General features: G+C 44.9%; 1 protein-coding gene across 1 annotated transcript; it reads right to left on the bottom strand.

The window, feature by feature from the left end:
* Nucleotides 1-9,203: 9,203 nt before the first annotated feature.
* On the bottom strand, nt 9,204-73,403 carry Map3k1 (mitogen-activated protein kinase kinase kinase 1). Its single transcript, XM_059276759.1, has 20 exons — nt 72,889-73,403; nt 36,363-36,513; nt 33,039-33,239; nt 29,496-29,696; nt 28,841-28,957; nt 28,317-28,465; nt 25,897-26,018; nt 25,253-25,334; nt 24,837-25,020; nt 22,624-22,902; nt 20,332-20,453; nt 19,366-19,457; nt 18,917-19,106; nt 17,210-18,476; nt 16,716-16,868; nt 15,322-15,484; nt 13,663-13,794; nt 12,352-12,494; nt 11,633-11,764; nt 9,204-9,749 (listed from the first exon to the last, which is right to left on the bottom strand). The coding sequence occupies exons 1-20, from the start codon at nt 73,401-73,403 to the stop codon at nt 9,600-9,602; spliced, it is 4,545 nt and encodes a 1,514-aa protein (XP_059132742.1). The 3' UTR covers nt 9,204-9,599.
* Between the last annotated feature and the right edge of the window lie 29,390 nt (nt 73,404-102,793).

Genomic DNA, 102,793 nt, shown 5'->3' with positions numbered 1-102,793 from the left:
CATAGTGGTGCCAGAGGAAAGCCACTCACCTCACGAGTCTGCAAGAAAGCAGCTGGAGAGATAGGAAGAGGCCAGAGATGAGATCCGCATCTCAAAGACATGACCCCAGGGACTTTCTCTATCCTTCCAGGCCCCACCTCCTAGGAGCCCCTTCAGTGTGAACTCATTAATGGAGTTAGTGCCTTAAGGCTGAGTCAGCTCTCAGCTGTGCCAGCTAGGAACCAAGCTTTCATTCACGAACTTAGAGGGGACACTCCATGTCCAGACTGCACACTTCTTATCTCCACATTTGTGGCTTTTGAAATCATTGATTTCTCTCTCACCCCTCCCTTCCTCTCCCCCCAGAGTTTTGCTGTATAGCCCAGACTGGTCTTGAGTCCAGGAGGGCCTCACACCTGACTCCTGGGACTATAGGTGTGAACCACCGCATTGCCTTTAACAATTTCTCTTCTCCTGATCTCATGCCTTAGTGTAGTGGGACCTCTCATTTTCCACCATCTAATGTTCTGCTTCTTGGCTGATTGGAGCTTCAGTCTTCGTCTTCATTAAGATCTGGTCTCCATCACTTCTCACTAGACAGTCTCTTTGTCCACTGTGGTGGTTTGAATAAGAATGGCCCCTACAGGCTCATATATTTGAGTGCATCAGGAACTGGCACTACCCGAGAGGGATTGGGAATGTGGCAGTAGGTGTGGCCTTGTTGGGGGAAGTGTATCACTGGGGATGGGCTTTTTTTTGGGGGGGGGAATTCAAAAGCCCAAGTCAGGCCCAGTGTCTCTGTCTCTCTCTGCTGCCTGATGATCAGGATGTGGAACTCTCAGCTCCTTCTCCAGCACCATGTCTGCCCTCATGCTGCCATGCTTCCCGCCATGATGATACTGAACTAAACCTCTGAAACTATAGGCCAGCTCCAATGAAATGTTTTCTTTTATAAGAAGAGTTGCTGTGGTCTCTTCACAGCATTGGAACACTACGGCAATTCTCAGAGGAAGGGAGAATTCTTTATCCTGGGGTCCCTTACTATGACCACTCTTAAACAAAATGTCAAAACTGACAAAAAGCATCAGGTAACAACCTATGAGAGCATTTGGATTTTGAAAGCCCCACAACACTGTACTCTATTCTTCCCTCTCCCCACCCTGGCTTCCTTTCTTGGTAGGAATTGTTTGAGTCACTTCTGTGACTACCCTACTTCTGTGCACAGACTATTCCAGAAAATGCAAACACCTTGAGTTAGCATGCAAGGTATAGCTGTTACACAGTGTGAAAGAAACAGATGGGGATTGGGCTCTGGAGAGAGCACAGGGAAGGTGCAAAGCAGAATCTATGATTCAAGTTCCAGGGGATCCAATGCGTTCTTCTGACCTCCTCAGGCACCACGCTTGTATATGGCACAGAAAAATGCATGGAGGCAAAACACCCATAGACATAAAATAGTAAAATAAAAATAATAAAATTATTTTAAGTAGGAGAAAGAACAAAAGCATCTTTATACAGTCAAGTCACTTAAACATGCAGCTGAAGAGTTCGTCTATTCCAGTGAGTGGTTCTCAACCTGTGGGTCATGACCCCTTTGGAGTTGCATATCAGATATCCTGCATATCAGATATTTACATTACCATTCATAACAGTAGCAAAATTACAGTTATGAAGTAGCAACAGAATAATGTTATGGTTGAGGTCATCACAACATGAGGAACTGTACTAAAGGGAGGTTGAGTACCACTGACATCGCCTTCTGGCTTTCCTGCTTGTTTTGCCCACAGTTAACTCTTCAAGATTCCAAGTATAGATATGATCACACCACTCTGTCCCACCCAAGTTCCAGCTCTTCTCATAGTGTCTATATAAATGCTGAGGGATCTTATTGGGCAAATGGGCTTTAAGGGAAACTGACATTTGGTTATCTAAGAATTAAACTCTAGTGAGCATTTTGGCATTTCTCCTATTTACGAGAAAAGGAGCTTTAGGACACGAAGGATTTGCCCCTACAAAGTCTGTTTGGTTTTTATCTCTAAAGATCTGGCAAAGCAATGACCTATAGACCACCTGATTTTCCAAAGATCTGTTTTCCCAAGGCTGAGATCCTTCCTCTCTTTGAATTACATATTTGTAACCCTGGAACTAAGTCAGAGGGCAAAAAGCAACCAAGCACAGGCCAATACACTCCAGTGATGAATTTTGTTTAGTCTATAATTCCATCTATCATCTATCTGTCTATCTATCTATCTATCTATCTATCTATCTATCTATCTATCTATCATCTATCTATCTATCTATCTATCTATCAATCATCTATCTATGTGTCATCTATCATCTATCTTAATCTATCTTTTTTTTTTTTTTTTTTTAAATATTTATTTATTTATTGTGTATATAGTGTTCTGCCTGCATGTATCCTGCAGGGCAGAAGAGGGCACCAGATCTCATTACAGGTGGTTGTGAGCCACCATGTGGTTGCTGGGAATTGAACTCAGGACCTCTGGAAGAGCAGTCAGTGCTCTTAACCTCTGAGCCATCTCTCCAGCCCCTATCTTAATCTATCTTAATCTATTAGATAATCTATCATCTATCCTATATATCTATCTATGTATCTATCATCTATCTTTATCTATCCTAATGTATCTATCTATCTGTCTGTCTGTCTGTCTAATTTGTGGTGAGGCAGGCTGGTCTTGAATTCTTGTTTGTTGTTTGTTTTTGAGACAGGATCTCTCTTCGTAGTCCTGGCTGTCCTGAAACTCACTACACAGACCGAGTTGGCACGGAACTCACAGAAATCTGTCTGCCTCTGCCTTCCCAGTGCTGGGATGAAAGGTATGTGCCACCACTGCCAGCTGACCTTGAATTCTTGATCCTCTCATCTTAGCTTCCTGAGTGCTGGGATTATAGGTAGGCATGGACCAAAATAGTTGACTGTCTACAACGCTTAGACATCAGGAAATTACAGTGCAACCTAGATATCCAGGTTCTTTTGAAAACTTAAGGGCTTTGACAACACTGGGCTGCCATTCTAACATGACAACCATTGCACCCCCTAGCCATGAAGCTGGCATGAATCTCAGGTTTGTGGTGAGCCTTTACCAAGCTTTTCTAGTCCCACAGGTCTTTGACTTTGTAACTGTTTGTCACTTGTTCAGACAAATATACAACCATACCCACTGTGTGCTGGGTACAGTTCAAGGCCATTTCCATAAGTTCCATATTATTGACAACATGGTGGCTTCCATTTTATAGCAGAAAGCCTTGTATGTGAGGGCACAAATCTCTGTGCCTTCTGCTTCATTTGTCTTTATACCTAACTGCTTCAAAAATAAAGTTTATCCAACACAGTATTCTTCTGCAACCCCGTTTCTGGATGTGTTGTGTGATGTGTGTGCATGTGTGTGTGTGTGCGTAGATACTTACAAGTATGCACATAATCAGGATGTCAATGAAGCATGTGCACTCACATGTTTGTTGAAGCACAATCTGCAATATCAAGATGTGCAATCAACCTAAATGTTGACCAACTGATGAAGCCATCTAAAAATGTGGTACATATATACAGTGCAGCGTGTTTCAACTATAAAAAGAATGAAATCCTGTCACTGGGGACAACACAGATGGGACTTGAGATCTTTATGTTAAGTGAAATTTACCCGGCACAGCCAGACACGTACCACACGATGTCTCATAGAATTTATACAGCTGATCCCATGGAAGTTGGGAGTAGAAAGGTGGTTACCAGAGCTGAGAATAGTGGGGTGGGGGAAGGATGGGCGAGGCTGACCAATGGGCATTAAGTTATAGTTAGAAACCTCAAAGAGGCTGGGCTTTTGGTACAGGTCTGTGATCCCAGCTACTCAGAAGGTTCTATCAGGTAGATTGAAAGTTCAAGGCCAACCGGGGCAACTTAGTCATACTCTGTATCAAAGCTAGGGATATAGCTCAGTGGTCGAGCATTAGCATACAGGAGGACCCAGGTTTGTCATTAGTACCACCAAAATAAAGGAATAAGACTACCTGCTGTGCACTGTAGGGTGACTATGGATAATGGTGACACTGTATACTTTCTTTTCTTTTTCTTTTTTTTTAAAATTTATTTATTTATTATGTGTACAGCATGTATACATAATATACCAGAAGAAGGCACCAGATCTCATTACAGATGGTTGTGAGCCACCATGTGGTTGCTGGGAATTGAACTCAGGACCTTTCAAAGAGCAGTCAGTGCTCTTAACCTCTGAGCCACCTCTCCAGCCCTACCTTTTTTTTTTTTCTTTTTAAGATAGTAAGCTTTTGAATAGTTTTGGCATGAAGAAGTGTTTGAGATGTTGTTTACTTTGTGAAAAAATATATACATATATAAAAATAAAAAGTAAATTTTAAGACTATATGCATAGAAACGTCACATGGTAACTAATTAATGCTGATGCATCTTGTCAGTTAAAGACACACATACACAGACTACTTTAGAACAATGAAAAGTTGGTGTAGTGGCATATGACTTTAATACTAGAAGCAAAGGCAGACAGATGTCTGTGGGTTCCAGGCCAGTCAGGGCTGCACAGTAAGTCCCTGTCTTAAACAAAACCAGGACAAAAAAAAGTTCAGTAAAAAACAAAGCTGCCCCCCCCCCCCCCGGGAGCAGTGATGACACCCTAGGAGTTGGGAGTCCACAAAAGGAAGGCTCTTTCTGTGAAACCCAGGTGTGGGGATCAAGAGACTGCTTCCACAGGGGCAGAGGTGGGGAGGAGCTAAACTAAGCTAAGACATTGAGAATGATTATAGCCACAGTTCTTGGAGAAAAGAATCACAAATTTAGAAAGTAGAAAAGCTTCACTGAACCTGTTGGTGTTTGATCAAAACCACGGCACAAACTCATGGTTTGTGTGTGTAGATATACACATGTAGGTTTATGTACTGTATACATTTTGCATGTATGAAAAACTAATTATTCTAATTCTCTGAGAAGGGCTGGACACACAGTAGCCACTAGCCTATCTTTTTTTTTTTTTTTAAAGATTTATTTATTTATTATATATACAGTGTTCTTCCCCCATGTATGCCTGCATGCCAGAAGAGGGCACCAGATCTCATTCTAGATGGTTGTGAGTCACCATGTGGTTGCTAGGAATTGAACTCAGGACCTCTGGAAGAATAGCCAGTGCTTTTAACCTCTGAGCCATCTCTCCAGCCCACTGCTAGCCTATCTTAACATGCATACCATGAATCTTACTTTTTCTTTTACGTGGATGCTTAATCAAATTTAACATAATCTCTGGACAGTAGATTGAGGTTTAACATTTTCTTATGTTCTCCATTTATCTCATCTATTCTTTACTCTCTCTCTCTCTCTTTGGTGTTTAGAGACTGAAACTCAATCTGTAGACCAGGCTGGCCTCGAACTCACACAGAGATCTGCCTGCCTCTGCCTCCTGAATCTTTTTAATTCCTCCTTTTCTTCCTTCTTTGGGGTTGAATACTGGGTTTGTTTTTTGAGACAGGGTTTCTCTCTGTAGCTCTGGCTGTCCTGGAACTCACATTTTAAGGCAGGCTGGCCTGTTCTCGAAGAGATCTGCCTGCCTCTGCCTCTGGAGTGCTGGGATTAATGTTTTATGCCACCATACCACCACATTTATTTTTTAATATATAACCTGATGATGGTACATATTAATGGAGTACCATGTGATGTTTGATACTGACGCATGCAGACACTTAATTTTTTTTGTTTGTTTTTGTTTTTTTCTTCAAGATGGGGTTTCTCTATATAGTTTTGGTGCCTGTCCTGGATCTCACTCTGTAGACCAGGCTGGCCTTGAACTCACAGAGATCCGCCTACCTCTGCCTCCCGCGTGCTGGGATTAAAGGTGTGCACCACCACCGCCCGGTGCAGACACCTCATTTTTAAATGCTGTTGCCCATCAAAGGAATCAGTGATCTTAGAGAAAAATGACTGCTCCAAGGACTACACAAGACAAATATACAAGATGGAGCCAAATGTTATTACGTATTTGTAGAATAATGGTGGCTTGCTACGAAGCCTTGACTGCCTTGACTGGATCTGAAATCAACTAAGACGCATGCTCCTGGAAGGATTGAGGGGAAGCACCTTCTAGTGGCGACCCGGATTTAAGGAGGTCCCAGGAAACGCTGCCTTTTGCTCGCATGCCTTCACCTTTTGCTGGTCCCCGGTCGCTGCCACTATCAAACCCCAGCTTCTTCAGCTTTCTCACACAGGTGGAAGACCAGCGGCTCTCCAGAAATCCTCCAGGCCTTCAGTGCCGGACGGGACTGCTGAGGTGGTCAGCCTCCCGGACGCAGCAGTTTCCCAGTGACTCAGACTCTGTGATGTACAGACAGCTCTGCTGGAGCACCTGGAGTCTGACGGTAAGCCAATCTAATAGATGCCCTTTGTAAGCCAATCTAATAGATGCCCTTTGTAAGATGTTCATTCTACTGGTTTTTACACAGAACCCCGACTAGTACACTAGCCAAGGACAGAGATGCTAGCCCTCAGAAACAGACATTCTGTCACTGATTTGTGACAACTTGAGCAAATACGTGATAATATACAATAAGTAAATGGAAGAAATTGCTCCCTAATAGCAAAATACAGTTGACAAATGTTGAGGAATAAGGAAATGAAAAGAAAAATAATTACTCGGCAACTTTTAGGGTAAAATCTCAAGCAAGAAGGCTAAGAGCACATAGCTAAACTGGATGACATGCTATTTATGTGGTCTCAGAGTATCCCTTTACAGAAGGCTTAATATGAAAGTGCCTGTTGGTTATGAAGGGGAAACCGTGGCTTCATGGTGCAGCTCAGGTTATTGCAGCAGCAAAGGGACAGATGGACGGTGTGTCCCTCCTGCCATCGGGTGTCAGAACAGCAGCACTGCCCACAGTATTCCAGCCACCTGCACATTCCCTAATGTGCAGTCTAAGGAGGACGCACCACGCTCAGCCTGAGGGGCTCCCGTAAGCCAGTAGCCAATACAATCACAAACCACGAAGGCCAAGGAAGGAGTAAGGCGTGGTTCTAGGCTGAGACTCAAGAAAGTGGGACAACCGAAGCAACACAGGATCCTGTTCTGCAGCTTCCAGCTATGAAGGGTGTGACCAGGCAGCCGGGTGTGAGTAGGATGAAAGAAATTATTTACAGTGCTTTCATAACCTTTCTATTAGTATGAAATTATTTACAAAATCCAAAGTACCAGTTAACTTTTGTTCAAAAACTTTTATTTACTATAAAGACAAAACACCAAAATAGGTACAAATACTATAAAATTGGTTCAAAGGGGTAAAAATTTTAATTAAAATATCTCGATATATTTAAAATAACAAAGGATACATTTAAGCCAAATTCTCTTAACCCAGAGGTTTTTTGTAGCATTTGCTTACACAGTAAGGTGCTAATAGGAGTTAGCCCTTAAGCCCTGGAAGTCTTAGGAATCATAGTCACACAGCACATAGAATGTCATTGTGAGAGTGAACTTTGGTAGAAGAAAAATCTATAGGACACCTGAGGTAGTAGAAACTGGAATAAACAGCAGTAGACGTTATTTACAACTTGAGTACCAAATAACATTAAAAACACAAAAATAATTACACAGTACAATTTTCAGTCCAGCTTTGATCCAAAGAAAATAAGAATATTACATCACATTTGCATCGAAAACAAAACACCACAATTACCAGCAAGCTGAGGGAACTGAACACAAACTCAAACACAGTGGATCTTGACATCTGGAGACGGTCTGAGTCTGAAATGTGGCGGGCATGCTGATCTACACAGTAATACTGATTAGCTGAGGTTCCTCAGTTTATACAGTTTACACCTCTGTCAGACAGTGTGAATCTGACCAATGATCTTCCAGTACATACAATGGCAAGAGTGCGTCCTTTAAAGCTTGCACACGAGACTCGGAAACAATCTTATTAGAACTGTGAAAATTCTAAGTAGTCAAAAAGTAAAAATAAAAAGAAAATAAAAAAAGAAGTCAAGTACAACACATTTAGCATTACCAAACTTCACATTTCTGTATTTTTTTTAACTCTTCAAATATTGCCAATCTTCCCAAACAAAGGAATGTAAAATTTCACAGAAAAACTGTCTTTGAAAATTATCTGCAATATATCCCTGTAAACTTATCTTGGAACTTATTTTACTTCCAATTTGTGTTGTACATGTCAAATGTACTACATATATATAGCTTATTTAGTTTATCCTGAGTCTTTGAGAATAACCAATTCTATTTCACACTGGCTTCTGAAGAGTTAAAACTTAACATTTCAAAGTTACATTTAAAAGCTAATCAGTACTTGATTTAAAAGACACACATGCAAAGATCTACCATTTTCCTTCAGGATTCCATGCATCTGAATTCATCTTGAGGTTAAGACAAATAGTTGTGCAAATTCCAGGAATTAGTGTGTAAATGAAATTCAACTTTACTTTTCCGTCTGAACATTTTTAAAATGCAAAGCAAATTGATTGTTTGTTTGAAAACGTTGCTGATTGGTAAGTGAGTCCAAGAGTTTTTCAGCCGGGTCTAGTATAAAAACATCGTGCATGGTACAGGGAAAACAGCAGTTCTGTTACGATCAGTGGGAATGAATGATGGATTGTTACCAAGAGGAAGATTTAAATGGCAGGAGTTCCCTATAGGCTAGGAAATAATATGAAACAATCCACCTCACTTTTGGATAACCTTGCCCTGCCCATGAGCTGCATCTCAACAGCTGACTCTGTTTGAAGTGAGTACAGACTTACCCTGCATGGCGAGGGCGGAGACTGACTCCGTGTAGCCAGTACTTCGTTATACACCAATGAGAAGAAAACAGAACTCTTGCAATAGGCACAGATTTAATAAACTAGCTCACACCTACTTCTATTTTTTTTTTTTTCTGGTTTGAAGAGATCACCTTTCCCTGAATATTAAACACAAATGAAGGCGAAATGAAAATACAGAACCATATTTTCCAAAAAAACGAAATGAACGGGCCAACAGTAAAATGCACAATGAACCACAATCGACCAGAAGTTAAAAAAAAAAAAAAAAAGTCAACTGTGGGTCATAAAGAAGTTATTAACTTTTAAAAACACATGTATTTTCTGCTACTCAGCATACTCTGACCTAAAAGAGGCAGACACTGATTTGTTTTATAGCCAGTGACAAAAACCCCAAACGGAATTGTAGGCCCCCCCCCCCCCCCCCCCCCGCTGTGATCACTAGATGAAATGGAAGAAGGTGACACATTAAAACAGATCCTGAGCCCTCAGCTGCTAATATTGCTGAAAAAGTGCTCCAAAAATAAATTTATGTTCTGTTATTTAATCATGCAAACTCCATCGCTTTCCTGTTCACCTAGAGCCAGTCCTTTGAAAGGCACGGTTTACAGTTTCGACACAAGTTGTGGCCTTTTGCATATTGAGCTTAGGTACAGATCATGATTTGTCAATCACATACTTAGGTAAGGGTTCCCCACTGGCCTCATTCTAGCTGTTCAGTGGCATGAGGGCCAGGAGATTATCAACGTGGTCGCCCACAAGTTCTTTATATTCTCTCCTTGCTGTACATCCTGTCTCCCTTAGGGCTGGTCTAAACGGTTAACTACCAAGTCGTACGAAAGACAGGATGCTTCAGGAGCTCTCTGGATGGAGGTCTGTCCTGAGGCTGAAGTTCTAAACAGCGCAGAGCCACATCCCGCAGGCCTGGGGACAGATGGGATGGGATGGATGGCGCAGTGGTCGCACTAGCAATCTGCAGGAGACAAAACCAGAGACTGAACTTGGCACAGTGACTTTGCACAGAACATGGACATCAATTTCACAGCCTCTATCAGTGTGCACCCACGTGGTGTATGCCGTGAGTTCTCCCTCTGTGTTGGACAAATCTTAATTCTTAGTGTCAACTAGTACAAACAACCTTCCCCCCACCCCCTCTTTTGACAAGGTCTCAGCACAGGCTGCTCCACCTCCAGAGTACTTCAACACAGTTGTGTACCACCATTCCCAGATAAGAGCCGATTATTCTATCATCAGGTAAAGGATGAATCCAACTAATTTAAACCTACATACTCACAATCACAATAAAACTCCCTTTCCCTCAACTTCATGAATGATAACTGAAAAATGCAAATTGACAGAAGGAAAAACCAACCCTAAAGTCTGTGATCTAGAACACTGAGTGGATGTAGACACACCTGTGATCCCCTGTCTGTCTACAGACACTGAGTGGATGTAGACACACCTGTGATCCCCTGTCTGTCTACAGACACTGAGTGGATGTAGACACACCTGTGATCCCCTGTCTACAGACACTCAGTGGATGCAGACACACCTGTGATCCCCTGTCTGTCTACAGACACACCTGTGATCCCCTGTCTGTCTACAGTCACTGAGTGGATGCAGACACACCTGTGATCCCCTGTCTGTCTACAGACACTGAGTGGATGCAGACACACCTGTGATCCCCTGTCTGTCTACAGACACTGAGTGGATGCAGACACACCTGTGATCCCCTGTCTGTCTACAGACACTCAGTGGATACAGACACACCTGTGATCCCCTGTCTGTCTACAGACACTCAGTGGATGCAGACACACCTGTGATCCCCTGTCTGTCTATAGACACTGAGTGGATGTAGACACACCTGTGACCCCTGTCTACAGACACTCAGTGGATGCAGACACACCTGTGATCCCCTGTCTATCTAGAGACACTCAGTGGATGCACATATTTCTTAACACATAAGACAAAACAAAACAAAAATGACATCCCTTCCCATCTGCCCAGGAGTAACCACTCACTGCTCTTGTTTTTCCTTCACAGGGAAAAACCCCAAACATTTCTGTCAAACACTTCCGTTAATTCGGGTTTAAGTGCTCTATGCACAGTGCATTGTCCTGAGTTTGACAACATGGAGTAAACTCCTTATAAGGAGTAGAGCCGGGTGTGGGGAGGCACACCTTTAATGCCAGCACTCAGGAGACAGAGGCAGGCGGACCTCTACATTGAAGGCAGCCAGGACTACACAGAGGCCATATCTTACCACCCTCCTCCACCCCAAACAAAACAAAATTGGGGGAGCTGGCTCACTGGGAGAAAACGCTTGCTAAGCAAGCCTGATGGCCTGCGTTTGGATCCCCAGAACCCATGTAAAAACCAGGTATGAGGATGCTTATCTGTAAGTCTAGTACTCCTACAGTGGGATTAGAGGCAGAGAATCTCCTGGAAGTTCAGAGGCCAGAAATCCTGGAATATGCAGTGCTGTGGCCAACAAAGGAACCCTGCCTCAAACAAGATGGAGAACGAGGACCAACTCCTCAGGTTGTCCTCTTATCTCTGCACATGTCACGGCATGCACGTACAAACACCTGCATACATAATCCATATAAAAAAGTACTAAGTATCTTTTTAAAATTGGAGGTTGGGGGCCAGTACCATGTGTCACTCCAGTTCCAGGGGCTGTGACTCCCTCTTCTGGCCCCTGCAGGCACCAGACATGCATGTGTTGCACAGACATATGTGCAGGAAAATACCCACACACTTAACATAAAATACACAAACGAGCGACCATTGGTAGGGACAGCTCAGGAGAATTTGACTTTTCTCAATTTTAGTACAAAAAATTGTCAGAATTACCTTAAATATCAAAGCGAGATGATTGGAGTGTTTTTCGGCATTCCAAGGCGGTTTTGCACAAGCCATTTCTATAATAGCACAGCCAACGCTCCAGACGTCACAGCTCCTGCCGTACTGCTGACCTCTCAGTACCTAAAACAGGCAGTTCATTTGGACATGGGACTTACTTCAAAGAGAGATCTATGTTTTATATAGGAGTTCAGAGTAAACAGTGGTACACACAGCAGTTACAGGAACTACTTGAAAGCTCCTTTATCACAGGCTTCTAAAGCAGCCCCTCCCCCTCCACAATGGGGCAGGGAACAAGTCATCACTACACTGAGCACGGAGGGCTGTGAGCTCAGGAGAGCCACATTCACAAGTGCGTACTGTGTTACGACATCGACAGAAAGGAAAGGTAACGTCTGCTTATTTCCACTACATGCATTTTTGTTTTACTATAAAGCAAGTATTACAAACTAACCCCACCATTTGTGTTAAATTTGCTTTCTGTTAAGTTTGTGTTAATTGCGCTGAAGTAGCCTTTAAGGAAATCTATGAAAATTTATTGTTAGTAATCTTAAGACAAAAAAGGGAAGGCTGAGAGGAAGGGTCTAAACTGCAAGGTACTACTAAAAACCAACTTCTAGGTCGTGGATTTGCAATGAGGAAGTGCGTTCTGGCTCTTACTGTGAAAGAACCTGGCACAGTGATTCATTACACTCAAAGCCACTTCTCACCTCTGGTGCCATAAACGCAATTGTCCCCAGTAACTGTCCCTGAAACTCTCCTGCACCGGTTCCTTTCGAGGCCAACCTGGCGGCAGCTCCAAAATCTGCAATTCTCAGCCTCTGCCCTGTGCTGTCAATGAGCAGATTGGCACCTGTCAACAGAGACAGCAAATGACCTGGCATGTTAGAATCACGTAAGGACATGTCGAGAGCCTCATGAAGTTCCCCTAATGAACTAAACCATGTGGGTACAGTCACAGCCTCAGAGAAAGCTGCTCCTGTCTTCCATTTCTGCTGAAGGCACACTAGGGTCTCTAGGGTAGATGTAATGCAAAGCCTCAGAAGGAAATTTCTGAAGGTCAGAGTCCTAAGGCCCATGGAGATAAAGGAATACACTTAAAGACCCTTTCAAGTGGGGATTCAAAACCTTTAAAATGATGACTTCAGCAAAATCTATCCAGAATTCAAATTTTGGTACAATTTACATTTTAAAACAGTCTTGTTGACACATACTAACATAGGCCAATTCAAATTATATGCTTATTTCATAATCACAGTTTAATTAAAGTTAGTATCCCAACAGCACTTCAATATATTGTCAAATACTGAAGAGATTCATAACAGAAAACCCAAGTTGCCTTTAATAGATATAATCTAAACTGCAAGATCTGACAGGACTGTCTGTCCCTCTCCCCCATCCCCTCCAGGATTTCTCTGTGTGACTGCACTGGCTATCCAGGAACTTGCTCTGTAGACCAGGCTGGCCTCGAACTCACAGAGATCTGCCTGTCTCTGCCTCCCAAGTTCTGGGATTAAAGGCATGCACCACCACTGCCTGGCTATGATTTTCTTAAGTTTATGATACGCCAATTATCTCAGAAAAACCAAGAGCAGGGATCTCCTGGGAAAACATCATAATGCCACGACAGGGGATCAGAGACCTCGGTTCTACACTTCCTGTCAAGTCACACCCTTTCTTGTATTGAACACACTGTCCTACACAACTGGAAAGGTGGACTGAAGACTTTGTTTTGTTTTTTGAGACAGAGTTTCTCTGTGTAACAGCTTTGGCTGTCCTAGAACATGCTCTGTAGACCAGGCTGGTCTTGAACTCACAGAGATCTGCCTGCCTCTGCCTCTTGAGTGCTGGTATTAAAGGAGTATGCCACCACTGCCTGGCGGACTGAAGACACTTAAGGGTCCTTTTAGTTCTAATATTCATAGGGTTATTTAATACCAAACTTGTGTTAGAAATCATCAAAGGTCAAGGTTAAAAGTTACACTTGCTTTCTTGTCACTAGAAAGTATTAGGGTTCTTACCTTTGACATCTCTGTGAATGATCTGGTTTTCATGGAGATATGAAAGGCCGCGGAGTAACTGCTCAGTATAGTTAATGACCACTGACTCCTTAAAAGCTCCATATTTACTCAAGAGATGAGCCACAGACCCTCCTGAAAGACCAACACAGCTGTTGTGAACCTGGCCAGAACTACACTTGTTTATCACACTCTAGTTTCTTAAACTTACACTATATGAGCTCATAGGAAATGTTGAACTCATAGCATATCAGAAGTAAAGTTGATTTCCTATATACCTCAAACTGTAAATTAGGAAACATTTTTTACAGAACCCTCATGAAACCAGCTTACTACAGGGCCAAGATTTCAGAAAGCACTAAAAGTTATACATTTTAGATTGAACTAATTGTGCAATGTAGAGTCTAGGCCTTTCTTTTCTCAATCAGAGTGTACACACTATTCCAGAATCAAGGAAACAACACTGATGTGTTATTTAGCAGAAGATAAAGAGCAGGGGAGGAGCAAGAAGGTACTCAGGCACCAAATACATGTACCCAAGTCAGAGTCTCATGAACCTCACTTACAAGTACTTGTGAGAGCCAACCTATCTGTTCTGTATGTCCCCATGAAAACATGTAAGGGACTGGAGAACTCCTGGGTGTCACTGGGGAGACAGTTCAGTAGGTAGAGTGCCTGTCATGCGTGTATGGAGACCTGAGTTCAATCCCCAGAACCCACATTAAGAAGCCGAGCACGGTGGTGTGTGTCTGTAGCCTCGCTATGGGCCACCCAGCTTAGCCCAAATGAGCGTCAGGTTCAGAGAGACCCTGTCTCAAAAACCAAAGCGGAGAGAGACAGAGGTAACATCCATATGCACACATGTGCACACATCCACGCTAGTAAGCACACACAAACATGAACTAAAAATGCACTCAAATCACACAAGAACTTAAACAATTGGCTAAATAACCTAGTCGTCACATCCCTGAGTCGCTGTTATACATATTAGAGAAGTAAATTCAGTCTATGTTCAAGAGGACGAGGTGTAACTTTATGTCTCAGTGCTGTTTCATCTGCAGGAAGGTTTTCAAATGATATATTAATTTATGTAGTTTGGCCAGTTAGTTGCTTAGTTAGTTCTTTTTGAGACAGATTCTCCCCTATTAGAGAACGGGCTGGGCTTGAACAGACCATCCTGCTGCCTCAGTCTCTTGAGTGCTCTGACTGCAGGCACATGCCCTGCTCAACTTTTAGGTTGTTAGAAACATTTCTTACATATATACAATTAGTGAAGACGATCCAGAAGAATACAGAATTTATACAATCCAGGTTTGGGAAAAAAAAAAAAAAAAAGAGTCTTATATCCCAAGCCACGAAATCACTCTTGAGAACGGTTGCTGGGTTGGGGACTGTCACTCAGTGGTAACGTGCTTGCCTAGCATGTACAAGGCTCTGGGCTCAATTCCAAGTACAACAAAAGAAAACATCAAGATGGAAAAACTTTACTGTTTACTATATTTAAAATATAGACTATTTGTTTGTGTATACTTGTATATCAGGAATGATTTGTTTTTAGAGACCCAAAGGTATTTATTTTTAAATGAAGTATTCAGTAAATCGCCCTTAACTAGAAGAAAGTTAAGTCTGTGCACTTATGCATGCTTTACACCGTGCACGTACCCGCCATCCACTCAATGAAGAGGTTGTAATTGCTCTTCTCACACGTGGCACCCAACATCCTGATGATGTTCGGATGGTTCAGATGGCTCATCATTCTTATCTCCTCCCTTAATGCTTCCACCACTTCTTCCTGCTCAGAAGACGTGTTTCTGATGTACGTCACCTGTTTTAATAAACACGTTGACAAGATTTTGAGTTTTGATGTTCTCTGTGTTCCAAACAACCCGACCTAAACTAGACAAACCCAAATTATCTGAAACACTGACAGCAAATGGCATTTAGCCATCTACCCTCATGGATGCAGTATTCTTTACATAAAACCTCATGGATGCAGTATTCTTTACATCTACCCTCATGGATGCAGTATTCTTTACATCTACCCTCATGGATGCAGTATTCTTTACATCTACCCTCATGGATGCAGTATTCTTTACATCTACCCTCATGGATGCAGCATTCTTTACATAAAACCTCATGGATGCAGCATTCTTTACATAAAACCTCATGGATGCAGTATTCTTTACATCTACCCTCATGGATGCAGCATTCTTTACATAAAACCTCATGGATGCAGCATTCTTTACATCTACCCTCATGGATGCAGTATTCTTTACATCTACCCTCATGGATGCAGCATTCTTTACATCTACCCTCATGGATGCAGCATTCTTTACATAAAACCTCATGGATGCAGTATTCTTTACATAAAACCAACAGATCAACAGGGAACACAAGTCAGGTAACTTTAGACAGTAAGAATATAGCTTAATAAACTAGAAAATCAGAAAAATGATAAAAGGGGAGGGTGCTGGAGCCAAGACTGGAACTGTATAAAAACAGTAAAAACGAGAACAGCCGATTACAGAGGAACAAACAGTGTGACTTTGAATGAAGTCATTATTTTTGCATGTGTGTGTGCTCACTCTATGTATTATGCATACATGCTCATTGCATGCATTTGTAAGTGTGCTCATGACAGAAGGACAGAACACAGACTGAGAGATCTCCAACTGGCACAGGTGGAGAGGCGCAGAAATGACAAAGCATTTCTCCGGCCATCTTGATACTGGATCTCACAATGACCAGCTTCAACTTTTCATAGCAGAATTCATGTTGGTGCTGCTTTTGGTAACACCTACTTTGAGTCTGAAGCTTTGCAAAACCATCAAGTGTGGTGGCACAATCCTGTAATCGAGACATTAGGGAAGTGGAGGCAAGAAGGTCCCAAGCTTGAGGCCAGCCTGGGCTACACAGTGAGACCCTGTCTCCAAAACCAAACCAAACACAACTCTGACACTGAAGCGCAAAGACACCAGCACCCCATCCTTTGTCTCTCTAGCTGCACACGCTTCATTTCAGTTTGAACAGTTTCACTCTGGACTCCCGATACCAACCTGTTTAACAGCCATTAAGGTTCCAGTCCCCACATCTTGTGCTTGGTAACAAGAAGAAAATGCTCCGAGGCCTATCTGCTGACCTTTCAGCCATTCAGTGTCTTCTCTGTAAGGCTGCTTTGCTTTGGTATGTCCCGGTAGAGTCTCTGGTGTCTGCATATTAAATAAAAGCAATCGTTCTGTTAAAAGAGCAGGATCTTGTACAATTAGTCTGAGAAAATGCTACTGTAATTCCCAAACCACCTATGAATTTGACCTCTGAAAGGACAATGTTAACAAGAGTATCACATGTGTAAGTGAGAATCATTTCAGAACCATTTCAGAATCAGCCAGAAGTATCTCTGAAATAGGCGAGTACTGCTATAGTAATGACTCAAAATTATTACTACATGCTTAGTTATACATGGAAAACCCTCACAGTTATCAAAAGCAGCATTTCTCCTAGATCTTCGCACGCCCCAAGGAGACTGTAAACGTTTGAAGACTGTACTCACGTCCTGCTGGATGATGATAATGTCTTCTCCATTTTCCACCTGTAGCTGAGGAACTACGGGGAGGGCATCTTGAGATGCTGACATTGCCATGGCAATTGCTAAAGCTTCCTCTTCCTCAGCTTCCATCTTTTCTTTGCACTTCTGATTGTGACTGACGTCATCTTTGTATGTATCATCATTTTCAGCCTTTTCAGGAGAGAGGACCGCAACTTCCGACTTAAAAGTGACCGTTGTGTCACTTGAAGGCATCGATGCTTCCAGAAGGTCCTCGATACTGGAGTTGAGCTCCGTGTTGACATCCAATCTGCACTTGTCCTCCACTGGGGTGAAGACTGTCTCGTCGCTGGGTATAACGGCGTTACCACTACTGCTGCTGCGGCCGAAGCTGTCGTCACATTTGGAAGCAGCGTTCAGATCGAGTGTCATGCTTTTTTTGGAGGCATCCCCCAGTCTGCTTGTACTACCTGGGATGGGTCGAGATGGCTTTGGCCTGTGTATGTTGCTGGAGGGTGGGGGTCTTGACTGAGTAAAGACTGGGGAGAGTTTATCTGAGTCCCTGGTCTCAGAGCAGTTCCTCTGGAATTGTAGAGAAAACTTGCGCTGTGTTTGAGGAGATGCGGAAGGTATTTTGCAGGGAACAAATGCCTGAGGTCTATGCTTAGAAACATCTGTTACAGAGCCAGCTGGGACAGATGGGGCAGAGGAACAAGGGGTTGACACCGCTGGAAACATCTGGGAAGGAGACAAGGGAGAGGAGTTCAAACACTGACTGTGGGGTCTGCCTTTTGTGTGAACCGTTGGCTTTGGCTGTTCTGTTGCTGTTGAACTAGGAAGTCCTACGGAAATGCCAGCCAGTCTGTCAGAAACGTCCTCTGAACTGGCACTCAGTCTCGTAGCACATAACCCTTTTCCAGTTTTCTCTAAGTGGACTGTGTGCTCGAGGGAACTGTTCTCAGGAGAGCTGGTCGGGCCCAAGGGCTGCAAGAAGCTGTCCTGTTGCCCATCCAAAGTGTCTTCCACACCCATCTGGATGACCTCAGCGATTTCTACCTCATCTGCAATCGCCAACAAACGCCGGCGCATCCTGGTGAAGTGCGTGGAACCGGAAGCGGTCAGCATTGTCACCAGCTTGGAAAACACAGCGGGCACCGACGTCACCATTCTTGCAGAACTCAGATAGATCCTTCGAGAGAGCTTGCCAACCATTGAGTGGGAATTATCGATGGACTGCAAAGTGAAGGTCAGGAGGGACAGCAGCTTCTTATACCTGGAAGGAAAACAAAGCAAAACACCTTCAACTGGCAGACAAGTTCAAACCATCGAAAAAATATGGCCATTTTAAAAATGGCAATTTATACCTGCCCTTGTACACAAAAACAATCTTTGCACGAAGAATTTGTAAATGTTTAACTAAAAGTAGCCTGCTCTTCAGGTTTCTTTTTTTTTTTTTTTTTTTTTTTTTTCCGAGACAGGGTTTCTCTGTGTAGCTTTGCGCCTTTCCTGGGACTCACTTGGTAGCCCAGGCTGGCCTCGAACTCACAGAGATCCGCCTGGCTCTGCCTCCCGAGTGCTGGGATTAAAGGCGTGCGCCACCACCGCCCGGCCTCTTCAGGTTTCTAAAATCAAGTACTAAGGTGCTAGTTCGCAACTTGGGGACATGTGAGCAAGCAGGAAAAGGGGGGTACTGATTTTCACAAGAGAAATTACCTGATTTCAACAGGCTCAGCTTGGGAGACGTCAGTACTGACGATATGAGGATAAAATTCAGCAGGAAATTCCAACAGCAGTCTGTCTATGAGACACAGGCGGCCCAGGAGTTCCTGCCAGCTGCTTGATTCAGCCTGGTTTCCAAGAATACAACTTAAGACATAATCAACACCACCAATACCAATGGATCCTACGGAAGTAAAAACAAACGGCGGAGAAACAGGGTCACAAAATTCTAAAACAAAACACGATCAGATGGTGGGAAGGCCCATAAAAACGCTCTAGGTTGCTAGTCTTAAGGACTTCTCTTAAATTAACTCCTATTTTTAAAACAGCTGAATGAATCAATTTATAAAATTACTCCAGGATTTTATAACAGTCCCTTGAGAAATCTTAGGTCAAGGGAAACAATAAACGTGCTCCATTAATTTTAAATTAGAAGTTATTACCAGCTTTAAGTATTTCTCTACCAACTGCCAACTCTCCTGCTTGGCCCTTGCACAGCTCCAGCAGCGTTGATATGGACAGCTGACTCGTGCGGCTGCCGAGAAAGAAGAGCAACAACTCAATGGTGAGCAGCAAGGACCATGCAATCTCTCTACCGCACTCCCGATGTTTGCAATCGTTCTACCAACAACCTCGGATCAACAGCCCAACTGCAGAGCTCCAGAAAGAGGGCTGCTCGCTACTTGCCATCTAAACCCATCCTCATGCCGAAAAGAAGATGTGCCCTGCACACTGACACACTCCCTACAAAACTAACTCCTGACATGGAGAGAGGAATACCAGAGTGAGGAGGACACTCTGCACTGAGCAGCAGCAGCCGCAGAACGAGGGAGGTGGAGGGGCTCTGGCCAACCAGGAGATGGGAACTGCCAAGGTACCTCTCACGGCTTATTAACTGAAAGCGAGCTTTTCTGTCCACTGGTCTAAACGAGGCACGGCCTGCGCTCACATCTACCGTCACCACCGTTCACTGTCAGTTTTGAAGACTATTATGGGAAGACATGGAACTTAAAAACAGTTAAGAACTCTCATAATTACAGTAAAGTTCCATCACATAATGGATCAGGACTCTCTTCTAATCCACCTGCGGCAGAGGCAGGTATGTTACATGTTCTCTACAGTCCGTTTACTCCTTACGGTTCTGTATGCCAGTCAGTGTTCTTGTCGACTGGACTCCAGCTTAGAACCCTACAATCACAATCCATCAGATGTGCAGCAGCTCCATGCACTTTGCTAGCCTGGCTTTTACTTGCCACTGGGGTTTCCTTCCCTAGTCCTTACGAGCTCTAAGCCGTGCTTTAATTTCAGATCTCACATTAGGACGTGCTAACAGTCGAAGATTCACTAGCACAGACGTATCAACCTGAGGTGTGAGGTATGGCCCGGGTATCTCAAAGTGAGGCCTTTACCTATTGGCGTCGGCACACTTGACTAGGATGGTGTCCACAACTGGCCGGAGAAGTCTCTGAAGTCTGATTCTTTCTGCCAAACTGTGGCACGGTGTATACACCAGCATGGCTCGCAGTGTTTTCTGGGGAGAAAAAAAACCCTGAAGGTCAGTTTAACTACCTTCAAAATGCATCCAAGAAAATGTCCTAAGCTGAGACGATCTGAGCAAACAAGTAAGTAATTACAGAAATGGATAAGCACAGCAGTGCTCCCTAAGTAGTGGTGAGTGACGTAAGCAAGAGGTGGAGTCAAGGCTCTAACATCTGCTCCATGTCCAGACATCCTTGGCTACTCCCAGCACACTAGCATGGTTAGTAATCTAGTTGTGAAGGTTTTCGAGGTCACTGAACTCTGATCCCAATTTATATTCACAGCCACTCATGCTTCTCAAAAGGACCATTTCTTTACTAGACCCAACTATTAGGGTGTGAGTTAGAAAAAAAAAAAAAAAGATTGCAAGAGATAGCTTGGAGACTGAAGTTTAAACATATCAGGTAAGAAATCGTGCCAGTGAGATGGCTCAGTGGCCAATGGCACTTGTCACCAAACATGACAGACTTGGGTTCGAGCCCCAGAACCCACATGGAAGGAGCTAACTGGTTTCTGCAAGTGGTCCTCTTTTCCACACACAGCAATGGGACACACATGCCCTCCCTCTCCACTAAATGTTTTCTTTCCTTTTTCTTTTTCAACAATTACCCTCCGGCAGGGATTTCTGGGGAGGGTGTGTGCATTTGAGCTCCAGGGGTCGTTTGGCAGTCAGGCCTGCAGACATTCTTCACCATGACAGACAATGGAGAAGGTCTGCTACTAGCTAGTATCTAGTGGTCAGACGCCTCAGTTGGAAACATCCTCCAGTGACAGCACCTCTGGTGTCCCCTCCCCCAGGTAATTATCTGGCCCCCACACCAGTGCTGAGACTGAGAGACAGTGCTTCAAGGAGATGGGAATCTCAGAGTGGAAAAGGTCAAATGACCTTCTCATCGTGCTAGCCTACTCCTGAGAGACAAGTTCTAACAGTCAAACAACCTATGTCTACGGCATGCATGATGGTTAGTTCCACTGGTCAACTTGACAGAATCTAGAATCGCCTAGGAGATGGGCCTCTGGGCCCATGCTGGGGACTGTCAGGATTTTTGCTAACTGATGTGCTTAGCATCTTCACTGGGAAGGAGCTGGCTACATGAGTAAACGTGAGCCATGTACAAGTGTGCATACACCTTCTTTCCCAGCTTCCTGCCAGGATGCAATGTGGCCAGCTCCCAGGAGTTTCTGCCACGATGACTTCTCTGCCACAGGTACTGGAACCTGGAACTGTGAGCCAGAACAAACCCTTTCTTCCTGAAGCTTCTTTTGTCAGGGTGTGTGTGTGTGTGTGTTTAAACACAGTTACAGGAAAGAAACCAAGGTAACATGGGACCATTGTCAGGGTGTGTGTGTGTGTGTGTGTGTGTGTGTGTGTGTGTGTGTGTGTTTAAACACAGTTACAGGAAAGAAACCAAGGTAATATGGGACCATTTTCTGAATTTTTTCACAATGTTTACTGAAGCCAAGAAACAAACAAAACTCAAAGGACATTTTCTAGTCCTATTTTTACCTGGTTGTTTCTGTTTCATGAGACAGGGTCTCCTGTTGACCAGGCTAGCCCTGGGCTCCCTGGATAGCTCAAGGTCAACTTAACTCCTGATCCTCTACCTTCCTCCTTTCCAGTGCTGGGTTTCTAGGCATGGCATCACCATACCAGACCATCAAGAAGTTTTAATTTGGTCATATGTGATGTATTCATTGAAGAAAACATATGAAGGGCTGGAGAGATGGCTCAGAGGTTAAGAGCACTGGCTGCTCTTCCAGAGGTCCTGAGTTCAATTCCCAGCAACTCCATGGTGGCTCTCAACTATCTATAATGAGAACTGGTGCCCTCTTCTGGTATGTAGGCATACATGCCGGCAGAACACTATATGCATAATAAATAAATCTTAAAAAAACAAACCAACCATGAATAGCAAGATATTACTACTACATGGGAGAAAAGTAAACGGTGCATAAGAAATCATGAACAGATTAAAATCAGTAAAATTATATAGAGAGATAAAATGGAATATTGCAATTTCTTAGGACTATAGGATAAAAAAAACTTGGCTTTTCTAAAGTTAAATTAGGTAAAGTAGATTTATTGTTTCTTAAAATTAATACCTACAAAACCCCAAGGAAAGCCAACTCATAAAGATATGGTTACGGAATGATGTACTTACTAAAGCAGCAACGTACACTTTGTAGACAGGGTCGGCACAGACTATGGACAGCACACTGCAGCAGGCCTCCACCACGTCCCCTGAGATGCTGGTCTGGGCAGACCCACTGGCGGCTCCGCCACTCAGGCTGCCCCCACTGCCGCTTCCAGAGTTTCCAGTGCTCTCCCCATTTGCCAACAGCAGGGCCCCACTAACATCGTGGGAGAGACGCCGGAGGGCCATCTCTCTTACATTCCAGTTTCTAGAGAATAAGCAGCCAACGAGTTCCATTCCAAACACCTATAGTGAACAAACACAATGTGGTGAGAAATTAATGGACCTATGGCGTGTTAAGGACAGTTTCTGATGATTAAAGAAAAACTGGCCACTTCTCAATTCTTTACTGTATTTGATAGTTTTACAATTGAGAACTTTAATAGTATACACACAGTCTTCTGTGAGGGCATGGATACTCATGTACATGTGTGTACACTGTGGAGGCCAGGGGTTAACCTCAGCTGGTGTTCCTAGGAGCTGTACACTTTGGCTTTATTTATTTATTTTTGAGATGGAGTCTTCCATCACAAATTAGGCTAGGGTCCAGCTGTCTCACCTTTCCAGAGCTGGGATTGCAAGTACAACACACTCAGCTTTCTGCAGAGGGCTGGACATCAAACTCAGGGTTCCATGCAAACACCTGACTGACTGAGCTGTCTATCTGCCCAGGTCCTTGACTGTCAACTTCATGGAATTTAGAAATGTCTGAGAATGTCTACTGAGCATTCTTCTCTCCCTCTCCCTCTCCCTCCTGGATTTTTTCAAGATAGGGTTCCTCTGTGTATCCCTGGCTGTCCTAGAACTTGCTTTGTAGACCAGGTTGGCCTCGAACTCAGAGACCCGCCTGCCTGCCTCTGCCTCCTGAGTGCTGGGATGAAAGGCGTGTGCTGTGGGATGTTCTGTATGGCAAATGTGTTGCTGATTAGTCAATAAATAAAACACTGATTGGCCATTGGCTAGGCAGGAAGTGTAGGCGGGACAAGGAGGAGAATAAAGCTGGGAAGTGGAAGGCTGAGTCAGAGGAGACACTGCCAGCTGCCATGATGAAAAACAGCATGTGAAGATGCCGGTAAGCCACAAGCCATGTGGCAAGGTATAGATTTATAAAAATGGATTAATTTAAGCTGTAAGAACAGTTAGCAAGAAGCCTGCCATGGCCATACAGTTTGTAACCAATATAAGTCTCTGTGTTTACTTGGTCGGGTCTGAGCGGCTGTGGGACTGACAGGTTAGAGAGATTTGCCCTAACTGTGGGCCAGGAAGGAAAACTCCATCTACAGGCGTGCGTGACACCTAAGGAATAAGCCCAGCCCAGCTGATGACAACTTCCAGCATGGCATCTGACAGCTCAGCATGAACTCCGAGAGCTCTCTGGGACCCTGACACAGACAGGGCCTTTGCGGAATACCGTTCACAATCCGATGGAAGAGCTAACTAAGTGTGCCTGTGAATCCTGTGGATTTGATCAGCCTGCTAAGGAGCGGGGGTTGACATGAAGGGCAGGTTACAAAGCAGAAAAGCAGCACATTCTACGATGGAGACAGTGAATGAGTTAACCTCTCACAAATTTCACAGCCAAATGCTGAGCACAGGCTTCACTACTATCTCATTATCTCCCTACTGGAGCACTGGCTATCGATCCTACCTTTAAAAATAACATAGCAAGCCCCCAGCAACCAAGAAAATAATTTATAAGTTGGCCAACCAAAACCTGTGTTTACTGAAGACAAGAAACTGTTCTGAGGAGGTAAAGGCAACCGAAACACCACACCCAAGACCATTCTGAACCTTTACCTGTCCTCTGGGCAAGTGCCTGATATACACCAGTACACAGAAAGGGGAAACTGGGGTTAAAGGGCAGCAAACAGAATCACTTGCTGTGATTCAGGACTGGGGATTAAACATGGGCAAAGCCAGCACTGAAGAGGTGCACTTCCCTTCCTTGCACAGCCTTTTACATTTGTTAGTTCAGGGAGAGACACATCCAGGTAGGTGAAAACCACAAAGAAACTTTCAAGTGTGAGCTGTGCAACAGATATACAGAAAGGAACTAACACGAAGAGCCGGATTAAAATCTCCAGCATGCGAGGAGTCACACAGCGAAGCGTGTTCCTAAATCAGAAACAACCGAGGGAAGGGGACAGACACCAGAGATGAATGAAGTGATAACTACTTACCTGAATCCAGGGCTCAGCCAAATCTTTGTAAGCGGGAGGGATCTGCTGGGTTCCGTAGTGAGTAAGGTTAAAATTGCTCTCTTGGGTCCTTCTCTGTGACCCAGGCACAGGCTGCTGTGGGGAGACTGGCTGGGGGACAGCTCGCAGGGAGGCAGGGGGATCCACCGGGCTGGACAACTCGTGGCTAAAATGAAAGATCACAAAATTTGCTGCAAAATATTAACAGATATAAGTCACACTCTGTACTTAGTTTGAGACAAAGCTTCACTGTAGCTCAGGCTAGCCTTGAACTCATGATCCTCCTGCCTCAGCCTCCCAAAAGCTGGGATCACAGGTGTGTGCCACCACGAGAGGCTAGAAGATGTCATTTTAATTTTTTGTTAGATATACACAAATCAGTAATTCAAAATTATTACCTGTAGAAATCATGGGATCTCCACTTAGATCTACAAAGGGGACATATTAAAGGTTCTCTATTTCTTCTACATTCTTCTGCCCCTAAAAAATAGAAAGAAAAACTATTACAAAAATGTAACTGTTACCCTTAAGTATTTCTAAATTCTAAGTATTCCTAACAGCTAGTGTAAGACTGCTCTGGAAGGAGCCTCATACAGTTTGATAGGGTATCAATCTTAAAGCTGGCCAATGCGGCAGAGTAAACTATCCGACGCTTGTACCCAAACAAACGCTACCTTGTCACTCACGACAACACTGTTTGCTTAGCATCCTTCAAAGCATTCTGCCCCACTTGATTCTGTGGCTAGTCTTTCAGATTCACCCTCTGGAAAGGCCGGCCAGGTCTTCCACCTCCGTCCCGCCTCACGGCTTTTGGGCTGGGAGTTTTTAAGTCTGAACACCTTCTGTTTCCACCCGCATTCCCCTATACACACTGCACTCCCACATCTCCACAGATCCTAAATCCTAATGTGTTGGAAACTGCACATGCAGGGAGCTTAGGCAGGCTGTTCTTCTGCTCTCCCGACTCTCTCCACAAGCCATGCTGCAGTAATAAATGAATACAGCCGGGCTGAGCAAGCACGGGGACAGAGGAGCCACCTACAGATGGACATGCAGTGGTGGTGCAGCTTGTTCCTGCAGCCATCTTCACACACGGTCAGGCTCTCCTCATCCAGCATGCCCAACAAGCAGATGGGACACATTTGCTCCTCTTCATCCTTTATGCTGCAAGGGAGGGAAGCAGAACACTGAGCACTGATGTCTGCGACTCCTCCGGACTACGCACATATCAACCAGAGACGCTTGCTTGACAGCATCACCGATAACCACAGGGCAGTGACTTCTCCTAGTGATACTCAGTAATCTAGAAGCAGATCCACAGAACCGGACTCAGACTGTGCTGGGAGTTAAGCTGTTCTTACTGTGAATGCAATTTAATACGGGAACTACAACCCATATATATGTATATACGGAAAAAGTACCAGGTAATGGACTTCACGACGGCATCGCCACACAGATATGCCATTATATGTTGTTCCAGTTCATCCCTCTCCTGCCTTCCTCCTCTGCACCCAGAGCATTTTTTATCAAGCGTTTTTCAGAATGTGAGTGGGTTGACTGGGCATGTCTGCTAGTCTGTCTCTTTATGCATTTTATCTGTACACTGAGGTTCTGGGATCATCTTTGCACTTTCAGTTTTTGGAAGGGTTTTGTGTAATTTTAATTTGCTTTAATTTTTTTTTATTTTGAATTTTTACTGCAAGTGTATGAGTGTTCTACTTGTATGTACGTATATATGCCACCTACATGCCTCGTGCCTGTGGAGGCCAGAAGATGCTGGATCCCCTGGAAATGGAGTTATGGATGGTCGTAAGCTGCCATGTGGATGCTGGGAACTGAACCTGGGTCCTCTGGAAAAGCAACCGGGCCACCTCTCCAGTCCCTATCTCTATTTTCCATTCTTTGGAAATACCATTTGAAATTTTTATAAAATTAGATCCCTAGATGAATATCCTTTAGGTTTTTTTTTTTAATTGATTTTAGTTTTTCCATAAAAACGTGACTACATGAACAAAAAGTTAAACATGATATATTACAATCTGAGAAACTTTTGTGCCTACACTGCTGATATACCAATACACCTGGAAACCTCAAATTCCAGTCCATAGTAAGAAAGTATCTTTGATCATCTTAGAAACTTCTGATTTGAGCTTTAAACATTTATTCTCTTTCTTCAATATAAAGCAGAAAGAAGTAAGTTTGGTTTTAGAAGTTCAATAAAGAAAAATCAATCTTTCTTTCCTTCCTTCCTTCCTTTTCTTTCTTTCACTTATTTAGAAGAGACAAAGAATAACAGAAAGAAGGCTGAGTTAGGAGTCACCAAATTCTGGTTATGCTATTACCTCTCCTGGTTTCATCCATTGTAAGTAAGCCAGAAGACCTTTAGTTTCACAAAAATAACTTCAAACGTTCTAGGATTCTAAAGTCAATCCACTGAATCCAAACTTAAAAAAAGGTCAAATATTTGTGTTTTTCACAGACAGAAAAAACAAACAAACAAAAAACCCAAAGCCCTGTTCGCCTGGTGGCCACTGCATCCTGTGCTCCGTGTTCTGAGGCGGTCCCGACACTAGACTGGTGGGATGAAGATGACACTGGACAGCCAGGGCTGCTCAAACCAGGGTGCCCAGGACCACGGACGCCCTGTCTCCTTTCTGCAGGACCCGAACCATCTCGTTTTCACACCCACGGAGTAGAAAGACACTGATGGCACAGAGAGGACAATGGTCTCCGTGTAGTACTAGAGACTTGGAAACACCCACGGTAATTATTTTAGGCTGCATTGCGTGTCCTTCAGAGTTTAGCGTTGCCATCTTTGCAGCAACCGGGCAATGCAGAGTTTGTGAAGCATTGTGGACTCTAAGTAGTAACTGAGTGATAGCTCCTGTGCCTCCTCCTACGGCTGAGCAGCCTACTGAGTGAGAACATGCTTATCTTCTCCCAGGTAAAGATTCTCTGAAAACATCTATGCATGAAGTACTGATGTTACACAACACAAAAATCCTATACTTCAAAGTCATTTGGAAAGCCACTTTGCCTTGTATATAATTTATTTAGAGAAGAATCACAGATGTTTCCTTCTGCTTCACACTGCCTTAGCCTCGTTGTCTGTAGAACAGTGATAAAATCTACCTGGCAAGGTTTTTGTAAGAAGAGGATGGACCAGCGCTATCAGGTGCTTGGCTAAGGTAATGTCTGCCATGGCAGCCGCTCATTACTTTACACCTGCCACCTGCTTTCTCACAAGAAGGGACATCACGTTAATGTGTCATTTCCAATGTACAGTATGGAGAGCAAAATGTCTTCAAGTGACCTTTAATAACCCTTACCTTTGCTTGAACATGAGAAACCAAGACTCAATGGTTACATCGTCGTATAGCAATTCAGTCAATAAAATAAAAAATTACTCCTAAATTAAGATGCACCACTCGATCGATGCTTAGTTTCGTGCCAAGTACTAACCTGTTTTCTGAACTAGATGGAGACGTGCTAGATGATGACAATGTATGAGAATTTGACATGCGTGAAACAAACTTCTGGATGGTGTTACGAGATGGAGCTTTGATTCTTGAGCTACGCCTACTGTGATATTTCTGGAACAAACTCTCAACCTAACATTGGAAAAAGATAGTGTCAATGATATTGATGCCATAATTATGCATATGAAGGGGTGGATTACTCATCTTAATTTGCACAAAGCTGATTTAAGGGCTTCAACCATAAGAATGCAGTTTACTAAGGACAATGCTTTTTACAGCAGGCCAGTGTTTACTTAAATCTTTTACAGTTTAGAAACAAACAAACAAAAAACCCAAACCACTTATCACCTCAATAAAGAATTTTCAAGGCATCAGATAATTCTTAAGTAGCTTCAGATGTCCAACACGGCCACTGTCTATTTAGATTCAGTGATCTTGGAAAAATTTCATGACGTACCATACAAGTTTATTGCCAATTTAATACTATAGCTATATATTAAAAATTACCTCAAAATTCTTTAAAGTTTTTCTCCATAACATGGGGTCAGAGGGTTCCAGCTGGAACACTCGGAGCATGACAAACAGCAGGTGAATACAGAATGTTCCACGCCCACAGCTGCAGTTCTGGGGAACAGAAAGAAAGCCCATGGGTTAATCCACCTGGGAGGGTCCATCAGAACATCTATGCCTATCCTGCTTGGGCATTTCTAAGTCTATTTTATTAACGTTTCTATTAATATTTTTCATTGTCCTTACATATAAAGATACAGATATTTCCATACAATCTATTTTCAATGAATTTATTCAACAGATTAAATTTATCTTGTTCAAGGTACTGTTACAGTAAAAACATCACACATAGCCTGGATGCATTTTAAACTCACTTTTTCTGAGTTTGAGGCCTGCCTGGTCAACAAAATGAGTTCCAGGACAGCCGGGGCTACACAGAGCAACCCTGTCTTGCAAAAACAAAACAAAACCAAAAAACACCCAAGGAAAGACTAAAAGAAGTCTATGTCTGCGAATGAGGTAATACTTGTTTAATGAACATGAAGCTGTGCATGCTGTTTCCAACCACAGACAAAGAAACAACGTGATTTAACAGTACAGACTTAAAATGGGACCATATACTAATGTGATGTAAAACAGCACCAAATACTACCTGTGGCCCAATGAACACCCGGTACTTGTTGTCCGGACTGTCTCCTCCAATCAGGAAGGAGTTGGGTCCTATCTGCTGCAGGAGGTACAGCCTGGCCCTCATCACTTTGTTCACACGGCGGTTCGTCTCCTCTGGACTATATGGGGAGAAGCCATCTGGTGACGGGGCTCTTCGGGGTGGTGTGATTCTGCCGCTCTGAAACTTTACAACATTGTTTTTTATTAGGTTTATTTCTCACTTCCTGATAGGAAATTAATATTCAAAAAAAGGTCATTGCAGAAAGTCATGTGGCAGATTATATTCCGGGGGAGGGGGGGACTTCATGTATGAAGTATACTAAAAAGCAAAATGCTGTTATCTGACACATTCATTTTAGAAGAACTTCTAAACTCTCAGTCATTCCTAGAAGTGATGATAGATCTTTGCCTGAGAGACATCCATATGGTCATTTTACAAACTACTCCATAGACTTGGGTCTTCTAAAGTAGTATGCAAACCAAAATTAAGGGTATTAAAAGTGACCACCGTAAGCAGGAAAATGCTGTTTCTAGCAGTGAGTGCAAACATGCAACCTCCTGGCTTCTACTGAAGGCTCTGGCGAGTGCTCTCTAGGATGGGATTCAAAAACATGGCCACGGACTCCTCCCGGCTACACTCTGCAGACTCTTCCTCCTTTAAAACGCCCTACCGGAGGCCGACCAAATCCTGCTGTGGTCAGTCACAAACAGCACGCTCGCCACGCTACTCATTTGCCCCAGAACTTGGTCTTGTCATCAATATCCAGCAGGAATTACGATTGGTGGAGACACCCGGACTGAATCAGTGGTAGCCAGACCATGAAGCATCCCAGAACCCTTTGGTGGTGTGTAAAGTGTGCCGCTGCTGTGGCAAACAGTTTAACAGTCTCTGAAAATGTTAAACTTTCCACCCAGGCATCCCACCCCTAGGTATGAACTCAAGAGAAATGAGGCTATACCTACACTTGAACTTGTATGTGAATGTTCACACCAGTATTACTCATAACAGCCCAAAGGAAGATGCAGCCCATTTGATGAACGGATAAACAAAACGTGGTGCAGAGGCACACAGAAGGATAGTCAACGATTGAAAACGGAGCACCGATGCATGCTGCGACAGGACCCAAGTCAAAGGTGCCTGCCATGAAAGACTATCCATAAAAGGCAAACACATAGGCAAAATAGGCCAGCGATTGCCTAGGGCTAATGAAGAGACTGCTGTGAACAGAAACTGGAGATAAACAGCAGTTTATTGGAGCAAAGAACAAGCCCATGAATTGGGCAGCACTCAAACCTGGAGTTTCAGAGAGCTGATTTAGCAATGTCCAGCCAGCTTTTATAGGCTGAACACAAAGCAAGGTGAAGCAATGGCTGGACCGGCTACCATGAGCCTTTTGCCATATCGGGGTGTGTGTGACGGGCACACCCTGGTTATGTAACGAATAGGCTGTCTGTCTGTGATTGACTAAAGCTGTCTGATTTCCAAGTGTCTAGGTCGGCCTTACTGTGCTTTAAAAGTGGGGTGGTCTTGGGGAGGCAGGATGGGAAGAGGCGATTCTGTTTATATATATATATATATATATTCACGGTCCTCCTTTGCTTTGGGGCCTCATGAAACCAAGATGCAAACGGGGGCCTACGAAGAGCTTGCAGGCCAGTAGCTTCTGCTCCAACCCAGCAGCCATGCAGCCATGCAGCCCTGCTGGGAGGTAGATGCCAACAGCCCCATCGGTTTGAGCTTTGCAGATGAGGCAGTGCATGGGCTGGGAAGCAAGCCTGGCTTGAGCAGAGGCCATCGGGAGCGGGGACAAGCTCCTGCCCCAACATCCAAATGTCTGACTAGTAAGTCACAGTGTTGGGAACGCAGTGTGCTTTGGCGGGGTTCACAGCTTCACAACTGCACTCTCTGCCGTTCATCCGTTCGCTTACTCTTCAAACTCAGGAAGGGTTTCAATGTGCGGTGATTTCCACCACTAGCAGTCCTGACTGTCCTTCGGCACATCTCTCTGATGTCTGATTTAACATGAAAAGCCGCACCTGCTCTGCTGTGATATGTGGTGATTTAAGTACACATATAAAAGGAATCTGGCGACCAGGGGAAGGAGTATTTTAGAGCCTTTCCACAAAACGATGCCTCTTTTCTATGACCGCATGGTCCCAAATATAAGCCCAAAGCTCAAACAACAGATTGTTTCTCTATTCTGTGTGTGCAAGTGTTTACCTACAAGTATGTATGTGCACTGTGTATGTTCAATGCCCACAAAACCGGAAGAGGGCATCAGATTCCCCCACACTGGCATTACATGCAGCTGTGAGCCACCTGCGGGTGCTGGGCATGGAGCCTGGGTCCCCTGGAGGAGCACCCAGTGCTCCTAGCTGCTGAGCCACCTCTCCAGCCTCATGGAAGCAGCTGGGATGTGAACTTCAAAGAACGGTCTTGGCTTTTTCCGAATGGCACAGTAAATCCCCATGGTACGCTTTACCCTCTGAATGGAGCTTGTGAGTGATTTTATTTCAGCACAGACTATCTATTTGGAAAATACTGGTTTACTAAGTCATACAGATATACTTTTTTTTTTTTTCCGGAGCTGAGGACCGAACCCAGGGCCTTGCGCTTGCCTAAGTGCTCTACCACTGAGCTAAATCCCCAACCCCAGATATACTTAATTATATAATGTAAAAAAAAACATTTTATATCGTCAGTCGGAGAAAAGTCTAAATACTAAGAAGCAGGAAGGCATGGTAGAAATCGTTTTCTAAAATTTTAATTTTTGCTTTGGAACCTCCAACCTCATCGGCGGTCAAAACACTCTCTTTCCCTTGATGAGACGGTTCGTTTGGTGCACTGTGGGGAAAAGGTCTGCTGAGTGCGTGTCTGAACGGCCACATGCTGTTGGCCATTCTCTCAATTAATAATTTTGCTCCATGAAAACAGGATGACTGGTTCAGCTTGCGACGCCAACAACGGCATACAGGCTTTCCCTTCGATGGTGACGGAACTTCAGTGTGTGGCAGAGGTGCGTTACCCAAGAGTCCCATTCAATCACACACCACAGAGTACTAAGAAGGATGAGAGTCAAAAAGTTTCTCTGACAAAGGCATTCTTAAAACAAAGTACCCTTTTCTTTTGTGGACAATATATAGCAAAAAAGAGCAAAAATCCTCTAAGACAGAGCAAACGCAGGGGGCGGGAGGCACGAAAAGGTGGTAACACAACCGATTTCCACACAGTGGATACACACTACTGAAGGGAAACCTCAATTCTGATGTCGCAGTCCAGTGTTCACGGGGGTGAGAGCACCAGCGACTTTATCAGTGATAGTGTACGGAACGAGACACAGCACACCCGTCTTCGTACAGAACTAGACTTGGCTTGACAGACCCCAGAAAGCATCTCCCGAGTCCCCCACAGGCCTTCAGATCACACTTCCACAGCTGTGCCTCTGCTGCACAGCTGGGCAACCCTTCTGTGCTGTGAGTCAACAGATGGCAGACCTGAGCCAGCCGGGTACGAATCTTAACTTACAGGCACGGGGGAGACTCGCTTCCGCCTCACTCCTGGGGATTCGGGCTTCGCTGAGCGCCCTGCCGGGGAGCTGCCAGGAGACGGGCTGCGGCGGCCTTTGGGGGCGGGTGAGGCCGAGCTCACTTGGCCTTCTCCTGGAGGCTCAACTGCCAAGTTACTCCCTCCAGATCCGTCTCCTTTAATAGGGATTGGCTTCACCACCTGAATCGAACAAAAGTAGTTCAATGTTTTGATCACTTAAACATACACAAAGAAGTACACTTGAACATCACAGAGTGGGAAACAAATTTGAGTTACTATACAATATTAACACAACTATACCAGATAAAAGGTCACTAATGTTGGGAGATGATGTTTACTTACTCAAATGTCATTATTTTGTGTTTATACTAATTAAAGTTACTGCACAAAATTTTAGGAAAACTACTAGGTGCTATTTATTGTAATTCTAGCTCACTTAATACTCAGAATCAGGAATTGAATAAAGAAAAATTAGCACTTCAAGAACTGCTCATTTGTTTTGAAAAAAATGTAGGCCATAAAAACAGTAATAATGGGTACTAATTCAAGTAGTCAAGTACAATCCGATGATATTAAACTATCATTAAAAATGTTATTTTACAATAATTTTAAGGTACAGCTAAGAAGCCAGGGAAGGGCCCCAAGCACTCTTGGTGGTAGAGTGATTGATTGCTCAGCACACTTGGGGCCCTTGGTTCAAATCTCAGTAGGAAGGGGGAGGCCTGGAGCACTCTCGGTGGTACAGTGATGCTCAGCACACTTGGGGCCCTCGGTTCAAATCTCAGTAGGAAGGGGGAAAAAGATTAAGGGGCTAGAAAAAGCCAGGGATGCTTCAAGCTTAAAGACCAATTTCTTAAATTGGAAACATGCAGTTTACACACCCTGCTGCTGCTATTGCCGTGTTTAAATATAGGCCTCTCAGACCGAATCCTCAGTCCAGCTGAAGCCTCTTCCTATGTACAGTACAATTTCACTTGAGGGAAACTCCCCCATCTTTTAAGTTCTGGTTAAATCCTACTGTTCATAAAACCTCTGTTAATGCAGCCTACATTCTTTATTTTTTTATTGTTTTTAATGGTGGGGGATATGTGCACATGAGTGCAGGTGCCTAAGGGTGACAGAGGCAGTGATCTCCCTAGAGCTGGAGTTACAGGTGGTTATGGTTTTGAGGGAACCAAACTCAGTTCCCTCAAAAGAACAGTGTGTGCTCGTAACAGCTGAGCCACCTCTCCAACCTCTAAAAAGCTGCATCTATTTATTTATTTATTTGTTTGTACGTGTGTACGTGTGGGGCCGGGGGGTGTGTCCATGTGGGGCCGGGGGGTGTGTCCATGTGGGGTCGGGGGTCGCAAGTGCATGCACACTCCATAGTATGCACGTAGAGGTCAGAGAATAACGTGTGTGAGTTGGTTCTCTCCTTCCACTGGGTGGGTCCTGAGGACCAAACGCTGACAGGCTGACCTGGAGTAAGCCTGTATCCACTAGGCCATCTTACTGGCCCCTAGTCTACATTTTTCTTCTTTCTTAATTCTTGACTGTTCTTCTGCTCACTCTACACATCTGGCACCTACTCATTAAGTGCTTTGCATTATTTTACACATTACTTGACTTATTGTGTATGAGCCTTAATTTCCCATCTGGAGATATTTATTTTTTATTTACTGTTTTGAGAAGGCTTGAAGCAATTTAATAAAAAATAAAAATAAACAAAATTAGACCTCCCAAGTAGACAGTAAACTTCTTAAGGATAATTTGAAATCTATGAGCAATAAAATTCAGGATGGGCAATTATGTTCAAGGATTACATGTTGTATTTCTTGTTCTACATATCTCTCTTCCCTCCTGTCCTACATACACAGGCAAGGTATTTAAATATTTGCTGGAAAGTAGAAAGTGAGAAAAAAATTTGTTTAACGATCTAACATTAGTGTGGTTGGCCTTGATATACGGCACCACAGAGGAACTCCAGCTCCAGGAGCTTGGAGAGGAGCATGCTCTAACTTCAGATGGCTCTCATTGCTCAGGAGAGCTCCACAGCCACTGAGGAGAAACAAGCCCTTCGTAACTGCCACCTCTACAAGCTGTTCCAGTAAAATGTTCTAAGCTCAGTCCATGATTTCTCTCTCCATCGTCCGCAATCAGTAAAATGGTGAAGGACCCCACGAGAAGCCTCAAGTGAAGGGAAGATGCAGAAGCTTAGCTGGGCACAATGGCAGCAAAGAAGGATGGCAGGAGGGGACAGTCAGACCTTTCCTGTGGCATCTGCATGACAGACAGCATCTCAACAGAGGGGTAGAAGCCTTGGGGCTACTGAGGAACTGTGAACTGCAAGGCCCCCCACAGCACTCGCTGGACAGGGGGGACCACACTGGTCACACAGTTATCAAGCACCTGAAGGTCGTGGCTAGTGTGACTGACAAGTAAATTGAAACTTTGGGGGTCAGAGAGAAGGTTCAGCGGTTACTGTTACTGGCTGTTGTCGTTCCAGAAGACCTGGGTTTTGAATCCCAGCATCCACATGGCTCACAGTCATCTGACATTCAGTCCCAGGGGATCCGAGGCCTTCTTCCGGCCTCTGTGGGTACCAGGTAGGCACATGCTACACAGACGACATGCAGGCAAGACACTAACATACATAAAATCAAATTTAGAAGTTTACATTTTTACTTTCGTGTTTAGTTAACCTTAAATAGGCCCATGGGACGAAGATGAAGGCTAGAAGATTATGTGGTGAGGTTTTATCAGGTCCTGGCCAGAGCGGAATGAATCTTATCATTGTTATTTCTACTTCAAAAGAAAAATATAAACAAAATGCGATCAACAGACTGGCAGCGGGCACTTCCTCCTGTGTATGAATGCAGAGGACATTTCACAACACCATCCCCAACTGTTTTAGTGGGAAAACCATGGCACAGGATACAGTATTCTCATCTTTCTTAACCTCGTTATTCTTTTGACAAATTCCATAAATTTCCAGCTCTTGGGTCTATTTAATCTAATTGTTTCCAGGTTTCCTGAAAGGTTTCTGGAAATAAGATTCTTAGGCCTTATCAGAGATGAAACATCACAAATGAATTAGAATTTTGATTCGGAAAGCATGTTATATAAAACTACCAAGGGTACAGACGCTGACATTGGAGGGCAGTGTTCTTGAAGCACTCCAGCACACACATTCCTACAGCAGCTGAAGTTGCTTAGTGAGCCGGGTTTGAATTCTGACCTAGTTCAGTAAATAGGAAGCGACTGCAGGGTTTCTCACTTCCTCTGCGCTCCCTTCCCAGAACAGATGCCCAAGGCACTCACCACAGGGCCTCTCCTGCTTCTCCTTTCCAGCCACTCGTGCTTCCAGGCAGGCATACAGGTGGCCTTCAGTTTCTCCCTGATCATTCGCTCTTCCGGGCGGTCGTCCATCTTGTGCAATCCTTTGAGGGTTTCTTTAGTCTCCATCTCTCGACTAAAATCAAGGGAGAAATGGGACAAAGAGAGAAGTCAGATTAACAAAACACAAACACAAAACAAAACAAAAAAACAATTTCCAAGGACAAGTGAACAGTGTGGTCGTTTTATAGTCTGGTTACAGGTACCTGAAAAGACAGGTGATAAAACCCACAAAAGACTGAGGTAAGGTATGAAAACAGTGTACACGATCCTGACTGTGTTTAAGGTGGATACTGCTGAATGTTGTCTGCTACCATCAATTTTAATAGTATCCCTAAAAAACCGAGGTTCTACTTAGAGGTTGTAGGCTTACTAATAATATCAATGCCAAATGAATCCAAAACATTAACCACTGCGTTCACAAAGACTGCCCACTACACCAATATTATAATATACAAGGAAGAAGTTCCTTATTTGTATCTTATTATCCTTATTCCAGAATTTCTAACTATTAGTGTCAATGCACACAGGATTGGGGAGGTATGCTTATTTTCTTAACGAACTAAGTAAAGGCTGAACAAACTACACAGACTCTAAACAGAACTATATCCTGAAATAATGTCCCATTGCCTGAATGCTCAAGTCAGTGATGGAGCTCTTGGTACACTTGGAAACGACCTGCCACAAACATTTTGACCTTCGTTTCATAATGACAAGTCCCCAGAATTAAGATCATCTTTGAGCTAGGGACTTTGGGGAACTAATTTGACAGTCTATTAGGTGAAGTGGCATTTTCTGGAAGACTACTAATTTCAAAACGTACCCATCTCGATGTATGTACAAGCACATACCCACACCACACAGACTTCAAAGCCTTGTTCTTAGGGAAGATTAAGTACCTGCATTCTGGGAGAAGTACCAAGTTTTATAATTCTAGACTAACTTCAATAACTGTTTTTGGAAAGCCAGTAAAGCTAGAGAATAATACTTTTCTACCCTGAGAGGAAAAGGAAGCTCTCGTGGAAACACCAGGAATGATGACCCTGAACTCACTAAAATGTCAACTTTGAACTTGTCTAGGAATTTTCCAGTTAATCATAACTCAGAGGCAGCAGCTTCAGCGAAACAAACAAAACACAAGATAAACAGGAGCAGAGCAGCAATGCTCATCTGACTCCCATGAAATGCCAACACCGTGGAGGGCTGGGAACCACACAGCCAGCACAATGTCAGGAATGGCCCTAGATGTAGTCAGGACGACATCTGATCTGGATCTTACAAATGGGCAGCCAGGCCACACAGCCAACATTCCTGCCACCACAAACTGTTCCGAAGAAAGGAGGCATGCAGGACGCACACTGTTGTACATGATGGTTCAGGTACTCAGCAGTACTTGGTAGTTGCCATGCTGATTAAGTATTGTGCTACTGTTGATGATGACGATGTCACTCGCAGAGTAAGAGAGGAAGCAAGAAAGGCAGACAGAAGGGAAAGGGGGAAGATGGGAGAGGAGGCAGGGAACCTATTTCCCCTGAACTGAACAGCTCCCTGCCGGAAGGTGGCTCCCTAAGACTTGAAGGACCTGGAAGGGAACAATCTGAGGAGCCCCAGGAAGCCCCTCAGTTTAGAAGAGTCACAGGCCCTGTCCCAGGTTACAGTAACAACTGCTGGGGACAGGGGGCACTCCAGTCTGGCTGAGCCCCTAGCAAATCCACACTGTCTGTCAGTGTCTCTGAAGCTCACACTCTCTGAAGCAGTCACTCCCGCCTCCCCGGCTCACCCTCCACCTGGTCCCTGCGGGTTGGTGCCTTTCCTCCCAGCCTCCAGGACACCTGGCTCAGGGTTCTCCTGCACAGGCTATCTTGACTCCCCTGACTACTCACTGGATTCATGTCTACTCACTCTAGTTTTCCTCAACTATTCAGAGGCCTGGTCAGCTCATCCTTCCACAGCCCTCCTTCCAAGGGATCCCCTCTCTCACCAGCTGCCAACTCTGCTGGAGTAGCTGGCACACGCTTTATTCGTCTACTCTCTGCGCATCGAAGCCCAGGAGTGCAGCGTGAGTGTGACACACAGAGGACATGAACGATCATTTAACACCTTCAGTGGGCCTAAGGGATGCCCTTTTAACACTGAACGACTTTTTCATATTACTTAATATTTTTATCACTTTGTACTTAGGATTAAATCTAGAACTTTGATGTTATTAAGAAAATTTTTCATCACTCCTAAATTAATCTATAAATATAAACATGTTTTAGTTCTCTCAAAATAATTTTATATAATTCTAAAATGTGCATTTTTATACTTTATCATTTGAAGTTTGAATGGCTCCACACAATCAAAAGTTGTAATTTTATAAGTATGTTTTCCTCCTTCATAGAATATAAAATGGTATAATTTATAAACACTGGGGTCTCAGAACCAACAAAACATACAGTTCATCCCATTTTTCATGCCAGGAAGAAACCATACCTAATTGGTTTCTTTTGTCTCTGAAATGGGAACGAGCCCGCTGGAAGACAAGCCTGTTCACATGCTTACATGGCTTCCTCACAACCCTAATATACCCTCCATCCGTGGACAGACAGGGCTCCTAGCCCTGTCAGGGATGTGTGCTTATGTACACAGCAATGATCTGCCAGCTGAAATCCTACAGTTACAGAATGCAAACTCCCTTTTTTAACCAAAGCTACTATAATCAGAAAGCCTTGAAGCTTAGGAACTGCTAACAAACTTAAGCATGGCAGGCATGTGTATGTGCGTGTGTACGTGTGCTGGAGGTGAACCATGGCTATTACTACCTAGAAACAGGCTTGTTTTAGCTAAAATAGCTCATATATTTCTCACCTTTAAAGTTAACTGATTATAGTAAAGCCAGAACACGTCTGGGAAAACTACTGTGAAGACTTAAATACAAGAATAAGGTCTTAGATAAACCTAAAGAATAAACACTAAGAGATGGGGGGGGGGGCTCGTTTCCTGTTTATCTGGGGTACATGCGGCTTCCTTCCTTGTTTTCCTAAGCATTCCTCCGAAGATATTTATGCTTGACCTACAACTTTAAAGGCCTTTCTAGGTCTGACGTTAGGTTTAGAAACCGACAGAATACAGCTGCTACATACTAAGTGCTTCAAGAACCTTCCCTTCCTGTAAGAGGTCATTTTTTTTTTTTTTTTTTTTTTTTGAGACAGGGTTTCTCTTTGTATACTATTTATTATTGTTATATTAATGTCTGGGTCTAATCATCTTACTAACCTCATCGGGTCCATAAACTAGGCTCCCTCTCCTGGAGTGCCTTACATGCCAGGCATGACCCGTTCTTACAGCATTAAGACACTTCCTTCCGAAGTACACTAACAGTTCAGTCTTTGCAGATAGTATGCAAATACACACACACACACACACACACACACACACACATATGTGTGTGTGTGTGTCTATGTGTGTGTACATACCCACTGTAATACAATATAAAATCGAGGACCTGTCTAAACTTTGGTCTGCCTCACGGCACTGGGAGACCTTCCAGGACAGGCTGCATTTTTACCATTTTCCTGTGGGTAGCACAGTGTGTTGGGCCCTGATACACGGCACCTTTAGAAACGTGACGGGGGGTCCCCAGTTGTCACCTCTCCTGTTGTGTACCGAACCCATCCTGCAGTTCATAGTTGGCTGGTCCAAATGTGCCTTGCTTCAAAGACACTCTACACTACATGGGACTGCACACCTTGGACCACTCTCAGAGTTTGAAAGCAGGATACACAGAAGTGTCACTGCATAAAGAACGGCACCAAAATAAACCAAGCGGAGGATGCTGCAGATGCGGAGACTATGGGAATATGGGAGGAGACAGAACTCGGGGAGCACACAGCTACCGAGGGAGAAGTAATAAAAGTAGGCACAAGGGCTGTACTGGGTCCCCTGGCAGCTATTAGACAATTAATGCCACCCTAATACCACCCCAAGTGACACGCTCTAACTCTCCAGGGGCCACAGGCATGTCTCCGAGAGGGAAGCATTCTCGCAGATTCTTTAACAAGCTAAGCCAAGATTCTAATGTTATTTATTAAGAGGGGTTTTCATCATTCTTAAATTAATCTATAAATATAAACCAAAGTATTTCTAGTCTGGAATGAAAACACTCTAACACACTCTATTCCCTGCAAAAATCCCAAAGAGCCAGACTTCAGCTCTGCATAACAAAGACACACAAAACTCTCCAGGAAGCGCAGAATCCTACCATTTAAAAAAAGTTGAGTGGTTAATTTTAGCTTGGAAATATTACACTAACTACTAACACGGAGAAATCCCTGACAGGCTTTGTAACAGCAGAAAGGACTAAATGTGTGCTAGAGTTGGCTCAGCTGCTGAGGGCACTAGTCTGATGTTGTGAGCCAAGTCTTGGGGCACAAGTCTGTAATCCTAGCACCTGGGGGGCTGAAGCAGGAAGACTCCAAACTCCAGGCTAGCCTGGGCTACACCAATTATACTGCCTCTCTATTTATTTATTTATTTATTTATTTATTTATTTATTTATTTATTTATTTATTTATTTATTTTTTGTGGCAACCATTTTACTATCAGAATTAAAGAAGTACATTAATTCTGTTCATTATTAGAGCACATAACGGAAGTAACTAGTATTATAATATCCAAACGAAAGCTTTCTGGCTATGGCTAGCAGAGGTAATTAGCATGGATAAGCACTTCTTTAACAGTGTAGACCTTGGGTAACTGTACAAAGGAGACTCTTGATTCTCTTGGTGTCCAGAAGAGAACTTTTGGAAAAAGACACACACAGCTCACAGCCACTGGTAGGCCCTCACGCCAGCAGAAACTCACACATCAAATGCACATATTGCCACCAAGGAAAGAGGAGAGAGGGCAAAGGAAGGGGCCAGGGAAGAAAAGAGTGAGTGTGTGATGAGTGTCCCAGGCTAAGAACTCTGCAGCATGGGGCCCAGCAGGGACTGCTCCGGTTAAGTGAGGCTCCGGTTAAGTGAGCTGGGGCTCACACCGTCCCACTGCACAGGTGAGAAAAGCCAAGGGAGGCAAAGTTCTATGCGCACAGAGAACAAGTCCTTATGTTAACTTAAAAAACAAAACCAACACATGCTTACGAGTGACATCAGTCTCTTCTCTGCGACAGGTGACAAAAAGAAATGAGTATTGACAAGTGTCTGGAATCCACTAAACTAGACGTGAACATGTGCAGACAGGAAAACAGTAACAAAACAAAATTCTGAGCTTCAGGACTGGGCCAGTTGCGTTCTCTCAGGATGGACGGTCACTGGCCACAGCCGGCTTTCTGAGAGCCACGGGGAAGGGCGGCTCTTCCACCTTTGCCCAGTGCACCATTTACCAAGTCTGCACAGGCAGTAAGGCTACATAAGATGCTCACGCCATCAGAGCAGGTTCACGGGAGACTTTATTCTCGGCTATTCAGGAACACTGCACCTGGAGAGCGAAAAACCAACTCCTATTTACCTTATGGAGAAACAAGCTAACTTCCTCCAAATTGGGTGAACATTCTCTTTGGCACAACCAAAAACTGTGACTACCCTCTCCTTTCCTTTCTTGCAGGCACAGTGTCACTCTGCAGCTTGGCCTCCAGGAGTGCTTGGATTAGAGGTGTTGAGTCATCCCACCCGACTGAGTGAAGTTTTGTTTTCTTAAGCGTGTGGAGGCAGGTATCTTCTGGGGGTCAGAGGCCTCCCTGGGTGTTGGTCCTTACAAGGACCTCTTCACTGCTGTGGACAGAATGTTGGCTGAAGGGTAAGCTTCCAGGATTCCCGCCTCTACTCTGCTTCTCTATGTGCCAGCCTAGCTTTAATGGGTCTCAGGGACTCAAACTCAGGTCCTGCTGCTTGTATAGCAAGAGCCTCACCCACCGAACCACTGCTCAGCCATGACTCTGCTTCTTAATGTGTATACGACCACGGGTTAACAAGTTTCTATACTGGTAATCATTGGGGACGGGGTTATTTCTATTAATATGCAAAAACTTCCTCAGTCTTTTGTGGATAAAAAGAATTCACCTTCAAAAAGCTCATGTTCTGATTAACTACATAGTAATGTGTGACTATAAAAACATATATTGCCTGTGATTACACATTTTTATTCCATTTATTCATTTTGCACGTATGTGTGTTGTATGTATGTATGGGACTTTACACACAGACACACGTCACACTTGTGGAGATCTGAGGACAACTTATAGAAGTCGGCCTGTTTCCTCCAGGATCAAACCCAGGCCAACAGGCTTGGGTGAAAGGGGACTTAGCAGCTGAGCTGAGCCATTCCGGCTGTTCCTGTTTTTTTGTTTGGAGGTAGTTTTGCTATGCCGACCATGCTGGTCTTAAACTTGTCATCCTCCTGTCTCAAGTGTCCTGAGTACTGGAATTGCAGATGTGTATCACCACAGCTGGCTCCATCATGTAATTTTGAGTGATTTACATTTACAGTGTATTCCAATTAATCATATACATGCTATACATTCACTTACTTGGATTCATGGACTAGTTTCTATTAAAGTATCATCCAACGTGATTTTAAAATTAAAAGCAACCTTAATCATGGTTGCAAAGGTTATGTGTAACATTAACCAAACAACGCATGGACACACTGCAAGCGCAAGGCTCATTGACCCAGGAAACAGTGCTTGGGAGCAGGTTTTTTCCTGTCCTCTGTGAGTAAACCTAATAGCAACAGAGACCGTGACTATCACCTTTAATCAACACAGACCTGTCGAAATATTGTGTGTGACGGTCCCAGCTCTCACAACCTGGAGCTCCTGCCACAGATTAGTGCTTGTGGGGACATGTAAACAATTTCAAAGAGAACCAGGATTCCAAAATGTCTCTCTACTTCTAAATCAGTGCTCTGGATGAGACTGTTTGAATAGCCACCATGCACATTTAATAACAGAGACTTATAAAATGTCAGAGCTACTAGTCAGCATAAACCACTTTTCAAATTTATGGCGTGTGCCAGCGTGTACGTGTGCATGTTGGTGTCAGCATGTGTGTGCCCTTGGTGCACGTGTGGAAGCTGGCTGTCAACTTTTCAGGAGTCAGTTCTTCCAGCTGTTTTGAGGCAGGTCTCTTGTTTCTGGGCTAGCTGGCCTACAGCTTCTAGCTGGTGCTCCGGTCCCCACAGGACTGCTGGGACTGAACTCAGGAGGCCGGCTTTTCCGTGCTGATCCATTTCCCTCTCATCAGTTTTTAAAGTGGACAGATCCAGATGGTTCCCCTTCCCCTCCATCCTTGTCAGGCACCTGTGACAGTCTAGGAAGTTAACTCCAGGCCAAGTCTTGCTAAAACCTTTTTCCATGTATTTACTGTGTGTGCATACACTCACACGTGCACAGAGATCGGAGAACAACCTTGGGAGCTGGTTCTCTCCTTGCACACGTGGGTCCAGGGCCTGAACTCGGAATGTTAGGCTTCCTAGCAAACCCTTTACCCACTGAATCATCCTGCTGTCCCAAGTCTCTCTAGAAGACAAGTCAATGAACCAAAGAAACCGTATTTCAATCACGCAGCTATACTATACCACGTGCCCTTCTACCTTTGAAATGTATGAGCGTGCCATACAAACTCTAAGGGACTGTTAGGTAAATTATTACCAGTAATTCAATTCAGACACTTTGTAAACTTTAAGATCAGTTATACAGAATACTACAAGGGCACATAATTTAGAAATGAAAAACTTATTACATGGAAAGTTTTTTTTTCTTGTACAAGACTACACTATTGTTCAACTCTGCTCAATAGTTTTTTTTTTAATGACTAAAAGGTATCATTCTTGATCACAAATACTCACATGAGTATTCAAATATAACTTTGAAAAAAACTGCCTTCAAAAGGAAACCTTGCGAAGCCAGCACACAGACACTGAACCCCCAGAGCCACTGACACACTTAAAGGCAACACGGCTCAACTTTCAGGTGGACACAGGTACAGATAACCATCACCACACTCACAAGCTCGATCCCTGTGCCTTAAGCCAAATAAAGGCAGAAAACCAGGGAGTGCAAGCATTTTGCAAATAATCTCTTTGCTTAGTAGGCCAAGAAAGAAACAACATAATACTGCAAAAGCTGGGCTACAGTGTTTCTTCGGCACCCCCAAGTAGCCCAGATACGTAGCTGAAGATTCTAGCCAAACCAACCAAATTCAAGTTATTCAAAAGCAGTGTAAGTCTGTCTAATCCACAAAACTGGTGACGTCACTGAAATGTCGTACCTACATGTGGAAAAAGAATTTTTTTGAATGTTACTAGATGAATATGACAATCAATAAATTTATAAGAATGAAAACATACCACGTGTCTTCTGTCAAGTTATGGGGACAATTATATACACCGACAAGTTGAGCAAGCATCAAAATGCAACAGAAATTAAGGCTTGCTGGAGGAGAAGACAACTCAGACAAATCAGATACCAGCAACAGGGGTGGGTCGGGGGAGACAGGAATACACCTTCATCGCTGAAACCGAAACGAAGCGTCAAGAAATGCAAAGAGGTAAGACAAAGCAGGTTACTAATGAAGTGAGCTGGTCAGGGAGCGCCTAGCCGAGACACCAGGCAATGTGAGCTAAGGTTTTGACAAAAGCAGCTGTGGAGAACAAGGGGACGAGGGCAGATGTGCTGTCAGGGTAAGGGTTCGTGCATACGGACATGAAAGGAAACAAGCCAGACTGAAGTGAAACCAGCCGGCCGTCTGCCTTCAAGTTCAGTGCAGCCCACTGCCCGTCAGGAGCTAGGAACTAAAATTTCAGTTTGTAATATTTATGTAGACAATGGGAAATGGTAGAACTGGGCAGAGATAGGAGTAGTTCTTTTCATGAACTGTCACTTAGGAAATGAGACAGGAAGCAAGTACCTCACGATGACGGACGGACGGACGGACAGATAGATGGACAGAGGGGCTATAAAGCCATCGGTCGCTCTTGGGACACTTACTACTTAAAAATAAGTTAAATCCTTCTCACACATCAAAGAAGTCATCTTTGTAACGGTACTTCTGAATGCTTCTCTTCAGGAAGGAATTCGGAAAGGGTGTCATAGATTTAATGCAAATAATTGTCTGAGTGACCATGTTTTCCAAGGGAGTTTACGATCAACAGTCCCATTTCCCACGTGTTCCTTTCCAATAAACACTCGTAAAAGCTTGTACTCTTTTGATAGTCACTGCTAAAAATTCCAGTGTTTATACTTTTCCTGGCTGTGACCTTGATACTTGATGATGGACCTTTAGAATGGGATGCTGTGAGCACCCTTTTCCTTAGGAAGCACGGAAAAGGATGCTCTTACAGTGTTTGCCTAGCTGTCCATTTCCTCTCAAGAACTCCACCCCTTTGTGCTCACATCCAGGCCTGGGAAAGTGTACCAGACGGCGGCGGCGGTGCATAAGCCTAATGAGATCTCACACTTCACCAGAGAAGCAGACTGGGTCTCCACCACTTGTGTGGCGCGGTTCTCAACGAGGCAGCCTGCTCCCTCCCGCCAGTGCTCCATCCAGGAGCACTGCCCAGAGCATGTGACAGGCAACTGGCAGAGAGGGCGGTTGCTCTTTCGCTGCTTTGCTTTACATCCAGAAGATCCCAAGTGTGTGGTGTGACAGTGTGGATTTTTCTCTGGGACCTTCTCCAAATGTGTGAGCATCTTTCTAAGAGATTCACTAACCAAGGCTAGTCCTGAGGGCTACACTCTGTAATTACAGATTCCTATCTCATATTTTAGGGAAAGTGGTTAGATACATAAATGTTCTGAAATTAACAGAAGAGTTCCCACTGAGGTAGAATGCAATGCCCTCTTACAGCCTTTGCTAAAAGGACTTCTTTGCGACCCCGAGGGAGAGCCAGGGCTACAGTCCTTCCTTCTGGCGGGTGGGAAGGCGGGTTAGCTAGGATGTTCAGAATTCGAAGAATGGTTTCCCAACGAAGCTTTTCCTCTCTGTGCTCCTAATGCCAGCTAACCACTCTACTCAAGGAGTGGCACCCTACCCATGTAAGCACTGGGTCAGGCAGAAGAATAAAATAATGCCAAACGGTACACTGGACAGAGTCTGCCATCCCAGAAATGCTGCAGCAGGATCAATCCATTGTTAACTTATCTATGGAAGATCTAGAACGATCTCCTGAGGTGGTGGTGCCTGAACAATTATCAACAGTAGGATTGGCAGACAGAACCAGCGAAGGATGAACGGTACTGAACAGTACAAAGTATACAGAAGCCACCCTTTGAAGAGATGATACTTTATAATTGCAAATATCACGTGTGTGCAGACGAGGAAATACTAACAGAAAGAGACAGCTGAACCTGTTCACTGCAGGGTATCTCAGAGTCTCTAATGTGAAAACCTAGGTGCATGGCAGGCAAGAAGGCCCACAGCATGGAAACTCTTTCTAGCAGAACATGTCTGATAGGGAGGTGCTGCTCCATGGAACACACTGCAAGAAAACTGCTCTGGGTTTTGCTTAGAGACCCCTGTTCCAAGAGCCAGTATTCCTAGGATGCAAAACCCAGAGAAGAACCCAATATCAACTGTCTTATGGGTTAACGTAGGGCTTAAGCGAACACAAAACTCACCCTGACTTCAAGGCAAGATCTAAACTAGGGTGGGAAGAGATTACTCAGCATGTGCCAGCAGTCTCCAGATCTGAATATCCCCCCCAGCCCCTGCTGAGGGAGGGAAGTGGTCCTCAGACACTGGAGCTTGACTCAATCTAATCCCTGGCAGAGCCCAAGTTCATCAGCTACACCAGTCTAATGCGTTTATTCTCGGCCAAGGAGGGCATTCTGGAGTAAGTCCAAAGATGTTAAGAACCCCGATTTTCTCTAAAAACCTCTCTACTGCTACAAGAGCGCCCCGACATATGGACTTTTAAAGGGGGCCTCAAGAGTGTTCTCTGTTCACTGTCACAGAGCCCGGGGTTCTGTCACACACAGCACGGGGCACCTTCAGTGCACACAGCTGAGCCACTGGCAGTGACTGACCTATGAATCATGTTGGAGGATGCTCAGCATCAGGACCCGGGAGAGGATGCCAGGCCAGCACAGCTGGAGGTGGTGATGCTGACAGCCAGGGAAGGAGTGAGCTCCAGAAAAGGCATGTAGACCACAGCCACTCACCACCTCACACTGAGGACACGAGGAGGCCTTATGGGGGTGCAGGATGTGTGTGTGTGGGGGTGACTGTTAGAGGCACCAATGGGACACTAGCCACCAAATCCAGAAAAACTGAGGGAGCTTCCATCAAAGAGACATCACTTAACAAGCTGGACTCAGTGAGAAAATTTATACACACATTATTCATATATGCAACAAACCCCAGGAGGCTTCATCGTCAACAGAGATATCTCCTGCAAAGCATGTTCCTAGGATGGCGTGGACAAGGTCAGACATCAGCTCAGTGACAGGGGAGTGAGCTCTGGAGCAAGCTGCCTAGGGTCAATGCAAGGGTCAGATCTTCCCAGGTATGTAACTGAGGTCCAAGTTATTCAACCAGTTCTGTACCTCAATTCCTCACTGTAAAGTGGGGTTAACGATACCTACCATATAAGGCGGGTTCCAGAGCATGGATCTGTGTGTGCAGTACTTAGGAAGTTAACTTCCGTATCTCCGTTAAGCTCTTATGTAAAACGGAGATAATGGAGATACTGTAACCATGACTACTGCTACTATTGTTAACACTATCCTTGCGGAGATCTCCCCAGTCCCAGGGGCTGCTCCAGATTCAGTGGCTCCAGGCCTGAGCACAGCTATGGGTGAGACTCATCGTCACTGAGGAGGACAGACTCCGGCAGAAAGATTAAGTAGCCTAGGGAACTTGGGGGCTTTAGAACCAGGTCTTCCTGGCCTCATAGCTTGTCCTCTTCTTCCTAAACTGCGCTGCTTCTTAATTCTTTACACAATATTTACTAATTAAAAAACACGAAGGCAGCAACACAAAGCCGTTACCCGCCCTGCCGCCGCCTACTCCTGTCAGGTTCAGAAGGTAACAGTTGACATGAAGAACATGAAGACTGCTGTGGAGGCTGATCTGGGGTCTGGGGTAAGGGATCAGGGCAGTTTAGTGTGGGCACTAAGATCACATGACAGGTGCCATTTCCCTACAGCACAAGGAGACAGAGCATCAGAAACAAAGCTTCCTAAAGCCACAGACACCCTTGGTGACCAGCGTTTTTAAATGTGAGACTCCTGCATGATCACGTGACATCTAGACAGAAGCGCTGTGGATCATATGCTCTCTGTGATAACGCGGCCTAGGAAGACACTGAATACTGTATTGTTATAAAGCAGTTCCAACTTAATTACTAAGCGTGAACATCATTTAAAAGCTCTCTTGGAAACATTAAAAAGGGTTACAGGAACATTTAAGTAAGTAGCAAGTGCAAAGCATGGATGTCCAGGCTGTTTTACATTAAAACATTACTGTTCTGGTCTTTAAAAAAATGACTACATCATTAATACTCTCCCTTAAAAGACATATTCTCCATGGGTTTTTTGTTTGTTTGTTTGTTTGTTTGTTTTTGTTTTTGGTTTTTCAAGACAGGGTTTCTCTGTGCTGTTTTGGTGCCTGTCCTGGATCTCACTCTGTAGACCAGGCTGGCCTCGAACTCACAGAGATCCATCTGGCTCTGCCTCCCGAGTGCTGGGATTAAAGGCGTGTGCCACCACCGCCCGGCTCATATTCTCCATGTTTAAGTGCAGGGAATGAGAAAATACTAGGGGCCGGAGAGGAACGAAGCGTGGCTGCCACAGCTAAGTCCTGGCTATGCTGATGTCCTACACTGAACTCGAACTCTCTGGGACAAGCTGCTCTGGAGCCATCTGGCCATCGCTGAGAACTGGGAAGAATAGTACCAAAGACACTTACTCTGTGTCAAGCCAAAGAAATGATGGCTTATTTTTTACTTTTAGACAGGGTCACATTTATGCCAGGTTGGCTTCTAACTCACTATGACCAAAGATGACCCTGAGCTCCCCATCTGCCTATCCTCACCTTCCAAGGAATGTGCCACACACCTGGCTTTGCTGGGATTACAGGCACGCCTCACATGTCTGGTTTATGGTAGCCTTTTGAAGGCTAATCTGAAAGCATAATTTATTGTCATAACCAAGTATTTTATATTACTAAAACTATCTTCTCAGGACTATTTGCTGTTCAGCCAGTTAATACTCATTATTTAGGCATCTGTCCCTTCAAGATACACCTTAAGCAAAACACAACAAAACAAGTGACTAAATTCTTGTGAATAACATATGGTTTTTTGGACACAAAGATGACATATTTGACTCAGACACAGAAATATTTTATATTAGGCTCTAATACCTTATAGTTGTGGTGTTTTAAAATATTTATTTTTTTTGTGCGTGTGAGTGTTGCCTGTGTATCACATGTGTGCACTCTCCATGGAGGCCAGACGAGGGCGTCAGATCCTCCAGAACTGGAGTTACAGATGGTTGTGAGCCGCCACGTGGGTGCTGGGAACCAAGCCCAGGTCCTCTGCAAGAGCAAAGGTGCTCTTTACTGCTGAGCCATCTCCCCAGCCTCTGTTCTTGCATTAGTCAGTTCACGATCTTAATACATCATCCTTTCACGAATTATACAATACAAACGAACACACCATCAAGTCCAAATCCATTCGGCATGTAGTTTACATATCCTTACATGTCACCTCATGCTTGTGTAGTCCATCAAAGTAAAAAAGCTAAGATAAATGCCTAGTAGTTGATTAAGCCACGCCACCAAAAGCGTATCAACAGACTAAAAACAGTGACTGCAGAATTGTGAAATACCATGCCTTAGCTCTGACACTGGAGTGTCTGCTGTCATTCATGTCCTCAACCTGTCATGAGAGAACATGCTATTGTTAAAGGACTAATAATGAAAAAGCCCCAGGAGGATCTCTGGATTTGTGACTGGCTCTCAGGAATCCCTCCAGTGACCTGTAAGCTGGGATGACCTCAGCGGTAACAGTGGCCCCTCCCCCTGAGAATGCAGCCTCCTAAGAGGTCTCGGGCCAGGCCACATGCTCCTCACTCTCCCTTGCTCACTCTTTAGAACAGGTCTCTTCTTCCCGCCTGTGTCCATCATCAGGCCAGACAAAGAAAAGCAGCTGAGCCACTTAGTACACGGCAAAGCTTTGAACTCGCCAAGTGCTGTTGTGGGGTCTGCGGGAGGGCCCTGGCTGCCGTGGTCCCTCCACAGCAAGATGAACTGATTAGAGTTAAGTGCCATGGCTAGAAAAATAGATCACAGGAAAAGGGTTCAAGAAAAACTACACTCTACTCAGTAGGGGGCACTCTTCCCTTAAAAATGCAATTTAGGCAATTATTAATAGCAAAGGTACCTGCCCACAAATCCCTGTTCACTCTGACATCCTGCCCCCCATACATCTGAAGTCATGTCTTCCTAAAACGTCTTCCCCACCCCAGCGGAGTCCTGAAGCCGTTGTTCGTGAACGCCAGCTTCTTCTCACCTTAGCAGAAGCCGTAACAACAAACGGCTCTGCCTTTACGCTGGCGGGGTCTGGCTCATACTGTCAGGTACATGCTTCAAACCCCCTCGTCACCATTTTCTAGTTCTAAGTCCAAGCGGATACCGAGGGGAACGAGACAGAAATGTTCTCCCCGCCAAACAAACAGCAACTCTTTCACAAGCGCTCCAATCAGCCGGTCCTTTCATCGAGAGCAGCTACACTCCAGTAACTATCACGGAGGCTGAGAACGGACTATAGTTACGGGCCTCACAACTTTCAAGAGGAAACATGAAAACCACCCGACTGGATAAAACTCAAGGTTACCAAGCACTGTGGAAGGAAACTAAAGGAAACTCCGCAATTTGCTTTGCTCTTCCTAGGTATGTCCACTGGTCTTTTAAAACGTTGTTTTTAAACCTTTTAATTAGAATTATCATTTTATGTGAGTGTCCGCCTGCATGCTCATCTGTGCATCCTAAGTGTGCCAAGCACCTGAGGAGGGCAGAAGAAGGCATGGGAGTTCCTGTAACTGGGACCGGAGAGAATCAAACCCGGGTCCTCTGCAAGAGCAACAAGTGCTCTTAACTGATAAGGCATCTCTCCGGTCCCTCCAGCCCTGGCCCTGGTCTTTTTAATGACCTATAGGGTCACATTTCACAGGCCTCAGGGTCACCCCAGATGCCACCCTCAGCTCCCCTACTGGTCACAGTCCCTGTAATAACAGTGAAGAGAACCTTCCTCGGGCCCCAGTCAGCACACAGCACCATTCATCTGTCCCTAGCAGCAGACTATGAATGAGATCCTTGAGGGCAGAAGTGGGTCTCAACTCGATTATCCTTGTCTGGGTAGACAGGTCGGCACACGGGAAGGACGAGATCAGTACAAGGGGAACAGACAGTGGACTGCTCTCTCTCCTCCGGCTGTGTCTACCTGAGGCTGAGATCTGACTTCTTCATCTTTCACTCTACAAGCAGTGCTGAGCGGTACCCCTGGGATCTGCACACGCTGTGAGCAAGCAATGCCCTTTCACCAGGAGCCCCCAAAAGCAAAGATCCCCAACGGCAGACAAGCTTCTCTGAGGAGCATCCGCCATGCTCTGGGTGGCACTGTGGAAGAGGGGGGTCAGACACTAGGCCCGGGTTAGAAGACAGAATTCGTCCCCAGGAAAACACTAAGTCATCATCAGTAAAGAAGCCATTGAGTCTCGATCATTTATCCTCAGCGAGAACAACTTTCCCAGCACTTGAAACTTGCCCACGGAATTTAGTTAACTCGATTTTCCTGAGGTTAGCGAGAAACCAAAGCCCTGAGGAAAATCTCAAGGTTTTGTGTCTAGGAGGGAAGAGGTGGAAGCCTTGAGCTGTGCCTGATTAAGGCAGGCAGCCTGGGAGGCAAGAGGGAACTGAGCCAGCCTGTGAGTGAGTGAGTGAGTGAGTGAGTGAGTGAGTGAGTGCGTGCGTGCGTGTGCCAGAACTGGGAACCCAGACACAGGGGGAAATAGGGCTGGCAGGAAGCATCTGAATCCGAACTGTAAGAACCGAGACGTGGAGTTGTGTTGTTTGAATACAGTAACTGTATGAATGGTGAGTTTCATTATGACGTTTTCATACATGGATCATTCACCACTGTCACCCTCTTGACACCTCATCCCACCAGCCCCCTTCTTATCAAATAGCCCTCTTTCTACTTTGAGGCCCTTAAATATATATACACATACACTATACACACTGTGTGTGTATATCACACACACACAATACATATACATACAATTGTGTTATATATATATATAAATATTACACATTAGACAAAATACGCCACATGTGTCTGAGTCTGGCTTATTTTGTTTACGCAATGATGTGCAGTTCTGCCCATTTTCCTGAAAACAGCATGGTTTTGTTTTTTATGTCTGAATAAAACTGCCTTGCATACTCACACATTTTCTTTACTCATCTGCTAGGGACATCTAGGCTAGCTCTACACCTTGCAGAGTGTGCAGGTATCGCTGCTGTATTCAGACTTAAGATTCTTTAGAAATCTACCCACGAGTGGTATAGCTAGATCACTCGGGCATTCTACTTGTGTTTTTCTACGGACTCTCCACACTGACTAAGCCAGTTAACATTTCCTGCTAGCAGTAGCCTGTTTTCCAGACCACAGGACTCTCAGTGCAGTTTTTCCTTTGGAGCTTTTAAGACAGCGTCTTATGTAGCCGAGGCTGGTCTTGAACTCACTATGTAACTGATGACCTCAGCCTCCTCCTCCTCCTCCTCCTCCTCCTCCTCCTCCTCCAACTCCCCAATGCTGGGATCACACCCATATACTACCATACCTGCTGAACGTCCTTTTGACCTGCATCTCTCTAATGGTCAGGAATGCTGACATTTTCACTTGCTGGTCACTCGGACTTCTTTTGAGAATGTTTATTTGCTCAACTATCGACTGGGTTGTTTTTATGGATTTTTGTTCTCTATATATTCTGGACATTAATTCCATCATGTGAGCAGCTGGTAAGCACGCCGTGCAGTTATTTCCCGAGCCACTGCAGACTTTTTCAGGAAGTCCTTGTCTGTGCTTGTGTCTTAAAGTAATTAAGTCCCATGTTAAGGTCTTGATTTACTCTGGCCTGTACAGTATGAAAGACAGGGATCTAGTTTCATTCTTCTGCGTGTGGATATAGAGTTTGCATCATTCTAAAAAAAGCCATCGTTTCTCTGAAATAAATAAATAAATAAAGACACTCAGGTGGCTGCACCCCGGCTTTTTTCCTGGTCCTCTCTTCGATTCCATGGACAAATGCCAGTTTTTTTTTTGTTTTTTTTTTTAATTACAACAGTGGTGGTTTTATTTCTAAAGTTTCAAGTTTATTCCAAGATTTGCAAGATGTGCAGGTCCACAGCAAAAGTTTAAGTAAAAAAGTATGTGACAACTTACTTAAACGAGTTGAAGGAAGCCACAAAACTCAATTTTGTTCGTGCTTCCAAGTACGTCCTGTAAGACAGGCCGCACTCTGGAGCTGGGGGTGTAGCTCAATGGTGCAACACTTGCCCGGCAAGTGCTACAAAAGAAACCAACACAAAAGTGGGAACGAACCGGGTGGTTGGGCAGGCTTGGGATCCCAGCGGAAAAGCAGGAGGACGCGTTTGGGGCAAGTGGGGGCTATTTAGCAGGACTGTGTCTCAAAACACAACAATCCCATAAAACTTCCATATCTTCTCAGCTGTGTTCTTACACTGTCCATCTGGGAAAGCTATCCATGTACAAGAGAGCAAGCTATGGACAGTACGTCTATGGAAGTCTCAAACTGTTTCTAAACCAGTACTCTGAAATGTTGATAGCTACTCCCTCTCTGAGTACTCACACCACCCACTAGATGCTGCCACGCCTCTGCTTCTAAGATAGCAAAGTTTATTGTCACTGGTCACCAACAGGCTGAGCAGGCTGGCCTGTGGACAGACAGCCACCGTACAAGATAATTTAAAAGGACAATTCGGACGGCAGGGCAATGGAACGAAGTGGTAAAGGATGCATTTACAACATCCTAATACAAGTGCAAAGAAACAGGGAAGAGACCATGTGACCAGACCACGATAATGGGCACACTCAGAACCATTTCCATTAGGATGTGATGTCTGTGAGGGCAGGGGTTTGTGTTTCTCCACTGCCGTCTTCCTACTGTTTGCCAATTTTTAATGAATCTGCGGAGCCAGTGTTTTATTACACCACGAACTATAATAATTTAAACAAGAAAACTCCTATGCATGTACTTCGTATTACTACCGTGGCAAACTTTGGCATAGACTGGCTTCCTATTAACCCCCGTCAAGCCCCTCCTAGAGAAACATGTTTCAGAAAAGCACGATCACTACTTAACAAACAAAACTCTTCCCTCCAAAAAACTCTGAAAACCTGTCCTTTCCTGAAACCAACCTAAAAGTCCCCAAGTATGGTCTTTGCAAGCCCCCTGGCTTCATACCTCGCTCCAGCCTCCCTCCTCCCCAGGCTTGCCTGGAGCTAGCCTGTGCTTCCACATGCCTTCTGTCCACACTGAAGTACAGTAGCTACCTCTCCACCACTCCACTCAGCTGCTCTGTCTTGGGACAGTCGTCGGCACCCTCTGTGGCTGTCATCTGGCCAACCACCTGCTCTTTGGGAAAGTCCTCTTTCTTGCCTCTCGTGTCCCTCACTTGGCAATGTCCCAGTTCCTCTGCAGGGTCCCCCCTGCTCTCTTCCAGGAAACACTGGCCCTAGGGAACAACCAGATGTAACATTCATTGCTGCTCTCTCAGAGATACGGACATGAACCTGGACCTACCCATCAAGGAGTTACCTTTATCATTAGAGACCATCCATGAATTTCTCCAAATCAGTATTTCTGTCGGTCATGTTCTTAGCAGAGGTAACATTAGAGGGGAACACAGTCCTGAAGGTTAGTTACTATGAGTGGAGTGAGACAGGAGAACAACTTTACACAAGTTCTTTTTCTCCAGGCGTCCGCAGCCCCAGCATCCCCGGGGGACATCACCTCCCAGGGGAGCACACAACCATGCCTTGATTTTCTTCAAAAGCTTGTTGTGAGACTAGATCCCAGGAATCAGAAAGTGGCCAGAGAGCCAAGCATTACCCCAAGGGGACCTCCCAAACTCCAGCTTTGACTTGGGGACAGCTTAGTTTCTGGCATAGCAGCACCCACACAGTAAACTGTGCCAGTCATACACCGAGTTAACGCGCCAACGTATAAGATTGGTGGAGTGGCAAGCACATCATCAGTACTGAAGAAAACAAAATACTCCAACGTGAGGGACACAGTCAAGGGCGAAGGCCTTCCCTTAAGACTTCGTTTTGTCTGGGTGCCCCGTTAAACTCAAAAGCCATCTCCTCTGTTGGGACAGCAGATGACTGAATTCTCTCAGAGCCACTAAGTTCTTTCAATTATCAAAGCTGTCCACGGAACACAAAATAAAGGTCCCCCACTTAGCAGGCAGGCATCCGTTAACTTACTTCACTAGCGGAACAGATATCAATAAGAGAATACATGATCTGAACTCTACTTAGGGAGCACTTTATACTGGATGCTGGTCTTCAGTCAAACTAGTTAAGAGGCTCGACCAACAATTAAAACACACCAAAAGAAAAAAAAATCCTGGTGTGAAATGAGTTAAAAGTGATAACTGCTGGAAGGGGAGACTAGCCGCCTTCCAGAGTTCTCAGACCCATCATCGAGGAGCCTATGCTAGGCTAAGGCAAGCTCATTAAGAAGTAACTTCCCAAGGCCTGCAGAACCAGGGAAGCTTGGCTCCAGGGAATGTGCACAGTTCACTGGGCTATGGGCGGAGGCCAGGCTCAGGGCTGGAGCTGTCACTCTTCCCCCCCCCCCCCTCCTGAATTATTCCCATCTGTGAACCATGAGCTAGTCCCCCATGAGAGCCGAAGTTTGGCCAAGCTCTCAGAGCAAGGTAAAGTGCCTCACAGGTGCTAACAATTACTCTTAATGAATGCGCACACCCACACATCTCTCATTCTGCTGGCAAAACAAAACAAAATCCAAAAAACAGTGAGTGTCTAGTAAGGAAATTTAACCACATTTCGAGTCTAGTCTCTCGTCGCAGTGAACACATTTCAACCTGAATCTGTGTGTGGTTTTACAGGGATTGTGAATGTACAACATGTGTGTGGGTGTGGGAGCGTTTGTGCCACTGGAGTATGTGGAAGTCAGAGGACAACCTCCTGGGTCGGTCCTCACCTTCCACCTTACTTGAGACTGGGTCTCTCTCTCTTGTTATCACAGCAGAAACCAGATGAGGAGGCCCCAGAGTTTCTGGGGACCATTCCTCCTCTCTTCCTCCCCAGAGGTCTAACTCCCTAGAGAGAGGGCTTTGAAGTTCACTAGTGCTGGGGATCCATCCCCACCTTCCTGCTCTGCATCTCCTGCTCCAGCCTGAAAAGGAGTGTCAGTGGCTGCTTCCGTACCCAGGGCTGCATGCACACTCCTGCTTGGGTACCCAGGGCTGCATACACACTCCTGCTTGGGTACCCAGGGCTGCATGCACACTCCTGCTTGGGTACCCAGGGCTGCATGCACACTCCTGCTTGGGTACCCAGGGCTGCATGCACACTCCTGCTTGGGTACCCAGGGCTGCATGCACACTCCTGCTTGGGTACCCAGGGCCGCGTGCACACTCCTGCTTGGGTACTCACAGTCTCGTGCACTCTCCTGCTTCCATTTTAAGGAAGACTAAAATGCTACTGTTGCTGGAGACGATGGAAGCCCCAGGAACTAGAGTGCAGAGACCACCTCCAGCTCCCACCCCAGGTAGGAATCCCAAGTGTCAGAAGCCTGTGTGTGGGAGTTGCCAGACTCTGCAATGACTATTGTCTCTGAACTCCAAGTTCACAGTGAACCAAATAAATAGCAAGACCGGTGGAAGGCCAGGTTAGAATAGCAAGTGATGAGATTTCTAAGACAATTTTAATTTCTCTCTCTCTCTCTTTCTTTTTTTTCCCCTTGAGACAAAGTTTCTCTGTGTAATAGTCCTGGCTGTCCTGGAACTCACTGTGCAGACCAGGCTGGCCTTGAACTCACTGAGATCCTCCTGCCTCTGCCTCCCAAGTGCTGGGATTAAAGGTATGGGTCATCACTGCCCAGCCAATTTAAATTATTTAAGGAAAGAACATTATATATAAAAAGATTCTGCCTAAGTATGAGGGAAAAGAATGGGTCAACATTTTTTTGTTTTTCGAGACAGGGTTTCTCTGTGTAGCTAAGAATGGATCAACATTTAAAGCAGATTCCTAAGCTGAAACCCTTTAAAAGCCATGCAAATATTGTCATCAATGCTTCTTATCAATGCATTAAAAAAAAATCAATCCTAAATTAGCATTAAAAAAAATCAGCAGCCAACAGCACATTTTTTTTTTTTTGTCTTTGGGCTGACTTTTGTGAGTGATTTGGAAAAAAAAAATTCTGGTCATTATAAAATTAGTTCATGTGCTCTAAACAGACACATAAAGGAAGAGTTGGGGCAGAGGGAACCCACAGGACAAGGACAAGTTTAGGATGGGTAACCCTAAGCACTAAAACACAAAACCCCAAAACCAGTAACATGGCGTACCAAGGGCTGAATCACAGTGTTTGACACATGGGATCTAGTTTAAACAACACACTGAGGGAACAAAAGGGAGATGGAGTGCATGGGCATTCCGAGTGTGCACCGTGGTGCTGTGCAGAACCGGGCACGGAGACCCTGCGGTAGCATACCGCAGCATGGGAGCAGGCGGTGACTAGGCGGCACTCAAGACCACCGGACGGATGCTGAGGGTGTCAGGTGGCCTTTCAAGGGGAGAGGCACAGGAGTGACCAGTTTGCCAAAGAGCAGCTTCATAATCCAAAGGGCGGCCCTCGGCCCTCTGTCTAGAGCAGTGGTTCTCGACCTTCCTAATGCTGCGACCCTGTAATACAGTCCCTCATGCTGTGCTGACCCCCAACCATAAAGTTATTTTTGTTGACGCTTCATACCTGTAATTTTGCTACTGTTATGCACTGTAATGTAAATATCTGACATGCGACCTCTGTGAAAGGGCGGCGTGGTCCCCCAAGGGGTCATGACCCACAGGTTGAGAACCACTGTTCTACAGTGTTCCAGGCACTGCAGGCTGGCCCTGAACTTCTGATCCTCAGGCCTCCACTTCCTAAGCATTGAGAGGTAAAAGGCGAGTTCCCCTACCCCCAGTTTCACGTGGTCCTAGGGATTGAACCAGGGCTCCAGGTACACTGGGCAAACACTACCGACTGAACTACACCCCCAGCCCCAGAGAAGAGGTTTCTGCTAACTTACTTGTATTTATTAAGGTCTGTGACATTCAGTATTTTGGGGACCCATCTACATGGACACAGCATTATACTGTACAACAGAATTCTGGGTGCATTTCTTAGCAAGCGGCTGGATTCAGAGATTAGCTGACTCCAGACACTAATAACTTTGTATCTTATCAACAAAAGTTGGCCCCAGAAGGAGGCAGAAGAGAAAGCAACAAGTTCTTGAGCATAAACTTTTTCTTTCTGATGCCAAAACAGCCTTTTTGGGGCTCCGCCCCAGAGGGAAGGCTTTGCTCCCCTATGTCTTTGGCACCGCTGTTGAAGCGGCCCCTAGCAAAGCCTCGTCAGCGGAGGGGATGCCCCAGTCTCTCTCCATTTCGCAGACTGCCGGATGAACTCATGTGCACGGTGCAGATGACAGAGCTTTATTTCCAGCTGCCTTATTTCCTAGTGACAGAACATCCAGCCAGCTATCACAATCTGTCACAAAGGCTTCCCAATGGTGCCTTGGGAACCAGGGTCCCTAACAACCGCTCTGCCCCTCACCCTGCCTTGTCTGGGACTCACATGCTGGGAGCATATGAACATCTCATATCTGACTGCAACAACAAGGCCCAGGCAACTGCTGTGATGGGGAGCGCTTTTGGAAGCAGGAAGGGTCAAGGATTCTTCAACACCAATCCAAGACAGAGAGCAATCACTGCTCAAGGCCCAGTGCTCGGCAGTGAGTTCTGAGCGGCTTCAGTGTGGTGTGTGAACTCAAACCACGCTGGGGTCATCACAGGTCTAGACCAGTCAAACGGTCTTTTCCAGATCTAGTTCAATGCAATCATTTTCTGGAGGTTGAAAACGAAATTATCAGATGCCGAAGAACCAGAAAAGGAGTTACAGTTAATTCAGAGTTTCCAGAAACTGCCACTCCTGTCCAAATTATGTGAAAAGAAGCCCGAGACATCATCATGAACTTTCACAATTAGAAACGGTCACTAAGTTTTAACAAAAACAAAACAAAACAAAACAACAACAACAAAAAACCACACCATCACATGTGTGTTTATGAACCAGTCTTTTTAAACACAGGAAGCTGAAGGGTGGCTTTGCTCATCAGAGGTTATCCCTGGTGAATATCCCTTTACAGAATTAACTCTCAGCTAAAAGGGTAGCAGAAGTTACCAGAAAGTAGATTTATAGCTACTACCAGGTCTGCCTCCTAACTAGGTACTGCCTGCTAAATACATTCTATTTTCTCCGCTTTGCAAAAGAGTACTCTTCTCACAACTGCAAGCTTCCTTAAAAAACCTTTCCTCATTATTTCATACATGATATTTTCTTTTTTTCTGTGGCTTCACTGGCCCCACCGTGTGTGTGTGTGTGTGTGTGTGTGTGTGTGTGTGTGTGTGTGTGTGTGTGTGTTTTAGGACAGGATCTCTATGTCCCTCAGGCTAGCCTGGAACACCCTCCTGCTTCAGTCTCCAGAGTGCTGGGATTACAGGTGTATACAGCCATGTTTAGCCCTCCATTGTTTCTCTTTACATTCATTTAAGCGTCTCTTTATGGGTGGTAAACAGGTTTGAAATTGCAAGAGTTTATAAATTAAAAAAAAAGATGTTTCCGTAAATTCAGCCACACAAAAAAACTTTTAAAATTAAGTTTCAGGAAGGAACAAGAACATAAAGGAAAACTAGGGACGTGCAAACCGAACACTTCCCTTAGTGTGAGAATCCTGGTCTGCTACAGCAACCACAGTGGACCATGAAGCGGGCCAGGAGGTTCGAAGGAGGAGCTGTACCTGAACTGGGTGGGACTGTCTGGGCAGCACAAGTCTGCAGACTGTGGCTCCCTGTGGTCTTGGCGGCTCCCTGGCGCTCCGTTCTGAACCTACACTTCCACTTGAGCTGCCTCCCCTACACATACACACACACACAGCGTGGGGGGTGTCAGGACCTCAGCCTCTAAAGCCCACCTGTCAGCGATTTTACCCAGTATCAGAGTCTAAGAGCTGCGGTTTTCCATTTTTCTGGAAAAATCTTTCAAAATAGTAAGGGGAAATGAATTTCTAACAAGATGATCACTATGTACACAAACGGCCTTTGCTAAAACAGGAGTAGCTGCAGGGTGACCTGGAGGGAGTTCTTCCTCCCAAGCCTTCAAGGTCATGTGTAGTGGCATCACACACAGTTAAAGAGAAACTTTCAAAGGAATCTTGTCTACCATCTATTCCCACTGAGAACTCCACTTTGGAGCTGAGATATGCGAAGGAGTGGCATTCGCTCCCAGGAGCCTGCTGGCAATTGGTAGCTGATGGTCTGGCTCCCAGCTCTGCAAGTCCTCCTTTGAGCCAGCTGACCCACTTCCTGGTGCACTGTGGTTACCTGTCCAACCACAAAGGCTTTGTATTTTGTTCTAAGACCTGAGACCTAAGTATCAGTCAGTGGAGCAAAACCCAGGCAGAGAATTCTGTCTAGTTCTCCAGCTGGCCAGGGCCAGGGACCTTGTCCTCAGCTTGGTGTCTAAGCCCCACCTGTACCCTATTCCATTTAGGTGGGGCTGCCTGAACTATACCTGACATGTCTGTAATCATCGCTGACCACTGACTCCTGGGCCTCTGTACTTTCCACTGAGGAGTCAAGGAAATCTCTTGAAAGCCCCTTGCGAGGGTCCCATTCTTCGGAATCAAAGCTTCAGGACTTAGCAGCACCCTGCATTTCCCAGTTACACCCCCACTCCCATGCCAGGCTGATGACAGCAGCACACCCCTGGGCACGGACAACACCATGGGACAGCTGATAGCAAGAGAGACATCCTTCCTATTGTGTTCCCAGCACCCTGGTATCTAGCTCACGGCAGATACACCGGAGGTATGGTGTCCCTTCATCAGGAGTGGTGACAGGACCCACAGAGGTCACTCACCTTGACATAGTCACTACTCTACTCTTCCATTTCTCTAAAAACACCACTCCAGGGCCATGGAGAGGGGCTGTGGAGGTCAGACAGCTGATCTAGACCTGCCACAGACGTGGTCATGCCCAGCCAAATTCTCTGCTTGAAGCATTTGAGCCTATTTGTCTGACCCGTGACGGCCTTGGATTAGTCTCAAGGGCAGTCTCGGCTTGGTACCAACATTTTTCCCCTGCCACTGCACGTCTGAAATTTTAACACCAATCAGTTAGAACGTTTGATTCATTTTACAACAATGTGTGCTTCGGACCCCTTTGTAAATAATGCTGTGCTGAAAGTCGTGATCATGTATACAATGATAAAGAGAAAACTGTAAAGCTTTAAAGACAGTGAACAGAGAAGTTTAAATCAAACAGTTCAAAAGTTTTTATAGCACAGCACTGATTTCCACAAATAGACACATTTATTTTTAGTAGAATACCAATAATGCTTTATTTCAAAGAGAATAAACACACACACACACACACACACACACACACACACACACAAATACCTCACTGAGGAAACAGAATGAGCATTTAGATAGAAGTACTCCACACAGTGGGAAAGCACATCTGGGGTATTAAATGGTGACCACGGGAGGGAGCAGGTGTTCAGTGGGTAGGGATATGGATTGGCAAGAGGCAAGAAAAGGCTGCATCCCAGAGCATCATCTACACTGCATCCCAGAGCATCTACACTGCATCCCAGAGCATCTACACTGCATCCAGAGCATCTACACTGCATTATCAAGTCTGAGCTTCATTTTAAGGATGGAGAAAAGTCTGACGGGGGTGAGGGGTGGAGGGTGGGGGAGGGGGGCTGCGTTGACAGCTGTGGTGGTATGGTGGAGGGGGCAGGCCCACTCAGGGTGAGCGAGGTTGATGGTGTGGAAGACAGAATGAAGCAGAGCAATCAGGGAGATGGTGGCAGCATTTACCCAGGAAGGCACCTCCCAGGCCAAAGGCTCATGTGAGGATGGAAGGGCTGGGAGGACAAAGTTCAGCACCCACAGAGGACTTGCAGTTCATGACAGGACTATCATCCCAACCGGGGGAGCTACCCAGGTGACGGCCGGATGCAGAGCGCCATCACCAAAGCCAAGACCTCTCAGACACCAAACCACCACCATGGATGAGTCAGCAGAATGCCCTTGTTTCTGGGCAACAGCTGGCTTTCATTCTATCTTTCACAGGGCATTCTGAAATTTGGTGATCTAGGAATGGGGCACTCCCACCCCACCCCGACCTCAAGCCAGAAAAAAATCTGAAATACATGTTGGGAATTTTCAAGTACATTGAAAATTTAATAGATGGTAAGGGAAAACAATTTTTTCTTACCCAATAAACAGTGCTGAGACATTTAGCCAGCCATTTGAAGAAAACAATGCTACCTCTTAAAATAAGTCACCTCTTATAGTTCAGATGGGTCTGAGATTTAGGTTATTTTTAAAAACCAAGAAAATATTAATAAAATAATAGTAATCATTTATACAGCATTTAGTTTACCAAGCACTTTCTGAAAGAGCCACACAAATGTGAGTTCTTCCAGCCGTCCTAACAACTCTGAAGTAGACTTTACAGCTACAGCTACAGCTGAGGAAAAGGAGATAGGAAGTAATCTGGTTGACTACTTTCCAGCTCCAGTGCTCCAGTGTGAAAACCTGACTCACACACAGCGTTTGTATCCTGCACTACTACATGCACACCCTGGAAGGCCTTTCTATGACCTGAACGTAGAACTGAAATATGAAAACAAACTTGTAATGAGTCTTAATGTGAAAATACTATTATCAATCTTTAGTCATAATACAAAACAAGAAAACTGCAATAAATATTACTGATATACAAAGAGTACTTAGAAATCAATAAGAATAATAGTTTTCTTCCATGTGTGAAATGAAACACAAAAGCAGGTTAAATTGTCTAGAAATACAAGATGGACACTTATATTCAAAAGCTAAGACATGCAAATTAAAGTGAGACTCCTTCTTCCACCCCCCAGGTTGATGAAGATGGAAGATGAAGAACTACTGTAATTATATACGATATTGATAAGACTGGAAAATGGTCACTGTTACCTACTGTGAAGTGAATGTAAACTGGCACAATGTTTTACAGGGCAATCCAGCTACATTATTACATTATAAATACACATGACCTTTGACTCAGTAATTTATGCCAGTATATTCATTTTATGAAGCTAAGGGCACAAGTATATAAATATATATACTTATTTGTATTAATTTATATTTTATATATATGGTAAGTCACTAAAGCTTAATAACAACTCAAAACAATATAAATGTCTAAAGATAATAAACTGTCTAATTAATGAAACATTATTTGAGACTATTATGCAGTCCTTAATAAACAGCTATGTTTATTAAAAGTAGCTAAATACTGCCAAGGAGAAAAGGTAACTTCTACAGTGCTGTGTATAACAAGACCCCATTTGTTAACGAAACCGTTAATGCGTCAGTTCTTCTGTTGCTTTCCAAAGGACTGTCTTATCATTTTATTGATGAAGTTTACTTCTTTCAATTGTGACTAGTACCAAGCTCCGGAAACATGACAAATGCCATGAGAGCCTCACTGTGATTTAAACAGCAGGGAGGTGCCAGTATACTAACTAATAAAACATTATTTCCAAAATTCAAAATAAAATTAGATTAAGACACAGAAATGAAGCCAGGTGTGGTAGCACACGCCCTAGAACTTGGAAAGCAGAAGCAGAGGGATTTAGCAGAAAGGCTATAACTGAGTTTAAAGCTAACCTGAGCTATATAAGACGGCCCTATGTTCACGCCCCACCCTCCCCAGAAGACACAAAACCCCTTTCAAGAATCTGGCTCAGGGGGAGAGCCCTTGGCTAGCACGTAGGAGACTTGGGCTCAATTCTACAGAAAAGAAGAGAACATCCATACTGATCGGCACATCTTTTTCTGTCTGTCCGTCCGTTCACTTTTCTTTTCACAGCCTCTGAGCATGCTAAGCGTGCTTTATGACTGAGCTACCTCCCCAATCTGTCACATCTTTCTAAAAATCTAAGGTCCAATAAAAAAGTACCAGTTGAAATCTTGAAAATCAGTAACAGATATAGCCAATTAAAATACTTTTAGGAGGGAAAAGAGTAGAAACGGAATACTATCCTATCGTAGAACACATACACAATTAATGTTTTGCAAGTAACTACATCATTAACCTTCAGTAATTTACCCAATCTGGTCAATGCTGGGAGCTGCAGCCAAGTGCCTGACCTGTGGAAATCTAGGGGAAAGGTCGGGATATACTGGTGGCAGCTTAATGCTTATTATTATTTCAAAGAAATTGCAGGGTTTAAAATGACCCAGACCAACAAATAAAACAAAGAGGTTTTCCCACACGGAGGATCCACAAGGTGTTTCTAAGGGGCAGAATCGACTTTTATGTCATTCTGAAGCACACTTCATTACTCATCATCTAGGCTTGCCACCTGAAGCATTAAAACATTTTCTAGAACTATCTGAGAAAATTTCTGTATACATGTTACAAGCTCTGAGATGACCGACAGATGAAAACTTTCAATAAGAAGCCATACTTGATTCTTATTTAGAAATCAACGTGATTTTATACCTAGATTCCATTCATTTTGCAGGCCAGGAAAAACTGATGCCCCAAATCGTGATGTGGGATGATGCTATGATTTAACAGCCAACCCTGTCTACCCAGGTGGAGCTAACTGTCCCAACACCAGGCAGCCCTGCCATACCTCTGCCATAAAGGAACCTGCCTGCTGCCTGCAATGCTCACACTGTGCTCCTTTAACTACTGTGAGGCACGAACACCAAACAACCAAGACTGCAACACCCTAAGCAAGTGTCGGTCTTGCACAAACGCCCAGACCTGTAAAATCAAAGGGCTTCACAATCCACCCTTCCCCGCCCCGCCCCCTTTGGATGCCGGGGCCTTCTCTCAGTACTAAACCGTGTTCTAGGGAAGGGACTGCTGGGTTCAGTTACTGCCTGTCTGGTTCCTGTTACACAGGTCCACGGCGCCTGAAATCTCATACAGTGCTTGCCTAGCAAATCTTTTCTTTAAGGTGAAGGTGAACTTCTACTCATCCCAAAGTGACTTACCAAGATTATAAATCTTAGAAGCCAGTTTTCAAAGACAAAAATCCTGAAAGTATATCTTAAGTTTAAACAAGGTCCTGAGAACTTGGTAAAAGAATAGTTATATTCAGGCCCAGTACTCTTCCTTATGGGTGAACGTATTCCTGTGTGCGTCCTCAACTCCCCAGTAAATACAGAAGAATCTTGGGCACTGAGCAAACTCCTACTTGAGCATGACCAGGTAGTCTACAGCCACGTGCTCTAGACCACACTGAGCTGACCTACTTAATGGACGCACCAGGCACTGTTACAAGTCCAGAAACTTCCCAGCCAGCCTACCAGGAACCTGTAAGCCGAGTCTATGCTTTTCCTGCTCAGTCCTCCTCTCGGCTAGGTCATAAACTCCATCTGACCAGAGGGAAGAACAGAGGATCCACTTGTCTGAACACGCCACGGGGCGCTCTCCCTCACGTTCTGTTTCAACACAAGCTGCCAACCGTTCAGTACGTACCCAGCACGTGGCTGGGTGCTCCGTTCCCACCCAGCCACAGCCCTGCCCACTCAGGTCACGTGGACTTCTGGGGCTAGCAGTCATTCAACAAAGGAGTTAAATTTAAAATCTCAAAATGTCAACAGTGATGCCGCAGACACAAAAGCCAGACAGGGCAAGTGGAAGGCTTCCCTAAGAAAGGGGCAATGGACTAAGATTTCCACAGTGACCGCCTTAAGGCCTGAGAGAAGAGTGCAGACAGAAGGGACATGAAAAGCACAGACCCCCAGCAGGAGGCAGTGTTCGGAGTTTGAGGAAATGAAGGGGGGGGGGGGAGCCCAGGGTACAGGGTGAGCCAGGATGGACCTGAGAGGCAGCGACCCAGCCAGACAGGGACTCCTGAGAGAAAGTTATGGACTCATTTGTTCTTTATTTCAACGAAAAGCATCAGAAAGCTTTTGGACTTGATAGAACTCTTTTTTTTTTTTTTTTTCTTCTGGAGGGAGGAAGCCAAGGTTAGGTTTACATTTAAATGGTCACTGAGGCATGTAACATGGAAAGAAGTCTAGAAGGGCGGGAGGGGGATGCTGGGTACTCAAGAGGCCGGTCTGTAGGTCTATGAGAGATGGTGGATGCCTGAACTAGGGAGGCCAGGCACCTGAGAGCCAACAAGGCTGAGGGAGAGGGAGGCAGGTGCCAAGGAGGGCTCCTAGGTCCTCTCTCTGCATTTAGTGAGCGGAGGGGTTAGCAGACGGTTTGGAAAGAACAGCAGGTTCGGGTGCAGTCTGCAGTCCAAAGAGGTCACGACCAGGAAAACAAACTTCAGAGTTATTCTGAATGGCCAATGTAAGGAGACAGAAGAGGGACAGCTAAGGGCCACCCTGAGGACTTAAGTCTAATGTCCCAAAGGTAAGGACAGTCTCCAAGGAAGAACTGCTAAATTGTTTTATAATTACACTTAAGTTACTGAAATGTGCTGATAATTGTTTTAGCTTTGACATTGTAACTGCCAACATTTCCTGTGACTGCTTAACTAAATACCAGCAAACTGCTGCTCCACACCAAGCAAGGTACAAAACATAAAAATTCATGTCGGGAAAAGGGATGAAGAATCACGGTCCTGATACGATACCTGGTATTCAGAATGCTGTAGGACCTGTTTGAAGACTGATAACTTATCAGTTAATGATTACTTGAGCCACCCAGAAAGCCAAGCTCCCACCTGCCATCTAGTATCTACCCCCCCACCCCCCACCCCCGTCACCCCACACATGCCCTGGACAGATACATGTCAAACTAACTTGCTTATTTCACTAACTAGCACAGTGTAAACTGTACCATGCGGCTCCAGAGACTTCCTCTTGAGTCTTCAAGAGGTCCAATGGCCACAGTAAGAATTCCCAGCTGACAGCCAAGTACTTTAAATGTGTACTAGTTAGGACTTCAAAACTTCTGCTTAGCATTCTCTAACATCTCAGTCTATAACATCGAAGTATCAAGCCAACAACCCAAACTCGGACAGTACAGCACTCCCTTCCACACAAACATACCGGAATCCACTGGGCTGCACCACAGGACAGCAAACAAGACAGGGCTATCATGATCCCCTTACGCCCTGGAGCACATCTTGCGTTCCCCTGCACTGTGTTCCTAAGTATCAAGAGCTGCGTCTACTAATAACAAGGACTGAGTTTTAAAACCAGTGCTGGCAGATACTGAATTTCCTGCTCCCATACGCTCATTTTAATTTTCTCTTTGAACAGGGAAAAAACAAAGCATGCCTGAACTTGCAGCTTTGTCTACATCCCTCTAAATCAGAGCAGGCTGAGGGTATGAACCAAGTCTGTATCTACTCACTAGCGCTGGGACCCAAACCTGCCGAGCGTCTGTTCTGAGAAGAGACGGAAACCGGAGGAAAAGAGCAAATGCCAAGCAAGCCAGACGCAGGAGAGGGCAAACGCCCATCTTTCCTAGCTACTGACTTAGACGGCTGGGTAGCCAGTAACTGGCCTCAGGGAGCTGGGAAGGTGTGGCTGTATTCACCTAATGGTGTGGGTGAGGTTCAGAGCACTGCTTTTAGCCAGTCTGTCTGTCTCTTTCTGCACTTAACATAGTATGGTGAAACATGTTCCCTCTACAATCCACAAGCTGAAACAGGGGCTCTGTACTGGTGACCTTTTTTATCAACCAGACCACTGTCTTGCAAAGTTCATCTACTCCGAATGAATGAAATCTAACACAGTGAGGACACTATTCTAGCTTCTCGGTCCCCTCTCACTTATGATTTAATGCTGCACAGATCTAAGACACATTCAACAGCCATCATTCATTCTCTTTTCTGAAGTGGTGTGTGGCAGGGGAGCGGAGGGGCACAGATAGTATTTACTTGTAAAATACTTGCTCCCGCGCAAGGCTGGGTCACAGAAATGTGTCATAGCTGTACAAGCAGGGGAGAGTCCAAGCCAGCCCTCCCATGACTCCTACTGAACAACTCCCTTTTTAAAGTTCATCAATTAACTTAACAACGAACTTGAACACAAGAATGGAAACAGCAAAAACGAATGGGAGGAAATGGGCAACGGAGGCAGGCTGACTGGGGTTGAATCCTCTCTTGTCTGCTAGCTGAGTGATCATGGGGTTTTTATATCTCCAATTCATTTTTACCTCCCCAAACAGAAATCCTCATGCCTGAGAGGGCTGCAGTGGTAATTGAACAAGGTGGCCTACATAACCTGCCTGCCACACAGAAGGCAAGGAAGGTGACTACGTTAAAACATACACATCTGTCTACATGGCCAGCAAGTGTGTTCAGCCACAGGTAAAATCCTTATGTTTAGCAATCTGAAGAGGACCGGACTACCTTCCCCACTTGGGTGAGTCATTTACTTTCATTCCGGCCCTCGCTTCTTTCATGATTAAAAATGTTCTCAAATTATTTCTTAAAGACAACTTGGTTACTTTTAATATTGCACATTTCAGTGATCAAACCTAAGGCCTTGCTCATCATGCTAAGGGCATGCATTCTTCTACCTCTGAGCTCCGAGACAGGCTCTTTTTACATTCTTAAGCAACTCTAACTTTTGACTTTTAAAGATGCAGCAAGGCCAGGACTAAGGGAGACAAGAAGGTCTAAAGGACAGACATGACACATGTGACGCCAACAAAGCACTCCTCGGGGAAAAGTGCAAACGCAGGGCTCAGAAGCATCCTCCATGGACCAAGCCTTTCCCAGGCCGTGTTTTCCCACTTTCTTCCACACACATTACCCACCTCTCGCCAAGCAAGCACCTGGAGCAGAGAATGCAAAGGCGGGTTATACTAACTTAGCACCGTGGAATGCCCCTCGCTTTTCCTCAGGATAACCCATTCCCCCTGACTACTTGTCCCTCATCACTTCTTCCTTTGGAACTGGCCATCAGGGTCAAGGACAGAGCAGCAGACTCAGCCTGGGCAAACTGTAGCTGGTTTTTTTTCTTTCCTCTGGTTGAGAGCAACACAAGAGCCCTTTCTCTGCACATTCTGAACTCTTCAGGGCCACAGTTCGGCGACCATTTCCAAAACATGCCACACACCGTGCTTGGAGTCCCAGCTAACAAAATGGAGTCGTTATAGTGTATTGGAAATCATATAGTGAGGAATGCTGGCTAGCCAGTCACTCTTGCCAAGATCAGATAGGAAGAGAAACAAAAGCTGGCAACCACTCTCGCTCCGATATTTCTCTTCCAGAATCCTATTTAATAAGGTTAATCTTTTAAAAATACAGTAATTTCCTTAGCTGGTTTAGAACAAAACCTGGAGAGAGTTTCTGAGTACAGAACCCTAGGAATTCACGCCAGGCTACCTTCTGGGGCTACTGCTACCACTTGAGAGAATCATCCACTCAAGGTTTGAAGGGACTTATTTTTAGGCTTATTATTAATGTTCTTATACCTCCCTTCTAGCAAAGGGTCAGTTATATTTTTAGCCTAGCAGCTTCTGAAAGGAAGTGAAACGGAGGCCCCTGAGGAAGCCAAGGCGGCTTATGAAATATCTTCAGTTTTAAGCAACGCTAACGTTAACAAGCACGGCCTATCTTGCTCTTTCACGGGGCAGCAAATTGATAGTGTGGTGGAAGCTACAAAAATAGGATGGGGTAATTATATCTGCCAAACTCACAACAGCCCGCTCAATGGAGAGCAACTCTGTAATTTCTCTTCAAAGGCGGTAAATAGGAAGAGAAGCCCCTCATTCTGGAGTGTAAGGAAAAATCCCCGGCCCTTGGGCGCCACTTACAGGCACAGACGGTCACTGCCCTCAGCCAGTTACTCCTCGGAAGGGGAAGGGGGCAGGCAGACACACAATCTTTGATTTTAATGAAGGCCCCATACATTATCGTTTACAGATGTGTATTTTCTACACTTTCAATTTTTAGACTCCAATTTGGAAACTGGATTTAAAAAAAAAAAAAAGCAACCCAACAAAAATGATGCAATCGGTCTTCAGACAGATGGAAAGGGTCTTCAGCCCTTTATTTACTACCACTGAGAATAAAACCACAAAATATTAGTATTACATTTTCCTCTTTAAAGTATGAATGTGAACTACTTGGAAAGGGGGAAGCACTGTTCAACTGAGATTTTATATGACTGCTTTATAACCATTTCCCCAGGACTCTAAATGATAAAACAATAAAGCATTGTAACAGGAAACACAAAACACACGGCAATAATTCCGTATACCTTTTCTTTGTGATAGAAGCTTTATACCAGCAGATCTGAAATTTCAACCTAGTGCTACAAAAACGGGGGGGGGCACTATTATTTCAGAAGTAAATTTAAAAGTATATTTTAAAATATAGAGAAGCAATATTTTACTGCAAATGAAACTTTCACGTATGACATTCGAGATGCACCAACAGCATTCTCGCTAACAGATTTTATTTTTAAAGACTCCTGTACAATTATAAGCCACTTCTCAAAAAAAAAAAAAAAAAAAAAAAGAAAAAGAAAAAAGAAAAAGAAAATGCAAAAACGAATCCCAGATTACTCAGTCATTCAGTTCTACCTGCCTTCACCATGGTCCTCTGATTTCGTGTCCAGAGGCAGCACTAAAGTTCTATGGCGTTCTTGTAGTTGTTTTTATACTACACGCATAGGCCATTATATTGACTATAATGCTTAAGTGAGGCAGGCTTTGTCATATAAAAAAAAAAACAGGTTTCATAGGACTAGATAAAATTAATTCCTCAAAGCTGGAGTTACTTTTTTTCTTCTCTCACCTGCAGACGACCTACAGTAACAGTTGCCACCTAAGATTTATTCTGGTTAGGTTTTCTAATCCTCACAGCAACAGGAAACCCCATAGGAATGTATCCGCTGTGTACACCGAGAGCTGCAGAAGGATACTGCCTACCTTCTTCCCACACTGCCTGCCGGAGTACAGACGGGGCTCAGCATACTTTTTACTACCAGGGGGTGGGCGCTGGGGGAGAGAAAACCGCCTCCGAGTAATAAATGGACCGGGATTTTAGACAATCCACTGCACAAAAAGGCTCAAATTACTTTAGATAACTAACCGAAACCAAGGATTCCTACTGTCAGATTCGACACACAATAAAACACTCTCCACCCATAGTAAATGTCAAGAAATTCTACCGGGCCACCGGGCGACGATCACGAAAACACACCTAAGCGACTTCACACATCCGTCCAGACTTTAGGCTTTTGTGTATTTTTAATCAGAATTAAAAAAAAAAAAAGTATCATCTACTTCAAAGAATTTCCTTTAACAGAAAAATTTCCAGTAGTCAAAAAAAAAAAAAGGGTGAGGCCAAAGAAAGAGCCGTTGGTGTAAACTATCTTACGCACATCCTACTTCGGGGGCACCGGAAGACCCCCGCGAGCGAAGCCCGCAGCCCCGCACCGTCCCTGTCCCCGGCCACGCAGCGGGGCTGCGGGGCGCCGCCGTCCCCACCGCTTGGAAACTGAATGGCTGACACATCCGGTCCTGGATCCCACCGCATTCCGCCAAACGCGAACTTCAAAGGCGAATTCAAACTCCAGGCACCAGGCGCTCTCGCCTTGAGAGGTGCAGTAGGAATCCCCAAGGACACGCAGCCACGGGAGCCACGAGTCCCCGCAGACCCGGCCACCCCGGCAGTCCGCAGCGTCCGCCCGCGTCCATTTGACAGGCGTTCCTCCCCCCCCCCCCCCCCCGCAGTCCCCGGAATCCCCCGGCCGCCGCCCCGGGGCGCGCCGCCTGCGCCCGGCCGGGTACCTGGCGGCGGGCGCGCGTCCCCGTGGGGCCGAGGGGGCTCTTTCCTGTCACAGCGCGCGGACCCACCGCCGTCACCTCCGCGGAGCTCCGCGTCCCTCCCCACTCACTGCGCGCCGTGGGGCTCTCACGACCCTCGGCCCGGCCCCGGGAGCCCCGCACCTCGGCGGCTCGCACGCCTGTCACATGTCCGCAAACAATAACAAAACTCTCCCGCACGTTCCCGTCCCGTCCCGTCCCGGGCGCCGCCCGACCTTCAGGGCTCGGGGACGCTGGGGGCCCCCCCCACGAGCGGAGCCCCGGAAGCCGCGCTCCGTGCTCGCTTCATTCATTGCCCGCCCGACCTGCCCCCCGGCCCGGCCCCGCCGCTCACCCGGAGGGGGCCGCTGCAGCGGGAGGCTCGGTCCCCGCGGGGCTCCGGGCGCCGCTGTCCCGCGCGGCCGCCAGCTCGGCAGGGTGGGCGCCGCAGCGACTCGCCGCCGCTCCGGGGGGCGACGATCCCGCCGCGGGCTGGAAGCCGCCGGTCCCTGCCGCCGCGTCCGCGGGCTCCGGCGACGGGGAAGTGGATGGGCAGGGCGGCGAGGCGGCGAGGAAGAGCGGCGGCTCGGGCAGCTGGTCCAGCTCCACACTCCGCACTTTGCGCAGCTGCCGCCGCCGCCAGTCCGCGCGCTCGCGGCCCGCGCTGCCCGTCTCCCGCAGCAGCCCCGCGCCCGCCGCGGGCGCGCCGCTCCCCTGGAGAGCTCCGCCGCTGCCGCCGCCGCCGCCGCCGCCGCCGCCGCTGCCACTGCCGCCGCCCGCCTCGGGGCTCGCCGCCGCCGCCGCCGCCGCCGCCGCGGCGCCCGGGAATCCCGACGACGACGCGCGATCGCCCGCCGCCGCCGCCGCCATTTTCTCTCGCGGGCTACATTCGCTCGTGCCTGCGGGGGAGGGAGGGGGCGGGGAGAGCGCAGGGGGCGGGCGGAGCGGCGGCTGGGAGGGCGGGCGGGCGGGCGGGCGCGCGCTGCGCCGGGTGCGCGGGCGCGAGCGGGGCCGCGCCGCCGGGGTCCCGGGAGCGCGCGGCGGGCGGGCGGCGCGGGCGGGCGCCGGCCGGTCGGCCGGCGGGCGGCGCAGGTGGGAGGGCAGGGGCCGCGCGGGGCGCTGTGTGCCGCGAGCCCGCTGCGGCCAGGTAGTGCGGGGCGGCGGGGGAGAGGGTGTGTGTGTGTGTGTGTGTCGGGGGGACGGGGACGGGGACGGGGGACGCGCGGCTCGGCGGGAGCTCGCCCACCCCTTGAGCAAGCAGCCATCGGGGCTTGAGTCGGCGGCGCTGGAAGGGGACGCGAGCGGGAGGACTCACAAGCCTGTCGCTGCACGCGCTTAGCGGCCAGCTCTTGGGGACCGGAGAGGGGTGGGGTCGGGGGGACGATCCCCCGCGCGCACCGGCCCGGCCCGCGCCCGACGCGCAGGTGGTGGCGCCCGGGACTGTCGCCTGCCGCAGACTTAAAAAAAAAAAAAAAAGAGTCGTTCACCGGAGGGACGCGAAGCCTTCTGTTAGGAAAGCAGACCTCTTTCTTGTCCCGCCCTCGTGCCACAAATAACACGACTTGAGATTTCCTGCGCTACCTTGTGCGCGGCTGAAACCGTTGGTTTGGGACACCCCTCCCCTCCTCCCCACTCCCGCCGGCTACGCAGCGGGACCAACCCGGGTCTCTGCCAGCGGTTCCTCCCCCTCGTCTTGGAACGGCAGGCACCGACCGAAAGCGGGAGAGCACGTCTGGGGAAGGAGCCAGCTCTGTGCCAGGAAGCGCTGGATCTTGCCATCTTCCACCAGCGCCTCCCCCCCCCCCCGCCACCCCACCCCTCCCCTTCGATGCTCCCCGCCGCACGTCCGTCTTCCTGGCAGTCAGGTGACAGACCGGGTTCCGGGGTCCCCCACCCCCTGCCGCTCCCAGGTTGTCCTACGCGGTGTCCCTTGCCTTTCCACTGCCCGAGAGAGAACCTTTCCAGAGAAGGCGCTGGGGATAGGAAAAGCAGTCTGTATGAGATAGTGATTTTTTTTTTTCCGGACCACTTTTCTGCGGGAGGGAGCTGCTAGGTCTCTATCTCGCCGCTCCTTGTTTTCCTCTAGCGACTTTGTCTAGAATAGGCAATCTCGCAGAACCCAGGAGCTCTAGATTTATTTTGTGAAACGTTAAGGCATGAGGCGTGGGGGAGGGGTAAGAAGGGTTTCTCTCGCAGAGAAAGCGGGGGGAGCGCTCCTGCATTCAGGCAAAAGCCTGAGCTATCTGCAATAATTCATTTAACTTCTCTAAAATGGATCAAATGAAGCCCCCCCTCCCTCAGGTGCATATTGCCAGCTGGAGAGCAAGGTGATACAAAAGGGATTTTTTAAGGGTCCTGACTTCAACTTAAGCTCAGTGTTTTGAACAGTACTACAACATCTGGCGTACTATACTTTTCAATGGTTACCATTAAAAGGTACAAGTTTTGAAAGTTTAGATTAGTCTGTTCAAGCTCCAGGTCTACATTTAGGCTATAATTATATGCTCTTTTAATGGTAGACAAGCATAACATCCAAACCAAACAGTAGTTATTTCCCAGGTCTTCCTAGATCGCCACACCCACCAAATCCTAAATTGAAAAGGATTAGCTTCCCTGGTTTCTACTGAGATCTAAAATAAACTTGAAATTGGCACAATCATAGTTAGGTACCTATAAGTGAGAAAAGCCGGGGCAGGCCAGCCTTCCATCTTTGGACCAGCTTTCAAAGTTTGGCCTGAGTGGCGAAGTAAAACAATAAGAAAAGATGACTTTTGCCTCTTTATTTGTACAGTGGTTGAACTGTGCAAAAATGAGGGGCGGCAAATGAAGCACAAATGATTAATTACAGTTCTCTGGCCTCCACATAACTCGGTGGGGAAATTCAAGTGCTGTATTCCCATAGTTTCTGGTGTTCTGAGTCCCATTTCCTTTAGCCTTTCATGGACATATTCCGGTTGTCATTTCGCATGTACACGTGGACACACGATTTTCCTACAGAGACAGTCAAAGGATCAGATTGACTAAGGAAGTCTTCCCTCTACTATATTGTTGATATAAAGTCTTCTTTGAAAGCAGTTAACTGAGTAGGTTCCTACCCAACTTTCCGAGTCTTAAGCATGATTAAGTGTCTCCCCCCTCCACCACACACACACACACACACACACACACACACACACACACACACTACCCCCACCTCCACCCTGGTTTGGCACTGTCTGGATCCTGTGCTGTATTCCTGCTCTGCATGGCATGAATTTGACGCCATTTCCCCCTCGTTTCTCCACAGCTATGATTTCCAACCTCTTGGTTTCCAGTCTCACTTGGACTTACACTTAGCAGTGATTTCCTGTACACCGACAGACAGTTTCAGTAACTTTTACACCGAACGTTCCAGGTCACCGCTCCCACAGAGTGCTGCCGGGAATGGCCCAAGTCACACTCGAGCTGCTCCACCAAGTTCATTTGGAGGATAAACACGGGGCATTTCCTCATTGTGCACGAATATCAGGGCGTGAAAATGGAAAGACCTATGTACTAGCAGACTATTTCGGCCTGTATTTACTCAGCTCCTCCTTTGCACAGGCAAGGCTTTTTATTCCTCTCCGCTGGTATCGGGGAATGAAATGTTTTCATCTACAAATATTTTTACTGGTGGGTGTTTGTCAGGCTGACTGACATATGCTCATATGTTTGTGAGACCCGTATGTGAGGAAGATAGCCAAGAGTGAGAATGGGTGGCTGGAGAGATGACTCCGGTTACATAAGGGTGCTTGCTGCTCTTCCAGAAGACCTGAGCTTGGTTTCCGGCACCCAGTTCACAACCACCTATAACTCCAGCTCCAGGAGATCCGACACCCTCTCAGGCTTTCTTGGGCATCCGCACACACAGCATATACATGCACACACACACACACACACACACACACACACACACACACATAAGTAAAAACAAGAAGGTTTTTTTTTTTTTTTTTTTTTTTTTTAAAGAATACAACCTTGAGACTAAGATACAAGCTGGCATTTTGTCATGCTTTTTCAAATAAATATTTATTTTGGATACTTGCTAGAGAAGTGAGGCCAGATCTTGTTTTCTTCATGCATTTTTCCCCCAGACACTATTCCCCAGGTGACTCCAGATGTTTTAAGTCATCTGTGGATAGTGTAGGTAACATAGTAGCAAATCTCCTAACTATTGTCCACATGACTAGTTCATCCATTTGCATACACCACCTGTTTCTGGCGTGGTGGTGTGCCATGGAACATGCCAAGGGAAGCCGCCGTGCAGTAAATACTCACGGCCTGTGCCAGGAGTGTACTTGCACACTTCTGTTCACACTAGGTGAGTTATAGGGCCCATGAGAACCCAGTGAAGTTGTCGAATCTGACCACACCTATTACAACCGCTCTTGTGAAACTTAATGAGATGTTATTCAATTGATTATCAGAGCGATAAAATAGGAGTATGAATGAAAAATGAAAATTGTCAATGAAAGCTGAACTAAGTGCTTCAAAGAATGAATGAGGGCAAGGCATGGAAAATAGTTGCTGTCAAATCAGTTGTGGTTATGATGGTTATGTAAAATATGGGGAAGAGAGTATTCCCATTTAGAAGAATTTGCTTTGCAAGTATCTGTGAATACCAGCTTACAAAGACAATGTAATTTGTAGGCAGGGTGAACTGTGAGGTGGATACAAGGAAGTATAAGCAGAGGTCCTACACTGAAAAAAAAAAAAACCAACCCACCACCACCAACAACAATAAAAAAAACCCAAGATCCCACCACCAAGTCCTAACCCCAAACCAGCAAAGTGAGCAAAACAAAGCCCTGCTGTTTAAATGAGAGTAAAAACAGCTAAGGTACATGTATGCGAATAATTCCTTTAGAGTAGGGAATATCTTCAGAATTTTCATGCGTTTACCTGCACTGTAACTAAAACCAGAAAGTAAATTTTATGATGATGAAAAATAATCAAAGAGATTTTAAATTTAAGGATAAAGTGAAAATTTGTGTATTGGTTTATTTATTTTAGAGATAGGGTCTTAGTGGGTAGCTCTGGCTGTCCTGGAACTCACTAGGTAGACTAGACTGGCCTTGAACTCACAGAGATCCACTTGCCTCTGCCTCCTGAGTGCTGGGACTAAAGGTGTGGGCCATTACATCAGGGCAGAGTTACTAAATTTAGCCATCCTTCATAGCAAAATTTTACCGTGTCTAACATGCCCTGATCTTCAAATCATTTGAATGAGCCAAATTGGTTCCTGATGGAAGGGGATTTGTTTATGAGACAGGGTCTTGCTTGGTAGCCCAGGGTGGGTTCAAATTTATTATCCTCTGGTCTTCCCCCTTCTAGGTGCTGGGATTACAAGCATGTGTCATCATGCCTTGTGGTGGCTTTTTCTCTCTCTCTTTGAGGCCAAAATTAAGGCCAAATTGATATCCACTAGAAGAATGATATTCAGTAAAAAAAATAATGCAAAACACATTCGAGCAACACAGACAATTTTAGTTTTCTATTAATCACACTTAGGAGTGAGTAAAATAGTAAAATTCCTTTCAGCAATGTATTTTATACCCTAAATATTTAAATGGATATTCACACAGTACACAAAATATTGCTAATGATATGTGTCATCTTCTTAATCAGAACTGGTGTGTTTTATATTTATAGAACATCTCAAACATCTTAGCTCAGACTCCAGGCATTCAGCCCTCTAGATCACTGGTTCTCAACCTGTGGGTTGAGACCCCATTCAGGATGTCATATCACATATTTACATTACAATTCATAACAGTAGCAAAAATTACAGTTATGAAGTAGCAGCAAAAATAATTTTATGGTTGGGGGTCAGCACAACCTGAGGAACTGTATTAGAAGGTTGCAGTTTCAGGGAGGCTGAGAAACATCACAGATGCATCTGTTGCGCGTGACTACTATAACACACAGCAAGTTCTGTGACTGTCATGTCTAAGACTTGTGAGTTTTATGGACTGCAGAATGTCTGATTAGGGCATATCAGTATATGACAAAAAATATCCACCTGTATATATTCAGAAAACAGAAGAAATGGCAGATATGTTAGTAACATATAATTTAGTAACTCAGCTTCTCTACGTCCAGGAGTCTACCATTTCAAATAAGTTTTGATGACTGTGATCAGAGTATCTTTCTTACCTATCATTCTAATTCTGTTTTCTTTCCTCAAACTCTTTCACGGTTCAACTCAGCATAGAGTATAGAACCTACTCTTTCACACCTGTCACAGGAATAGCCCAGAGATCAAAGATCATGGCTTCTACCTGTATGGCACGCCAAGTGTCCACATCTCTACACCCACTACCATCAACTGCTCCGTTCTCACCTCACTGAACATCAAGTGAGTTCTTCCATGCTTTTTCCCAGACCCTCTTCTCCTGAAAAGACCTTCTGAAAACAAATCTGCCGGGCGGTGGTGGCGCATGCCTTTAATCCCAGCACTTGGGAGGCAGAGGCAGGTGGATCTCTGTGAGTTCGAGGCCAGCCTGGGCTACCAAGTGAGTTCCAGGAAAAGGCGCAAAGCTACACAGAGAAACCCTGTCTCGAAAAACCAAAAAAAAAAAAAAAAAAAAAAAAAAAAAGAAAGAAAACAAATCCACTTCATGCCCAAATCCTCACCCTTCTGATACCATCAAGAACAGAGCAGCAGTACAAAAGGTGAGCCCACACAACATCTTTAATTACTTCAGAGGTAATATCTGAGTCAACAGTAAATGCATTCCTGAGGCTCCTACCTGAACAGAATATTTTTTATAAATACATAATTGAACTGTGTTTGCAACTTTAAGTTTTGATATGACGAGTGTCTTAGGGTTTCTATTGTTGTGAGGAGACACTATCACCACAGCGACTCTTATAAAGGAAAACATTTAATTGAGGTGGTGGCTTACAGTTTCAGAGGTTCAGTCCATTATCATCATGGTGGGGAGCATGGCGGTGTGCAGGTAGACATGGTGCTGGAGAAGTAGCTGAGAGTCCTACATCTTGCAGGCAACAGGAAGTGGTGTGATACACTGGGTGGTATCTTGAGCATATATGAGACCTCAAAGTGACACACTTCCTCCAACAAGGCCACACCTACTCCAACAAGTCCACACTCCCTAATAGTGAATTACATTCAGACTACCTCAGCTGGTGTGACAAAGTACAGAGATGGTTGTATTTAGCTGCATACATCTGGGTTTTCCACTGATGGGCTGATCGTGTTGGCATGAGGAATAAAGTCATACACAATTTTAAAACTTTGAAAATGAAACTTGCCTAGCTTTCTGAGGCAGAGTTTTGCTATAGAGCCCTGGCTAGCCTCTAACTCACTACTATGTAGGCCAGGATATCCTCAAACTTGTGTCAATCTTCCTTCTGCTTCTGGTGCTCAGAGGCGTTACATGTGTATGCCACCCTGCCCAGCTTTATGAAATGATGTTGAAGCTTTTATTTTTAAACATACTAATTACATTTCACATAATTTATGTTAAATTCATTAAAACAATTCAATAAAGTATTAGTTTTATCTTTAAATTAACTGTTATGATTTTTAAAAAGCAAAAATAAGCTTAAAATACAAAGTTCATGGCTAGTAAAAATTTGAATAATTATTTAAATGAGCTGATACTAAAACTTCTTGAAAATTGAATGCTATTAAATATTTTATTAGAATACAACTATAATTCCACCAATTCACAGCCACATAGTTAACAATATATAGAAGAGCAACACACTTCATATGTTTTGTTTTAGTCACACAAATATACATTTAAGTATACATAGCTCTCAATATTATAAAATTATCCTTAGCATTTTTTAAAAGCTTTATTTGTATTTTATGTGTATGGGTGTTTTGCCTATGTGTGCATGTGTGTGTGTATGTGTATGTGTGTGTGTGCACCACATGTGTGCAGAGCTTGTGGAAATCAGAAGAGGGTGGTAGATCTCCTAGAACTGGAGTTATAGTTGGTTGTTAGTTGCCTTGTGGTAGGTACAGGGAATTGAACCCGGGTCCTCTGCACGAGCAGCAAGTGCTCTTAACCCCTGAGCCATCTCTCCAACTCTGTTCTTTAGCATTTGTGTACAGATGTGAATATTACTGATGTATGAATAGTTTTGGGAACTCACAAAATGGGCCACAGAGAGACGCAAGAGTTCTGACCCTCAGGTGACTAGGGTGCTCTGTGCCATCATTCCAGAATCCACCAGCTTTCTACTATTTTAAGAGATTAATTTGGCAAGTTAATACATTATTCATTTATTTTCTTACTAAACACTTCAACCAGTGACACCCCACCTGATTACAAGCCGATGTTCTCCAGCATCGGCAGCCCATGTGCGAACCTTGGTCCTTTCAGGTTATAGGCAAGCATGTGAAGTAACACTTCCCTGCGGTTTTGTGGAGTGTATGGTTAGGGTGATGGGTTATGCTGAGCCACCACTGTGTGACAGCACCGTGGTCCTTTAATATATTTGCTTTTCCAAATTTGGGACACCCAGCACACTCTAAAGCAGAAGGTCAAGTGCAGAGTTTCCCCCTGCTCAGGTCTGAGGGAGGCACTGCTGGGCACCTGCTAAGGGCTGGGCATTCTTTTGGGTTCTTGGAGTTGAGAAGATGAGATAGCACTTGTTGTCTGGGGCAACTTAGAAAATCTTCTTGTGTTAGGACTGCTTTTGTACACATTTCCAGCTGCTACTAGCCATACCTGGGAGGCATGCCCTCTTCACCATCCTCACTCAACCTCCCCAGGGTTTCTAGCTAGCAGATACTCAATAAATAGGAGCTGATTTAGGTGGTTACAAAACACTGTCTAAAAGTTCTTAGGATATGCCCCTGAACTCCTCTCCCTACACCACACTCCCTACCCCGCACCGGGAACAAACGTGAAATTTCCTTGTAATATTGCTTCATTTGCAAATTTGTGAATTCAGTTTAGAAAACACTCAGGATTTGTTTATACATAATCTAATTGTCATTTCTATGTGTATGACGAATGCATGTGGGGTGTGGGCGTGCATATGTGGGCACGTGTGCAAACGTGTGTGGAGGCCAGAAGTGGATATTAGTGGTCTGCCTCTATTGCTTTTCATCTTATTTATTGAGACAGGGTCACTGAACCTGGAGGTTATTGATCTGGCCAGGCTGGCTGGCCAGTGAGCTCCAGGGATCTCTCGCCTCCACCCCTGCCCTCACCCTCCTAGCCCTGGAGTTACAGTCATGCCTGGCTTGTCCTTGAGTGCTTGGGATCAAACTCAGGTCCTTCCACTCATGTGACAGGCATTTCACTGACCAGGGCAATCTCCGCAGCCCTTCTCACGGTCTCTTTTGAGGATAATTGGTGGCGAGGAGAGATGACGGGCAGAGAGTTTTGCAGCGAATCCCCGGGAAAGCTTAAGGAAGATAAAGGATGGTGAATGCAGGGCTTAAAGCTTCACTTCTGGAGCCTGTGGGACTGTTGGTGGAGGGAGGCAGGAGGAGAATGCCACCCGTGTGTGTGAAATTTATTCTTCACAAGGATGGGAGAAAGGCCTCGGGAGCCAGGAGCTGATGGCCCCCTGGCCCTCAGTGAGGACAGTGGGAGTCACCACAGGAAGCAGAACTTTGAAAAATGGCTTGGGGTTCAGGTGGTACTGTGGTTCATAAAGACAAAAGTCAGTGGACATATGGAATAGGAACTTAGAGGAAAAAAAATCTCTATAACACAGACACATTTCAAAGGATAGAGCAAGAGGACTCTAAACGTTTCTAGAGAGCAGGTGCTAAATATTATTAAATATAATTATAAATGTTTATTGAGTACTTACTGTGTGCCGGAGCAGTGGCGAGTGCATCAGATCATTAACATTTAGTCTACATAATAACTCTCTGACGCAGGTATTGTAATCACCTGCATTTTACAGACATAGATGAAACACAGAGAGGGCAAGTAACTCGGCCAAGGATATTCAGCTAGCAACCAGAAGATGTAAGATTTGAACTTAGATAGTCTGTTTTCCCAACACATTCCTTTAACCTCAGAGCTGCTGTGATGTCCTTCTGAAGTTAGTTGCTATTATTTTCTTAATAGACAGACATAAGCACGTTCATAAGCCCGTTCAAAGGCTTCGTCTCAGTGTGGATATAATTCCCGAGTGGTTCCTTAAACTTCTCAAGTAAAAGTTAAACCAAGAGGCTCTTTACCCAAAAAACCTCTGAATGGGGAACAGGATACTACACTTTATGGTCTTTTTTTTTTTTTTTTTTTAACCTATATTCAAAGTTGAATCAAACCTCCTATTTGAAAAACAAAATTCTGACCGGACATACACTTCCAAGATAGAACTTCCAAATTACTTAAAATTTGGATCTTAAAATTCATTATAAAAAGAAACAGAAAATAATATCTTAGCCTAAATGGCCTATGAAAAAGTATGGTAGAGACAGTTGCTCATAAAATTCTCTCTCCATCCACTACCAGGCACAATGAGGAAGCAACTAATTGCCTTGCCAGGGCCTGGGTATCCCAGAATGCCTTGCAGCTAAGTATTCAAGCTGTGGTTTAGAGGGACAGCACATCTGGATGCAGACAACTACAATGGTTCAGCAGCTGCAGAATCACAGAACAAAAGGATCCCTGGGTGTACGGATGGAGGACAGTTTCCTAGACAACTTTAATTTCTCCCCAGGAATAAAGCTATTTTACTGTCTCGAGCCGTTACTCAATATACTTGATAAGGTAATCTTCCTGAAGTAATGCAATAGAATTTTCTTTGTCTATTCACGTGTTATGAGACTTACAGCTTTTGACGGCAGAAGGAGCATGACCCAGTGACAAGTGGGTTGTGGTACCTGACAGGCCTGTGTATGCATCAGCTCTCCCATGACAAGCAGTGGACCTTCATATCAATGAGATACATACCCTTCACCCACCACTAATAGGGTGAGGTAGCCGTCACCATGGGAGGCTTCCCTGTTTTCTCTCACCCATACCACCACTCTGGTGCACACAAAGCTGGTTCCATGGCAGTGCCTGCATCTCTCTGGCCCCTGAGGTTTGCTTTGCTGACTGTCCGGCAAGTCAGAAGTGGCCTCCTACCCTGGGCAGGTCTCAGCTAGTGATAGGTACCAATTGATGAGATCTTAGAGTGCATACTTCTTCCTAATTCCAAGTCTAGATAGAGCTAGTGCTCGGGTAGCTGGAACTTGGCTATCATGGGAATACATACACAGCAGAAACTGGCGGGCATCGCGAGTCAGAGCTCCCCCACCCTCCCTCAGAGCTAGCTGTTAAATATTGACCAGTGTGTGCTAGTCTGTGGGTGAGATAATTCAGGGGTGTGTTCCATAGATCTCTCTCTCTCTCTCTCTCTCTCTCTCTCTCTCTCTCTCTATATATATATATATATATATATATATATATATATATATATATGTAAACTTTTTAACCCAAGCAGGTTATGCTCCACCCCCCACAGAGGTGGCCAGCTTGGAAAGGCAGCTTTCCTTGGTTCTCTGTCCCAGTTCTTCACACCCCTGTCAGAGTTTCTGTCACTTTCCAAACCGACGAGAACCCTGTACCACAGTCTGCATTTGGGGGAGCTCAAAGCAGGAGAGGAGAGAACAGTCAGAAAAGTCAAAGTTCTAAAAAAAAAAAAGGAAGGCGTAAGCAAAGCCCTCTACAAATGCTAGCTGATCCTGATGCCCAGACCACCAGTTGACACTACCATATGATAGCTAATTAACTGGGCATTGACATAATGCATTTAAAACTCAGTTGTTCTAAATATGTGGATTGCCTTCAAATGGCTTGTAATTTTCATTATTTTCCATAGTTTCATGATCATTAAAACGGAAGTCTCTGCTCCACCCAAGCAGATGACGTTAACTCCAGAACATACTCTGGCAAGATGCCAGTCTCCATGTGTCATTTGGATGGAGGATGGGGGCTTCTAAAAGCTTTAAGGTCTCTGGTGTGCTTTGGTCCTGGTCTGTGTCAACAACTCTTGGTTTGTTATTTATTTTAGATACTGGGTTGACCTCGTACTTGCCATGTTTATAAAGTGACAGGTGCCTGGATCCCAGTGATGCACTGACAAAGGACAGATTCGTTAGAAAGCCCTGCCACAAACCCACCATCGCAAAGATATTCACAAAAATAGAGCATGGTGGGTGTCTATAAAAAAAAAAAAGGTTCTTTATGATACTTTCACAGTGACTTTGTTGTGTTTAATAGTAAATGATATCCCTTATTATTTGGATCTTCACAGTGCTATACGTTAAAGACATGGTCCCCAGCCTATCTGTAGTTCTCCTGGAAGAGTGTGGACCCTTTAAGAGGTAGGTTGCTCCACTAGAAGGAAGTTAGGTCATTTGAGGATATTGGGAATTTTGTCCTTGTAGAGGATATTGGGGATATTGTCCTTGTAGGGGATATTGAGGCTATTGTCCTTGTAGGGGATATTGAAGTCCTTGTTCCTTTTCTGTCTTTGCTTCCTGTCACTGTGAGGTGAACAGGCCTCCTTTACCATATAGTTGCCAAAGGCCCACAGTGACAGGGTAGTAATCATGAACGGAAACCTCTGAAAATGCAAGCTAACACAAACCTTTTCAGGTATTAACCCGAGTATCTCAGGTATTTTGTCATAGCAGTGGAAAGGTGGCTGATACAAGGTCTTATCAGCTACCAGCAGTGAAGATGTCGTAGAAAAACTGATAATCAGTTGGAAAGGAAGGGCCGGAAAAGCCCTCAGCAAGACTCAGCATGTAGCAGTTGGGGCCACCAGGGTGGTGTTGGATGAATTATTCAGGCCTCTGTTCTCACCACACTTTCCAAAGTGTAGGGTACTGAGCTAGAGACGTACATTCACTTCAGCTGTCATTTTAAAGAAGTCTTATCAAACGTGGACACTGGCCCAAATTTTAATTACAAAACCACGACTTACTCATCCTGTCTGAATCTTTTAGGGGCTCGAAGCAGGAGGAGAAGACATCTGGTCCCCCTGTTCTCTGCTATCTTTATTCTTGAGTGAAAATCAGAACAGAGGGCTTTCATCCAGGAACCAAAAGGAGCAACAAAGTGTTCTAAAGTTTTCATTATAGGAGACATTACTGATTTGATTTGATTTTGAAACATAGTCTCATGCAACCCAGACTGGTCTCAAACTTGGTATGTAACCAAAGCCGACCTTGAATTCTTAATCTGTCTGGGATGACAGGAGTGAGTCATTACACTCAGGTTTTTTTTTTCTTTTAAGTTTTTTTTTCCCATTAAATTACATTTTGTGTGTGTGTGTGTGTGTGTGTGTGTGTGTGTGTGTGTGTGTGTGTGTCTGTGTGCCTGTGTGCCTATGTATCAGTGCCCGTGTGGACATGAGAGGACAACATGCAGGACTCGGTTCTCTCCTTCCACCAAGTGTGTTTCAAGGATTGAAGTGAAGTGGTCAGGCTTTGCCAGCAAGCTCCATTACCCGCTGAGCCATATAGCTAGCCCCACACCCAGCTTTTTAAAACCAATTACTTATTTTGTTTGTGTGTATGTAAGAGTGTGTGTTCTACATGTGTGGGACTTACATGTGTGTACACAAGTCCATGTGCACATGAAGCCAGAGGAGGGTATCTCATGTCCTGCCATTGCTCTCTATTTATTCTCTTGAGACAGGGTCTCTTGCTGAACCTAGAGTTAGGCTGGTGACCACTAAGCCCTACCTAGCAATCCTCCTGTCTCAGCTCCCTTCCCTCGGCACTGGGGTTATAGTTGCCTGGATGACCACACCCAGATTTTGATGTGGGTTCTAGTGACTTGAATTTGGGTCCTTGTGCATGTACAGCCAGTGCTCCTACCCCCTGAGCCATCTCCCCAGCCCCTTCTCTGCAAGTTTTAGAAACAAGGTCTTACCAGAGTAGCCTGGTGGGCTGCCCGGAAACTCAGCAATCCCCTCACCTCAGTCAGCTGAGTGCTGGAATCATAGGTGCGTATCACCATGCCTGAATAAAAAAAAATTATTTCCAAGATGGATAGTAAACCAGTCATCCAAACAGCAACTCTGAGGTGTAAGTTCTCTCTGATGAGCCCTCTCTTCCCTTCACACGTACTTCTTGGCATTGAGGAATACAGCTGCTGTATCCGGTGATGTAGTGGGCAGAAGATCTACTGGGCTATGGTATAATAGAATATGGTATGGTGTCTTATTGGTGAGCTCCATATTCAATGGAGAGAACTTGCCTCAGTGAATAAAAAGGAGAGTGATCAAGGAAGGCACCCAAAGGCTCACACTGGGCCTCCACATGCATGTGTAACCATGTGTACATGCACCTCACACACATGCCCATACACATGGAAACGTCTATATACATACACATAAGAGAGAGACCTAAAAAATGACATACAGACAAATAAACAACCCTAAACATTGGACCAAGCAGAGGAGACTTGGAAATTTCCTTTACGATTACTCTAAACCACTTTTGAGATCTCAGAGGTTCTGAACATTTTATTTTAAATATTTGCTTCCTTCACTAGGATATTGCTTAATAGGATATTGACAAAATGAATTGCTCTATAGCCCATTTTTTAAAATTGGACTGTTGGATATTTTGATGTTTAATTTCTTGAGTTCTTTGTATGTTCTGCATATCAGCCCTCTGTCAGATGTGGGGTTGGTGAAGATCTTTTCCCATTCTGTAGGCTGTTGTTTTGTCTTATTGACCGTGGTGTGTCCTTTCCCCTACAAAAGCTTCTCAGTTTCAAGAGGTCCCATTGATTAATTGTTTCTCTCAGTGTCTGTGCTACTGTTGTTATATTTAGGAAGTGATCTCCAGTGCCAATGTGTTCAAGACTACTTCCTACTTTCTCTTCTGTCAGGTTCAGAGTAGCTGGATCTATGTTGAGGTCTTTGATCCACTTGGACTTAAGTTCTGTGCACGGTGACAGATATGGATCTATTTGCAGTCTTCTGCATGTTGATATCCAGTTATACCAGCACCATTTGTTGAAGATAGAACTCTCATCCAGTGTCTGATGGAAGCAGATGCAGAGAGCCACGGCCGAGCCCCAGGTGGAGCTCCGGGAGTCCAATCAGCGAGAGAGAGGAGGGACTGTATGAGCGAGAGATGTTGAGACCATGTTTGGAGGAAGCACAGGGACAAATAGCCAAACTAATGGAAACACATGAACTATGAACCAATAGCTGAGGAGTCCCCATGGAACTGGACCAGGCCCTCTGGATAAGTGAGACAGTTGATGAGCTTGAACTGTTTGGGAGGCCCCCAGGCAGTGGAGCCGGGACCTGTCCTTGGTGCATGGGCTGGCTTTTTGGAGCCTGGGGCCTATGCTGAGACACTTTGCTCAGCCTTGGTGTATGGAGGAGGAGGGGACTGGACCTGCCTTGGCTGAGTCTGCCAGGCTGGGCTGACTCCCTAGGGGAGACCTTGCCTTGGAGGAGGTGGAAGTGGGGGGTGTATTGGGGAGAGGGCTGGGGAGTGGGAGGAGGGAGGAGGGGGGAATCCGTGGCTGATATGTGAAATTAAGTTAATTATAAAATAAAAATACTATAAAAAATGAATTGCACCTAAACTAGAGAAGATTCAGGTTTTGTTTTATTATTTATTTATTTGTTTGTTTATTTATCTATTTATTTATGTATGTATGTATGTTCAAGGGTGAAAAGTGCATAGAAACCCCTGAGACAGGTGGGAAAGCTGGCCCTGAGGTCAGAAGGGCAGGAGAGCTGCCCCTGCCTTCAACTAGCAGCAATGCTTGGGAGAGCAGGCTCTGCACCTCTCCTGGGCAGCACAATAGAGCCAATCCTGCTGGCAGAGGTGTGGGTGAGCCAGCCCCGAAGTTGTGAGCATGCGAGAGCTGTCCTCATTACTCATCTGTCATGTGGCAGTATGGGCGGGGAAGAGATGCGCACCCTCCTAACCCATCAGTACCTGAAGCAAGTGGGAGAGCTGGCCCTGAGGTCCTTAAGAGCGGGAGCTGGCCCTGCCCCTCATTGGCTGCAGGGCTCAAGAGAGTGGCCCCTATGCCACACTTGGACAACACAGCAGAGCTGACCCTGAAGGTGCTGGTGGAGGTGTGAGGACATGAAAGCAGGAGAACTGGTCCCGCCCCTTGTTCATGGCTGTAAAGTGTGAACTCGCCCAGGCAGTGCAGGAGAGTTTGCTCTGGTGGTGAGGACAAGGGAGAGCTGGAGGGCTGACCAACCCTGCCACTACCCGGGTCCAGAACCAGGGTTATGGGTTCGCCCACCCCAACATCCACTCCATCTGTGATCTGCTGGAGCACATGAAGGGACCTGTCCTGCAGACCCAAAACTACAGGATCTCCACAACACAGGGCAACAACAGGATATCCAAGAGGAGTTCCGGGATTGATAGTGAGCCCAGCATTGATGCTGTAGCAGAAACCAGAGGCAGCAGAAACCAGAGGCCTTGAACCAGACCAATGACTTTTTGTAATGAATACCTGCAAGTAAATAAATATGAGCAAAAGGTTTACTGTGTGACTCACTGTGTCATACTACAGCTTCCATGATGAGGGCCTCCCCCTTTTTTTCCTCTTCTTTTTTCTCTTAAATTTTATTGGTGGGGAGCTACAAGAGCGGAGGGTGGATATGAAGGGACAGGAAATGAATGGGATCGAGATGCATGATGTGAAAGACATGAAGAATAAATAAAAAGAAAGTTTAAAGAAGTGCATAGACATATCACTAGAAATGAAAACTTCCTGAAACGTAAGAACAGCTCTCAGCTAGTTTTTAAAGATTGTGTGTTCCTTTATTATTATTATTATTATTATTATTATTATTATTATTATTATTTATTTTTGTGTGTGTGTGTGTGCCTGCATGAGTTTATGTGTACCACTGCATGCAGGAGCCTGTGGAGGCCAGAAGAGGGCGCTGGATACCCTGGAAAAGTGGTTGGCTGTGAGCAGCCATGTGGATGCTGGGAACCAAACCTTAGTCCTCTGCAGGAGCACTAAATGCCTTTACCTGCTGAGCCATTTCTCCAGTCCAGTCTCAGGTAATTTTTTTTTAAACTATCATCTTTTTTAAAAAGGAATTTGTCTCTTCTGTAGACTATCATCAGCTGGTTCTTAGGTTCCTTCTGAATGATGGCAAAGAAGCCCCAGGACATCTAAGTTTTAGATCCTGCAACTTCTCTGCGGTCCCCTGGACAGGTGAGAGCTCCTTGGTATGGTTTGAGGCACAGTCGCAGTTCCTCTGTTCACCTGTTAGTCACCCTGGCAGGAGGGAAGGGAAACCTTCAGATGTCTGGCTAGTCCCATTGGATCAGCTGAGCAGCTGTCTAACGGCCATTTCTACCTCAGCTGCCTTCACTTGTATTTCTTCTTTCTTCCTCGGATGCTGTTTTCATTTGACTTGAAGAAGCTCAGTCTTGGTCATAACTTTTCATGGATCCCTAGCCAAGGATGATGATGATGATGATGATGATGATGATGATGATGATGATGTTAGCCTTGGGATGTAGCTGTCAAGGCCATTCTTTGTGAGAGAATGGCAGGGCAGTATAACCCTGCATCCTCAGTGAAAACCCAGCATTGCCCTTCCCTAGGAGTCTCTGTTGGATTCACTACCGGCATTTCTCACATTCATACAGGAGCCTGGGCCACTCCATGTGGTGATACTGATGTCCTAAAGAAGATTTAATCCTTTTTTACGATTGTTGTGATTTTTAATATTCTCTTCATTTTTGTTTTACTTCTGCAATTTGTCAAAAATAGTAGATCGCTTCAGGCAGAGGACTAAATAATCGCGAGAACAAGATACATGTATCATAATTATTGATGGAAAGACCAAGGGCAGCCTCTCCTGAGAATGAGGAAGTGTTTATTAAGGGGATGCTATGGGTGGCAGCTTTGCATGGCAGCTCTTTTTTTTTTTTCTGTTTGTTTTTCCAGATGGGGTTTCTCTGTGTAACTATCCTGGCTGTCCTGGAACTCTCTCTGTAGACCAGGCTCACCTCAAACTCTCAGAGATCCGTTTGCCTATGCCTCTAGAGTGCTGGGATTACAGGCATGTGCCACCATCCTCACACCCCCGAACCTGGCAAAGGATGTAATACTTGTATTCGCATATTTTCTTTGCTTTGTAAACTGAATACTTCACATTCATCTTTTTAGAAAATCAGTTTCAGAAATTCAGCTTTCTAAAGCAGTGGTTCTCAACCTTCCTAATGCTGCAACCTTTTAATAGGTTTCCTCATATTGTGGTGACCCCCCAAACATAAAATCATTTTAACTGCTACTCCATAACTATAATTTTGCTACTGTTATGAGTCATAGTGTAAATATCTGTGTTTTCTGGTAGTCTTAGGCAATCCCTGTGTAAGGGCCGTTCAATCCCAAGGGGGTCATGACCCACAGGTTGAGAACCACTGCTCTAAAGATACATGCATGCATAAGGAAGAAAGGAATTGAACAATGGTGCCATGAAAACACTTTGCTCTCTGAAGGCCTTGACACTGAGTTTTGGGCTAACTAACATGGACAGCTCCAGCTGCAAAGGATGTTACCCCAGGGATTGTGAATACCTGAAAACAGAGGGTGTCTTACTTACTCTTCATGGTCAATGCTAAACTCTGCTGTTAGCATCCAGCAGGATTCACACAAGTCCACTGGAGAGGGAGGAATGGAGGTATTCAAGACTGAATAGTGTAGGAACAAAGAAAGCCCGAAACAATGCGTCTCATCCTGGGTGAGCAGTCACAGGTGAGACTTTTCCTTGCTTGTCAATGCTTCACTTTAGAGAAGTTCATGGGAGAAAGCCATGCCCCCTTCTGGTTCACTTCCCTTTATCAATTAAAATGTAACTGAACTCAAAACGGCAGAACAGCCCCCAGCATTGAGCTTGAAGTACAGTCAGGGTGCAGTTTGTTCATGTGAGTGGAGCAAAGAGACTTCTTACTGCAGCTCTGGGCGTTAGATTTTAACCCTCACCCCTTTATGTGCATAGTTGCCGAGTCCCTTTAGCCAAATGAGCTGAAGGAGCAATCAGCCCAACCCAAGTCTGGTTTTACTTGAAACAGCGAGGAACCAACTTTAATGTACTTGAAAACCTGTCCCAAGAATCCATGCCCAACTGTCTTTTTCTGGCAACCACAGGCAGAGTACTTAACCGATCTGTGCACTGACTTCCTCCTGTATAAACTATACAGTGGAAGGGTTATCATGCACCTGCCTATGGAGTCAGTGTGAGGAATGAGTGATTGAAACACACAAAGAGAAGAGGAAGACACTCCAAAGTGTGCGTTGTTACACTTCTCTATGAAGCCATGCCTAAAGCTCTTGTGACGTAACTTTGGAAGCAACAGATTGGTATTTCTTGTCACTCCTTAGTTGTCAACATTAAAGTCTGAACTTTCTACAAAGACATCCAGTCACCCTAGACTGTTCACAGAGAATCTGCTGTATCTCTGGCTAGGTGGGACCGGAGGATCTTTATATAGTAGAGTTAAAACAACAATATGGACATTAGTAGTTCACAGAAATGAGAGCCCTGTACAAATCAAGGACTCCCTTCCCTAGCCCCATCATTTGAAAAAGCCGAGTCTATAGCAGTGGTTCTCATCCTTCCTAATGCTGCGACCCTTTAATACAGTTCCTCATGTTGTGCTGACCCCCCAACCATAAAATTATTTTCATTGCCACTTCATAACTGTAATTTTGCTACTGTTATGAGTTGTAATGTAAACATCTGTGTTTTCTGATGGTCTTAGGTGACCTCTGTGAAAGGGTTGTTTGATCCCCAAAGGGCCTTGACCCACAGGTTAGAAACCTGTGGTCTATAGGCATATGTTCATTGTATGAGCGGGTAGATCCCATTTACCATTTACCATTGGCTTGAGATTTGAGCATCTCAGTATGTCTTGTCCCCACGCAGCAGACACTGCCTTCCTATGTTTTCTAAGATGGTCTTCACTTCTCTGCTCCAGTCTCTCCATTTCCATCAGCTCTGGCCGAGTTCAGTTGTTCTTAGACTATTGAGTGATTTGTGTCTCAGCTCGATGCTCTCATCTCCTCCCCCTCTTCCTTTTTCTTACATTTTCTCAATAAAAACAGCCTAGGGAATCAATCAGTTCTGTGGGTTTTGTTGTGTGAAAGACTGGTTCTCTGATCCCATTCTCATATCCCCTCTCTGAGGAAGCCTTGGTCGCCACTCATCTGAGTTCATCTTTGTGTGTCCTTTGAACACGGGATGTTGCTGCTTCTTGGTTATTTTGACCTGGGTATCCTCTGCCTTCTTACCATGAGAACAGAAGAGGGTTCGGTCCCCTCCCTTGCCACTGTTCCCACCATACACTCCCCACTCACGTCTACAATTGAGCTTTAATTTGGGTTTTGTAGGAACAGGAACTGGATGTTTTCATGACTGCAGCTACTGTTCATAGTTAACCTATGAAAAATAATTATTATTTCCCCTGAAGTTCGTGTCAACTATTACTGTTTCCATGTTCTAGTTTCTGCTCCTCAGGGTGGTGATGAACTCACCACATGGAAGTTCAGGGTTATTCCTAACTCCCATATACACGGCACGATGCTCCTAGTATCTGTATCATCAACGTATTTTAATATTGCCCATCAGATGTGAGCATCTGAGGCCTTACACTGTCCCCAAGGGCCAAGTGAGGAAATAGCTTCAGCTGTGCACACTCGGGATCCCTAGATGGTCCCGTCTCAATTGTCTTCCTTTGTCCATAGTTAAAGCCCAGGGGTGCTCTGTAACTCAGGCTTAACAATGGACCAGCCATAAAGAAACCCCTGGAACCCACTCATATTGGTCTGTAAATCCATTTCCTCTTGCTAGCAACAAGTTTGTTTAGCCAGCTTCCTGTTACTGTTTTAAAAATACCTGGTCCAATTATTCTATAAAGAGAAAAGGTTTATAAGGGGACTCATTGCTTCTGCTCTTGGGGAAGTGTGCCTGATGCAGGCAGAGGAAATTGCTGACCTCATGACCTGGAAGCAAAAGAAGAGGAAGGGGCCAGGCTCTCACAGTCCCCTCCAAGGTAGTCCTGCTGTGATCTAAGGATGCTCCACTGAGCTCCACCTGAGGGTTGCACCATCTCTCCATAGCTCCAACCTGGGGCCAGAGCCTGCGGCCTGTGGGCCTTCTGGGGACATTTAACACCCATGCTCTTAAGAGCTTCCTTCTCAGACTTGCCGTAGTGACTGCCTTCTCACAGTCCCAGACAGTGTTGAGAAGTGATTTAAAACCAGGTTTGCTGCCCACACAAACACCATGCTGCTTATTTTTATCTTTTTTTTTTTTTTTTTTTTTTTTTTTTTTTTTTTTTTTTTTTTGCTTATTGTTAACTTACGGGGAGGCCTTTCTTGATGTTTTTTTTTAGAACAGTTTCTTAAGATACATATTGGATGGCTTAAAAGTTTGGAAAATAATCAAGTCTCTTATGGCAGGGAGTCTTCCTCGCCACAGGAAAAGACTTGTTAGAATTTGAACTAAATGTCACTTGTCTCAGAGTTTCTTAAAGGCCAGTGTGACGGTGCTGAGGGATTTGTGTCCTTCATGACACAAAAAGAATTGACATAGATACCCTAAAGCCCAAGGAGGGACTGCTTCTTTTGTTAGTTTGAACTGAAATTTACACTCTCTAGGGAACTACTTAGTCAATTAGGAAAGAAGTTATGTGTAGAAGCTTACAAGCAAAAGTAGGTATCTGTGTATGTATGTGTCTCTACAGCTCTCATAACATAATTTGCTAAAACTATATATATATATATATATATATATATATATATATATATATATATATATATATTTACCATCATGAATTATGCTCATCTCTGTATGAATGCTTTATATACACACATTGAAGACTATTCCAAAGGATCTGTTATTAAGGAATACACTCAGTTCAAGTTTGAACAGTTTAACTGGAATAATCACAGAATAATTATCTTAAAGGCCTCAAGAGTTTAAAACAACAACACTGTGAAGAGAGACCTGGCCCAAGAACAGATATGAGGAAGAAGGAAGATCCACCTCTGTTACAGAGAGCCTTTTGTTCACCAGCGTTGACAGAGGGAGTTCCAGAAAGTGCCACTTTGCTGATTATGGCAGTCCCTACAAGAAGCAACCAGGGTATCTCCACAAGGAAGAAAAGACAGCTTTTATGAAGAACCAAAATGAAGGACTTTGGTAGTGAGCCAACTATTAAAAGCATATGTGCATAAAATGAAGTAGGTTAGAAGTGATATGTAATATGTATATCATGTATATGCATATATAGGCATCATACAATTGTGAGAAAAGAAAGTTGGAAGACTCACAGTTCTTTTTTTTTTTGAGACAGGGTTTCTCTGGGTAGTTTTGGTGCCTGTCCTAGATCTCACTCTGTAGACCAGGCTGGCCTCGAACTCACAGAGATGTGCCTGGCTTTTTCTCCTAAGTGCTGGGATTAAAGGCATGTGCCACCACCACCGCTCACAGTTCCTGATATCGTCTTCCCACAGAGCGACAATAATCAAGACAGTGTGGTACTGACATACACACAGGAACTAGATCCATGGAATGGACAGAGAATCTAGAAACCAGCCTTCACATTAGAACCAATTCCCTTTGACAAGGATCCTGAAAAAATTCAATGGGGAAAGACATTATTTTTTTCACAAATGATTCTGGAACAACTAGATAGTAACATGAAGAGAATGAAGCCTGAAACCAGATCCCTGGGTGCAGCTACAAAAATGAACTCCAAATGGACAAAAGACAAAAGCATATGAGCAAACAAACAAACAAACACACAAAAACCAAAAACCAAACAAACCAAAACAAATAACACCAACAAACCTTAGAAGAAAACACAGTGCGGGAAATGGGGGAACATCTTGATATTGGATGTGACAATGATTTCTTTGGAGTGAAATCCAAAATGCCAGAAATAAAAGAAAAATTGGTAAGTAGGACTACACTAAAATCTAAAAGCCGGTGTCTCAAAGGATGTCATCTGGAAACAGAAGAAACTCTGATAAAGGACTTGTATTTATAACATAAAGGATTCGTATAGTTTAATAATAAAGGAAAGCTCAATTTAAAATGAGCAAAGGATTAAAATGGACATTTCTCCAAAGAAGATATCTTAGCTAGGGTTTCTATTGCTGTGAAGAGACACCACAGCAACTTTTACAAAGGAAAACATCTAATTGAGGTGGTGGCTTACAGTTCAGAGGTTCAGTCCATTATCATCATGGCGGGGAGCGTGGTGCCTGGGAGTGTGGCGGCATGCAGGCAGACATGGTGCTGGAGCTGAGAGTCCTCGCATCTCGATCCAAAGGCAACAGGAAGTGAACTGAGATCCTGGGTGTGACTTGAGCATATATGAGACTGAGCAATTTTCCACATGTCCACTGCCACCCACTTTTCTTTGGAGAAATATGTGTTGCTATCTTTTGCTCGTTTTAGGTTCTTACATTGTACCGTGAAGCTGTATAATTTTCTTCCTGGATACAACATCCACTTCCATCCGTCTTCCAGTCTTTAGCTTGAAATGTCTTTTCGGGGCTCCTTTCTCTCTAGCTCCGCAGTACAATGGACTGCACCCGGGTTGTGCAGACACTCCTGCAGGGTGGTGTCTTGCTGGCCTCTGCTGTGCCTGGGGGGCTTCAGGATTTCTTGGGCTCTCCACACCCTGCAGTGTGGTGAGCCTGACTGCACATTCCTGCGTGGCTCAGCTGGTGGTCAGGCTTTTGCTTTTGGCTCTGTGAGAGGAAAAGAGCAGCTCTGTGGAGGGGCAGAGGCTCCCCAACTCCCCTTTTCCTTAGGGCCCTTGACTTACAGACCAGGCTAATTTGAGTTCACACCTCACTTGCTCAGGCCCCATCTCTTTCCCACTAAGAGGATTAAGCTCCACCCCTGGGGACACCCTGATCACTGTAATTGTTTTGCAGGTGGCTTTCTGTACTTGAAATTTCTTCTTAATTTTTTGGAACTAGGTTTCCCTCCCTCTCTTTCTTCTTCCCTTTCCCCCTCCCTTCCTCCCTTCCTTTCTTTTCCTTTTTGAGATGGTCTCACTTGGCAACCCAGACTGGTTCAGAACTTGGGGTTACCCTCCTGCCTCAATCTTCCAAGTGCTGAGGTTACAGGTGTGCATCATCATGGCTGGACTTACATTGTTTTTATACTATGAACAAAATTCACAGGGTGGGGAGATGGCTCAGTCAGTAGTTATCACATGGGTATGAGGACCTGCATTTGGATCCTGGCATGCTTCTGAAACCCAGGCATGGCAGTATACCCACCCTGTGATCCCAGCACACCCCTGCAATCCCAGCACACCCTTGCGATCCCAGCACTGTGGAGACAAAGACAAGAGCAGCCCTGGGACTTGCTGGTCAACCAGTCCAGCCAATCAATGGGCTCCAGCTTCAGTGAGAGAATTTGTCTCAGAAAATAAAGTGAAGACACATTGAGGGAAACCTCAAATGTCAACTCTGGTCTCCACACAGGTGCACCCACATACATCTTATCCTTCCCATGCACCCCTATACACACGTATATACAAATTCTTGCAGCTGCATACCTTCATCTGAAGGCCCCTTAAATTCTGAGGGAAAATGATGCGATAATTCCAGAGAATTATAGGGAAAACAGTAGTTTTCACACTTTGGCATGAGGACTTCTTGAAAAACTGATTTGTTGGCCCTACTTGAAGCTTTTGATCTGTAGAGACAGGGTGGGATCTGAGAATTTGTTTCTTTGAGACATTCCAGGGGTGGTACTGTTTATCCTGGGACCACACTTGGAGAACGTGGATATAGAGCATTGTTTCTCAACCTGTGTGTGGGTCACGACCCCTTTGACAAACCTCTATCTCCAAAAATATTTACACTACAATTTGTAACAGTAGCAAAATGACAGTTATGGAGTAGCAACAAAAATAATGTTATGGTTGGGGGTCACCACAACATAAAGAACTGTATTAAAGGGTCACAGCATTAGGAAGGTTGAGAACCACTGATATAGAGAAGCCAGTTGATTTTTGGTTTGTGGTGTTAGGTCCCTGCATTTATTTAACAAGTTTTGTTTGCTTTTTACCTTTTAACTAGCACATCAAGTAGTAGGTTTCATTTTGTCATTTAATATAAAACATGTTGCTTTCCCTTCCCTACATGCACCCTGCCCGCCTCCTCCCAGCCCTCAGGGGCCTCTTTCTGCTTTCACATCACTCACAGGGCCAATGGAACTTGCCGGCCCCTTTTATAACCTTCCTTTCCTTTTAGGAAATTGATTCTGTGCTTACCTTGTTGATGAGGAAGCTGGTGAAGGAATCAGTTTGGTCATCGCTAAGACTGGAGGAGAGTTCTGAAATCCCTTTATTTGGCTTCAGTAGCATTGAGCATACTAGATCACAAAAGCTTTGAAACACCTTCACACAGGCAAGCCCTCTTCTTCTACTTGAGAATTACATCTTTGATTCGGTCCCTCCTAAAAATAACCATTTCAGATGACAGTTGGCTGGTCTTAGTGGGATCACCTAAGCGGGACAGAGGGGACAAATGTCAGCACTACCAGAAAATTAGTTGAGGTACTACTACCTATGTTTAACTCAGCGTGATAACCAACAGAGAACTAGCATGGTCTATTGAAGTCCAGTCCCTCAACGGTAAAGGGCCTACCCCAGGTGACTGGCTAAGCAATCCCTTGTGCACCCACAGCTGACTTTTCCCAGGAAACTCCTTTGCTGAAGGCAGAAGACCTAGAAGGTGTGGATTCCTCACCAGCTGCTTCCTTGTTTCAGACTGTCCTGAGGCACTGAATGAGCTCTTCTGGGAGCGTTAGGAGCTGCAGAATCTTGGCCCCTTCTCAGCCCCACTGAATCAGAGCATGCTGTTTAATCTACCTGGTTCAGGCATGTTAAGGCCCAAGAGTTGCAGGATACTGTATTTGAAGATGCTGGGTTGGGGGAGGCTGGTGATCTTTTGAGGGGTCATTTAACCACTCCTAAGTAACAAGCTCCTTGGGCTTCTCTGCTCCTTAAGATGAATGTCTTTGGGGCTGGAGAGATGGTTTAGGGCAGTGGTTCTCAACCTTCCTAATGCTGTGACCCTTTAATACAGTTCTTCATGGTGTGGTGACCTCCCCAGCCCTGTAAAGCCATAAAATTATTTCTGTTGCTATTTCATAACTGTAATTTTGTTACTGTTATGAATTGTAACATAAATAGCTGATATTTCCAATGGTCCTAGGTGACCCAAAGGGGTCATGACCCACAGGTTGAAAACCACTGGAGATTAAGAACACTGAACGGTCTTCCAGAGGACCTTCATTTGATTCCCAGCACCCACATGGCAGCTTACAACGGCCTGTAAGTCCAGTTGTAGGGGATCCAAGGCCCTCCTCTAGTCTTCTTGGGTATCGCATGGATATGGTGCACAGATATACATGCAGACAAAACACTAGTATACATAAAATAAAAATAAAGGTGACAGAGAGAGATGAATATCTTTGAAGCTGCCTAGCTTTGCTAAACAGTTCAATGGTGATATAGTTCGGTAACACCTTACAGTCACTATAGTGGTTGTCACTGTGGAGAACAGGAAATAAAGACAACACAGTCATAGCTCTCACAGTGACATAATTAAATAGACATTGTTACAGAACAATTGGTAGAAGGAAGCCCCAAAGAGTGACATTCACCAGTCAGTGGTCAAATAAATTACAAAACGGAGGTCAGCATCTAACTTTTATAAAACTGCCTTTCATTTGAAAAAATATAAAGCAGTGGAAAAACCGATACAATTATTTATATGGATCTCATCCTGTTACATTAAGTAGTAATTTATTAACACAGTTGCACAGTCACTGTGTTCACTGGGAGGCTTTGGATCTTAAGCTATAGGTACAAACGATTAGTGTAAAAAGATACAGACATTTTATTAGACTTCATGTTTAAATTAATGTGCCCTGGAGTTTGTCTAGCTGCAAATATCGGAACAGGCTTTTTGAGATTTGGGCCTCGTTATCTCAGTACCAAATCGTGCTATTCAAAAGGATGCCTCTCGTGGTTTGGGGGTAAATTGTCACATGATCTTGCAGCCTGGGTAGCTTGACGAAACATCAGTCAAGGGAGTGAAAGCGTACATCCTGTGTTCAAGCCATACTAGCCCAGGCTTATGCAAAAGAAGGCCACCACTTGTCTGTTCACTCATATTTCTTTTTTAATTTTCAATTATTACTATTTTTCTAACTAGATACACAGGCAATGAGATATAGTTCCCATTGTCTCCAGAGCTCGGGCACAGATTCTCTGTGTTAGACTCTTCCGTCAGAGAGACATGAATAGGGCCCCCACAGCCCTATCTTATCTCTCTTCTTTCATCTTTTTCCTTTGTTCTCTAAGCTCAAGGGTCTGGAGATCATGAACAGACAGTATCCACACTTCGAGCTTGATGAAATCCATGACCATTTCCCCCAGGTGTTGGCTTAACAACAGACTGATTTCTTAGTTAAAAAAAAAAAAAAAAAGTCTGAGTATTTTTGTTAATTGGAGAGAGAGTTCCAGTTCTAGCTCAAGCATATTAAAATTTCAGTGCGTATTTAGTGATTTGGGTAAGTTCTTCCATGTAGCCAGTTTTTGAAGAATGTTTCTTTCCCTCACTCTGGGGTTTAGAGAGCAGATTCGGTGGTTTAAAATGCTTGCTGCTCTTGGAGAAGAGTAGAACCAGAGTTCAGTTTCCAGCATCAACAAGGCAGCTCACAACTGCCTGTAACTCTAGCCCCAGGGGATCTGACACCTCCTTCTTCTTTTTCTTCCTCCTCTTCCTCCTCTTCCTCGTCCTCCTCCTCCTCCTTCTCCTCCTCCTTCTCTCTCTCTCTCTCTCTCTCTCTCTCTCTCTCTCTCTCTCTCTCTCTCTCTCACACACACACACACACACACTTAACACACAATTTAAAAATATTTTTTCTTTTACCCAACAGCCATTGAACAATACCTACCAAGAGCGTGTGTAGATAGGCACAGGTGTTCAATGCTGCCATATAAACAAACATACACCCAGTCTCTGCTCCAAAGACCTTTTCAGACTAGCAGTGGAGACACACATTTGAAGCAACAATTATAACATGGAAAGTCACTTGTCATCACTCAGACACTATGGGAGCCAATGCACATGAACCCTCTCACTTACTGGTCAGTGTGGGATAACGTATGAGGCTTTCCAGGTTCAGGTTAGCTGGATTCTGGCTTTAGATGCCTGGGCTTCAAGCCTTTCCTTACTCCTTTGTAATTGTGTGGCTGTGGGTAGATTAAGAGACCATCTGGCCTTCAGTTTCATCATCTGAGAAAGGAATACAGTAATTATACCTTCTGTATAAGTCCATTACCAAGATCAAACAAATTAATACGGTGGGAACACCAGAATTAGTAATATTTAGCAGTATTTGCATGTCCTGCGTAAATGTTAATTATGGCTATCACTCCTTATTTTCAAATAAGTTCAGTATGACTATAGAGTGAGAGCTCCAGAGATAACTCATTGGGGGCAGGAAGAATACACTAAAAAATAGAATTCCTATGTATTTTTCTTATTCTTCTATTTCTGTGTTTTTGTGTTTTAGGGTGTATTTATATGATGCTTGTGGTTTCTTACTTATAGAAAGTTTCTTAAATTTTATTTATTATTATTATTATTATTATTATTATTATTATTATTAGTGTGTGTGTGTGTGTGTGTGTGTGTGTGTGTGTGTGTGTGTGTGTTCAGGTATGCATGCAAAGGGCAGAGGACATTTTGTGGATTTGGTTCTCTCCTTTTACCTTTACATGGGTCCTGGGAGTTGAACTCAGACCACCAGGCTCTCCTAGCAAGCATGTTAACCAGCTGAGCCATCTTGCCAGCCCTGGTTTCTTAATGGTTGAACACATATAGTAACTTTTTTATTGGCTAAGTGGCCAAGGAAACGTAAAGATGACTGTGTTACGGGCCCACATGGCACCCTGTCCACAGAAAGGGACAATGCCGTTTAAAATTTACAAAGCACCCTGGTCGGTGGAACATATTAGCTACGAAGTGTTTGCAATCCACGCGGACAGAATGGCCCGGTGAGGGCCTCTGCCTACAGCATCAGCACCAGCCATCCCCTCTCGGCCTCTGCTAGGTCTTGCAGGCTCCCAGAGGAGTTGGCTCCCATTTTGTTGGTCTATGTTCTCACCCCACACTCTCAGTTGTGGCGCGGTGTGACACCTGAGACACAATCCATTGCAATCTGAGGTGTCTGTGTCTTTGGCCAACACTTTCTCCAGAGTGGTAGCTAATGAATGATTTTTTTTTTGTTGTTGTTGTTGTTGCTGACTTTTTCCTTGCAAAACAAGAATGCCCTCTGAGAAGCGTATGAAAACATTTACCAGAGAAAGCAATCTGGCCTCTCCGCCTGACTCATTTTCAAATTTTCTCTTGTAAAAGCAGCTCACAAAAAACGACAGCTGCTTAAGCCACAAATTAGCAAAACAAGCTCCCGAGCGGGGATAGCTATTGACAGCTCTTACTGAAGGCAATTTGCAAATTCAGGAAGGATTTCCCTTCACACGTTCACACTTGGTGCAGCTTTTGAAGCCTTGCTGAGAATTTTCAAGATCAATTTGTGTAAACAAAAAGGAGACCCAGGTTTGCTTGAGATTCCATAAGCTCACTACATGTTTAATTGGAATTCCATAAAATCTGCTCATTAAAAAGCAGAGGCATGACTCCATAGAGAAGTTACCATCGCTTTCTCGCCGGATAGAAAATCAACAGAAGGGCTGCTGGCAATCAGTGGGCCGCTCAGGGGCACACAAATCATTCGCTTTCAAAATTAATTTTCTGTCCTTAGCTTTTAAAAGTACCTATTCCTTCACCAAAGCTATTTTCTTCCAAATTGAACTAGTTTTATGATATTATTATTATTATTATTATTATTATTATTATTATTATTTTGAAATAAGGTCTCATGAAGCCCAGGCTGGCCACACATTTTCTATGTAGCTGAAGATGACCTTGAATTTCTGACCCTCCTGCCTCCACCTCTGTATTGTTGAGATTCTAGATGTGTTCTGTGCCTGGGTTTTGTGGCGCTAGAGACTGAACTCAGGACTTTACGAATGCTAGGTAAACACCACACCGACTGAACCACGTCCCTAGCCCTGTAGCTCATGATTTATATTTTATTTTATTTTATTTTAGAGACAGGGCCTTACTATGTAGCCGTGGCTGTCCTGTAACTAGTTGCCTAGACCTCTCTAA

Source organism: Peromyscus eremicus, chromosome 11 (genome assembly GCF_949786415.1).
Source record: "Peromyscus eremicus chromosome 11, PerEre_H2_v1, whole genome shotgun sequence".
Taxonomy (NCBI): domain Eukaryota; kingdom Metazoa; phylum Chordata; class Mammalia; order Rodentia; family Cricetidae; genus Peromyscus; species Peromyscus eremicus.
Note: the sequence above shows the minus strand (reverse complement) of the source record. Positions and strands in the feature narration are given on the sequence as shown.

Excerpts from the sequence above, each read along its gene's own strand:
- Map3k1 (XM_059276759.1), bottom strand. The coding sequence starts at position 73,403 with ATGGCGGCGGCGGCGGCGGGCGATCGCGCGTCGTCGTCGGGATTCCCG. Across the intron at positions 22,903-24,836 it reads TGGCTGAGCCCTGGATTCAG|GTGTTTGGAATGGAACTCGT; the intron begins GTAAGTAGTTAT and ends TGTTCACTATAG. Across the intron at positions 16,869-17,209 it reads TTATCATCATCCAGCAGGAC|ACACCAGAGACTCTACCGGG; the intron begins GTGAGTACAGTC and ends TTTAATATGCAG.